General features: G+C 39.4%; 1 protein-coding gene, 2 non-coding genes and 1 pseudogene across 3 annotated transcripts; 2 read left to right on the top strand and 2 right to left on the bottom strand.

Moving 5' to 3' along the window:
- Nucleotides 1-23,209: 23,209 nt before the first annotated feature.
- Nucleotides 23,210-23,331, bottom strand: Gm22434. The gene has a single exon (XR_003949304.1). It is a non-coding gene; the product is annotated as a small nucleolar RNA SNORA40 (small nucleolar RNA).
- A 32,556-nt stretch (nt 23,332-55,887) lies between these two features.
- Mroh9 (maestro heat-like repeat family member 9) lies at nt 55,888-117,256 on the top strand. The gene is made up of 22 exons (NM_030071.1): nt 55,888-55,996; nt 60,949-61,003; nt 62,032-62,078; nt 65,189-65,268; nt 65,878-66,013; nt 66,804-66,890; nt 69,536-69,640; nt 75,434-75,569; nt 79,008-79,129; nt 80,792-80,941; nt 83,385-83,539; nt 84,634-84,799; nt 85,859-86,004; nt 93,585-93,722; nt 95,467-95,587; nt 95,771-95,908; nt 97,398-97,574; nt 102,322-102,474; nt 102,568-102,684; nt 103,473-103,575; nt 115,031-115,093; nt 116,805-117,256. The coding sequence occupies exons 2-22, from the start codon at nt 60,979-60,981 to the stop codon at nt 117,113-117,115; spliced, it is 2,676 nt and encodes an 891-aa protein (NP_084347.1). The 5' UTR covers nt 55,888-55,996; nt 60,949-60,978; the 3' UTR covers nt 117,116-117,256.
- On the top strand, nt 86,607-86,740 carry Gm22671. The gene has a single exon (XR_003949293.1). It is a non-coding gene; the product is annotated as a small nucleolar RNA SNORA17 (small nucleolar RNA).
- On the bottom strand, nt 118,132-118,960 carry Gm18450 (predicted gene, 18450; annotated as a pseudogene).

The following is a 144,179-nucleotide window of genomic DNA, read 5'->3' as shown; positions in this document are numbered from 1 at the left end:
ATTCACAGAGAAGCAGTAGTACAGATTAGAAAGGAATATACTGTTAGGACTGACATCAAGCTTCTCGAGTGAGCACTCAAGGACCATGACCAGACAATTGCTCGAGGATGCTTTCTATGGGTTCAAGAGAAGGAATTTGATTCCTAGCAGAAGTAGTGAGAATGGTTCTCTGTTTGTTTGTTTTTAAATTATTACTTATGTACTGTCTGTGAGATGTGTGCATGCAGTGGCTTGGATTTGGAGATGGGAGAATTCCTTGGGAGACTCAGTTCTCTGGAGATTAAACTTAAGTCATCATGTTTAGTGTCAAGCACTCTTACCCGATAACCACTGTTCTGGCCCTGATTCATTTGTTGGGTCATATAATTTTTTCTACTGTACATTCTTCCCATAATATATCACAATTCAATTATATACACGTCTAAGCATGAACATGTGTAAGATAGTAAGAGGGGAATTCTCCACAAAAATATTCTTGAGGACAACAGCTTTGTATTACTGTGCATTTACCCTAGTGCAAATCAGGCTGGAGCTTTTTGTCTATTTTTCATACTTGGATACATTGGGGATATATTTGAAAATAAATAGTCAAGTTTGCTTGTCACTAGAGGAAGAGAAACTTGTCTTTCTATTCAGGTGTCTGTGCACCCTGATGCAGGTAGGAGTCTGCAATTGATAGGTGCTTTGCTCAGAGAGGGATGTGTGTGGAATAGAGCATGCAGAGAAAGGGGTTAGGCTGCCAAGCATGTATCAGAATCCAAACAGAGTTCCAGACACTTGAGCCTGTGCTCTTTGTGTCTGTCTCAGAAGAGGACATAGTATTTTATCCTTTTAGAGATTTTACAAATTTACCTAAGTATATTTTTGTTGTTTAAAACAATAGTACAGAAAACTATAGAATGAAATATAAAGGTCTTAATATCTTACCTTCCAGAATGAGTGCGTTTGCATCTGATTCTAGATCTTTTCTATATATTTACATATATGCCTCAGTAATCTTCTAGAAATATATGGAAAACCTTGGCAGTTAGAGGAAAAGATAAAAGAAAAAAGCATATATATCATGTTCCAGTGGTGCTCATGCTTGTGTGATCAGAGAAGGAGCAATGCATGAAAGAATGAGATGAAAGCAGCTTGCAAAATATTAGAGACAGGAAGGTTTAAAACAGGATGGGTGGCAAGGGATAGGGGAAGCTAGAAGTTATGGGAATGGTCAACCAAGATTGAGGATGTGTAGAAGAACCATATTGAAACCTACTACTATAGAAACTAAATAAAATACATAATTTCTTCTAAAGGTTTATGAATAGAGGTTCCTTGCATGGGTTGGCAGTTCTGTTCCAAGAAGTCATCAGTATTAACAGAAAACCCCAATGCCAAGAGTAGAATGCTTTTTCGTGAATTGTTGGTCAGCAAGCTTCCCAGAGGCTCCCAGAATGATACAAGTATTGATAGTGCTCTTGGTTGGCCACCGGAACTATATGGAAAGACCTTATTGCTGAACACACCATATACTTTAGATACAAGACACAAAGGAAATCAAGCGGGTACTAAATTGGAAGCATCTTCCCCACCTGCAAGCTTGCATAGTGACAGAAGGTACTAGGAAAGCCACTGAGGCAGAAACCATCAATGGTCATTCTCAACTGTTGACCATGTGTGCTACAACACAGAGTGCTGGTGTGCTTTCTGTGTGCTTGTGACCTTCCTGGAGAGAGTTTCCCACTGCTGTGATAATGGCAAAACTGTTTGGGGTTCAACCAAATGCTCTCTGACTGGAATGGAGGCATACTCCATGGGAAAGAATATATACCTGGTCCTGAGCCTATTCCTGGACAGACCACAGGCGCTAGAGGAGAGTGTATCATTGATATTTTACTAAATGGGAATGTGGTTAAAATGCCTCTAAATATTCATGTTTTATGAAAAACAGATTTTCTTCATACAATATATTCTGATTGTGGATTCCTTTCCCCCTACTCCTCCCAGTTCCTCCTCACCTCAACTCCCATCTGATCCATGCCCTTACTCTTTCTTGTTAGAAAATAAACAACAACAGGCATCTAAGGAATACTAATAAAATAGAATAAGAGAAAATAAAACAAAAAATGAACAAATTGGAACAGAAATATGCCCATGGAAGAGTGGTGCTGTCTGCCTGGTCCCAGGAAGCTTCCTTCAGCAGAGAACAGTTAGTAGACACACAAGTCATCAGAATATTAAGTGGCTGTTGACTCTTCAGTCTACATCAACCCCTTCGAGGTCCAGGAAACATCAAAGGGAGAAAGTAAAGATTGTTAAGAGCCTGAAGTTGGAGAGAAGCCCCATGAATCAACCTTATGGGAATAGCATAGTCCTCCCAACTACCAATCACAGCATTGATGGATAACTTCAAATAAAAAGAAGACAAGATGTGGGGGTTGGAAGGGAATTGGCTGAGAAGAAGGGAGTAAACAGTAAAGAGGAAAGTATGTGAGAGAGAAAAAGATAATTAGGCAAAGATATGATCATAATATGCTCTATGTAAGTACACAACTATCAAATATAAAATAAAAAACTAAAGCCTATTATATAATGTACAGAAACAAATGCAAATGACCACAAAAAGAGAGGTGTACGACTCTTATAGCTATGAATTTGATGTTAAAACATGACTCTGAGGGTCAGCACTGAGGTTGCATGGGATAATTAGGGAGGGCACAGACTCAAGAATAGAACGAATGGAGCATCATTACCAGAAGCAGAGCAGATTGAACAAGTTATCATGGGTTAGACAGATGAGCGGAAGGGAGTCCTGCATATGGTGTATTCTGGATATTTGGTTTTCTAATTCCTCTCTTACTTTTTGGAATACTGCTTTGTGGTGTCTCTCTGTGTGTATATGAATGCATATGTGTTCAACAAATCCGTAACCTAACTCTAAACTTTAATGTAGGCAGGAACCTTATCTCCAAGTATACATTACTCCTTAGCCAGAGGGCCTGCCCTGTGTTCAACAGTAGGTAAACATTGAGCAGCCTCCATACTGACTTCTCCTTTTATTTATTCTCCTTGAAGATTGCTAAAGCTGATAAGAAGTCTCCCTCACCTTCATGTTTACAATATTGGCTCATGAAACTTCTTTATGTTTCTTGTTGTCTAGGCATCTAAGCCATAAGCAGACAGAAAATCCCGAGTTCATGCCAGATCACAATCAGCAAGAACTAGTCATCATGGTTGGCAAGAGGAACAGAATATGCTTCCTTTGGAGAGCCCATGCTTCTGCAAAAGGAGGCTCAAATTCTCATGAACCAAACAAGGACCTTCTTGGACCCCAGCATGTCTTAACTGGTACATGAGAGACATCTGGGCCACATCATAAAGTATACAACAGAATCAGCAATAGTAAACCCAGAGAAATCACTGGATGCCAGGATGAAGAAGAATCTTAACTAGACTTTAATCCAGCGTGCATTTTTTTTGGTTATGTGATGAACAATGCAAGCCAGTTTCACATACACTTAGGAAGTTTCTCTTTCACAAATTAAGATCTAAAATCTTCCATCTTAAAGCCTACTCCACAGTTTGTTCATTAACTAAATATTTTGAAAGTTGAACTCTAAGCTTATAATAATGCCAAGTTCTGGGCCATGCTTGAGGGGGTAGATGAATGAGTACAAACATCTCCTGATTTCAAAAGCTTTAGAAGTTGATGGTAAAATGGTCACATGAATTGTGTGATTCATGTGCTGATGTATGTGAAATGACATATATCTGTGCAGAATAGCAGTATGTAGCTTCACCTAAGCTAATCTAGGTTGATGGAATAGAAGAGATTAAGATTACTGAATTATACTTACATACATAAATAGATAAATACATACATACATACATACATACATACATAGATACATACATAAATAGATATATTGTGAATATATATTTCTCTAATTTGCTAGTCATTAAACTATTTTTATCAGCTACTAACTGATCCAACCGTAACATAAGGTCAAAAATATCTACATTGCAAGGGACATGTGGCTTTGTCCTGTCACGCTCTCTCCGCTATACTCTGTCACCACTATGTAGAATGAAAGAAATGTGAAGAATTGGTCCCCAGATGTAGACATAGTACCTGTCCCTTGCCAGGACCCCTTGTCTTGTCCTAACCATGTATAGCATCTCACTGATAACAAACCCTGGGGAAGGAATGGGCACATTATGTTGGCAAAAATTATGCTCAGTACATGGAATGACATGTTCTCTTACATATTCTTTTTCTAGATAGGACTGAAAACCACAGAGCCCGCTTTTCACCAGAGTAACTGATGTGCAAGATAAAGCTGACACTGTTGTCAGATCAGAAAACAGAACCAGGATTTTGGTCACATGATTAAACTGCTGGGTAAATCATTCCTGACATATGCTTCAAAATATGTAGGTCCAAGAGCAAACCTACTCATGGAGCCAGTTTGATTTGGTTTGAGCTCTTCATAACTTGCCTTAAACCCAGGCCACATGGTTCAATTTGCTGACAGCCTTATTAAAATGAAGAGACATGGATATAATTCTTTCTTTTTTTTTCTTTTCTTCTTTCTTTCCTCCCTCCCTCCTTCCTTCCTTCCTTCCCTTCTTCCTCTTTCTTTCTTTCTTTCTTTCTTTCTTTCTTTCTTTCTCTCTCTCTCCTTTCTTTCTTTCTTTCTTTCTTTCTTTCTTTCTTTTGTTTTTTCTTTCTTTCTTTCTTTCGCTCTTTCTTTCTTTCTTTCTTTCTTTCTTTCTTTCTTTCTTTCTTCTTTCTTTCTTTCCTTCCAATTGCTCAAATGCTACGTGGGGGCATTTCTTTGGCTTGCCTTATTTTTATTAATTAATTGTAGTTCCTAGTACCTAAAGTCACATTTTCCTGGAGAACTGTTCTTGATTCACTCAGCACATGAATAACAGTTGGAAGCAATTCAGTGACACACGTATTGATTACACAGTCCCACTTTGACCTGCCTTATGCTAGGTACCATGTTATATGCAAAGTAGTTCTGAATAAGATATGCCTCCTTTCTTCAATGAGCTTAAAATCCTTTTTGAAATGTGATATCAGCAGTTTGAGCTCTGGCTTCATGCACTCAGTTTCAAAATCTGCCTTGCCTGCTCCACATCGAGCACTAGACAATAATGCTGTCTTGTCTAATCTTCACATTGATGATGCAGGTGGTTATTTATGAGTGAGGAAATTAAGTTCAAAGACATAACTAACTTTCTCAATGTGACTTGTCAGACTAAACAGTGCTGGGAAATGAGGGGATGTCTGAGTTCCAAACCAAAAGTATGTCCCATGTTTAAGTGTCATCAAAATATGTCATTAACAGCTATGCACCCATGACAGCCAATTTATGTCTATTGTGGCTTTAGTGTCTTGGAGATATGCTCTGAAGTCAAAGGTGGTACTCAGTTGGTCCTTTAGAGGAAAAAAAATCTCTTAAATCAAACAAAAGCTCATATGATGGCAATTAGAGCCAAAGGCAAGAACATTAAACACGACATTTTAGCTATTCATCTATTGAATGAAGATTTATTATATCTAATATAGGACATGCATTGTGCTAAACACAGTGAAGATGACAAAGATTCATGAGGTTTGTTTCTACTCTAAAGGAGCTATGACCGTTTAAGTAACAATAGCTGTCGTGTGTTATATGACCATAAACCACTGAGCATTTTCCATAAGTCATCCGTTGTCCAAAAAAGGATTTCAGGATGTTTTTTATTCCCATTATAAGGATGGAGGTCTGAGTTGGAAAGAGTATCATCAAGTCACACAAGAGAAGCCAAGATTTGCGCCCATAAGAATCACTGTCAGTTATAGCTCAAAGGGCTGTGAGGTGGCTCAGATAAGCCCACGAACCTGAGTCCAGTCCTTGAAACTCATACAGTAGGAGGAAAGAGCTGACTCTACAAGCTGTTCTCAGAACTCTACCCCCATGCCCTAACATATATGTTCACATACACGATAAATAAATGTAATGAAAACACTGTAAAAGATTTTAAATCTACCTAATAACTATACTTGTAGCCTAAACTTGATTGGGATATAAAAGTAATTCCCCAAAGGTGTTTCTCTTTTTTAATATTTTGAGAGACAGACAGATAGATAGACACACACACACATACAGAGAGAGAGAGAGAGGGAGAGGGAGAGAGAGAGAGAGAGAGAGAGAGAGAGAGAGAGAGAGAGAGAGAGAGAGAGAGAGAGAGAGAGAAGAGCTGTAACCAGAGGACAGGAAGAAAAAGAGGAGGAGGGATAGGAGAGGAAGGGGAGGGGAAAGGGGAGAAGGAGGAGGAGAAGGAGAAGAAGAAGGTGGGGGAAGTGTGTGTGTGTGTGTGTGTGTATGTGTGTGTATACACCTGCAAAAGCCAGTTCAAGTCAGTGTTTTCCTCTTCCACTCTCCATCTTATTTTATTAAATAGAGTCTCTCTCTCACTGAACCTGGAGCTCATGAATTCAGCACAATCAGCTGGTTAGCCAGCCCATGGAATCTTCCTGTCTCTATATTCCCAGTACTGGAATTACATGTACATGTACATGTGCATGTACATATGCATGCATGCATGTACACACACATTTATTTATGTGGTGCTAGGAATTCCAAACTCAGGTTCTCATGCTTGCCATCTAGTGCTTACCCACTAAGCCATCTCCCAAGCTCAAGGCCTGCCTCTCTTATTACCCACCTCTTCTGTGGAGTTGCTATTCCCCTCAGTACCACACTCACGCCAAAATGCTGTGCTCTCTATGGGTACACCATGATTGCACAAGGTGCATTTTTAAATCTGTGATAGAAATTATCATCTACCTCTCTTCCTGATGCTAATCCAGTGACTGAGTTCTTGAAATCTGTGGCATGAACATTACATTTAAAGTTCTATTGGTCGTAATTGGCTTCTTGCCCCCACCATACATGCTATGCTTTCCTCTAGCAGATTCATGCCTTCCACTTGGAAAATAATGAGTCATGTGTAGAAAACGGTTCCAAGGTCACTCACATCACAAGCAAAGGGCCAAGACTCAAAAGCCGGCACTCTCTAGTTTTATATGGCTTTTAGTAATATGTTCAAATTTTCAATATATTTTCAAGGATAGCTAAGATTGGGACGTTTTCTGCTAAACCAGATGTGAACGCATTCTATAGCTTTTTATGGTGAGAACTACTTTTCTTCAAAGCATTTGTTCTGGGGTCCTCTCATTCCACTTCCATTATTGCTTTCAGAATAGTTCGCATGTATGCAACGTCTGCTCCCTCCGCACTGGCATCTCATAATTACTGGTCCTGGTCCCACACTCTCCCTCATAACTACTCCCAGAGGCCATCCGTCGCCAGGCCATAGTCCTCTCTTAACTGAGTTAAGTTTAATAAGAATGAGAATATCTCTGCTGTGGATTTGCCAAGAGGGAATGTTTCCCAAATGTCTGTGAATAGACTAGAGCAACACTTTTCTCAATCTCATTTTAAATAGCCTAAAAAGCAAAACAAAGAAAAAGAAAAAGAAAGAGGGGGGGGGGGAGGAAGGAAGGAAGGAAGGAAGGAAGGAAGGAAGGAAGGAAGGAAGGAAGAACAATTTATGACTCATCAGAACTATAAGACCCAGGCAGTTTGACATGTGAAAACTATAGAGGCAGACTCTTTATAACTCTTGACCTGACCAAGACAATGATTTACAGTTCTGAGTCTCAGGTAGTCTCTGAAGAATGCCTTCTTATTTTCAGAAAGAAGAAATCATTGAAATTCAACATGTGAGATTTAATTTTTTTTAAATCAGAATTTTGGATAAAACCCAGTAGAGTGAAGTGCTCATTTGGGTGAAGGTTACAATAGCTTTTGTGCCTGTTTCTAAGTACCTTTCCATCTACTTCAACTGGTTGTGAACTCCAACCAGTAGGGTGTTTCAAGGGTTAATCCTTGAGAGAGATGCCCAATAGAGAGGGTAAATGAGAAAAGAGAGGGAATGGCCCTTAGTACATTTAAACCATTGAAAGAGGTTTTGGAGTTCCATCAAAAGAAACTTGGAGTGAAGTAAGATTAAAACTACTCTCTACTTGTAGTTTTTAGTCACAAGAGCAGAGAAAGGATATTCCCAGTCTTTGAGAGAATATCCAAAAATCATGCCTTCAACTAACACACCTAGCAAAGTAATAAAATGCAAAGACCAAAAGGCAGTGTACTGATGTCCAAATCCCAGTGACTTTTAACTGAGCTGGTACACTCCTCTAGATTCCTCAGAGTTAGCACCTCAGAGGACGGTGGTGAGGCTGATATGTAAACAGTACAGCAGTACAGCGGCCATGTGGACCAATAGCAGGTGCTGAGATAATGTTCTAGTTGTTGTTGTTTTCATCAGTTCCCCAGTGTAAGTCTTCAGTGCAGTCCAAGTGACATGACAGGACATTGCCATTTGGCTGTCTAGCAGCCACCCTGAGTTTATAACTCTGCTTAGCACAAATGTATTATTTTGAGATCCAGGTCAGAGGACAGATCAATGATCTAAGAAAGAAAGAAATCACTTACTCTCCATCAATCCCATCTCACTACATGCACATTTGCTGACACAATTAACCTCCAGATCTAGTAAATGGCTACATTTCCCAAGGCATTGATGCAGAGGGAGGAGATACGTCATTCAAAGTCTTAGCATCAATAATCTCACCAAATAGCTCTAGAACTTGTGTGATCTAAATCCAGGATTTTGAGGGAATGAACTCTTGGCAAGAAAGACTTGGAAGGCTATCAGGCCATATGAGGTTATTTGAGAAAAGAACCACAAATGTGTCAATCATTTGATCGTTCTGATTGTTGAAATCCCTTTATTAGAATTCCTAGTCAAAAAAGACATGTGGAATTAGGCTTTACAATCGAGGAGTCAGCATGTTCCATAGACCATTTTAATGTTACTTTAAAAATCAAATTTAGGATGTCCATAGTATTTGTGAATCAAAAACAATGGTTCTGTTGCCTCCAACAGTGTGTGTTAGTTCTGATATTTCAAAACCACCAAGCTCAGGTCAAACACGCAGTAATTAAATTTCTGAAAGCCATGGTATTCCATCATTGGGGTATCAAGCCTTTTGTCCACATAGCTGCCTCTGTTTAGAGATTGTCAAAAGCAACCAGAAAGAGGCCCGACTCTAGCTCTACCTTCTTATTCCCCTTGTCCATCCATATTTTTTTTTACCAAATAATTATTAACTGTTGCTAAAATATGTCTGAATGAAAAAAGCACCAAAATTCAATAGCTTAGAGGAGTTATCCATCATTTTCACAGGGGTATGAGTTGGCTGGGTTGGATTGAGACTGAGCCCAGCTATTGGTCTGCTAAAAACTCCAAACTGTATTACTTCACATTGCAGGTTGGTGAGCCAGCTGGGGTCACTTAATGCTACATTTCGCATTGTCTTGGGACTCAGAAGCCCACCACCTACCTTAGATCACACCTTATGGAGGAGAAAGGAACACTGTAAACTGCACGTGTAACCAGACTGTCAGCCCTATGGGACCAAAGCAAGTTACATGATCCAATGCAAAGTTATAGAAGGCATCATGAAGAAGAGGAGCTGCACATCTGCCACCCTGAACTAATGTCTAGCCTGAGAAAAAATTGGTCCCCTCTGAATAATTTTTTTATTTCCTTTGAAAAGGTTTTTTTTTTCTTCTGTCACTCTTTCACCATTATGTGAAGCTCTATACCGCTATTCCCTGACCTAGAGAATAGAATGCCTTCTTTCCATTTCCTGCCTCTCAACAGAAACATTCCCTACTGGTTATTTATCAAACATGATGACTATTTGTGTTCTATTTTCCTTTCAAGTCTTTGGGAACAAATCTCTCTTTGAATGGATGGTTTAAGCATTTGTGGCATCATCCCAGTGAGAGCCATAAATTTGAAAAAGATATAAGGTTTACACATACATCCTCTGTAAGTCTAAACTAAATGGGTTACTAAAATGAGGAGCAGCTAACTAATGGATAAGAGTAAGCTGAACATATGATGGGGGTGTTTGAACATAAGGCATAAACTTGAAGAAATGACTACACTGTTCCTTGGGGAAAATGATCTAAATAAAAGTCCAACTGTGTTACTCGATGGTTATATGATGGGGATGGAGGTGTGAACCGGCAGGTGTTCTGAGCCTTTGACTATTAATTATTGACTACCACTCTACCTTTTGTCCTCAAGGTATGTTAACTGTCAGTGGAAGGGGGGGATGCAAGATCACACCGAACAGACATCACTATGACTAAAGCACAAGGCCCTCTGCAACGCTGACTTGTGGTTCAGAAGTAGTATGGCTGATATGTTGTCTTAGTTTCTGTTGCTCTGCCTGTGTGTGTGTGTGTATGTGCGCGTGTGTGTGTGTGTGTGTGTGTGTGTGTGTGTGTATATGTCTGTGTTGATAAAGAAGAGCATATAATCAAAAGTAAATTAATTTTTTAAATTAATTCGTGTTCACAAGTAATCAGTAAATAATAGATCACACCTGTGTTGGAAACATAAAGTATGCTTTACTTTTTTTCTTTTTCTTTTTTTTTTTTATTCTTTTTTTATTAGACATTTTCTTTATTTACATTTCAAATGCTATCCCGAAAGTTCCTATACCCTTCCTCCGCCCTGCTGCCCTACCCACCCACTCCCACTCCTTGGCCCTGGTGTTCCCCTGTACTGGGGCATATAAAGTTTGCATGACCAAAGGACCTCTCTTCCCAATGATGGCCGACTAGGCCATCTTCTGATACATATGCAGCTAGAGACACGAGCTCCGGGGTACTGGTTAGTTCATATTATTGTTCCACCTATAGGGTTGCAGACCCCTTCAGCTCCTTGATGCTTTACTTACTAAGGCAATATTCTATTCTGATGCTTTACTCTCTAATTTCTATAACTAAATCATTGGAGGAAAGCTACCTCTTGAGTCTGGTTCCCCTGCTTGGTGCTTCGGTGCCCCCTGAGTGCTTTTCCCCCATCACACTCAGAATTTGGTCCTGTAACTCTCTATTCTCTTGTTTGTCTCCACCATTCAACCACAAACTCCGGGAAGGAAGTGAACACTTGTCTAGCTCATTGTTTCATGCTTCCACAAAGCGCCTGGCAGGAGTTAGATGCATTAATTGAGAGAGGTAAACACCATTCTAAATATTACACAACACAAGAAAGCTGAAACATTTTGCAACTTGTGAATGTGATGTGGATATATTTAGTATTATCTTAATTGATCAGATCTAATGAGAAAAATTATAGTAAAAAAAAACCCAGAAATTTAAACAAAATGTTATCATCTCAGGCAGTCTGCCAGCTTTACACATTGCCACGTACATCCAGGCGTCTGCTTATTCACCACATTCTTAACATCACAGGCTGCAGGGCACATGATCATGCTTGGTGGTGGGGAATAGGCTTGTATGCACTGGCTACACACAGACTCTCACATTAGTGACAGACACAAAACCTCTACTCAGAACCGAAATGGTTTCACTAAAGTGGTTCTTCAAGGTTGTGAAATATAACCAAAATTCAAGTGCAAATTAAAATATGAGTCTTACTAGAAGGAAAATGCATTTTTCTTCTGCATTAAAAAAAAAAACCTTCCCCTGAATGATATGACCATAATGATTCAATTTCTCCTTCACCAATCAGCATCAGCCCATGAGATTCAGACCTGGCCCATGGAAATTTCAGCCTTAAGTCAAATATTATTTCAAAGTTAATGACAAAATCTATTTTTGCAGTGGTCTTGTTTAAAATATTTCCCCTTAATACTCTTGAAATGCTGTAATTGAAAGCAGTTATTTGAGATGCCAGGGCATGCTTCTTTAATTATGTCCCATGCCATCTGTTTCCAATGGAAGAAGAGTATCTGTTTGCAGTTACCGATCTTATGAAAAACAGGCTTGTCCCGAAATAGATTGGAACTAAAACCAGAACGCATTTCTTTCAGAGGCATCCTTTCAAGCCAATTAACTTTAATCATTATAGAAATGTTTATTTCCCATCTTAGTCTCTCTTCACATGTAAATTCCTTCAGGGGAAAAGATCTCTTTTTGTGACTGTTTGAATAGTTCCAATTTGGATTAATCAGAACCTGCTGGCCTGTTTATGTCCCAATTGTGAATGCTGGCAGCTTTCTTGATGAGGGAGGCACACACTTCCCGCAGAGACAGACCCTGAGGTGCAGTAGATACACACCTACTAGTCAGAATGGGTTGGCAAACCTCCTAGCCCCCGTACACGTCTCAGCACTGTCTTCCAGGGCGAAGAACCATGAAGCCATTTGTTGGGTGGGAGATCAACGATCATAAGCCTCATCACTGAATACCCATTTCCCCAAAGAATTCGCTATCTTCTCAGACCAAACATTACATGCTACTCTCAGGAAATATGCAAGAAGCCTTGGTAGACCTGCAGGACACAGTACCATGGTGTGGGTTATAGGTAACATCAGTCTAATTAAGAGGGTATTATTTAAGGGAAATTTCTACCTGTAGGTAAAATGTTTTATAACAGTTTTTTGAATGACTGTAAATTCATCCATTCCTTCATTCAGTGAAGCAGAATGTAAGCTCCTGGGTATTTTCTTTTTACTGTTTTAGATATTCATGTATCTAAAACTCCAAGAACAATGTCTTAGACATTGTCTCAACCAATGTTTGCTGAAATTTTCACTCCTCTATACACTGGAGAAACATGAACATAAGATATATAAAATCTCTACTTCTACAGACTTTTATTTAACATTATCAATCTTAAAATGGTTTTTAAAATGCTATCTAAAAAGCCACAAGGAATCACACTACTATTTACCTAAAAGAGACAAAAACCCTATAATACTACAATACTACAATACACATAATGATGGTTCTGCCACCAAGAGCCAAAACTTACCTAGCAAAGAAACTCCAATACTAGGCATTAGAAACCATATTTTGAGATGTTGGTCAGATCTGTCCAAGGGACTTACAAAACATGCAGCCTATTGCTGTTGCCCTTGGGTACCCCCAGAGGTGGAAGATAAGTCCCTATTGTTGAAAATGTATTGAACTTCCAAAACAGGACCTAGAGACCCCTAAGCTGAACTGACCTCAATGCTTCATCCTTGGAGTCTAGCTTTCATGGTACCAGAAGGCACCATACAAGCTTCCAAAGGAGGAAGGCAACTAACAGCCCTATCCAGCAATGACAGCTTTTATACCGCACCAATGACCAGAATGGTGTGATAACCTCAAGGGTGCAGTAGTGACACACATGCCCTTTCAGTAATCAACAGCTCTCTAATTGGATTTAAGACTAGCTCAATAAGAGAGAATACGCCTGGTACTGGAAATCTAGCTAACTGCTCGGTGAAGTTGTGGCTATGGAGGAGAATCTACAACCACTAATTTACTAAACCAACATAACCCCTAATGCCAATCTATAAACACTTATTTTTATACCCACAGATAAGTGTAATTTTCACCCCTCACCAATAAAATGTCTCTTTGTAAAAGATAGAACTACTACAGAAAACCAAAACCAATCAAAATGCTAAGTTGTGGTGCCCAGTCCCAGTGGATGCTTTGACAAAACAACTCTGGAATCGAAGGCTCAGGGAACACTGTGGAAGATGGCCAGAAAGACTGTAAGAGCCAGAGGATTGGGGAGTTTGCTGTGAGATTACTGTGACATTACTTCTTGTAATGTCAGAACCTATACCCATAAAGTCTCACCAACATCACTGGCCAAATATGATCAGAAAAAGAATGATAAAGATGTGCTAAGTGAATGGAGGAAAGCCCATATAGCCTCAACCCTACACGAAGAATGACAGGCAACTGAGGAAAGCTGGGGGCAGAAGAGGTGGTCTTTCCCCGTGAAGAGCACACGCCAATTGTTTGTTCAGTCCCAAATGGTCAGCCCATAAAACATTCATACAAGTAATTTTATATGGACTAAGCAAATTATATTTAGGAATATGTAAACATCTCTCTATGTGTGTGTGCATATGCATGGAATAAAAATTAGTGAAAAAAGAGGTCACGAATTTGAAAAAGAGAAGGCAGGGTATATGGGAGAATTTAGAAGGAGGAAAGGTAAAGGAGAAATGTAATTATATTGTAATCTCAAAAATTAAAAAAAATCTTCAGACTCCACATAGCATGGAAAAATTCTCAAAGCTTTATGCTAACAAAAGTCAGATTCCAAAAGACTAATAATAAAAAGAAAAAGGAAAGGTACCCTGACTGTAAACAACTGGAAGATAGATCAGGTGCTTAGACTGTGTTATTTTCCTCTCTGGGCCTACATACAGTGTCTGCTGCAGACTTGGTGTTTAATAAATACTTGATTAATTTAACTCAGCAAGCATATGTGTGTTGGCCACCATCTAAGGAGCCTGCCATTTGCTGGGCTTCTAATAAATCCCACTGGCTCTGATGAATGTTTTACACATGAGTTCTCTAATCTTCAAAACAAACAAATAAACAAAACCCAGGGAAGGAGATATTTAATGTTACCAGTGTTCGGAGGAGGAGGAGCAGGAACTTGAGTATGGGAAAATCCCTTGCTAGGGCTCATCAGCTAGTAATCCCCCCGGATGTGATTATGAACCCAGGTCTGACTTAAAGTCAGTATTCACATCTGCTTCCTGTTATCGTCCATGACTGCTCCAAGTGTCATTTAGAAAGGCTTGCCTCTGACACGCCAAACTCATGGTCACATATTTAAAAACCTGAAACCACCTCATCATGTAGGGAACGATGGCTCTCATCCCCACCTCTGCCTTGACGTTCCTTAAGCTTTATGCTGACTGACTGAGCTGTTCATAGCAACCATATCTTTTCAGTCGAGTTTCCCGAGGCTTTGCATATCTGTGGTTTTCAGATCTCATGGGCTCCATCCAAGAAGCATATATTCTAATCATTTCCCAGGGATCATGAGAGTCAGTAATGCAGTTTTGTTTTGTTTTGCTTTTTTCTTTTGGAGTTGAACGTTATCCTATCAGGTTGGATGAACTTGGCAGTAGAGAGAAACCACACATCTATCCCAGGCTTTCCTCATCTGATGATTCAAATAGAAGTGTAATAAAATCTTCCCCCAAGCTTGCCTAATTTATTCCCATTTCAAAATTTCCAGAAATCAGTTGAAAAATTCCTGTGGGAAAAGCATATGCGATATGGTACAGGGTGACACAACAAAAGCCAGAGTGGAGGGAGGGAGGAGTGTAAGGTTGGGAAGGAGTGCCAACACATGCTCAGTTGCACAGTGAGCAGTGACTGAGCATCTAAGAACACTAGCACTGAGTCCCTGCTAAAAGGATGTGCTCCAAGATGGAGCTGAATGCTATGCCCTGGAGGCTGGCATCAGTGGCTATGACACAGCTCAGTTTTGGCAGACTAATGATTCATGAGCAAACTACAAATACTAACTCTGCCTTCGAATAGCTCTAATTGATCAGCCTCTCATTTACTGCTTGATAATATCAATAATTTCTCCATCCATAGCCACAGTACACTATCATGAGAAGTCAGACATATCTCTGCCCAGACAACATTACATATTTGAATTTAGTATACACACACACACACACACACACACACACACACACACACACTATATGGGAATGGAGAGGAAGTGGGAAAGGGAAGGGGATTGGGAGGGAGGGAGAGATGTGTATGCATGGAGGGTAAGTGGAGAAGAAATGAATGTGAATTTATGAGTTGAAAGGACTAAGAACAACGGCAAAAGTCTTAGCCTGTGGTGGTGAGTGTCTACTATATTCCAAGAATTAGACTAAGGAGCTTTAGACTTACCTCATAAAGACCCTTTGAAAGGAATATATTTCATTTATTTTACAAATGAAAAATGTGAGTCTCAGAAAATTCATGTTCTTGGGTTGCAGAGCTGAAAAATCATAGAAAGAATTCCTCCTGACTCCAAAATGTCTGCTTTCTGTGTTAATGCAGTTTGTCTTAAAAATCACACTAGAGAATCTGGACCTGAAAAAGTACATTCTTCAAAGGCAACAGATCGAGGTATGCACACAAGAAGCTGGAGACTTAACAGGACCTGGACATATACCTGGATGAGATATGTTAGCTATTCCATTTCCTGGCATTTCACTAAATAAGTTTATAACCAGTGGCATGTCACCTGGCCCCAAAGACCGTAGTTACAACATCTATACTATTTTCAGAGGGTGAATTTGAAACTGTTAAGGATCTCAGGATATTTGTATGTCTAAATCTTACCGAATCCCCATCTCAGGGATCTCTGGATAAAGAAATAACTGAGCAAGCCTAAGCAAGAGCCATATACTAGCTCTTCAGTCCTTCTTGGCTAAGTCATATGAGAACATCCTGATGTTGACCACTGCTTTGGGAAAGGTTTTCAGACTTTGTCTTCCATGATTGGCTCTTCATAGCATAGTGCAAGCTAACCTAAATACACAGCTGCATGGAGAATAATCAATCTATCCAGCCACACAGGGGCGGGACACTACATAGTCCAGCATGGGGGCCACATTTCTTTCTAAATGGAACAACACAGAAGTGGGGGGAAGGGAGGAGAAAGGATGCAAAAGAGAACAGTAACAAATCATCTCTACAAATGAATAAAGGCACTCATTGTATTAAGAGTCTATAGAACCACAAATCTGACTGTCCACAAACAACCAGCTCCAACACATGCCTAAAAAGCATTTCTACCTGAAACTGGGAATCCAACTATTAGTGCAAAAATAACGGTAAGATGAAAAGCAGCTTTTAGGCAAGAGCAATAGCTATCAAAGAAAACAAGGTCAACAATATTAAAAGTGTTGAAAACGATTGTTGAACTAGGCTATTTTTGTTCTTGTTCTATTTAAGAAGGAGGTTACCATGCAGAATTTCTCACTGAATTCGTTAGAAAATTATAGACTTAATGACTTCATTGTTTTTCAGCCAGGCAGCTCCCAGAGTACCAGGGCTTACAGCTTTCTTCTCTCTACTTTGCTTGCATTTCCTGAATGTCTCTACCTTCAAGGTAGAATCCTGGTACTCACTTGGAGTGTGCTTTCTCTAGACCCTACCGAAATATGTATACCCCAAGCCTTTATGTCTAAAAAGGCTTGAGCCCACTTGGGTTCTACATGGTTCTCATTTCCCTTGTTTGTTATCCCATGAGTGTCACCAGTGCTACAGAATTAGAAGATGGCTGTGCACGCACTGGAGCTAGAGAGTGGGTATCTGAGCAGTCAAAACTACAAAGTAGTATGTGAGACCTTTCACTGTATAAGATGGAGCAGAGTGAGAATAGAGGAGAGATTGAGTATTCCAAGAAGATTAGATTTGATCATGGTATTCCAGGTGGGTGGGAAGATATATTTGCCAATCCAGATGGTGGAATATAATCTGTTCAATGATTGATTTGTGGTCCATCTGTATAACAATTAGACATGTAGACACATGGGACATGGGCCTCCCACTATATTTAACTGAAAGAGCTTCAGAATGATGGAAGAACCATGAAAGGAAAGAAAAAGAAAGGGGTGGGTGGTGCCAGAAGCCACAGTAGGTATGGAAATGAACAAACTATGCAGCAAATCATGACTATAAAAAGAAATGACTAAATAATAAATAAATGACTATAAAAATCAATGACTAATGCATTTGTGAGCTAGAAATAGTAAGGAGAAAAAGAATGTAAACCAAAATGTTTTCTTCTGATATGTTAGAGAGAATGCTTCAAAAGTAAGATACAAATATTTTACCATTAACATTGGAGAGTTTGTTCTACTCTAAGGCCCGCCTTAGTGAACAGAACTTCTTCCTTCCTTTCTTCCTTCCTTCCTTCCTTCCTTCCTTCCTTCCTTCCTTCCTTCCTCTCTCTCTCTCTCTTTCTTTCTGAGACAGGGTTTCTCTGTGTAGCCCTGGCTGTCCTGGAACTCACTCTGTAGACCAGGCTGGCCTCGAACTCAGAAATCCACCTGCCTCTGCCTTCGAGTGCTGGGATTAAAGGCGTGTGCCACCACCGCCCGGCTAATTTCTTAGTTTCTTAATGACTACAAGAAACTTAGTGGTACACACTGAGCTCCCCTAACCCAACAGAAAACCCTTATTCACATTCATTTTAACGACTAAAATGCAACTTTGTTTTTATGTTATGTTGCATTTCTTTCTGTTTATCAGAAGTTCTGCTATGAATTTCTCTGCCCAGCTTTATGTCTGGCCCCCACCTTTTAAGCTAACGACATCCAATTTCTAACATCAATATACTTTAACTCTCCCAGCAGTTCTCCATCCCCAGTAGCTCCTCAGCCATAGGTAGAACTTGTGCTGTCTTACCCTCTCCACCTTGAGACACTGTCTGCCTTAAACTTGACCAATTCTTGAGCTTGCTGTTGCAGTGCCTGTGAGCTTATCTGTCCAACTACTCTGCCCTTTTCTGGAAATGTCTTTTCTTGTAACCATCTATAGCCTCTGGGGACAGGGGGAAGAGATGTGTGCTATTCATGATTCATTTAGAGCTGAGCATTCTGCAGCCTCTTATCCCCTGAACCCTGACCCACTGTAGATGTGCTAAATGGCATCTACTACAGAAAAAAAAAGCCTTCACTGATGAGGGCTGAGAGATGCACTACTTTATGAGTAGGATAATAATTGGAAAATGGTTTACAACTGTGTCCAGTTAGCTGAATATTAGTACTATCATTCTCCTCTAGAGCCTATGACCTGTCTAAACATCAATAGATTCTTGAACTAATAATCATGCCAATTATGGGTTTTAGGGTTCAACCTTAAATCCAATCAGAAAGGTTTTAGTTATTCCTATTATGTTCCTGCTGCTATTGCACCAATGGGCATGCCTTGCTAAGGTAGTCATTAGTGTAGCCACAGGGTTCACAGCTGGGTAAGGCTGCTGATTACATTTCTCCTCTTGTACCTTGAGTAGCACCTTTCAGCACTATAAAAAATAGACAATAGAAATAAAGGATTGGGTGTGGTCTTCCCCAGCCTTGAGCAGGCTGAACAGACCTTGAGCACTTGCCACAAAGGACTTTACCGACCTTGGTCATCTGCCTTGGTTGTATGTGCAAGTTTCCACCAGAACTTAGAAGATTAGACTGCTGCACCCATGTTGCTTTGCAAAACAAAGGATGGGTTCTGTGGGCTTTCCCTATATAAACACAGTGCTGAATATTAAACTTGGAGCCTTGATCAGAACTTTGTCTTGGCTTCATTCTTCTCTCACCCCCCCCCCCCATGCCTCTTCTTCATTTCCAGCCCCCCTTTCAGGTGAAACCAGTTCATCCTTGGCTGCTGGACTGCTACAACTGGGGTCAGTATCAGATTGATTTTTCCATGTTCTATGACTCAAGGATCTGTGCTTTCAGCAATAGAACCCTGTTGACTTTTGGAGAGTAACTAAAAGTATCAGGCATGCCTTCTAATGTTGGGGGGTCTATGGGACCTCACTTGCCAACAGTTCCAAACAGGACACACGAAAGCTAATAGAAGAGAAAGTAGGAAACTGCCTTGAAGTCATTGGCACAAGAGACAAATACCTGAACAGAACCTCAATAGCTCAGTCACTAAAATCAACAATTAATAAATGGGAACCTCGTGAAACTGAAAAGGTTTTGCAAGGCTAAGTACACTATCAATAGGAAAAAAACATCAGCCTAAAGAATGGGAAAAGATATCCAGGGATCCATCCCATAATCAGCCTCCAAATGCTGACACCATTGCATATACTGGCAAGATTTTGCTGAAAGGACCCTGATATAGCTGTCTCTTGTGAGACTACGCCGGGACCTAGTAAACACAGAAGTGGATGCTCACAGTCAGCTATTGGATGGATCACAGGGCCCCAAATGGAGGAGCTAGAGAAAGTACCCAAGGAGCTAAAGAGATCTACAACCCTATAGGTGGAACAACAATATGAATTAACCAGTACCCCAGAGCTCTTGACTCTAGCTGCATATGTATCAAAAGATGGCCTAGTAGGCCATCACTGGAAAGAGAGGCCCATTGGTCATGCAAACTTTATATGCCCCAGCACAGGGGAACGCCAGGGCCAAAAAGTGGGAATGGGTGGGTAGGGGAGTGGGGGGAGGGTATGGGGGACTTTTGGGATAGCATTGGAAATGTAAATGAGGAAAATACCTAATTAAAAAAAAAGAATGGGAAAAGATCTTCACCAACCCTACATGTGACAGAGGACAAATATTCAAAATATATAAACTACTCAAAAAAAATTAGACAACAACAAATCAAATAATGCATTTGAAAATGAGGTACAGACGTAAACAGAGAATTCTCAACAAAGGAATCTCGAATGGTGGAGAAGTACTTAAAGAAGTGTTCAACTTCTTTAGTCATCAGGAAAATGCAAATTAAAACAATTCTGAGATTCCATCTTATACCCATCAGAAATCACTAAGATCCAAAACTCAAGTGATAGCAGATGCTGGCAAGGATGTGGAGCAAGGAGAACACTCCTCCACTGTTGGTGGGAGAACAAATGTTACAACATTGGAAATCAATCTGGCTATTTCTCAGAAGATTGGGAATAGTTCTACCTCAAGACCCAGCTATACCACCCCTGGGTGTACACCCAAAAGATGACACATTATACCACAAAACACTTGCTTAACTATGTTCATAGCAGCTTTATTCGTAATAGCCAGAAATTGGAAACAACCTACATGTCCCTCAATTGATAGATAAGAAAATGTGGTACATCTACACAAATGAATACTATTCAACTATTAAAAACAAAGATGCCATGAAATTTGCAGGCAAATGGATGGAACTTGAGAATATGATTCTGAGTGAGGTAACAAAGCCAGAAAGACACATATGATATGTACTCACTTATAAGTAGACATTATCCATAAAGTACAGGATAACCATGATACAGTTCACAGACCCAAAGAAACTGGGTGATAAGGAGAACCCAAAGGAGGGTATGTGAATTTCACTCAGAAGGGGAAACTAAATTGTCATCAGAGGTAGATGGAGAGAAAACTGGGTGGAAAAGGGGGTAAAGAGGGATACAGAGACAGTCATCAGATGTGGGGGGGAAGGGGATGGGAGAGGGCTGGGAATGAGAATGGAAATCTGTGGGGTGTGTCATCTTTGGGACTAGCTGGATACCTGTGATGGGGAAGGCTATGAGGAGTCTATAGGATGAACCTAGCTGAGATTCCTATCAGTGGAGATATAGAGACTTAAGTGGCTACCTCCTGTAGCCAGGCAGGACTTCTAGTGAAAGGAGGGGGAAATCAACCCACCCACAAAATCAACAACCCAAAATTTGTCCTTCCTACAGGATGTGCAGGGATAAAGGTAGAACAGAGACTGAGGAACATCCAACCAATGACTGGCCCAATTTAAGACCCATACCATAGGATATAGGCAACCCTGACACTACTAATGATACTCTTCTATGCTTGCAGACAGGAACCTAGCATAACTCTCTCTTGAGAGCCTTCAGCAGCAAAGACCCATAGCCAAACATAAGGTAGAGATCAGAGTTTCTTGTAGAAGAGTGGGGGATAGAATTGAGTAAGCCAGAGGAGGAGGTCAAGGACACCACAAGAAGACCACAGAGTCAACTAACCTGAGCCCATGGTGGGGGTTCACAGAGACCGAACTACCGATCAAAGAACATGCAAGGGCTTGATCTAGGCCCCTCACACATTTGTAGCAGATATGCTACATGCCGTCTTCATGCGGGTTCCCTAAAAATTGGAGCAAGGGCTATCTCTGACTCTGTTTCCTGCCATTGAATCCCCTTGTGCTACCTGGACTGTCTTGTTGGGTCTCAGTGGGAGAAAAGGTTCTTAGCCCTGCTGGGATTAAATGTCCCAGGGTACTGTGGTACCCAAGGGGGAGTTCCTGTCTCTGAAGAGAAGGGGAGGGGTAATAATGGAAGAGTAAGGGAGAGACTGAGAGGAGAGGAGAAAGGGGGTTGCGGTTGAGATGTATGTGAATTTAAAAGGTAAATTATAAAGAAAAAATTACACTTAGAAAAGAAGAAAAGAGCTTTTCCAATCTGGCACCCGAGGAAACTGTAAAAGCTATGCTGGGGAGATGGTGCAGAGCTTGATCCACCTTCACCTGCTCTGGGAACCTGCTGACTCCCGGTTTCTGCCTGGAGAGCAGTCATATATGAACGGACGGGTGGATTTTTTTAGTCACAAAGGAAGAGATCAACCTGACGAGAGGACCCTCGGGTAAATGGCCAAGACCTGAGGAACCTGCTGCACCAAGATGCTGTAGAGCTCTCTGGTAATGCGGGGTGTGCCGTGTCCCTGAGAGTACAGCACAGGTGCAGAACGGACTTATCGAGGCGAAGAAGAACCAAGTGGAGTTACTGTAGCTATGGTGCTGTTACCAGTGTTGCCCTCATCATGGTAGCAGTTTGGGCCTTCGTGAGATCCCGAAAGCAGCTTTGAAATGCTTGCTGTCTTCCAGTGTGTCCAAGAACTCTATCTCTTTCACTCACCGTCTCTGACATCCTCCCATGTTCTTTCTTCTCCACTTAGCCAACACATGATTTAAAGTGACTACTTATCACCCCAAACCCTGATTCAAAATCTCCAAGACTTCAAATTCTAATGGAAGAGTAAAGGGATTATTGGGGGGGGGGGGAAGCTGTGTGTGTGTGGCGGTGGGGGGGGGATGTTAAAGGCTTGCTTAGAAATGAATGGGAAGTTACATATTTTACTAGAACTGCCAATAAGAACTCAGCTATTGCCCGACTCGCCCGACTCGGAAAAGCTCAGTCTTCCTGTCTCCATGGATGACAGCTTTCTCTTAGCTGGCATGCTGTGATGGCTAGCTGTGTTATCTGAAAGGAGGAGCTGAGTTTTTTAATGCCTTTTCTTGGGAAGTATTTGTGGTCGTTAATTTGTAAATATATACCTAGATGCCTATGTTGGACATAGGCGAATGCAATTTTTCCTTCCTTCCTTCCTTCCTACCTTCCTTCCTTCCTTCCTTCCTTCCTTCCTCCTTCCCTCCCTCCCTCCCTCCCTCCCTCCCTCTCTCTCTCTCTCTCTCTCTCTCTCTCTCTCTCTCTCTCTCTCTCTTTCTTTTTACTTAGAAAATGCATATATACAGTAACACACACACACACAGTAGCATAAAATTGATGCCTTATGGAGAATTAAAGAGGTGAGGAATCTACTGGTTCCTGGGTTCCTAATGGACAGTTTTTGAGACTAAGAGATCATATTCCTTCTTACATAATCAAGACTCATGTTGAAGAATGAGTTCTGGATTGTAAAGAGAACTTACTTTTTCCCACGTGTCTGTAAGTCTTTGTCCACAAGTTAAAAATATACACAGTGCTAAGGGATGATCGTAACTGAAACACTTCAAGGACTATTAGCAGAGCATGTATAACGGGGATGGGGAAGTTAGCTTTAAAAGAGATTGCTCAGTCAGTGGCATTAGGAAAATAATGACAGTTAGTTAAAAACTGTAGAACAACTGGTGTTACTCCGTAGCTACAGTGCTGTGGGAAACTGTAGTAAGACAGCTCTACTCAAGTCAATTTGTTCAAAAGACTGGGGTGTGAAGATGAGTCCCACCAGTCTCTGAACTACCTTAGTTGCTACTTAATCTCTGAACCTTAGTTGCTACTTTACAGTACTGTTAACGGATCCATTGGCATTGGATGGGAAGCAGGAGGGCCAAATAAAATATCAAGACAATCAAAAAAAAGATCATGTCTCAGGGTGGCACTTGGACCCTCAAAGCTGCTCAACAATTTTCAGTTTCTCATGTCAGGCAAAGCCCAAGGGAAGGAACTGCATTCCTGGCAGGATGGACCTAAAATCAGCCTGTAGTTATGTATTTTCCACCAAGCTATAAACACCAGTTTTGGTTTTAATAAGGTTAATGGACCATTTTTGGAAAGGGGGAAGGAATATGTTTGGTTTGTTTGTAGAGGGTGCAAGGAAATTTGGTGCGCATTTCTGAGGAAAGCCTGAGTCCACAGTGTAGATGAAGAGATGCCAGAGATGCAGGGATGTTGGTGAGGTGGGCGCTGTCCTGTTCATGTAGCAGCTAAGTTGGTTTTAAAGTTCTGAGGATAGTTGAACCAAGCCTAAGTTTTTTCACTTTAACAAAATAATTTTCATCTTTTCAATACATTGGCCAGATTATTATTTTGGCATAAGATTATGAAGAGTTTTCCTGACAATCAGTCACTTAACAGATGTTGATTGCACATTAGTTTTGTCAGGACACCCTTATAAAAAAAGGGAAATGCACTCACGTCATCCAAAAGGACATTGTGGTTACAGTTAGGAAGGAAACCCTTAGAATGAAATTAGTTATCTAGGTGCAAGTTGTTTATATTACAGACAGAAAAAAATAGCTCCTGAGATCTGGGATTTTATAGGGGAGGGAATCTTTAGTAAGAGCATGCATAAATAGAGGAAAAGTTAAGAGTTTTATCAGGTTGAGTAACAAATGCAACCAGTAAGAAAAATATTGTCAAGCAAAATGAAGCACAATGCAGCAGCATAGAAGATAAGCAGATAACCAGCAAGTATTGTAAGGCGTTCAGAAAAGGAAAGCCATCGTGTAGTGGCATCAGGGGAGAATGGAAAGGAAAGTCTTGAACAGTCCAGTAAGACTTTGCCTATGAGTAAACTCTTGATACAGGGAGACATTTGCTTTAAACAGTCTTCACATAACTAAGCCATTCAGTACTTTCTGAAACTGACTTAGTAACAGGAGTCATTGTAAGCTCCATAGAAGGCAAGACGTATTCCAGATCTTGTCTTGACCAGCAGCACTCTGGAGGTCCAGTGTCTGCTACCCTCCTTGGATCTGATGGTATGGTTAACAGCTCCCCATGGGCCTGCTTACCGTTAGTATTCACCTCAGGGCTGGGAAATTTACTTTGAAAGACCTTCAGACTTAGAAAGTAAAACTAATGGCAAGGAGGATAAAACACTGTGTGCTGTATTGTGGATGTAAATAAAAAATATCATTGGTAGAAATTTTACTTTGGTTGAAAAGAATTCTGGTAACAGTTGGGTGTCCTTAGGAAAGGAACAACATTTGACCAAAACATTTAAGTTGAAGATAAATACTTTAATATTTCACTCTTAGTTAGTTGTATGAAAACTAAAATTATCATAGATGAGATGTTGAGAATCTATATAGATTATTCAAGTTTTATTTCCCTATAGACTGACTCAAATATTCCTACCACCTTAAGGATTATATATGATGCTCCTACCACATAAATTATAATGTCTAATGTTTTGAAAACTGATTATATGTATTTTAAGTCCCCATAAAGTATTTCTGTGTTTATCATTGTGAATTATATGTAATTCTAATAGAAAAAAATGAAAAGAAGAAAAGGAAAAACAACTATAGATTGGGAGAAAATAATATATAGACATATACATATACTATATATACATATTTATTATGTATGTTGTATGTGTTATATATTTATAATATTTTATATATTATATATGCAGGTAGTATATTTTATATTAACAAATACAGAAACAAATTGAAAATTTTTCATAACTAATGCCATACTAATGGCCATTTTGCATATGAGAAAGTATATTATATCATTGTTGCTAAATAAAAGCACATTCGAAGCACTATGAGAAACTAATTTACATACACTAGAATGGTTGAAACCTAGAAACTGACAACATCAGTCATCCATGAGAATACACAACAATATAATTTCTCATAAATTTCCAGCAGGAATATTGTATGGTAAAATCACTTTGGAAACTGTCTTTCTCAAAGTCAAACATTCAGCCACTTTTGGTCTAGCAATTCAGTACTTAGGTGTTTACTGGAGATATAAAGAATGTTCAAGACAGCTTTGCTTGTAACAGTTACAAACCTAAATACTGGCCCCAAATGCACATCAACAGAGGAGTGAGCACCCTGGGGAACATCTATCTATACAATGAGACACTGTAAGCAACAGCATCTGAAACATTCAAGGCATTCAAGAAGCCAGATAGAAAAGAGTTCACAGCATGTAATTCCATTTCCTGGGGTTCAGTTTTCATCCCAATACTGTAACAGTTAAAACATCTTATGCTAGCAAGATTTTGCTGAAAGAACCCTCGTCTAGCTGTCTCATGGGAGACTATGCCAGTGCCTGGCAAATACAGAAGTGGATGCTCACAGTCATCTATTGGATGGAATACAGGGCCGCCAATAGAGGAGCTAGAGAAAGTACCCAAGGAGTTGAAGGGGTCTGCAACCCTATAGGATGAACAACAATATGAACTAACCAGTACCTCCGGAGCTCGTGTCTCTAGCTGCATATGTAGCAGAAGATGGCCTAGCCGGCCATCATTGGGAAGAGAGCCCCTTGGTCTTACAAACTTTATATGTCCCAGTACAGGGCAACACCAGGGCCAAGAAGTAGGAGTGGGTGGGTAGGGGAGCAGGGCGGGGGGAGGGTATAGGGGACTTTCAGGATAGCATTTTAAATGTAAATGAAGAAAATATCTAATAAAAATTGAAAAAAATTCTAATCTATGTGGAAACTAATTGGGACAATGTTTCCCCAGGTGCACCAATGAGTAAGCAACGTTGACTGGCTGATGGGGAGATATCCTTGGGGTGAGTAACATGTTCTATGTATGAATCAGAAAGAACATGTTTTACATAGGCATAGTGTAGGTAATTGAATATAAAATTAAACATCATTTACTTAAACTTTTGTGACCATATTTACTTAATTAGAAGTACACATTCAATACCAATGTCAGGCATTGTTTTTACACCCTAGAAATGTAACAATGGGTTTCCCACAAAGAACAGTCAAAAATCATCTTAAAATAAGAGAATCTGCCAAGGGCTAAAAATTAAATGGGGAGAGGAGAGAGATGTCTGGCCAGCCAGAGGAAAGCTTGGCCACATTAAGGGAACTGTTGGAGGTGAGAATTAGACTTCTACTTATTATTTCTTAGATTGTACCCTCTTGATTTTCTTTTAAAATCCTTATGTATTATCCTCAATAATGCAATATAAATATGTTGACACACACTCCCAACCATATGGGTTCTATCTAAAAGCTAAGAATGTTGCCGAACTATATGGACTCAGCAAAGTCATGGTTAAATAGCTAAGAAAGTTTTCATATTCTACATTTCTATACCTTACATTGTCAACTTTGGCTTCTCACCTAGCACAGAAGGCTAGGAAGAGAGCATGGCAGTCACTGAGACTTTGGCACATAAACTTTCCACTGTCTCCATAAGCACGTCAATGATGGCCCAGTACCATTTGCTAACCACAACCTGCTTTGATGAGGGATAGTGATCGTAGAGTAGAAAAAGCAGCCATTCTCTAGCTAGTTCTTGCAAGGCGGCTGCAGTTTTGCTAACTGTTTACCCTTTGTGTTTCATGAGCAACTAATGCTGGCTGCCTGAGGGTCTGGACACAGATTTTTCTGAAGAAACAAAAGCCCATGACAAACGTCTCAGAAATTTCTGTTATGTGCTTTCCCCGAGAACCATGATGCATGAATGACGTATGGATTAAGTAAACATGACTAATGATACACAGATGATAATGTATAACAGACCCACAGCGTTTGTGTAAGTGTGTGCTTACCCTCTCTCCACCACACTGGCAGCTCAGGGATAGCAGGCTGTTCCACTTTACTGGGGACCCACATAGCTGCTGATCAGCAGAACACCTTGCACACAGCGAGGTCTCAGTACACATTCTTGAATATATGAATAAACAATTGCATCCAAGTCAGAGCAGATGCGTAAAGGCTTAATATGGGAACCGAGCTAACCGCATTTCATGTGTTAAGGTAGCTAATGAGTTGCTGAAAGAGTGACATGTAAATTCCAGTGTTTCAGCATGCTCTCCACTCTCTTGTCACTCTCCAAATTAAATACATGCATCTACTGTTGCTAATTTAGACTGTGCCTTACTTCAGAAAGCAAAGGTAAGACACATTTGTCAGCCTCATAATTAACACAGGCAGAAAGATGTGTCAGCTTTATCTGGAACTAAATAGTTGGCAGAGGGCAATTATTGAATCAGAATTGTAGCTAGGTGGATGGGAAAGCAAAAATAGAGTTAGAAATCACCACCTTACAAACTCTAATAAGCTAATGGCGGTAATCAACAGCTATCAACATGCATTAAAGCATGAGATGCAAAACTCATGAAGAACCTTGTAGTAGGTGGCTCAGAATGGCAGTACTTTGTATGGTGTGGTGTGGTGTGTGTGTGTGTGTGTGTGTGTGTGTGTGTGTGTGTGTGTGTGTGTGTGTGTGCGTGTGTGTGTGTTTTGAGACAGGGTTTCTCCATGTATCCCTAGCTGTCCTGGAACTTGCTCTGTAGATCAGGCTGACCTCAAACACACAGAGATCTACCTGCCTCTCTGAGTGCTGAGGTTAAAAGCATGCATCACTGCCACCTGGCAGAATAGCAATCCTTAAGTGAATGTTTTATCATACAGTGATATTACTAGGCATTTAGTGACTGCCATTTAATCATGACATAATCTAAAACCAAACATCTGAAATCCTAATATATAAACACACGTGAGGTCCAGTGCAGCTGGAGATAGTCACTCACAATGTCACCGGAAAGGGTAGAGTTCCCCACATGTGACCTCACTCTAGAGAACAACCAAAGAGAGACAGTCAGGGTAGGGGTTGCTGGGGTCCAAAATGTGAAGTTTCTTTGTTCTCAGGATTTGTCAATTTCTTGGTCCCTCAGTGTGCTCACCCTAGCATCACTATTCAGAATTTTCATTCCAGAGGTATGGCTTATGGAGTCATTCCTCTTGTGGTCAGATATTATCCTTATCCTTCCTTACATTCCCACAAAGCTAGCTGATACCAGCTGGCTCATAGTTTCCATCTCTGACCACAGGCTCAGTCTTTCTTGGATGCCCAGGACTCATTTGGCAGCTGACACTGGGAATATATCACTAGGTACCTTACTTGGATTTCAGCCGCCCACCACGAAGAAGAGCAAATACATTTTTATAAGTTGGGAATTTCCAAGAGTTTCAGATGTGCCTTTTCAGAAAACAAGGCAGAAGTCTACCCATTTAAAATGATTATTATATTACCATCAAGTGATATAATCACAGGTTAGCTGAATTTTGTAGGGGTATGACAATTCACGAAAGAAACAGAGCTCACAGAACTGGAGACTGGGTGATCATGTTTGTAACGGTACTAATCACACAGCGAGGCTGTGCAATCAAGTACGATCAAGGGAAAAGAAGATAAAAAAATAGAATATATAGAAAGTGTGTAGTACAATTCATCCATAAAGAAGAATGGAATTATGTCATTTGAAGGGAATAGATGGGACTGGAGATTGTCATGTTATGGGAAGCAAGCCAGATTTTAGAAAGGTATCTTATTTTTTTCCTCATGTGTAGAGTTTGGAGCAAAAATAACAAGAAAATAGAGATAACGTATTAGAAGATGGAGGTGCTCATCCATGAGAGTAAGGATGGGCAACGTAGAGACAGCAGTCATCTAAGTATATGTGTATATGAATTTGTCACCACAAAACCAATATTCTTTGTAATTCGTCTTCACTAAGTAAGCATTCCCCATAAATGGTAAGTGTGTTAATGTCTAAACTATGCTCACCATTTGATCTGCCCATTTATTACATGAAGACTAGTGGATTTCATTTAAAATCTCATTGTCTGCTACATTGCACTGGAGGGAACTTTTTTTTCTTTATATCACTGTGATTGATACTACAGTTGCTATCCAATGCCATAGATTTTTACCTGTCTTTAATAAGGAATAAAATAAAGAATTATCATTTATACACCATAATAACTTGGAATATTTTCCTAAATTTATTCAGAGAAATGTTCAATTAAGAATTTTTTCATTGTAGTGGGGAGAATTTGTACTTTAGATGAAAATTCCTTTTATAAATCTTTAACTTACTAGTCTGTATTAGATTTCCATTTATTCTATTTCTTTGTTTTATTAATGAAATATACACTGGTTAGTTTTATCTGTCAATTTACCACAAATTTACAATGGAATAAAACTGGGAAGAAAGTCTTAATGAGCAAATACCTAGATCAGTTTGACTTGTGGGCATGACTGTGGAATATTGACTTTAATGTCAATTCAATGGGAAGGTCCAACCCACTTTGGGCAGTATCATTTGCTAGGCAGGGATTTCTGCACTGTGTAAGAGAGGATAAAACTAGCTGTAAATGAGTAAGCATAATATTTATTCTCTTTGACTGTGGATGTGGTTTGACTTGCTTAAGTTTCTGCTTTAACATTCCGTTAATGATGGACTATAATTTGTAATTGTAAGCCAAGTAAATCCTTGCCTACATTGTGTTGAAACTAGAAGAAAAAACTGTCATTATAACATACCCCTTAAAAAAAAACCCTTTGCCAGGCATGGTGGTACACGTCTTTAATCCCAGCACTTGGGAGGCAGAGGCAGGCAGATTTCTGAGTTCGAGGCCAAAGTGAGTTCCAGGACAGCCAAGGCTATACAGAGAAACCCTGTCTCAAAAAACAAAACAAAACAAAACAAACAATAAAAGGGCTGGAGAGATGGCTCAGCAGTTAAGAGCACTGCTCTTCCAAAGGTTCTGAGTTCAAATCCCAGCAACCACATGGTGTCTTACAACCATCCATAATGAGATCTGATGCCCTCTTCTGGTGTGTCTGAAGACAGCTGCAGTGTACTTACATATAATAATAAATAAATCTAAAAAAAAAACTTTTAAGTATCTTCCACTAAAAGTTGTTTTTGGCATTCAAGTAAATTAAGATTCTCTTCTTTTTGAATCCAAGATAATACTCTTCATCTCAGTGCTATTATATTCTTCATTATTTTTTCTTTACTTAAAACCATATGCAGCTGTAAGTTAATATAGAAGCATTATTATCCTATAGGGAAGAGTTTTCAAAGGGTTTTCAGTAGAAAACCAGGGACTCCTAAGACTTTACCAAAAGGTCCATGAGACTGAAACTTTTCATAATAAATACTGATGGGTCAAACCAGGGTAGCCATACCAGACTACACTAGCTGCAGTCTTCATTACCACACATGAAAACCACCAATAGGTAAATGTAAGCAACCAGAAGTCAATAGTGTCCTTAGGTAGGACATCAATGTGATACATGTCTGCTGCCTGGGGAAACCACATTTTCAAGGGAAAACGCTAATGAGATTGCTTAAGTTGTGAGCTGAGCGCTCTGCTCTAGTGATGAAACATCTTTTATTACTTGGAAAGAGTGACAGACTATTTGGCAGATGTTTTCTCAAAAGTGAACAGAGTCTGTCGCTGCAGGGAAAGCAATTACCTGTTACCAATGATGGAATCAAAGGTTTCAAGAGAAGAGTAGGATCTTGGAAATTTTTACACACCATTATGAGTTTGAAAGTTTTCCAATAGTTAAAGACCTTTCTGATGACACTGGTAGTCATATTAATAAAACTGATTGTGTGTCAATGTCTAAAAGATCCATCAAATTGGGAAAGCTAGTATGTTCCAAGTATTGTTATAAAATCGGGCAAGTTAGAAAATTAAATTTTAATGTAATAGAGTATGAAAGGCTTACTGGTGTAGCCTAATGTTGTACATAGCCACTAACTATTAATAAATTATGGCTTATTATACTTTAGTGCAATAGCTATCAGTAGCCACAAACATAGGTAAGGATGTAATATTGAGGAGACAGGGATGGATCAATTATTACTACTATAATGGTTTTGGTTGCTATAAGTGCCTAGTTTATAAAAACACATTTTTAGAGATATAACTAACTGCTGCTCAGTTGTTTCCTATCAATAGTTTCCATGATGAGGAAAAATCAAAAGATGTTCACAAACTTGTCAAGGCCCATTTGACCAACAATATCTACTTTTAGAAGACTATGTTTTGAATAATGGCTTCAATTTTTAATTCCCTGAACAAGTCTTCAATTTAGCTGCTGAAGTAGTCCAAGGAAAACAGGCCAATTGAATGTGACCTTGAAATGCCCTTTGCTTCCCCAGCTCCTTCCAGGTGAAAACTTGGTTCATGGCAGTAAAAGAAATGGACAGCCATTGAAGACGGGTGCCCAGAAAGAAAGTGCTTGCTTTGGATGTTCCTCTGCGCAGTAAAGACACTCAAGTAACATAATATTTCCTCAGCTTTAAGGCAAATTAATGACATTTTCAGATATCCCCAAAGAGACCTCAAAAACTAGCCAATGCTACTACTGTCATTCATTATGGACTCATTGGCATGACCATTCACAGGGATCACATTGGGCGTGAGAAACATTGAAAGGAGACCCAGGGAACTAGATGGGTGATTCTAGGACTCACTGATGAAATATTTACTCACAAAGTACTCTGGGAAAGCGACTCTGATGAAAGGTCTTCCTCTGAAGAGTGAAGGAGAATGACTCTCCTTACCACTAGCCCAGGAGCCATGTCCAGTTCCTGCGCCAGCTATCCTTTACCAACTATATCACCATCTTTCAGTTTCTCACTTTTTAAAATCTCAAAAGATGTACTTCACATTTTAATCAATTGCTTTTGTGGGTGAACAGAAAGAAACTCGAGGGGTGACTTCTGGGGACCATTGAACTGCCTTCTGCATAGTTATTTTAGCCAGGGACTTGACCTCTCTGGGCTCTGGTTTTCTCCTTAGTAAATGAAAGGCAGGAAAATAAATGATTGTAGCTATAAACTCCCATGATTTTGTGTGCATTGCTGGGTGATTGATTTAGAGGTTCTGTAGAGGTTATCCCTAACAATGTGTCCACACATCCACTCTCCTAGTCCTTGCATGCCAATATGCAAGCTGCGTTCTTCTGCACCTGCTTTTAACTCCAATTTTGTTCAAGCATATTTTATGGGTGATGTTATGAATAATCTGCAAATAATCAGCAGTAGGTTTTCCCTATATTGAGCATTCATATGAACTCCTGCAAGTCTTTGTATATGCAATAGATTGTTAACGATTTTGTACTACAGAGGCTCTGGATAAGCAAAGACTATATTGACCTGACTTGTATTGTTCAGTCTCATAGCATGCCACAACTATCTAGCAACTGAGGGTTTGCTTCTATGCCTGGAAACGCACGCTATGTTATCTTCCTGGTTTAACAATCCAAGTCTTGCTATATCAGAGGAGCTATGCACAACATAGAGGATATAGTGCCTCAGAAAAAAACCTTGTCATGGTTCAGATTTGTATGAGTCCTGACGGAGATCTTCCCAGAGTGGCTCTCAGTGATAGATCGCATGACAGGATATGCCTATTGGTAAAGAGATGGCTTGGAGTTCTTTTCCAGGTAATTTGTGGTCTTTGCTAGAAATCCCTGATTAGATTCAGCACACCAAGAGCCCTGCTCTTGAAGAGGTGAGTGAGTGACCATGAACACGGTGTCTGCACTACCACAGCCATCCAGAGAATCTGCCTTCCAAAGCCTCTCTCTTTTTTCCTGCTCCCAAATCTTATCACATGGGTACCTGCAGGAACACTTACCCAAAGTCTGACCACAGTTAGATGTATGAGAATAGTTATCTTCACACTCTCTTCTTTCGTGGTGACTATTTTATTATAAGGTGTTCAGATATAATATCCTCTGCTGGGGCCTAGCAAACAGAAGTGGATGCTCACATTCAGCTATTGGATGGATCACAGGGACCCCAATGGAGGAGCTAGAGAAAGTAACCAAGGAGCTAAAGGGATCTGCAACACTATAGGTGGAACAACAATATGAACTACCCAGTACCCCCCAGAGCTCGTGTCTCTAGCTGCATATGTATCAGAAGATGGCCTAGCCGGCCATCAGTGGAAAGAGAAGCCCATAAAGTCGTGCAAACTTTATCTGCCTCAGTACAGGGGAATGCCAGGGCCAAGAAGTGGGAGTGGGTGGGGGACTTTTGGGATAGCATTAGAAATGTAAATGAAATAAATACCTAATAAAAAACAATATATATATATATATATATACATATACACACACACACACACACATATATATATATATGTATGTATGTATATATATATATATATATATATATATGTATATATATATATATATATTACATGCAGCAGAATCCTCCCCACCCTCCACACAATAGGAAGTTCTCTTTTCAACCTCTGAACTCCCAGAGAGCTGTGTGTGCCTGGTGTCATCGTTTTACTAAAGTGACATCATTATACTGAAACATCAATATAAAAGCACGTGCTGTGTCTAGAATCCATGCTTTCTCCTCACTTTACAAAGGTGTTAACACCACTGCTCTCAGTGAGGTGTTTGTCAAAGCAGTAAAGGATGTTCAGATATAGTTTTATTTAACTCTTTGATAATTTTTATGTGTTCATAGTCTTTTAAGCAGAATGGTCATGCAAAAAATATTTCTGGAAAAAATATTTCTGGTACTGGCTTGTTTTATAGATAAAATGAAATCTCTTAATAACTATGAAAACATATATTTCAGCTAGAATTGTCTGGTCTGTAGACTGGGACATGAAAACTGTGATCCTTACAGGAACTTAAAACCCTTTTTCTGAAATATATTTTATTGAAAATAAAATTTTTCTGTACTTTTTTTGGACTAATACCTACTTATGAGTGAGTACACATCATGCATGTCCTTTTGGATCTGAGTTACCTCACTCAGGATGATATTTTCTAGTTCCATCTATTTGTCTGCAAAACTCAGGATGCCCTCATTCTTATATTTTTATTTGTGAGCCTAGCCTTTAACGGCTGAGCCATCTCTCCAGCCCAGCCCTCATTCTTAATAGCTGAGTAGTATTCCATTGTGTAAATGAACCACATTTTCTGTATCCGTTCTTCTGTCATGGGTCATCTAAGTTGTTTTCAGCTTCTGGCTATCACAAATAAGGCTGCTATGAACATAGTGGAGCATGTGCCCCTGTGGCATGGTGGGGCATCTTTTGGGTATATTTTTAATACTGATATAGCTGAGTTTTCAGGTACGTCTATTTCCAATTATCTGAGGAACCTCCAGATTGATTTCCAGAGTTGTTGTACCAGTTTGCAATTCTACCAGCAATGGAGGAGCATTCCTCTTTCTCTACATCCTCTCCAACATGTGTTGTCACCTGAGGTTTTGATCTTAGCCATTCTGATTGGTGTAAGGTGAAATCTCAGGGTTGTTTTGATTTGCATTTCTCTGATCATTAAGGACTTTGAACATTTCTTTAGGTGCTTCTCAGCCATTTGAGATTCATCAGTTGTGAATTCTCAGTTTAGTTCTATACCCCATTTTTTGATTGGGTTGTTTGGTTTTTTGGAGATTAACTTCTTGATTCTTTATATATTTTAGATACTAGTCCTCTATCGGATGTGGGGTTAGTGAAGATATTTTTTCCAATCTGTAGGTTGCTGATTTGTCTTATCGACTATGTCCTTTGCCTTACAGAAGCTTTCCAGTTTCATGAAGTCCAATTTTTCAACTGTTGATCTTAGACCATATGTCATTAGAGTTCTGTTTAGGAAATTTCCCCTGTGCTAATGAGTTCAAGGCTCTTTGCCACCTTCTCTTCTATTATATTCAGTGTATCTGGTTTTATGCTGAGGTCCTTTATCCACTTGGACTTGAGCTTTGTACAAGGTGACAAATATGGATCTATTTTCATTCTTCTATATATAGACAGCCAATTAGACCAGCACCATTTATTGGATATGCTTTCTTTTTTCCAGCGTATATTTTTGGCATCTTTGTCAAAGATCAGGTGACAGTAAATGTGAGGTTTTATTTTGGGGTCTTCAATTCTATTCCATTGAACGTGCAGAATAACCAAGATACAGTCGACAGAACTCAAAAAGCTCAACAAGCTGAAGTGCCCAAGTGAGGATACCTCAGTCCCACTTGGGAGAGAGAAGAAAGCAATCACAAGTGGGGAGAGAGAAAAGAACCTGGGAGGGAAAGTGGACAAGGTGGGGGGAAATAGGGGGTAGAGGGAAACCTGATCTGGTATTGAATGAGGTAAAAGGACTGAAGCCCTGAGGGCCAGCAGAAAGAATGGAAACAGGAAACCTCAGGAAACAGGAAGTTGGAGGAGGAAGAGGAGGAGGAGGAGGAGGAGGAGGAGGAGGAGGAGGAGGAGGAGGTGAATAGGAGGAGGAAATGGTAGTAGTAGTAGTATGATTTTTTAACACATTATATTAATATATGAAATTCCCATGGAATAAATAAAATTTAAAGATCAACATGAGACAAAGAGATGTTCATATTTCATCCTAAAATGAGCTAACAAATGCCACAGTTGAATTTGAACCAAGGTTTTCTGACAGAGAATACAAACACATCCACATTTTGTCAGTATGATGGCAGTCTTCCTCCTTGCCAGAATGATATGGAGAAAGGAGAGTAGATACTGTTGTTCTGGTGTGACATGATGGGGACCTGCTGTTCTGTGACAGCTTCTCATTGTGAAGGCATTTAAGAGCTAGCAAAGAGATAACGAATGATCAAAGGAGACAGGAAATGAGAATTGTATCCCAGGAAGCTGCTGAAAGGTGATGAACTCCTTAAGGAAGATGTATCCTTGGTACCCAGTGCAATAGAGGTGAAGCAAGCTGATGGGCAGTGTAATTTGCTCTGCCTCTTCTGGGCATATAGATAATGGAATTCCATGGGAAGTTTTAGCAAAAAAAGCTTTAAATTACTAGGAAATGTGAAATGTGGTTATTCATAGTGTGCTGCAATTGATTGGTAAAGCCTCACAATCTCAGTTGAAAGTGAGGAGATATGGTGACAGGGGAAACAGAGAGTTAAAGATGGGGCTTTTGTGGACACTTCCATGTTGATAGAAAGCAAGAGTGAGGAATGAGTATAAAAGAGGGAGCAATGTTAATCAGCTAATCAAATGTTAATCAGCCTTTCACAAGAGGACAATGGGACAATGCAGGGTTGGGTAGATAGATTCAATCAGAAAAAGAAGAGCATATATCTTAGATACCACTGAGTCCTTTTCTCTACATTGAGTTTGTTACATTGAGTCTATTCACTGTAATTAAATAATTACTAAATCCCACCCATAAAGCTATGCTTTGCCACAGGGCTTGTTCCTGACATGAGAGCAGCTCCTTGACAGCCCACTCACTAAAGTGAGGTGACTTACACATCCTCCTAGGCCTAGATTCTGACTTCATTTCCAAGATGCACTTGTCATCCCTTTCTGCTTAGAGTCGCCAGATACCCAGTTGGCCTTCATTTAGTTCTGTGAAGAATGGAAATCATCAAAACAAATTATTTTATTGAGTTTTCCTTGATAGAAAGGTTATTCCGGGTTTTCCCCAAGACAGTCAGGAAAGGCAGCATGTGACCATACTACAAGCACTTGGGAGGTGGAAGCAGGATGTTCATGAGTTGAAGGCCAACCTCGACAGCACATATAATAGATAATTCAAGGCCAATCTGGGCTGTCTGATACCCTGTTTAAAAAGGAGAAATTTCTCAGGGGATACAGTCACCTTCTTTTAGTGAGTATGCTGTTTTGGAAAGACGGGATCCAGAACGTAACCTCTTAGGAAATAGAATTCTGTCTCTAAGGCCCAGGTGAAATAAATCTTAAGAACATTGCAATGAGTGAAGTGTAAATGAATCAGAAACAAAGCTGGACTTCCCTAGAAACATAAACAGATTGAAAATATAGGGAAGAAAAGTATCGTCCCCAGGTACTTAAGGAGTGATGGGAGTGTCATGTCAAGAAACAGCGACTGGCGCTCCCAACACTGAGGATGCACCTGGAAAGGAGCCTAATATTCAATTACTTTTCTCCACTGTGAAGGGGAGAGTCATTAATTCAATTAATGAAAAACCAGTATTTTCCCACTGCGTACACTACAGGGTCTCTAAGAGGCCTGCATGAACAGATGATACAGACAAAAGCAATGGTGTGCACAAGTGCTTGAGTTCTGAGTGACTTCACTCAATGACTTCTCTCAGGGTACAAGTAGGATTGCATTACCTTCCAAAGGTAAGAGGAAAGTTCCATGATGAAGCTCACTTTTCTTGGATATGAAGGCACAATGATGAGATAATGGGGTACAAGAATTCACCCTTGATCTTTAGGCTCAATAGCACTATCCCCCCCCCCCCCCCCCCCCGTTGAAAATCAAACCATTGCTTCCCAGATATCAGAGCACAAGAAAACAATAACCTGGGCACCTGTATCAGACACATTTTGTTGTATAAAAAAAATCACATGAATATTTGATGCCTTGAAACAGCAAGGATTTAGTCTCTCTCAGTATGGGTTGCCTGGGAGATTTTTCAGGTCTGGGTTGGAACAGCCAGTGTCAAAGACTACAGTGATCTACAGAAGAAAAGAAAACTTTGCCCCTGTATCTCAAACATTTGCTGAAATGAAGTGAAAGGAGACAGATTAACAGGGGTTGGGTGGGGTGAGGTGTATAGTATTATTGTACACTGACATGTCACAACACAACTCATACACAAAATATGCACCCTCTTTAAGTGCTTTAAATTATAGAGAAGAGGGCTTAGGCTAGCCTAGTGGAGGTGAGGATAGACCATATGATGGTGACATGGAAAAAGGGCAGGAGGAAGTTTGTCTTATGGACAAAGTCTAAGAGCTAGCTGTCCTCAGAAGCAGACACATCTGGATAGAGGTTGTACGCATGCAGACTTTGAGTTCCTCTCTTCTCCACTCCTTGTGGTTCTTGAGAATACTAGGTGAGGGCTTAAGACAACGGCCCTGCTTCCCTTCAGGTATGGGGGTTCTAGAGAGCCTGTCCCTGAATTTGGGGGTGGTGTTAGGAGAATAAGAGAATGTCAGGAGAGTCCAGAGTACAGGGCAGTATGATTTCCAGAACCTCTCAACACTTTCCTCCTTCCTGTTTCCCAATGTAGGATCTTCTGATGAGAATTTTTGTGAAACAAATTTTGAATGTCCCTCCCTCTTTTAGAATCCCTGAAGTGTAATAATATGTCAACAGGATGTGAGCTCTTACTAGGCTCTTCACCTCTATTTTCAGATCCTATGACAGGAAGGACTTGTGTCTGTCACCACCAGCGCTGATAGGAGCAGGTGTGCCCCCAGAGTACTATCCTCTGCTGCCTACACATGGTGGTAAGTCAAAAGAGAAGTGGAAGGGGCTAAGTTTTAATCAACATCACTTATTGCCTAAATAATAAAATACTTTATTATCTTCTTGGGGAAAATCCTACAGATTTTTATCTTAGTGACATTTGGAAATTTTTACTGAATATAATCTTTTCCATTATGATTTCTTGATCTTCTATTGAAGACCTATGGCACAGCAAGTTTGTCATTCATACCTATATAGACCCTCTAATTGGTTTTTGCAGTTTATGTTTTCTTTGTTTTGGTATATCTGAGATAAACTTGTACTGTGCAACTCTGGTTGGCCTGGAAATCATAGAGATTCTCCTGTCTGTCTCTGAAGTGCAGGGATTACAGGCTTGTACCACAGCACTTTGATATCTTTGGGATGGTATTTTTAATTGAATGTGCACAAACCTACTGGCATTTCTGATGCTTTGAACTTTACCTGTCATGTTCATGCTCAGAAAGAATGCTTTCCAACTACAGTTCAAATTTTTTCTTGTTTTTTTACTCTGCATGCAATATAGAAAGATGTTAGATGTTTATCTTTTCTTTAAAAGAAAAGTTTATCTCTTTAATCAAACTGAACTTCCTTGCCACACAGTGTTGTATACTAGTGCTGAACTTATTTTCCCCACAAGTAACTGGCTTGCCCTGCATTCTTCATAGCCATGTCTTTACATTTTCTGGTTTCCTGAGATATTTCTTATATGATAAACTGATTTTATATATCCAAATATCAACCCAAAACTTTAAGAAGATGTCTGCATCACCATCCCCACTGCCACAGACTTACAGGATAGATCGGCTATCCTTCTATTGCCTGTGTCCATAGATGTTTCTTCAAGTGTGTCCACCCACTAATCCAGAAGCCCCATGTTCACAATAGTTAGAATCAGATGGCTTTTACTGGCCACCATCACCTCTATTCTGTTGTATTACAATCTTGTAGCTGCTCTTTGGCTACTTTATGGGTTCTTCTTTCTTACTCCCTTCTCCATCCTCTTTTTCCATTCTTTTAACCCCTAACACTAGATATGGGAGAAAATAGGATAGAGGGGAAAGGTCATTAGATTAATTCCTGCTGATTAGGGGCATCAAGTTTGGGGAAAGTTTGATCTTCACTATGAAAACATCTAATTTCCTCTTATTGTTTCTGCTCTGTGCATGACTATTTAACAAAACTTGACCAACAACATCCAACAGCAACCAACCAAACAACAAACAATAACCCACACTGCCTCTCAGAGCCCAAACATTTATTTATCCTCTGAAAAGTCCCCAGAATTCCAAATGTCACACAATCGCAGAAAGTGACTGCTGTTGGCAAAATCGTGCCCCTCCTAGAGCACAGGGCAAATTATAATCAGCCGTTGCAGACAGTCTGGAGCAGTGCCACATCCCACACATTGGGATTAAAACAAAAACACATTCTTTTTTCCTTTTGTTTTTATTGGATATTTTATTTACATTTCAAATGTTAACCTCTCTCCAAGTCTCCCCTTCAGAAATTCCCTATCCCATCTCCCTCCCCTGACTCTGTTGGGGTACTCCCCCACCCACCTACTCACCTCACTCCTGCCTTCCCACCCTGGCATTCCCCTACACTGGGGCATCAAATCCCACAGGACCAAGGGCCCCTCTTCCCCCTGATGTCCAACAAGGCCATCCTCTACCACATACACAACCAGAGACTTGGGTCCCACCATGTGTACTCTTTGGCTGGTGGTCCAGTCCCGGGAGCTCTAAGGGGTCTGGCCAGTTGACACTGTTGCTCCCACCATGGGGATATAAACCCCCTCACTTCCTTCAGTCCTTCCTCCAACTCCTCTGCTGGGACCCTCAGTCCAAAGGTTGGCTGTGAGCATCTACCTCTGTATTTGTCAGGCTCTCGCAGAGCCTCTCAAGAGACAGCCATATCAGGCCCCTGTCAGCAATCACTTCCTGGCATCCACAATAGCATCCAGGTTTGGTGATTGTATATGGGATGGATCCCCAGGTGGGGGCAGTCTCTGGATGGCCTTTCCTTCAGTCTCTGCTCCACACTTGGTCTCCATATTTCCTCCTGTGAGTATTTTGTTCCCCCTTCTAGAAACACTGAAACACCCACACTTTGGTTTTCCTTCTTCTTGAGCTTCATATGGTCTGTGAATTGTATCTTGGGTCTTCTAAACTTTTGTGATAATATCCACCTATCAGTGAATGCATACTGTGTGTGGTGTGTGTTCTTTTGTGACTGGGTTACCTCACTCTAGATGATATTTTGAAGTTCCATTTTGCCTGAGAATTTCATGAATTCATTGTTTTTAATAGCTGAGTAGTTTTCCATTGTGTAAATGTACCACAAGAGGGACATCTGGGTTGTTTCTAGCTTCTGGCTATTATAAATATGGCTGCTATGAACACAGTGGATCATGTGTCCTTTTTACATGTTGGTGTATCTTCTGGGTATATGCTGGGTCTTCAGGTAGTATTATGTCCAAATTTCTGAGGAACGCTCAGACTGATTTCCAGAGTGGTTGTACAAGCTTGCAATTGCACCAGCAATGGAGGAGGGTTCCTCTTTCTCCACATCCTTGCCACCATCTGCTGTCACATGAGTTTTTGACCTTAACCATTCTGACTGGTGTGAGGTAAAAATCTCAGGTTTGTTTTAATTTGCATTTCCCTGATAACTAAGGATGTTGAACATTTCTTTAGGTGTTTCTTAGCCATTTGAGTTTAAATAACACCCTTCACAACAGTCACAAATAATATAAAATATCTTTGTGTGACTCTAACCAAACAAGTGAAAGATCTGTATGACAAGAACTTCAAGTCTCTGAAGAAAGAAATCGAAGAAGACCCCAGAAGATGGAAAGATCTTCCATGCTCATGGATTGGCAGGAATAATATAGTGAAAATGGCCATATTGCTGAAAGCAATCTACAGGTTCAATTCAATCCTCATCAAAATTCCAACTCAATTATTCATAGAGTTAGAAAGAGCAATTCTCAAATTCATTTGGAATAACAACAATCCAGGATAGCAAAAACTATTCTCAACAATAAAAGAACATCTGGGGGAATCACCACTCCTGACCTCAAGCTGTACTAAATAGAAATGGTGATTAAAAACTGCATGCTAATGGCACAGTGACAGGCAGGTAGATCAATGGAATAGAATTGAAGACCCAGGAATGAACCTACATATTTAGGGTCAGTTTATCTTTGACAAAGAAGCTAAAACCATCCAGTAGAAAAAAGACAGCATTTTCAACAAATGGTGCTGGTTCAACTGGCAGTCCGCATGTAGAAGAATACAAATTGATCCATTCTTATCTCCCTGTACAAAGCTCAAGTCCAAGTGGATCAAAGACCTCCACATAAAACCAGATACACTGAATTTATTAGAAGAAATAGTGAGGAAAAGCTTTGAACACATGGGCACAGGGCAAAATTTCCTGAACAAAACACCAATGGCTTATGCTTTAAGATCAAGAATCAACAGAGGGTACCTCATAAAATTACAAAGCTTCTGTAAGGCAAAGGACACTGTCAATAGGACAAAACAGCTACCAACAGATTGGGAAAAGACCTTTACTAATCCTACATCCAATAGAGGGCTAATACAAAGAACTCAAGAAGTTAGACTCCAGAGAACCAAATAACTCTCTTTAAAATGGGGAACAGAGCTAAACAGAGAGTTCTCTAAAACATGTTCTTATACTATTTCTGTGTTGTTTATAAAAATCATAATTCTTACTACACAAATACCTCATAAGTTGTTCATGTATTTGCATATTAGAACAACTTCAGATTATTCTCCATACATTAGACAGCTTACTTAACATCCTCCCTCTGTGCAGTCTTCAGTGACCTCCTCTTTCATTTGTAACAATAGAGGTGTCCTTTCCCACTTCCTTTCCTAATGCTCCACTCTTCTTCCAACTGCAGTAGTCTCAGCAGCATGGACAGAGAGAGGGAAGAAATTGGGTGGGAGAGGGGAGGGAGGAGGTGAAAAGAAGAGGTATGTAGAGAGTCAGGGGGAATGCCCAGAGGACCAGGGGAATGATTGGAAATATGCAGCAATGGGGTTAGGGGTCAGGACGAATCTCTGGAAAGTCTGAGAGACCTGGGATGTGAGAGGCTACCAGGACTCAATGGGGATGACATTAACTGAAATGCCCAACAATGGGGATATGGAACTAGAAGAGACCACCTCCAGTAGATAGACATGGTCCCCAGGTGAGGCAGGGGGCCACCAACCCATCTTCAAAATTCTTAACCCAGAATTGTTCCTGTCTAAAGAAAATGCAGGGACAAAAATGGAACAGAGACTGAAAGAAAGGCTACCCAGTGACTGCCCCAACTTGGGGCACACACACCAAATCCTGACACTGCTACTGAGGCCATATTGATAGTTCAGACAGGAGCCTTTCAGAGGCTTGGAGCGGCTCTACCAGCAACTAACTAAGACAAATGCAGAGAGCTACAGACAGCCTTTGGATCGAGGACCAGGACCAATATGGAAGAGTTAGAGGGAGGACTAAGGAACTGAAGGGGATTGCAACCTCATAGGAAGAACAACAATGTCAACTAACCTGGACCCCTCAGAACTCTCAGAGACTAGGCCAGAAACCGAGGAGCATACATGGACTAGCCTATGGCACATGTGTACCAGAGGACTGTCTTATATGGCCTCAGAGGGAGAGGATGCACTTAATCCTGTAGAAACTTGATGCCCCAACAGAAAGGGATGTTGGTGGGGGTGAGGTGGGGGAGGGAAGATGGGTGAGGGAGCACTTGCTCAGAGAAGGGAGGTGAGGGGAGCATAAAGAACTTGGGAATGGGGGACCAGGAAGGGAGATAACTTTTAGAGTGTAGATAAATAAAATAATTTAATAAAGATTAAAATAGAAGAAGTACCACAGTCTCTTTGCACCTGCCCTGTTTTTCTATTTCAGACGCCCTTCCCTCAGTAATGTACATGGCTCACATTCTCCCTTCCTGGAGGTTTTGCTTAAGTGCTGTTTCCTCACTAAAGCATCTACTTGTTGTGCACATGGCTTAAGATTGCAGATGCCACCTACCCCTCCATTCTACCCCAAATCTCTCCCACCAACTCCAAATCTTGTTTTGCTTTTTAGCACATAAAGTTCTCATACATCCTATACTTTCTCTGCCAGTCTGTTTCATGTCCAAGCTTCATGAGGGCAGGAAGGCTGTGCCTTCTTTTTTTTTTTTTTCCATTTTTTACTAGGTATTTAGCTCATTTACATTTCCAATGCTATACCAAAAGTCCCCCATACCCACCCACCCCCACTCCCCTACCCACCCACTCCCCTTTTTTGGCCCTGGCGTTCCCCTGTACTGGGGCATATAAAGTTTGCATGTCCAATGGACCTCTCTTTCCAGTGATGGCCGACTAGGCCATCTTTTGATACATATGCAGCTAGAAGGCTGTGCCTTCTTACTGACTCCTTTGTCCCCAGATTTTGTTGCTCAGTTGCATCAGAGCATTCCCCGAGGTCTCCCATTTCATCCAATGCCATAAACATACAATTGTAAGCATTGGCTGATGTTATATATCCCAAGCTCCATAGATGGTTATGTGTTTGAAGGGTTGTTTTGTTGCTTGTTTTTATTTCATAGGATTTTGGTCTACTTTTGAAATTTGGTAATGGGAAAGTCCAGAAAAGTTATTATACATGGTCTTCCTGTCCTACATATTATATGAGTCTTTAAAAATAACTTGATGACAGAGTCCTGGGACCATTACAGATGTTTTCTATTTGAAGACTGCCTGAGAAGAATCTTGAATTTCTTTGCAGAACTTCTCAAATTTTACTACAAAATATAATGTAATAGAGTGTATTGCATCATTATTTATGGATAGCCCTTTCTATTTCTATTTTCCATTATATGATTTTTATTTTAAATTCAATAAGTTATCCTAAGACTCACCATGTCTAAATATAAATTCAATACTTCTAGTCTCTTCCCTGCCAAAGTTCTACATTTTCAGAAGTGTGGATACTTGGAAAACCTCCTCTAATGTGAGGGTGACAAATCCAAGGCACAATTTCTTAGCTGTAGTTTTAAATAAAATTTAATGAAAATGCAAATATATTACTTTATATATCATTAAATAATAATCATAATTATTCACATAGTTAAAGATATAAAATAATTATATATAATTATTTAATGATATAGAATTATAATATATATGATTTAATACAGTGGGATTATACTCTAACAGCCACATAGGAAGGGACCCAGTGTCCTGATTATCCCCTCCCAAGGCTTTGCATAAGATATGGCTCTCCATTAGGAATTTACTCTTACTATTAATTTTGTTAAATATTAGGAAATAAAAAAGAAACCCTGATTAAATTGTTTAATAGCATGCACACAGTCCTAGGTTCTATTCCTAGCCAAAAAGAAATAAATGAAGAGGAGGAGGAGGTGGAGGAGGAGGAGGAGCAGGAGGGGGAGGAGCCAGATCAGGAAGAAGGAAAAGGAGAAAGAGGAGGAGAAGGAAAAGAAAAAGAAACTGCTTCTTGACTCTCACATGGACACATAATTTTAGGGGGGGAAAGGAAACATAGGAGAAAACAATAAGCTCCCTTTGGAACAGTTCATCAATGTAGGAAACACAGACAGGTCAGTCCTTTTTCTTCTTGATTAATACGATGCTGGAGACTAAGTAAGTTGAAAGGAAGATATCTATTTTGGCCTATAGTTCTGATTCAGGAGTATGAGGTCATATACAGTTCTAAGTCTTTCAGCCTTCTTGAGATTCACAATAAAGTGAGTCAAAACATATGTTAGCAACAGGTCCAAGAATAATTTTCTAACAATTCTGTGATACCATATATGTAAATACAAAGGCAGATCCAAAGAAATTCTTATTTTGGAAAAATATTCCATAAAAGCATGTGTGATTTTCTGTTTTCAATTTTCTTTTCAGTAATAATTCTTACTTTTGCTTACTTACTTTTTCACATAATCATTGGCACTGATTTGCAAGGAAATCTTATGAGTGACTAGTTTTAAAGTAAGGAAATTCCATTCATATAGCTGTTATCTGCGAGCTTGGAAAAGACCACCATTACTCAGTGATACGAGGTCAAGCACGGAGATCCTGGCCATAGGAAGCGGGGGGAATTTCTACTACCCAGGATGCACAGGGTGCTCCGCCAATACCCATAGTACGTGTGGTAGCACAGAGTCACTCCATAATCAAATGGAATTAGAAAAAGTTACATAAATTATAAAACCCTGTACTAAGCAATATGATGTCCATTTCTTTTCTTCAGGATAGTCAGCCACTTTTATATATTAATTATGATATACATTTGAGGAAGCAAACAGTGGCGATGTAGTCCTTCGAAATATGCTGTCAAACTGGAAATCACACACCTGAGAACAGGACTTTAGGAGAAAACACACCCCATTATGTTTTTTTTTCATAATATGGTATATGTAAATAAATTCACCTAAGCAAAACTGGACTCTAGAAATTTAAGCCTGCTGACATTGTTTATTAATTATTTTCCTTGTGTGGATTTTCCCCTTGGATTTCAATAAGCAAGTAACAATTTTGTCTACTCAGGGGACCGATGAACAACTGAAGTTCAGAGAAGAAACTAGGCAGCAATAGGCACATCCCATTTACAGGTAGCATGTGGTATGTAAAAACCTGGGTGATTATAGACATATATGTAGAGTGATACATGGCACACATGTATAAGAGCATAAATGTAAATTATATATCAGTGTGAGACAGAGAGGCACTAGTTCACTTCTCATTGTAGCACTGGGCAAAGGTTAAGCAATGTTTAAAAAAAAATCTGTTAAAGTCACTCTCCCGGTTCCTCTGGCTCTCACAATCTTCCCATCCTCTCTTCTAAAATGATCCCTGAGCCTTAGTAACAGGAGCTTCATTGTAGAGGTCATCAGTTAGAACTGGGCTCTACACCTCTGCAATTTGATTGGTTGTGGTTTTCTGTAATGGCCACTGTATGTTGCAAGGAGAAGTTTCCTTAACAGGTTGGGAGGACTACACTTGTCTATGGGTATAACACAGCTATTTAGACTGTAGTTACAAATTGTGCTGGTTTGGTGTAGTGGCAGTTGTCCTGCTTCTTAGGAATGTCAGAAGCTACACCCATAAAGTCTCAGCAACACAACTGCCTGAACACAACCTGAAGAGAGAGGATATAATAGACATGCTAACACGCGCCAACGTTGGTAAACAGGGTATGAAAATGTACAGTTTCCTATACCTTCCTTTGCCTTGAAATAATGACATGGAGACCTGGTATATTTATTAAAAGCTTCTTGCACTATAGCTAGACAGGATTCACATCTATTCTAACCCAACTATGCAACCTAAGACCCAGCCATGTGCCCCATTACCTGCATCTTGGTCTTGCCCTAGATGCTCCTGCTCCATCCGTGTCTTTATCAAAACTCTCTCATGGTCGCCTTCTCCTCTTCTTTCCACCCTGGTTTCCCTCACTTGGATTGGAAGTTCTGCCTTAACTCTCCTTCTCAGCTATAGGCTGATCAGCTTTTATTAACTAATCAAAGTTGATTGAGAATAATTTTTACACAACATTGAGACAAGAAATGCTTCAATAATCATGACAGTGCTAATGTCTAGACTTAAACCAGATCTCTGGGCACAGTAACCAGCAGCTGAATACACAGTGCACAAAACCATCTCACAACAAGGGGAAAGAAAATTCCAGGAGGCCTCAACCTTACACAATGATCTACAAATAACTAAGGAAATAATCTTCCCTGGGGAAGTGCACACCAGTCGGTTATCCAATACTAAATGCTCAGCTCTGGAAACATATTTAAAACTAACATTAAATAGACATCGCAAGTTGTATTTATATATTTAGAAACACATTCACACACCACCACCAACAACAACGGTTAATTTAAAAGGCTGTAAAATCAAGGAGGGTAATATGGAAAGGCTTGGAAAGAAGAAACAGAAGGGGGAAATTACTTTTACACACACACACACACACAAATTTAAAAATCACTTAAAATCACTGTATTAATGATAAAATATTTATATTCTTATTACAAGCAGTTCTGGGGTTAAATTTCCTATAGAAAAGCAAAGACATTAGAGGCCAGAACAACCCAACACACTGGGATTGGTCTAAAACGCAAACCTCTGTTTCTTATATCAGTTGTCAAACACTCCTACTCACTTAAAGGCTCCGCTGGGAGACATTCATATTCTGCTTCCCTGGAAGATGCAATACTAAGTCCAAGAAAAGTCTTTTGCTAGTGTTCTTTGTACTGTGCCCTGAGCTGGCGCCATGAAGACACAGAGAGCAGAGAGGACTGTGGGACCGCAAAGGCCGTGGGCAGCAGTGGCAGAGACACCCAAGCAGTCGAGGCAAGCTATGAGGGCTGCCCGAGAACTGAAGAAGAAGCTGCTGAACAGTTTGAGCATATCCAGGGCAGGAAGAAAGCTGTGGCGGAGAGACGGAGAGGGAGGAGAGATGGGTGCTGTGGATGAAGGAAGAGAAAGGCTGTGAAGAACCAGGGAGGAGAACCTGCAGACTCTGGCCTCCGGAGCTCTGGGGAGCTCTCAGATGTACACACAGGTTGAGAGAGAGCTGTAACACTGGCTGCTGTCAAGGAATAAAGAATCCTAGTCAGCCCAACTGGAAGCTGCAATCCAGGCTCAGTCAACAGCTCAGAAATTCTGTTTCCTGGGTCCACAAAGGAGTTATTAGCACTTGTAAAGCTGATACATGCCTGGGGGTGGCTGCAGTATGCTTCCTGCTTCCACCACTCACTGCTGCCAAATGCTGAGAGATATGCCAACTACAAAAGATACTATGAAGGGTCTCCCTCTCCTTCCCTACCCATGTTTGCAGCTGAGAGGGAAAGAACTTCAGCCAGTTTGTTGGTGACCAGTCTACATGTACATAAGTGTATTAAGGAAACAGATGAAAATATTTGGTGTTATATATGCATACAAATGTCTGAAAATGTTAGATAACAGTAAGCTATTGAAAATGTTCAGACTGCATTTTCAGACACACAGCCAAGCTTTTCTAGAAGAGCGACCTCCGCTGGGAAAGGCCTCCCCTTGTTGTCTTTCTCTTCCTCTTCCAGAACTTCACTGGGGAGTCTTTGGTGGGGATGTAATGTATGAAAAACAAACAAACAAAGTCAAAACACAACTCATGCTTCACGGTGAAAATTATGTTAAAAATCAAAAGAAATGTTTGAAACAAAACAACATGATGCACAGTATAGAAAGTCCAAGTCATTGTTAATTCTCTCCCTTAACTCACCCTACTAATTCCACATTGAATGAATGAGTGAGTGAATGAATGAATGAATGAATGAATACTACTTAGTTTTCAGACAAGCAGTAAAAGTGGATCTGATCACCATATCACATCTTAGTTCTCCCTGTCTATGGAGATGCCAACTTTATGAGTCACTGCCACCAAGGGGCACTAGTTGACACTACACACAGAGTTCCTGGGAGAAGTTCTGTCAGACTTGAGGCTTGGAATTGTTGCCTCCATTATGACAATAGAGTTTTCCCTGCAGTCTAGTCCTTGAGTTTTGTGAGCATCTCTCATTATTTGTATGTTACAATCCGCTTCCGACCACCACACAAATAGGCACAGAAGGTGTGAAGCTATCGCCTGTGGGTTCTGGCCTGGAAGGAAGCCACTATCCTGTGTGTCATTAATTTGCCCATTAACATGATTCCCTTTCCCATGTCCCTTCTTGCCATTTACTAGGACGGCCCCCAAGTTTTATCTCGAGTGACACCTAGTGGTGCCATGTCATAAGAGAAATCTCTAGAAGATAATCTCTAAATTCTTTCAGCCCTTGAATTACACTGCAGCTCCCTGCTCCTCTCACAAACTCTAAAGGGTTACAACGCAAGCCTGGGCAGGATGGGCTGGGGTAGGAGGGAGCGGGAAGTTCCTTCAGCTGGCTGGAGCACAGAGACACACATTGCGGAGTTTTCGGAGGAAGACGCCAACAATTCACATTTTTCTCTTCTGTTTTAATTTATGATATATCTATCTATATATAAATATATATCAGAATGAAACCCGGAATGTGGCATTCCGTATTGCAAAGCCGTTTCAAAACCATCACTCAGCAGACCCAATGTGGTTCAGCAGTCATGTGTCTTATTCCTTTCCACTGATAGATCATAAAAAAAGTTGGACAAAGTCAAAAGAATTCCCAGAGAAGAGAGGGCTTCCATCCAATAAAACTTTCTTCTTAAATTTTACATGCAGAAAAGAATATAGCAAACATACATGTGTCAAGATTTTCTTCACTAAAAGGATGAAAATATTATGTTCAAAGTTGATCCCATTTTGTTTTTGTTCTTGTCTCTCAATCCAGCCACACTAGCATCCCTGATATTTATATTGTTTATTTTCTACTTCATTTTTGACAAAATAATTTATTCCATACGAAATGTATGATTTTGCACCCATATTATTTAGGACATATTTTCATTATATGCTATATATTATTATACACTACGATTCATCTTTTGGCTTAATAGCTATTTGTACTTAGATATATAATGTGAGTCCATTTCTTTTGCCTGCTGAGTTCTGCTGCAGAAAGAGATTGGTTAGTCTCTTGTAGAACATTTTCCCAGTAATGTTTTCCAATCAAAAACAATGTTATCCCCACCTCCCAGTGGCTAATTATTCCAGTTCTGTCCTTGTTTGGAACTATGGCTCCCTGGCATCATGCCCACTCTCATAGTTACAGGGACATTCTGCACTTATTCAGAACAGATATTTAATCCCTCTACACTCTAGTCCCTGGGGTACCAATAGGATCCATAGATGCTACTTTCCTTTGTCACTTTCTTTCTTTGTCATTTCTGGTGGCAGTGGTGACATTGGTCAGTCCCCAAGGTTTTGTGTAAACCTCGTGTTGGAAAATAACAAGGAAGCTAGAGCCTTTGAGGGGGATGATTAGAAGCCAAGGAGGCCCAGAGAGGCTAAAGATAGAGCAGGACCATGGTGTGCAACCCTCCCTACATGGGCAGGATTGGAAGATTTGAGCCACGTTAATAATGGAATGAACATGCAACACTTCCAGCCTTTTATGACATAGAGACTTGTAATCATCCTACAAGGTAGAAATAAATAACAAGTGCAAAGAAATACCCAAGAGAACCCAGGAATGCAAGCAAACAAAAAATTCACAGTGTTATGGAAAAGGTAGAATTTTGAAAAGAGACTCTAAAACATAATAAGTTCCTTTATTAAAAATAACCATGAGGAAAAAAAAAAACAGGACTCAATGTAGCAATCAAGGGCTGAAATAAGTGTTGTTCTTTCCACTTAACCGCTCAAGAAAAACCATTGGAATTCAGTGAAAACAGTGGTTCCTTGCTAAATTATTTGGCCTGTTACCATCTTGTTCTTTCTAGCCCAGCAAAAGACTTAACAACTAACAACTTCACAACCAAAGCACAAGGGGAGGACAAAAGGGTTGTATCTTCCTACCAGTTCTCCCAGGAAGCCAAGTTATTTGGCCTGTCTACCTTTCCCCTGAGGAAGCAACATTCACATCATTTGTCTTTATTTGCTTTGACTCAGAGCTCCTTCCATGCAATAGCTCTGTTGTCACAGCATTTGTTAAAGCAAGCCATGAGAACTCCTTGATTCAGCAATGGCCTTGGGAGACATGACCAAGTGCATCTAGTGAGCAACTGACCAAACACAAAAGTCAAAGGATGGACTGTCCAGAGGGGATTGTGAAACTGACACACTCTTGGGTATCCCCAAGCTACGTACAGGTGCAGGGCTATGCACATGTCAAAGACATGCCTGAGAAGGCCCAGGCTCTCACTACATTCTGATCTTGTGACTCTGCAACCAATAAGGAAAAGTCAAAGCAGAGTTATGAACTGCAGGAAATTGTAAAGACATTTGAACATCATAGACAGACACACATGCACATATCTACATACACACATGCATACCCACACTCACACACTTACACACACACATATAAACACAAACACAGACACACAAATACACACATACAAACATGCACACTGAGCATCTTAATGAAGGCTGGAAGACTAGTTATTTCAAACCCTTTTAGTAAGTCTGCCTAATATTAATAGAGGTCTACTGAAGTGAAGAGAGAACTCTGTAGTCACATATGACAAATACTTTTGAATCAGCAGAATAAAGTGAGGGAATTTGCTACACTGATAAAATAAAAATCCATCTACAATAACAGCAAGAATAACGACAAACACAGACACTGCATTATAGTCTTTAAAACATCCAGGTTTTCGTGAAAATTTCCTGTGTCTGACAAGGAAAAAGACATTCATACACAGAGAACTGATTGTGTGTGTGTGTGTTGTATGCTCGTATACATGTTTGTGTATGTGTGAAAGTCAAAGTCTTCCTCTATTGCTTTCCTTGAGTTTTCAATACTGGGTCTCTTACTGGATCTAGAGGTCACAGACTGGCCAGGCTAGCTCCCACCAGGCTTCAAGGACCTTTTCATCTTTGCCTCTCCAGCACTAAGAAAATAGGCATGTGTCATTTCACCCAGCATTTTATGTGAGTGCTAGAAATTCAAACCTGTGTCTCTATTCCTAAATCCCCGGAAGGAAGACTTTTAATAAATTATTACAAGAATAGTCAACTAAAAAGGATGTACAAAGAACTGAAAGTACAGATACAATGCCCCACTTTTATAAAATAATCAAATGCTACATGAGATCCTGTCTATGGTAATCAAATAGAAATCATAAAACAGAAAGGCAAGATAACATAAATGAAATGTGCTGAGGTCCCAACAGCAGATTTGAGTAAGAGGAGGGGAAAAATTCTGTAAGCTTGATGGCATGTTTATTGCTAGCCAACCTAAAGAACAGATATAGAGAAAAATAGAATAGAAGCTTATTACTCTGGGACACCATGAAGTACACTGACTTATGCATAACACAAAACTCAGAGGGAGAAGAGAATGAAGAATAGGGCACATATCTGTAAAGATAATGGCCCAATACTCCCCAAATCTAATGAAAACCATCAATTCTAAGAAGCACAGCAAACTTCAAAGGGAGTCTCTGATGAGTTCTAAAGGATCTCTGAAAGAAACAAGTAAAAGTCACTATATTAGAACAGGACGTCATCAATCAAGGTAACCTGATCTATGATCAGAAACCATGGGGGACCGAAGCCAGTGGGATACCATTTTCAAAGCATCAGAAAAAAAAAATCAACCAGCATTTCTAAATATAGCAAAATCACTCCCCTGAAACTGGAGTATTGAAGACATTTGGACAAAACCCTTGCTTGCTTGATTTGGTAGGATAACTTCTTATAATAATTACAATAGATAAAATATGAAGGGATACTATCCAGTAACTCAGTAACATGACAAATACATAGAATGCAGAGCTAAAATTTATAACAGCCAGTGCCGTTATCAGCAAAGAAGATAGCTGGTTTGTTGGTGCCAACCTGTAAGCCAAGCTACTCAGGATGTTAAGGCAGGAGCAGCACAGGCTCAAGACAAGCCTGAACAATTTAGGAAAACCTTTGTCCACAGAAGGTAGATATACATGTAGGGATGTAGATAGATGGATAATATAGCTAGATAGCTATGTATCATAGCTAGCTAGCTAGATAAGATAGATAGATGATAGACACAATAGACAGACAGATAGATTGATTAATAGGTTGAATTTTTAAAAATATATATTAACGTTCATTATTGAAATTTAGAAAGAGAAGGAGACTGGGCAAGGTGACGGTTTGTATATGCTTGGCCCAGGCACTATTAAGAGGTGTGGCCTTGTTGGAGTAGGTGTGTCACTGTGGGTATGGGCTTTAAAACCATCAGCCTAGCTGCCTGGAAGGCAGTGTTCTCCTGTTTACCTTTAGAACAAGATGTAGAACTCTCAGTTCCTCCTGCACCATGTTTACCTTGATGCTGCCATGCTTCTGCCTTGATGAAAATGGACTGAACCTCTGAACCTGTAAGCCAGGCCCAATTAAATATTGTCTTTATAAAAGTTGCCTTGGTCCAAGGTGTCTGTTCACAGCAGTAAAACCCTAAGACAGGCAAGATGATGGTTGAGGAAGACCTACCAGTGAGTATCTTTCCAAAAATTTGAACACCCTTCTGTACTGGCTGAATCTCGTGGAGGCATTCCCCAACTGAAGCTCCTTTCTCTGTGATAACTCCAGCCTGTGTCAAGCTACCATGAGGCCTGACATGATGCAGATTTTATAGCTCCTGTTCTGTGGCCTATGTGGGGAACCATTTATACCCAAGTTAGCCTGGCACCCAAGGGATATTTTCACCGCCCTTCCTGTAAGTTCAGCTGTTGTCATATAATGCAGAGGAAGATCACAAGCAGGGGCTGAGTGTAATGCAGAAATGAATACAGGACTTTGGGAACCCAGTATTGGGTCCACCACAGTGAACCCCAACACCAGACAGTATCAAGTAGCCCTTGCCCCTGGGCCAAAACCCATGGTCATAACTTCTGAGCCTGTTAACATCAACCATGGGCTATCCCCCACTGAGATATACTTATGTCAGCCTGCATTGACAGCCACTATTGAGTGGACCTGTGACATAACCTCAGAGAATGTGTAAATCCCACTAGCTATGAGGTACAAATACAGGCAACTTAGCATCAGCCTTGATAACCAGGTGCCTTGCACCTCGGCACTCTGTGCATGAATTTTATAAATGTTCTGTGTCAATGGATGTACAATTGAGGATTCTAGGTGTAGGCTGAAGTATGTTGGTCTAATGTGGCATGTATTCTTATGCTAATTTGGGTCTCCCAAAACTGCATGAGAGGGTCTGCACCATAGCTTCTGGGAGCTGCTCCCCATTAATTCTGCTTGGTAAATAAAGATGCCAGCAGCCCATAGCTGGGGAGAAGAGAGAGGGGAGGGGTTTAGTTCTTCCTAGCTTAGAACCTCGAGGAAGGAGGAGAGAGGGAGAGTGTGCAGGAGAGAAGAGAACAGAGCGACCATGAAAGAAGATCTTGCAGGAAGGAAAACCAGGGCTGCCATGTAAAAGGGCCAAGAGAATGCAGCCCAGAGGGCTGCTCACCTGGGCCAAGAGCAGCCAAGATGGAACATAGAAATTAGTAAGTAATAATAGGGTTATGGATAGAAAGTAGATTATAACAGCATGGAGGTTAGGCAGTTGCCGAGCTGTTGTGTTGCTCAAAGTGTATTAAAATATAAAGCCTGTGTATGTATCTTTCATCTGGGAACATAAATTGTCTAAGATGGGAAGAAGTTCTACACTGGGATTTATTAAAATATAATATTCTTACTATAGTAGGCTCCAATTTTGCCATAAACTGCCTCATGGTTTATTTCTATCTATTTTACTTCTACAAATTAAGTAAGAAATATAGGGTTTTTTTTTAGTCCTTGCCAATATTTAAAATGAACTGTTGTTTTACTGTTATTTGTTATTTTTTAGTTTTAGCTAGAAATTAATAATTAATTGGTTTTTATTTCCACAAAATCAAGTATGATTAATTCTTCTTCCATATACTTGTTTGTCATTCAGTTTTCAGTGAATCTTCTATCAAAATCTACCCAACTTGTATTGAACTGTATTTCCTTTCAGTCGTAGGGAAGCTCCCCTCCTCAGTAGAGACAGTGCGAGTCAGCATCCCTGTGCATATGTTAGCACAATGTAGCCAGGTGCCACATCCATTCTAGAATGGAATCTTTGAAACATGCAGTTGCCATGACAGGTAGCAGCATTTCCAAGGAATTCCATGGCTGAAAACTATCCAAAAGGACCTATATGTGGCAGAGTTTCTCTTCACTACTTCATGTCATCAGAAACTACAGAGAAATTATAGACAGGTAAGCGGTTGTTTTATTATTTCTGTATCCCACTCATGGCCTGCTTTTTTCCTATATCTTCTCTTAGTTTTTACTTAATGCTGTTGCTTTATTCAAAGAAAAACAACAGCTATGTGTAAATTAGGAAACTACTTTGCCACTGACTCATGAGAGAAAAGCATCTGCAGTCTGGATGCTAGGAATATAGGGAAAAAAAATCAATGGCCCAGCCAATGACTGGTATTTGAGATCTTGAGAGCCACAGAACTGATACCATGCATTTCAGCCAAATTCTAAAGGTATGAGACCAAAAATGTTAAGCATAGGAGAATACCAGTGTCCTAGCTAAACAGCCAGGCAGCAAACAAATTGAAAACGCTGGCTTTGCTGTGCTCTTTGTGGTCCTGGACAGACTGAGTGATACCCTCCCACACTAGGAACAGTTGCTTCCCTATACAGTTTACCAACTGATATGGTAGTCTCTCCCAGAGATGTTCTCACAGGCACACCTAGATCAGACTCCAATAACTCAGTCAAGTCAGGACACACAATCCACCACCAGAATATCTATCCTCTTTTCAGCTTTAATCACTTACTTTTGCCTTGCAAACCTGTGGAGCCATTTGTGCTAACTTCTAACTAAACTACCAATCAGCAGGTACCTGCTAGAAAAATGTCTTCTCTAAACAGCTTAAGTTCTAAAACTGTATTTCTCTTCAGAAAACATTTTTCCTTAATATATCTAGATTTTAATAAGTCAAGAAACAGACAAGTTTCATCAAGTAGAGAATATCTTATAAGTCTAGAAAACACAAAAAGTAATCAAGCTAGGCATGGCGGTACAGGCCTGTGATCCCAGCCCTTGGGTGGCTGGGATGGAAAGGTTGTAAGTTTAGTGCCAGTGGAAGATGACAGAGACCCATTCTCAAGAAAATCACTGATCATATAGGGCATTAATTATTAAAAGTAAATCATAAGCAGGATAGCAAAAATTATATTACAGAGAAAATTCTAGACCTATCCTAACATTTCTTCATTTGAGAATTTTGGGGAACAAAGTGTTACTGAAGCAAAGCCTTAATTTAGTTCGTTTATTGGAACATGGAACATTTAGAAATAAGAGATGCATAGATGAGGTAGAAGGGGATTTGAAAATCAATACGACATGTTTAAAATGAGACTTTATCCACACAGAAAATGCTGACTTTATCTTTGGTGATGGGAACAGTGAGGAAAAGATGAGCAGCTTAGACAAAGAAATGAAAAGGAATGTAGTCTTTAGAAGTCCATCTATGGCTCAATACTGAACTAAAGGGAAGCTAATGAGACTGGACTAAACAGGAAACAACAGAGAAGTAATTGAGACAAAGAATGGGCAGGGGGAGGTTATTTCTATAATATTGTAGGGCTACCTGTTAACTAGCAGGGAAACAGAAAAACTTGGAGTTATGGAATAAGACTAGTTGCCCACTCATGGATAAATAGAAAAAGAAAAAGAAAGACAAATACAGTATAAAGTATTAAAGTATTGTTCTGTAATAAGGAATTAATTATGTTAATTACAGAAAAGTCTGTAGAACTAGAAATGATCCTGTTATGCAAATTAGGGCAGACTCAAAAAACAAATGTCCCATGAGCCCTCTCATGAGCAGAATCTGGACTTTAAAGACATGAAAGTAAGAGGGACATTGCAAAGAGAAGGATCAGCAGGAAGACAGATGAGCATGGGTAGCCTTGGGGTGACGGCAATGATAATGTGGTATGTATGCATGGAACCACAGTGAAACCCCTTATTTTATACAACTAGCATATGTGAACCAAAGGTTAGTTAACTATCAAATTCCCACATTTACTTCTGGCACAAGGGAATCCTCCACAACACAAAGCATTTGATGTGAGAGCACCACGTCTTCATTATGAACATGTAACCATTTCAAAGGAAGCAACATAAACAGGGATTCCGTTAAAAATGGAGCAGAGGAACTCACATGATATGTACTCACTATTAAGTGGATATTAGCCCAGAAACTTAGAATACCCAAGATATAAGATACAATTTGCAAAACACATGAAACTCAAGAAGAACGAAGACCAAAGTGTGGACACTTTGCCCCTTCTTAGAATTGGGAACAAAACACCCATGGAAGGAGTTACAGAGACAAAGTTTGGAGCTGAGACAAAAGGATGGACCATCTAGATACTGCCATATCCAGGGATCCATCCCATAATCAGCCTCCAAACACTGACACCATTGCATACACTAGCAAGATTTTGCTGAAAGGACCCTGAGATAGCTGTCTCTTGTGAGACTATGCTGGGACCTAGCAAACACAGAAGTGGATGCTCACAGTCAGCTATTGGATGGATCACAGGGCCCCCAATGGAGGAGCTAGAGAAAGTACCCAAGGAGCTAAAGGAGTCTGCAACCCTATAAGTGGGACAACATTATGAACTAACCAATACCCCTGGAGCTCATGTCTCTAGCTGCATATATAGCAGAAGATGGCCTAGTCGGCCATCAATGAAAAGAGAGGCCCATTGGTCATGCAAACTTTATATGCCCCAGTACAGGGGAAAGCCAGGGCCAAAAAGTGGGAGTGGGTGGGTAGGGGAGTGGAGGAGAGGGTATGGGGGACTTTTGGGATAGCATTGGAAATGTAAATGAGGAAAATACCTAATAAAATTTTTTTTAAAAAATGGAGCAGAAACAAATGTCAATTAAATAACTGGGAAAATATTGTTAAAGAGGAAGTAACCTACATCTCCACATTTAATAAACAAATTTTATCTATATAAAGTGAGCTTCAATGTAGAGATGGAAGAATTTAGAGAACAAACGTTGCAACTTGGGGGAGCAGAGGAGAAAATAGAACAAGGGCCATGATAGAAACAGACAAAACACAACCAACACTCCCAGAAAGGTGCTAAGCGTGCAGAAAAGACTGGGGAAAGTTAAAGAGACATAGGAAATTTGCATCACTAACAGAAAAAAAATTATACAAATCAAGATACTTAACTAAAAGCTGTCATAAACAATAGGCTGAAAAGCCTATGTCTCTAGAGAGGTTAAAATAACCAGTGATGCCTTAAACCCCTTAAAACTACACACTTAAAAGATAAACAAAGAATTCTTTGAAAATCCAGGGCAAGGCTCTGCACAGAAGGAAGGAAAAAGTGAGCCAATCTTCACATCTTCCACAGCAGAGCTAGATGACAATGGAGCGACATCCAAGAAACCCTCTTGGAAAACATGGTAGCCCCTGAGTGCCATAAACAACCAATGTTTTTATTCAGTAAAGTAAAACAAACAGTTCTGAACATGAGAAGAGTTGGAGAATTGTAATTGCCAGGAGCTCTTCAGCAAGCTAATAAAAAAGGAATTTTATTAGTCCAGCAAGAAATGACTAGAGAAAACCTGGTCTTGTATGCAGACTTCATTCAAATATGGAACTAAAACATAAAGGAAGGTGAAGGTGCCATTAGCAAACTGTGTGGAAATATTATATGTGACATGCTAATAAAGTAATAAAGTAGAAAACATGGAGAAGGTCATATAAATACAGTGATGGCGTTCTGTTAAGAGTTAGAGATTATTAATTAATCAAGAACTAGAAACACAAGGCATGAAGATTTTATTAAGTAACTTAGTCAAATATAGTTTTATATGAGGAGTGAAAAAAGAGGAGAAAATACATGTGAGAAAATTTTGTATTTGCTTCAATTTGGGAAGCAACAAGTTCTGTCTCAAGTTTGACTTTTTAAGTAAGTCAACTAATCATTGTATCAAAAAGATAAACCCTGCTAAGGACAACCCCCAGCTTTGGGAGAGAGTTCATGACACTCTCTGTCTCTGTCTGTCTCTCTGTCTCTGTCTGTCTCTCTGTCTCTGTCTCTGTCTCTCTCCCCCTCCCCCCCCCTCTCTCACACACACACACAGAATGAAAAAATCGTAATAGAAGATTTAAATGTAACAACAAGAAGACATAACCTAAGCTGTGGGGACATTAATAAATGGGTATTGGGTATGGAGTGGATATAATAAATGGGTGTGAACTGTATAGCTATTAAAAGACATGAATCTGGTTAAATTATAGCCAAATGCCAGGGATACAGATAGTGGTAGCATTTACAAATGAAATCTTTCAAAAGTTTGAAATTAAACAGCTTGAAAATAAAAAGACAGGGAAAACCATACTGGAAACAGAGCAGTAAGGACAATATAGAACAGAAAAGCTGAGCTGAGCTTTGAAGTATTGTATATGAATTTGTTATTGTTTTTTACAAAGAATTGCACACTGAGGATGTACAATTCATAATGACTACAATTATGAAAAGCCTGCCTGTATAAAACAAAAGAGAAACCTCAATATTCTTTTTTTTTGAAACCTCAATATTCTTGACCCCAGCGTTCCTGCCTTTAAAAGTTAAAATAAGAACTGAGCCTCTGAACACGCTGGCTTTCATTTTTATTTCACATCGAGTTAAAGGGATTTCAGATATAACTAAGGGCAGTGATAAGTTGTCTTTGAATATATCTAAAGAGATTATCTGAACCTCAGGAGTCCTGTAATTCCATCTCTAATCCGTTGGAAGCAAGACAGTATAATTTGCCCATGGACAGGGTCTTTAAGATGGGAAACGGTGTTTCTAGAACATAAGGGGTGGCTTTGGCCCAAACCAACAGAGAACAAGGCAGAAGTCTGATGGACTCAAGATGTGTTATACCAATAACCTAAGTGACCCTGAAAGAGGATGTCTAGCTTCAGATGACAGAACAGTCCTGGTTCACATGACAGTGACTGGAGAAAAGGGACCCTGAGCAGAGGGTATAAATAAAAACCTATGCTTAGTTTTGGACCTACAAAAACTAAAACGACAAAGCAAAAAATGACAATTAGGAAATTGAATGTGCAGGACTTGGGGACCTAAGATGGGAAATTAATTTTGTATTAATGTCCTGTATTGCCTTGTAGCATCATTGGAGGACTAGTTCACGTGGCAATATGATCCAAGAAACTACAAACACAAGTAAGATTTTAGGATGTGTGTGGTGGTGGTGGGGAGTGTGTATGTGTGTGGGGGGGGGTAGGAGAGAGGGAGGGGGAGGGAGAGAGGGAGGGGGAGGTATGGGGAGGGGGAAGAGGGGGAGGGGAAGGAAGAAGAGGGGGAAGAAAGAAGAGGGGGAAGGAAGAAGGGGGAAGGAAGAAGGGGGAAGGAAGAAGGGGAAGGAAGAAGGGGGAAAGGAAGAAGGGGGAAGGAAGAAGGGGGAAGGAAGAAGGGGGAAGGAAGAAGGGGGAAGGAAGAAGGGGGAAAGGAAGAAGGGGGAAGAAGGGGGATGAAGAGAGGGAGAGGGGGCTAGGGGGAGAGGGGGAGGAGAGGGGCAAAGAGAGAGACAGAGACAGAGATAGAGACAAAGAGACAAAGGCAGGGGATCTGTTTTTGTTTCCCAGTAAGACATTCACAGCTCTTACACTATATATTATGATAAATATTTTTGCATAAATTCCATAAGAATAGAAATAACACAAATTTTCTCTTGTCATATGCAAAAAGTAAAAGTGGAAAACTTTAATACATATACATATTAAATTTTCTGATTCTACTGGATGGATGATATTGTCACAGAAAACTTTTTCCATTCACAATATTATCAGTTATATTCTGGAGAGTTAACAAGCATTGACTCCTTATCAGGAAATTTTACGACAAAAATTATTATGCACATTTTCTTTTTATTAAAAATTAATGCTGAGATTTGAATCATAGATTGGATCATAGGTTCCAAAACACACTCTGCTTAGAATAAATGCCACTCAATTTTGGCACATTGCTCTTTCATGAGAAGGCCTAGTGTTTGCTACTTTCTGTTAAGTGTTGCTCTTGGATATACACAATGGATGTGTGTGTGTGTGTGTGTGTGTGTGTGTGTGGTGTTGTTGTTGTTGTTTTACCATCTAAGTCATTACAACTTGAATTTTAGAGGTAAGGTCTAACTACAGTAACAAGAGAATTATTTCCATTGTTCTTTACATATTCTTTTTCCTCTTCCTCCCTAGTGACCCGCCTCCAGACTCTGCAGTCCTCTGTGACTTGGTACCATGTGGTATGTGATATTCTAAAAGGGCATTCATTAATGCATCCGGAATCTCCTCAAGGGGGATCATTACACTCACAGTCTTCTTGCAGATTAAAATTAAAACTTAACTTGTGTGGATAACAAAGAGCAAGGGCAACCTAGTGGGAACCCAGGTTTTACCTTATTCTCTCCTATAGCATTATGATCTCATTCATTTGGAAATGGCCTTCAGCACCAAGTTAAAAAGGATCCACACCAATCCTACTGATTCTCCATCCACCCCATCCCCTGCCACGCCCTGATGGTTCCTCAGTACTCTGATACCATTACCATGGAAACCACCAAACTGCAGCCCCTCTCCCTCAGCTCTGCACGAGACAACATCATTTCTCTGTTGAGAAGCCATTCTGCTTTGCATCTCTTTTTCTACTTATCTTCCATGATCCCCTTCCCCCTCCCCCCGGCTTTTCTTGGCCTTCACTACTAGAGGTCAGAGAAGTAATTTTCTTTTTTACTTTTCTACTCTTCTAAGTGTGTAAAATACCCTTTGTTTTCAGTAGTTATTCATCTATCAGTTAAAAAGGACATGGATTGAAATATTGAACTTTTAACAAATCCTATCTCCATTTTACTATCAATATTTAATTTAAGTAAACATTGGTACAAAAAATAGCACCACAATAAAATGTGTAAGCTTTCAGGAGTAGGTCAGAATAGTTATTAAAACATTTCTACATAGTTTTACTATGGTACAATGGGAGAGAGATAAGATATAAGACATCTTGTTGTGAATGGAAAAAGAAAGATAGAAAGAAGAGAGCCAGAAAGGAAGGGCTGGAGGAAGGAAGAAAAAATCATTTCTAGAGCTACAATGAGAGAGAGAGAGAGAGAGAGAGAGAGAGAGAGAGAGAGAGAGAGAGAGAGAGAGAGAGAGAGAGAGAAGGGGAGGGGGGACAGGGAGAAGGAGACACCTACAAACAGACAGAGAAACAGAGCAAACTTCCCTGTTCAAATAAAAACTCCAGCTAATATTTAACACTCATGGCATATTACTGAGCATCTCTGAGTGCTTAAAAGGAATAATATAATCATTCCAGTCATCATAACTATCCTCTAGGGGAAGTGCTACTGCTATTCCCATTTTGAAAAGAAGCAAATGTTGGCAGGAGGTGACTTGCCTGTGGTGACATAATTATTTAAGTGACAGAGCCAGTATGCAAACTCCAAGTCTTGTAGTAGAGTTGGTAGCCTAGCTATTGGCACTAAAAACAAAACACTTGCCTGCCCTGGGTTCTGAGGAAAGTTATTGAATGAATAAATAAATTGTGATGTTAAAGATTTTACATAAAAAGGACTCAGAATTAACAATGATGATGATTTTTTTTTACTTAAAGTTTTTCATGCAATATATTGTTGGTTTCCCCTCCCCTAACTCTCCCTACCTGTCCAAATTTATGTTCTCTCTCTCTCTCTTTCTCTCCCTCTCTCTCTCTCTCTCTCTCTCTCACATAAAGAAAACCCACAAAAATGAATATCAAAGCAAAAAACCAAAAAGATAAAAATACACCAAAATGAAAGGAAAACACACTAGAAAAATGGTGGTGCTTGTTTATGTTAGCCAACTACTCCTGAGCATGGGGTCTGCTCTAGAGTGTGATTGACACACTTAATGATGCTCCATTGAGGAAAACTGATTTTTCCTTTGCCAATAGTTATCAACTACAAATGACTCCTGCTGGGACCCCATCTAGCTTGAACCTGTGCAGGTCTTGTGCTTGCTACTATAGTTTCTGTGAGTTCATATGTACATCCATCCACTTTTGTCTGGAAGACGTTGTTTTCTGGGAGTCATCCATACCATTAATAACCAAGCGGGGTAGGTAAATTTTTGAAATTGAAAGACTCAGTAAGGAGACAGCTATCATGTAGGGAAGGCTGAAGTTTGTGGCATGTTAACAATACACATCACCAAGAATCATTCCTTAAAGGTTAAATAGAAATCATACTTGGTACTGTAAGAGAAAGAAAGAGTATTTTAGAGAAAGAACAATGGCTTCTCTGTATCATTCAGTCTGAGTGATCTCTCGAGAAGGGGGCTAGAGAGTATCCCATGTGCTGTGCCTGAGATGGACTGCTAGGTCTGGAGGGTAACATCCCTTTCTCGGATCCTGCCTTAAATAGGGAGGTTCTCTAATTCTAATAAAGACACTTTTTGTTCTAATTAAAATTTGACTTGTTTTCAGGCTTGTTTTTTTTTTAAATCTTAATGCCACAACCAAAAATTCAATGTCAGGGCCAATTTGGGGGGACCCTTTTCCTTACTTTTCCCCCCAAGAGTTTTGAACTTTTCATATTACATTTAAGTCTTTAGTGGATTATGATTTAATTTTTGTATACATCACAAGACAAGGGTCCAACATCATATACCACTTATTGAGGACTCCATTCTTCAGCCATTTTATGTTCTTGGTACCATACCAGGGTACCATCTCTGGGTAAAATTATCCCTGACACCGCCCTTGCACTTCATTAATATTTGAGTTTGTTTTCAGACCTCCCTCTCATAACATTCCAACGTGTGATACCCCCATTCTTCTTTCTCTGCATTGATTTGGCTACTTGGGGACAAGTTTACCATTTTTGGAGGGGAAGCATTACCTATTCCTATTGAGAGCTCTTTAATTGTCACATATGGCAGCTACATGGCTATGTCTGATAGCTGTGCATTAAGTGGCACTTGATCCTCATTCTTTAGTGTGAATTTAGCTGTTCTGTGAGAAGACTTGACTTCAGTTGCTCTGCTGGCATTTCCCTAGGTTGAAATTGCTCTAGTCCACACTTACAGATTGCACTCAGCTTTTTAGTGGTATATAGACACACACCCGGTAAGGACATCCAGACAGCTTTAGTCTGAAATGCTCCAAAAGCACAATGGCTGGTTGGAAAAAGCCACAAACACTGTGGTTGAATCACAGAACTTCTAGTTTTAATCTTATGAGCTCTGCTACTACAATCCATTTTTAAAAAATTCTTCCTTTAGTCTCTGTTTTGGGGGAATCATCACATGGTGTTGTGAATATCACTGAGCTGTAATTATTGATTCCTTTGAGTTTTTTTTTTTCCCCTGTGGTCCTTAGGAGTTTAAAGCCGAAATCCTATTGGATACATACTCAGGTCTGTTAAGTGAACAATCCATAATCTTGGCCATGAACTCCAGGTATGTAAGCTATAATGTTTCCTGGTTTCGCTGACTAAATAATCTTGCAAAAGGTATAGATTTAAAACATAATCGCAAGGAGTTAATTATTCACAACTCATTCAGTCTATTTCAGCAAGCATAGTTTCTCTCTTAGGGTCTCTCTTAGAGTTTCTGGATTGCATGGATAATCAGATAATTTTTGGCCAATGGTGGTCATGTTTCTTTGGTAATCCAGTTGAAGATGCTTACTAAAACCAGAAATATTGACATGTGTAAAACATAGTACCATTGGCTAGAGAAATGTGGTAGGAACACTGCCCAATCACCTGAGACACACTGTGGATCTGTAGATTTGTCTAGGAATGTACTCAGACTATAACTGCATTTCTAGGGAAACATATTTTGATTTCTAAACAACTGCATACCACATTTTCAAAGAACTTAATTCTTTTATTTTGTACTTTAGCATCGTTTTGTACTTAAAGCATCGTTATTAAGAGACTATTGAAACTTAGGAACCATATAAAGTCCCAAACTGTATCTCATGCTTAGCATTTTCATTCTAAGAAAACTCCAATCAGGTTGGGTTGTCACTGACTGGGTTTTTCTATTCCTTTCTCTTGTCAGTTTTGTAGATCCTCTGGTGCAGTTTGAATCACAATTGCAGATAATAGAGCTATCTTTCAGAAAGGTATTTTCCATGCCAAGTCTTAGCACAGTGAAAGCAATGGGACGGACCTCTGAGGACACTGAGGACCTGGAGGTAGGCTCTTTCTTCCTTTACTAATGGCAAGGTCTTGGCATACACTGCAGTAATCAGCATAGTGCACCTCTGTGCTTAGAATATGTCTATATCTTCATTGTTCTAACATGTAATAGTTTCTCTCACTTATCCATATCCCTGAAATCTTCATGACTATAGTCACTGGATTTAACAGATAGCACAAGGCCTATAGAAACACATGAGTGAAGACAGTTAGAGTTAATTGGTTTAGGAAGAGAAAGGTGTTTGTTGGGAACTACTGAAAGCAGGGAAAAGGGCAGACAGAAAAATGCAGGTAAGAAGCATCCTAAATCAGAAACATATGTGGTTTCTGTGTTGTCTTGTCTACATTACTACATCATGCATGAGAGCCATAATCTGGAGCTGCAACTGGTGTAAGATGCTAATGAGTGATGGAAGATGCTAGTGAATGATAGAAGATGCTAGCCGGGTGTGGTGGTGCATGCCTTTAATCCCAGCACCCTGGAGGCAGAGGCAGGTGGATTTCTGAGTTCCAAGCCAGCCTGGTCTACAAAGTGAGTTCCAGGAGAGCCAGGGCTATACAGAGAAACCCTGTCTTGAAAAACCAAGGGAAAAAAAAAAGAAAAATGATAGATGATGCTAGTGAGTGAGGTCTTAGCAGCAGAGCCACCTGCCCCTCACCTTTCTCACACTCAGTTTACAGTAAGAAACTTAGGACACTTAAATACATACATATATATATATATATATATATATATATATATATATATATATATGGCTGATTACACATTTCTGTTTTGTATTTCAGAATTTATACCAAAATATTTTCAACATATTTGAAGACACTCTTCTTATTTTAGTGTCTAAAGACTTCTACAAGATACAAATCTTAAAGGTAAAAGCAAAACAAATGGTTTCATTACAAACATAAACAGTTTAGAACATTCTGCTTATTTCTGGTTGGGCATATTTGTCTCTTCATCTAGTACTGGAATGTTGGAATTCTTTTCTAGATTTCCAATGATGTGAAATTACAGAGTTAACCACTTCCTTTGTTTAAAAAATACGTTTCATGGGGTCGTATTGATGGCCAATAGACTTCAACTGAGAAGCTAAGTCTTCTGCAGAAATTATGGGGTGGGGGGCAGTAAAGAACAGTATTGGTGTAAGCTCCCTTCTAGTCTATACAACAATGGCAATTCTGTGATGATGCCTGTTTGTGTTATGTTGACCACTGCTGAAGCTAAGGACTCTGTCATAGCTTGATTTCTGTTGCTGTGTTAAACACCTGAACCAAAAGCATCTTAGGATAGGAAGGGGTTTACTTGGCTTATAATTGAAGGTTATGATTCATAATTGCAAGGTAGTCATGCTGGCAGGAACTCGGACAGATGCTCACACCATATCTGCAGACAAGAGAAAAGAGAAATATACCCTGATGTCCTGCTTGCTAAGGATGCTTGTGTTCAGCTAGCTCTCTTCATTTACATAGCTCAGGACAAATTGCCCAGGAAATGATGTAATCACAATGGATTAGATCTTCCCGTATCACTCATCAATCAGATCAGCTCCCTGTTAACACAGCTAGAGGCTTAGGAAATTTCTCAATTGGGTCCCTTTCCTAGGTGATTTGAGGTTATGCAAATTAGCATTTAACAGGAACCAGCACACATATCCATGTACAGCTTATCTTCATGTATACCACTTCCTATGCTTTACTGTGTCCATCAACATTCATAGATCAGACTCTCAGTTCTCCAACACAACAGTGTTGACAGCTTTAAGAGTTGGATGGATGATGAGAAGTATTCCCTCAGCAATTAATACCATTATCATGAGACTAAGTTCTGGATAAAAGCAGGGTCTTGCCTGCTTCCTTCTCTTTCTCCTTTATTCTCTTCCCTCTTCTGCTTTCTACAATTGGAGGTGTGACAAGAAGGACTCTTTGACCCTGAACTACCTCATAGCCTCAAGAATTAGAAGAATATCTAAGAACACTTTATTTTTAAATCACCTTGTCTCAGATATTCTGCAATAACTTGAAATGAACTTAGATAGAAAATTGGTACCAAAAATAAGACTGTTCTTACAACAGTACATAATTATACGAAGTCAGTTGGGAAAGTAGGTAATGAAGATGAGTGAATCTGCAGACGCGGGCTATGAATAGAAGTTTAGTAGCCATTGTGGGAGCCAGAAAATGAGCTACAGCAGAAGCCTAAATCTAAATCTTCTTATGAGCTGCTACTCTGACCTCAGACAGGACACAGGTAGAAAAATGTAAACAAAGGCCACATGGATAAAGTCTCAGAAAAGAGGAACCAGGTGCTGGAGTCTAACATAAAGGGTAATCTCCTTAGACATCTACTGAGACTTGGAGGAAATGTGCCCGTGTTTTAGAACTTCAGGAAAGGCAGAACTTGAATGTGAGATCCTCTTCTGGAAGAAGAAGTTAAGATGTCAGTAACTCTATCTTGTCTGTTTCCATCTTGGAACTAGGTTATCCAGAAGAAGCTTCTAAGTTGCAAAGTGTCCATTTCCCTACACTGCTTCTTTTGGTCAGTTATAGTAAAATGAGAGAAGGGAAACAAAATGTAAATGTCAAACTTTGAATTACTAGTGTTGTACAGTGCAAATATGTGGATAACTCTCACCCTGGACCTGAGAGGACAACAGCAAGTGCTTGAGATGAAATGCTAATGAACTGGAGATCAGTCTCGCTTACTCAGCAGATCAGTCTGCACATAAGAAAACCAGGTCCTGCCCATCAAGTGGACACTGGGAGAAGTGTCCTGAAGTCATCCTGTCCATCAAGTGGACAATGGGAGAAGTGTCCTGAAGTCATTTCACAGATTTTTGAGGCAAGCTAGGTCCTCAGAGACATGGTTTCTGGAGAGGTACTCAAAGGACCACAGTGTTAGCTCATCTGCAGCACGTGGACACTCTGCTGAGAACGCCAGCAATCCACACTTCTACTGTCCTGGCTGTGACTCAAGCAGGTCCAGGTGTAGCTCCCCCCATGACTTGGAAGGTGTAAGCTAGAAATCAGCAGTTTCCTCTATCATGGTGGCAGTTCTATGGGTACGCAGGCCTCACGGTGCTATCTCCAGAATATATAAAACAAGAGGCAGAATAATTCTTGGGTAAGTTGACATTTCTGAATCAGATACAATTTTAGTTCTCTCTTAAAGGCGAAATACAAATCCCATGCTTTTCAAAGTGAAAATATGAACTTAAACAAGAGGTAACATAACATCATCGTCTTATACAAAACATTTAATGATACCCAGAAGTTTATATTATAGTGAATATCAGTAACTGTTGAATGAATTTAATAAAACATAAATGTATAAGTATAACAGTAGAAGTTGTGCAGTCATTGAAAGGTTGGGGTTTGCTGCAATTTTAGATAAAATGAGATCAAGTATGGATTAATCAGTAGATAATGTTTCCTGCCTTGGTAAAGTTGGAAACTACATAGAGGAGCCTTTCAGAAGTGGAATTACTGTGGTTCTAAAACAGCTGCTGTGTTTCTAACAGGAAATGGCCACTTGGATGAGTGAGGACAGTCAGTACCAGCAAGAGCGAGCAATGATGGTTATCACCAGGGTATTAATCTTTGCATCCAAGAGGGTCAAGAAATATGTAAGTCACTGACTTCAGTAATGCTGCTGACTCAAGACTGTCTATCTAGAGAGCTGCCTGCCAGGTCTTAGATCTTGAGATTACTGAATCTGGCTTAGTACTAATGGACTGGGAGGTAGGGTTATATAAAAAGAGTCCACAGCCTCCATGGACATGAATCAATGAGAGCAGTGCTTTTTCCAGTGATTGACTGAACTGTATTCTATTTTACACACATCCAATGGGCATGTCAAAACACAGACTTTTACTGACTAAATAGACTCTCCTCTGCTAACCCAGTGTTATTTGTAATATCACAGATATTTCATTCTTACCTTATCTCCTGTCTTTTAAAATATTTTATATTTTGTTTTAAATGCATACAATTGTGAGGGCTCTCAGCAAATGCTATGGCTTACAGAGTAACAATCCTCATGGGGCAAAAAGACGACTCAGTGCACTCAACACGACTCAGTACCCAAGGTTGGTTCAAATTTCTGGAGTCTGACCCTGGGCAGTTTGTTGTAAGCATATTTAAGGCACACAATAATTTGGGAAAGAGGTTTCCTGTGCAATACGTAGGGATGCCTGGATAATCTGTACCGGGTTGCCCTCTGTGCATGAGAGGCACGACTACATTGAAACTCTTCTCAAAGTGTGTATCACTTCCTCCTGCTTTGAATACATCATTGCTCTCCTTCTCAGAAACCTTACACTGTAAACATTTCCCTCCCATGGATGCTTACATCAAGAGTTGCTTTTCCAATTAATCCTCCAAGTAACTTTCAAGTGTGCCCCACTAACCATTCATTGAATTACTTAAATGAGGCTTAACATTAAGAATAGTTCATCTCTAATATATTTTCTCTGCAACTCCTAATATCTGCCAATCACCCAGCAATTATTTGATGCCAACCACTTATCTGCTCTCTGTCTAATCATGCACTTCTCTCTGAATATGTTGGTATAGTTCACTAAGTCACACCCAGGGAGCAGGTCAGACATTTGGAGTTTTGTCTTACATGTCCAGTCCCTTTTCTCCTCTTACTGTAGCCTAGGACATGTTTCTTTGTCCACAGGACACTTCAGGTGTGAAAAACATAATCTCATACATTCAGGGGTGAATCCAAAGTCACACATTGTTAATTTCAACACGTTGAGAAAATCCACATAGTTCTATTTACCAACTAATAATACCTAGCTAGCACTGCAGTGGTTTGCAGTGGTTACTCAGGCCACAAGGTGGCAGACCATTAGCACTTTTCAGAGCTTTGCTAGCTCTGGAGCTGCTTATCTTGATCATGAGGGCATAAACTTCATTAAGTCAGCCTTGTTTTAAAAATAATATCACAGAAAAATGATTAAGTCAGTAAAAAAAAATAAATCATATTATATGTATATAACTACATGATCCAAACTACTGATAATAAATTAAATCTCAGGCTTCCTACAGGTCTGCTACGTCTATCTCAGTATCTAACACAAAGAATATTAGTTCTGCCCTCTGATTACATTTTAAGAAAACTACACAGATCCTTGTCTCCGTCATTCCGAGTTTCAGAAGCTCTTGGACTGTTAATGAACCTTCTCTGTTACTAAAATACTTTTTTAAATGGCGATTCCCCTCACATGATGATGTAGAGACTATCCTACACTCCACAAATAACTACTCATTCAATTAAATGGAGCATATTTCTGCATACAGAAACATGTCTTCCTAGATCAGCTAGGATTGTTATATTGTGCCATTGATAGAAACATTGCTCCTGTCTTTGCTCCTTTGGCACATTGAAAGGTGAATGCATTGCTACCACCCTCCTAAAAGAACAAAAAAGAGAGAGCAGAAGATAAGACACCAGTGTGCAAAATGGCCAATGAGAAGAACAGGTCCCCTTGGAGTTCAAATGGAGCAGAGACTGCTCAGGCAATGATCAGTCAGAAAAAAGTCAAAGAAAGAAATTGGGCTAGGTCTTGTGGATTTTTTATTTATTGATGTCTAACACATTGTCCCGTTCTGGATATTGTCCATGAACTACATAACAAATTTAATATTAGCAGTTTGAGACAACAGATATATTTATCCAGCAGTTTCTGTTATCAAGGGTCTGAGTATAAAAACTAGACACCCGTGGTTGGTAATGTTCTCATGGGATTGAAGCTCAGCTCTCAGCTTAAAGGCTGATTGAAGTTAAAGGGAACCCAAAGTTCAGCTCACTGAGTTTGTCCTTTGTGGGCCTCTGTCTCTCCTGATTCAGTCCTCTCTATAAAGCTACCATCATGGATTTTTATCTCTCTGGAGCCATAAGCTGGCATAAACTTCTCTTTCTTAAAAATGGGATGAGGGTTTTGAGTTCCTGCTGGCAAACTGCCCTCGTTTACCTTCCTTCTTGCCAGTGCCCTCACAAGATGGCAGTATGCTCTTTAGTCCACTGTGCGTATACACAGAAATACGGTAATTGATGAAGGGGTTTCCCTGCTGAACTTCTCAACGGCAGACTAAATAGAAAGTGATGAATGACCAATACACCAAAACCACCTATCTAGGCTAATAGCCCCTCATCTTAGTAGCAAGGAATATCTTACCAGCTCTGCAAGACAAAGGTTGATGAAACAGTTTATCCTTTAAAAAACTATTCACAGTGTAATAAAGGATATTCATGTCTTCACCAAAAAAATACATCTCCGTTTATCTCTCTACCTACTTCTGTAGTTGCATTGAGTCAAGTCAGATATGTTATTCAAGACAAAAGTCTAAATATTCAATTAAAACTTCAAGTCTCTGAAGAAAGAAATTAAAGAAGATCTCAGAAGATGGAAAGATCTCCCATGCTCATGGATTGGCAGGATCAACATTGTAAAAATGGCTATCTTGCCAAAAGCAATCTACAGATTCAATGCAATCCCCATCAAAATTCCAACTCAATTCTTCAACAAATTAGAAAGAGCAATTTGCAAATTCATCTGGAATAACAAAAAACCTAGTATAGCAAAAACTCTTCTCAAGGATAAAAGAACCTCTGGTGGAATCACCATGCCTGACCTAAAGCTTTACTACAGAGCAATTGTGATAAAAACTGCATGGTACTGGTATAGAGACAGACAAGTAGACCAATGGAATAGAATTGAAGACCCAGAAATGAACCCACACACCTATGGTCACTTGATCTTTGACAAGGGAGCTAAAACCATCCAGTGGAAGAAAGACAGCATTTTCAACAATTGGTGCTGGCACAACTAGTTGTTATCATGTAGAAGAATGCGAATCGATCCATACTTATCTCCTTGTACTAAGGTCAAATCTAAGTGGATGAAGGAACTTCACATAAAACCAGAGACACTGAAACTTATAGAGGAGAAAGTGGGGAAAAGCCTTGAAGATATGGGCACAGAGGAAAAATTCCTGAACAGAACAGCATGGCTTGTGCTGTAAGATCGAGAATTGACAAATGGGACCTAATGAAACTCCAAAGTTTCTGCAAGGCAAAAGACACCATCAATAAGACAAAAAGACCACCAACAGATTGGGAAAGGATCTTTACCTATCCTAAATCAGATAGGGGACTAATATCCAACATATATAAAGAACTCAAGAAGGTGGACTTCAGAAAATCAAATAACCCCATTAAAAAATGGGGCTCAGAACTGAACAAAGAATTCTCACCTGAGGAATACCGAATGGCAGAGAAGCACCTGAAAAAATGTTCAACATCCTTAATCATCAGGGAAATGCAAATCAAAACAACCCTGAGATTCCACCTCACACCAGTCAGAATGTCTAAGATCAAAAATTCAGGTGACAGCAGATGCTGTCAAGGATGTGGAGAAAGAGGAACACTCCTCCATTGTTGGTGGGATTGCAGGCTTGTACTCTGCAAATCAGTCTGGCAGTTCCTCAGAAAATTGGACATAGTACTACCGGAGGATCCAACAATACCTCTCCTGGGCATATATCCAGAAGATGTCCCAACCGATAAGAAGGACACATGCTCCACTATGTTCATAGCAGCCTTATTTATAATAGCCAGAAGCTGGAAAGAACCCAGATGCCCCTCAACAGAGGAATGGATACAGAAAATGTGGTACATCTACACAATGGAGTACTACTCAGCTATTAAAAAGAATGAATTTATGAAATTCCTAGCCAAATGGATGGACCTGGAGGGCATCATCCTGAGTGAGGTAACACATTCACAAAGGAACTCACACAATATGTACTCACTGATAAGTGGATATTAGCCCAAAACCTAGGATACCCAAGATATAAGATACAATTTGCTAAACACATGAAACTCAAGAAAAATGAAGACTGAAGTGTGGACACTATGCCCCTCCTTAGAATTGGGAACAAAACACCCATGGAAGGAGTTACAGAGACAAAGTTTGGAGCTGAGACGAAAAGATGGACCATGTAGAGACTGCCATATCCAGGGATCCACCACATAATCAGCATCCAAACGCTGACACCATCGCATACACTAGCAAGATTTTATCGAAAGGACCCAGATGTAGCTGTCTCTTGTGAGACTATGCCGGGGCCTAGCAAACACAGAAGTGGATGCTCACAGTCAGCTAATGGATGGATCACAGGGCTCCCAATGGAGGAGCTAGAGAAAGTAGCCAAGGAGCTAAAGGGATCTGCAACCCTATAGGTGGAACAACATTATGAACTAACCAGTACCCCGGAGCTCTTGACTCTAGCTGCATATGTATCAAAAGATGGCCTAGTCGGCCATCACTGGAAAGAGAGGCCCATTGGACATGCAAACTTTATATGCCCCAGTACAGGGGAATGCCAGGGCCAAAAAGGGGGAGTGGGGGTGGGTGGGTATGAGGGACTTTTGGTATAGCATTGGAAATGTAAATGCGCTAAATACCTAATAAAAAAAATGGAAAAAAAAGTATGGGGAGAGATGCATAAACTGTGACAGTTGCTTGGAAATCGGATGCACATCCTTTGAGGGTTTTGTTCCTTTTTTTAAAAAAGATTTATTCATTTACTATGTGTATGTGAGTACATCGTCACTCTTCAGACACACCAGAAGAGGGCATCAGATCTCGTTTCGGACGGCTGTGAGCCACCATGTGGTTGCTGGGAATTGAACTCAGGACTTCCGGAAGAGAGGGTTTTGTTCTTGTGGGGTTTAAACAATTAATTTCTCTGGTAAGAGCCAGCCAATTCTAGGAAGAAAATAGTTTCACAGTTCACACCTAGAGTCATTTACAGTGTTTTGCACAGGAAAACCGAAGTTTTACAGTAGTTTGAAAAATCTTCAAAGCTTCAGTCCTGAGCTGCACACCAGCAGGAGATCCCCGCAGGTCTCTAGTTTATTGGTGTCTCGTTTCTCCACAGAGGGCTTTGCTACCCACTCTTGCTACCTGGATTAGGAAATAAAAAGTAAGGTTGAATTACTATTACTTCAAGTAATTTTCTAGGAACTTCTGCCCATGTTCTCTCTTGTTTGCTTACTTTCATTCCACAAGACAGGAAGGAGGCTCATCAGCAGAGCCAGGGTCTGTATACAGGCTTGAAGTCAGTGGTTTCTAACACTGCAACCCATAATTAACACAGTAACTCATGTTGTGGGGACCTCCAACCACAAAATTATTTTCATTGCTACTTCATAACTGTGATTTTGACTGCTGTTATGAACTGTAATGTGAATATTTTTGGAGCTAGAGGTTAGTCAAAGTGGTAGCGACTCACAGGTTGAGAAAGGCTGGTGAGTGTTCTTCTCCTACTTTAGAGGATCCAGTGCAAACTTGTACCGTTGATTACACAAAGCTAATTCACTTTGCCCTTTGTTCTCCAATTAGCGGAGTATCGATGCTCCGTGTTTAGGTCTCCTGGCTGCAGAGCTCTCCCTCTTCTGTTCCCATAATGACCCAGAAATCATACAACAAGCAATGGCAGGGATGAATTACGTCCTCTACATCGCCTTGTGTCAGAATTGTAAGAACAGATCTCCATCTTTTTCTCCTATTAAGAACTTGTTCTAATTATTTGCATTTTTAATGAAACCTCTATGTCTATGATTTATTTGTACATCCTACTCCAAGATCTGTGACTTTATTTTCTAAAATATGGATTTAAAAATTACTTAACTATTGTCAAGGAAATTTTGTAATTAAATAGTTGGTATTTCAAGATCTTTACAGCTTCAAGATATAGCTACACTTCTTTGGTTACTGTTGAATAACAGTGATAAGAAGGACAGGTAGTGTCAGGAAAAAGGGGGAAGGAGAAATTTTGCAAATGAAGCTCTTAGAAGAGGCATGTTTCTGTCCTCATTGTTACTATAGACAAAGACTCAAGGAGCTGTCAGAGGCCATATTGAGTGCCCACACAACTATAAGCAGTATCTGAAATCTAACGACTCACAAGTAATGTGGGAAGGTTTTGTCTTATTAGGAAGGAAAAACTATCCTTAGATAATGTTATTTGTTATTTAAGATTTTAAAACACAAGCTAATTGGGGGGAACTAGTTCCAAATACTTTAATTGTTCACCAAAGTAAATCTAAAGATGGCCTCTAAGAATAAAAACACCCCAGCATTCAACAAAGCAAATTTAAAAATGTCTGACAAGCAATAAAAGTACAGTCCATCCAGGTGCAATAGTGTACATCTGTAATCTTAGACCCCAGGAAGCATATGGAAGAGGATTTTGAATTCAAAACCAGACTGGACTATGCAGTCAGATCCTGTCTTTAAGGAAAAACAAATAAGAATATACACAGATATACATATATATAATAAATATATATATTGAAAAGAAAGAGTAAACTACAACCCACTATGAGAATAAAAAACAGCCAAAACTTATTTTAAAAAATCCAAGAGATAATGTAACTAGTAGACAGGGATATTAAAAACAATTATTGCAAACATTCTGAAAAGATATATAATGTCCCATTACTCAGAAGGCTGAGGCAGGAGGATCATGGGTTTGATGCATGCTGGGTTGCATAAACCAAATAAGAAGAAAGGAGAGGAAGAAGAATATGGGGAAAAAAGAGAGGAAGGGAGGAATCCATGAACGCATACTGAACTTTTAGAGGACAACACACTATCTGAAATAAAAAACATTTGGGCAAGATTTAACAGCAAATAGAGACTGCAGGGAAAAAATGGTCTGACTTACTGCAATAGTACTTATCAATGGTTACGTGCTGAAAAAAAGACTAAACAATGCATAATGATTAAATTTTTGAATTCTATAATAGTTACAACTTATATAACCCCTAAATTAATAAAGTACAAAAATATAAAGAAAACACAATAAAGAGACATCTTGGTTAAATTATTTATCACTAGAGATAAGGATTTGAAAGTCTTAAATTAGAAACTAGAATTATTTACCTGTAATAGATTTCTCACTAGAAACAATGAAAGTCTGAGCCAATGAAATAGAGAAAGAAAAATTATCATCTTATTGTTCTTTAACCAAAAAAATGCCTTTCAAAAACAAATTCAATAACGATATCTTTTAGATATGCAAATGTTCTTTATCAGCAGATCTGCATTGCAAAAAGTGTTATAGGAAATTCCTCAAGAAAACCAACCCATGGTGTGGAAGTTTAGATTTTTCTCTAACTAAAGGAATGAACTACTAGAAATTGAAACTATATAAATAGATAGCATAACACAAAATTAATTTTTCTCTTATTTTAAATCTCTTTGAGTGATACCCAATTATTTATGACAAAAATAAAAATAATATAAAAGCAAAGTGAACACGATAAAATAAATTAAAGTTTGAAGGGGATAAGCATAGTAATACTTTTAAAGATTTTCTACTAGGCACAAAATCAAGAAAAATACCATGGAAGTAAACTATGTTATGTTAAAATATACCATATAAAACTTAACACAACAACTAAGATAATGTATGGAGTTATATACAACTAACTAACATGGAGATAAAGTCAATTCACAAGATATCTTTAATCCAAATAAAGTCCATAAAAAGGAAAGTATAAAGAAACTAGGTAAGAAAGACAAAAAACTCCAATTAACTCCAATATAATAAATAAAAATGTTCGAACTATCCCTGAATAAAAGGCAGAGATTGTTGGATTAGACAAAATGCAAGACCCAACTGTATACTGTCCACAAGAAACTTGTTTAAATAGGAAAACACAAATAATTATTTAAAAGAAAAATAAAACATACTAATAATAATCAAAAGAAAATCAATTATGTGTTATGTTAATATTAAAAGACTTATTTCAGAGCAAAAAAAAACTGTTTCTGGAGGAGAACGCTATTTTGTAATGATGAAGTAATGGAATGGTTTGCAGATATAATAGTTCTGAACACTTGGGTCCTGAAAAGAAAACATAAATGTTCTATCATAAAAATAGAAATAAGTTTACCACAAATAGAAGTGTAGAATAAACAGACAGTTTCACCATTACATTCAGAGACTTCAACAGCCTTCATTCAGCAGGTTGTAAGCACACAGAAAACCATTATGGATATAGACCTGAACCATCATAACTTAGCTGACATTTACTAAAACCTGCACCAGCAACAGAAAACTGAAACATGAAATAGACCCTATTTTAAGCTAAAAAGGAGGAGGAGGAGAGGCAGGAGGAGGCGAAATTATTTTCTGACAAAATGGTCCCAAATTAGAAATCAAAATAACAAGTACATGGAAGCCCAAAGCATTTGAAAGCAGAATAATGTGCTACCAAATAACCCGCAGACCAAATACGAAAGACACAGGAAATGCGTTTTGAATGGAATGAAAATGAAAATCTAATGTGTCAAAATGTGTGGCATGCTGAAAAGGAGTATTGAGGAAAAATTTATAGGCTGACATTCCTGTCTTGGGATGGAGAAAAAGTCTCAGTCCTGAGTAGCCTTCATCTAGAAAAAGAATAAATAAAGCCAAGGCAAACAGAAAAAGGGAATCAACAAAGATAAGAATGAAATAAAAGGTACCAGAAATCAGAATATATATATATATATATATATATATATATATATATATATATATACACATATATATATATACATACATATATATACATACATACATACATACATATATATATATATATATATATATATATATATATAATATGTATATATATGTATATAATATATGGAGGAAGGAATGGCAGATTCTTTTGGGGTGATCATGAAGACAAGAAGAGAGAAACCTTGACTTGCCAGTGTAAAACATGGCTTAAGAGCTTTATAAGCTCTGGATTCATGCCCCCTTAAGCTTTTATGAGAATTGACTGTGAGCACAGTGTTGAGTAGCCGGAGGACAGTAGGCATCCGGAACTGGGTAGGAAACTGGAAGTACCAGCATCTTCTGTGACATCAGTAGTGAAATGAAAAGTTTATATTCTTTTCCCCCCTTTTTAAAACACAGCCAATGTTGTAAAATTCAGATCTTCTAAGCCGAGTGAGGAAGGAAGCAACATCAAGGTTATGACGTCTGGTGTTGAGTCACTAGCCAAGATGACTCAAGGAGAGAAAACCAAAATTGCCCAGGTACCCTCGATCCAGCTCTGCTTCATTCTATGTAGTTTGTTAAAATGTAGCATTGCTTTTAGTAATTTATTTCCTCAAAGTTGATGTTTTCAATAAGGAAGTTTCCTTTTCTTAATTCCGAAAGACAAATGACTAGATAACTCACACATGTGGTTCCCAACATTTTATGCCAATGTTTCCCTATCCTCAAATATAGCAATTTAAACTATACTACTTGTTATAAAGTGTAAATTAATAGATGTTTCTTAGTTATACTTCTATATGTGAGTAACTTTCAAATTTTTGACAAAATTAATGGAGTCAACAATCAAGTCTTTTCTAAAATATGACAATTCCACACACCTCCCACGAATAACAAAATGGCATTGTAAGTTAATTTTTATTTTTCTAAAAGACCTATGAAGTTTTACATAAAGGCCTTCACATACTTATACATGCCTATATTTCCAGCAGTCAGTTCAAGGCTAGCAAGTTCAAGGCCAGCTTGAGTTGCATACAGATATCCTGTTCTCAAGGTGAAAAGGGGGAAAAAAAACCCTGTTTACAGGATGTGCTGTCAAGCCTTAGCATTAATCAGATAATTTTTACCCTATTCTAATCTAGAGAAACCATTAAGCTCTAGAATTCTACATACTCTTTCATTGTTCACAGTTCACACCTCTTACCTAGAGGCTTGTGAGGCTCCCCAGCACTGGGGCCAGGCTGGCCTGAGAAGTGAATGCCTTTTCAGACATACATACTGAGCCAACAGCTCAGCATATGTTCTGGAGAGAACCCTCAGACTAGCTTCTCTCCGAGGGTGAGCAGACTGAAGGCATTGCTCCTTCCAAACCCTATAGAGAGAGCAGTGCTTCTCTTCCCGTGACTGACAGGGTTAGAATTGTGCAAGGCTAGGGACATGACAAAGCAATGCACTTAAATGATAAATATGCTCAAAGGACACAAAGGTCTTTGCCATATCCATGCACCCAGTGGTGCCCTTTGCAAAGACAAGGGGGTTTCCTCCGCACATAACCTCATGAGACTGATTATGAACATGTCTGTTTCCATAAGGAAACTACGAATCTATATAAATTTGCAAGCAAACCATCCTTCATCTACCCACTCTCCCTTCCAGTGCAATGTCAGGCAATAGAACCAACTATCCAACTATTCTTCTCCTAGTGGCTATCAGATGTCAATAGTGCATCAGCTAGGGGTGGGACTTCCTACTAACCACCCCAGTCCATGGTGGGATTCTGTAGAGGTATTTCTCTCTCTGTCTCTGTCCTTGTCTCTGTCTCTGTCTCTGTCTCTCTCTCTCTCTGTGTCTCTCTCTCTCTGAAAAGAAAATGTATCCTTTCATCCTAGCTCCTCTAGTATCTCCCAGTATCTCCTCTGAACCACCTTTGTTTCTCACCAAGTTGAATATGTTCATCGTAATAGTTGGACACCAAAATTGTCTTAAAAGCAGAGGATAAGTTTTGCCTAATAGTACCTGGAACTTCCATCATCATTGCACTAACACTACCACAAACACACTTTTTAAAATAATTTTTTTAGTAGAGAAAACAGCTTCCATAGTTCATTTTGTGCTCCTGCCTTGTCCAGAGCATCCCCTAAAGTGTCTAAGATTTGTTGTCTTGCTTACACTGGTAGTCACAAACATTCTTTTGGTTTCAGAGTGTGGGGCAAATATTACTGCCCCAATTGCTGACTGACTTTGTGTGGACTCTCCTGAAAAAACTCTCTTCTCCTAACAACAAAATGGCAATTGAGGCGGCATCCTTACTGAAGCTGACTTTGGAGTTTCATGCCCAGAAGATCACCAGGGTAACGTGCCTGGCAGAGAGCTAAGAAGAACAGAGCGTGCTCTCAAAAGTCTGTTTCTTTACCTCCCTGCCCCTTGCTCTTATTCCCTGAGTCACTTTAATCAGAAGAGGCAGTTGTGAAACATTTCAAATGGGGAAAATTGTAGAGACTGTTCCTATGAATATTCACTTACCAATCATGTTAAATTAGAACATTCTGCCATGTTTACTTTGTTGGCTTTTTAAAAGAGAAATACATTAGTAAAAATACCTCTGTAATTGAAATCTCCCATGTAGCATTTAAGAAACATTTTCAAGGACTCTCAGCTTGAAGTTGCACTGGCTATGGAATCTGTACAACCCAACAGAACACGAAGTACAGAACGATGTCTCATTCAAAGTTCAAAAATAGGAGGTTTCATTAGCTATTGCATTTACTTTATGGCTTCCCTCTCTCAATTCCTTATGTTATTTTCATTTGCTATTATTAGATGTCTAAGTGAAAAGAAAACTTATTTTTATTACCAGCATATTTTGACCATATATACACTGTATATGGCAGAATTGTGAATAGAAGAATAAAGTTAAATGCAGAATAAACAAAATAATGAAATGTGTATTGTGTAGTTCATACATGAATATTATGTATGTCAGTTTTACCAGGAGTTACACAAAACTAACACAGCTGCTTTTAATTCACATCTTATCATTCACATATCTTATTAATATTTACTGCCTTCAATGCACTGACAAATAAGGAAAGACTGAAAAGAATTAATAGGTTGCCATGGTATCACTTTAACAGAATGCCTTTAGAATGAATGGATAGTTTACAGTAAATGTTCATTTCCTACAATGCTTAATTATGGGAAGCCCAAGGCTTGTATCTAGCAAGGGCCTCCTTGCTGTATCGTCTTGTGGCAGAATACTTGCAAGAGAACACTGCAAAACAAAGAAGGGGCTAAACTCATTCTCTTATCACAAACTTACCCCCACAATAATAAGCCTACTCATAGGGACAACTAATATACTAACTACTCATGAGCAGTGACCCCCACCATCAGGACCTAATCATCTCTTAAAGGCTTCATATCTGAGGCTGGTGAAAGACTCTATGGGTAAAATTTTCGCTGAGAGATCATGGAGACGTGAGTCTGATATCTAGAACCCATGTAAAAGCATGGCGCAGTGGAGTGTGTCTGTAACTCTAGTACTGGTGGACTGAGGCGGATGGATTCTTGGGGCTCCTTGGCTTAGCCCAAAGAGCAAACTTTAGGCTCAAACACATCCTAAATCGAACACATAAGGTAAAGAAATGGTGTTTATGACATCAATCTCTGGCTTCCACATTCATCTACACAGGCAAACACACACACACACACACACACACACACACACACACACACACACACACACACACACACAGAGTTGCATTGGAGAGCTGAGTTTCTAACATGACATTTGGGAGACATACTTAGACCATAATGCCTTTTTTTTTTCTTTCCTTCTGTTTCATTTTTCCAGCTGAGTGGTTTGATCTCTCTCATATTCAGCTTCTTTTCCCATTGAGCTTCTCAAACATCATCCTATACACCCAGAACACTGTAAACATTACATTTAACTGGGGCCACAAAAACCATGCAAGCCTCACCTATTACAAGGATTTTCTGTGCTCCGTGCTACTGTTGGGGCTCGAATTACAAAATTCAGCCTGAAAGACTAACAACTTCAAGCTGACAAATCCAAGCTAAATTTAGACAAGAGTGAGAGGACCTTCTGGCTAAGAGTCCCCACCCAGATCCTTGGGTCAGAGACCCATATCACAGTCTTGATGGTGATAGACATACAGGACTCACAGTTCCCTCTCCTGACACAACTGTGCACACAAGAGAAGAGAGGCAAAGGGAAGCCATTCAGACACAGAAAGCAGGCAGGGCGAAGTTTACCTCGTAGAGAGTTCTCATTGCTGCTATGGGCAAGAGCATTCATGCCACAGGCCGAACATAACTTGAGGGGAAATGGGAGGTTCATGGTCATCTCCTTAACCAACACAATAGGAAAGAGCCCCCCAGAGAGCCTCCTAGGAGACGTCATAGCATATCACTGGAGGCAGGAACAGGGGTCAAACAGAAAACTGGAGATGGGAAACTACCTTCTACTACAACAAATCAGTAACCGATCAGAAACTGATCCAAAATGGAACTCAGCAACTTATCACCTCAACCAGGTTACCCTTGTAGAGCTTTTTGTCCAGATCTCCTGCTCTTACATGACTTTATTCCTGACCATTAATAAGTATTTCATTGCATTCATGTAAGTATACTTTCTGTTACTGCTTTTTGGTATGCTAATTGCTATATTGGTCATTCCAGTAAAGGCTGAATTCCTGTAACAGAGAAATGGCCCCTTTTAAAAGTGCACAAGGAACTTGACATCTCTGTTGATGGAGGAAATTCTTCTTCCAGGTGTCTAAAATTGTGGAAGACATTTATGAGCAGCTCTGTGGGAATCCTTCCCCCATGATGAAGAGTGTCATGCTGCACGTTATCAGCGTGTTAACACGTGCTTCCCCGAAGAAGGTCATCTTTCAGCTCATGGAGTTCCCAGTCCCTGCAGACAAGTAAGGCCTCCCCCAGGCTGTCCCGCTGCACATACTGGTCCACAAACGGCCCACAAACTCCTCAGTCATGTGGCCCAAGCTTGGTCCTCTTGTCTAGTCAGGCCCAATTTCTTTTTCTGAAAAGAAATTTATTTTTACATCATCTAGGTTGTCTGTACATGTTTTAAATATGATCATATGTTACATGTTACTTTGTGCAATGCTTAACACACAGTAGGACCTCAAGACTGTATTAATGCCACTATTGGGAGAAGGGGTTAAATTGTGATTGTTACAAATCTCACCCAAACTTTTTTTTCAAAAAGAGAATGTATTTTTTGTCCATTGTCAACTTTTTTTTTCTTGAGAAAACCCTCAAACATACAAGTTTTTCTTATTTATTTATGAATTTTGTTTTAATGTACAAGTGCTCTGTCTGCGTGTACACCTGCATGCCAGAAGAGGGCATCAGATCCCTTTATAGATGCTGGTGAGCCACCATGTTGCTGCAAATTGAATTCAGACCCTCTGGAAGAGCAGTCAGTGTTCTTAAGCACTGAGCCATCTCACCAGCCCGGGTTTTTCTTATTTATAAAGAGCAGACATAAGCTCCAAAATAAGGGCCAGAGAAATGGCTCAGTGGTTAAGTAAGTACTGCTCTTACAGAGAGCCAGAGTTAAATTCCCAGTACTCATATGTTGGGTGACTTACAACCAACTCTGGATCCAGGGAATTCAAGGCCCTCTTCTGCCTTTCATAGGCACCCACTTGCATGCATGCACACAAAAATAAAATTAATCTTTTTTTAAAATTACTGAAACCAACTGAGAATTTTCTATTCATTAATGCTTATCTGAAACTCATGCCCATCAATGGTCATCTGAAATTCATGACCTAGGACCACAAGAAATATTAAACAACAAAACCTTGTTACCCTGAGTCTATGAGTCACTTCAACTCTAACAGGTGCATTAGGAAAGATTAGAAAAATCATATGGTTCTATTTCTACAGCTCATATGCTGGCGGAGATCAAGGTTTCACCACCCTTCTGCTGTCTGTAACAAACTTAGAATTGCAAATGGTAAACATGATTCTAGACACCTTGTGTTTGCAGAACTCTGCTACTGCTGTGGCAAGCAGCAAGTATGGAGTCAAGTGTTGCATCTGAAGTGCTGAAGACAATCTTGTTGATACTAAAAGGAAAGCCTGGAGAAATAGAGGAAACACTGGGAGAAAAAAGACGTTTCTCCCTCGATGCCACCAACATGATGCCTGTGGCGGTAAGTGACACCATGAGCGTTTCTATTCTGTTGTCTTCCTGATCATGACACTATCAGCACAGATTAAGACCCTCCTCCTTGACCCAGCCCCTTCTGATCATGCATGCATGCATGCATGCATCGAATACATATTCATTAATCAGAGTATGCATTCTGTTAAGATATAGAGACGAAGAACAAATATGTACATTTGATATCATAGGAAATATATAGCTGTACATGTTGGGGAAAGAAGGTGACAGTGATAATTTAAGGTAAGTTGGACATGGCACTCCTCCATATTGAAAGGACTTAAAATCAGAATCCTGGGCTGATGCAGGAAAATACTTATATGCATCTTGGAAAGGCAGAGAGCAGAGCAAAATCCCGTCCTAATGGAAGTGTGACTTGTATAGCAAGAAGTCCAAGAATCAGAAGGAGCTACCCAATGGCAAAATTGTATGTGACTATAAAGAGATAGCCACCAGCTAAGTCTTCACTAGTCACATACGGAGTTGATATCACCTGTGTCCATCATGTTTCTCCCATGGACCAACATCATCAAGCCTGAGAGACAACTGAGAGAAATGTCGTGAAAAGGGATGCTGTTTTTTATTAATATGAGGTGTGTATGGATGTGTGTATGGATGATAGTGGGGATTATGGGGGTCACTACACAGGAGTCAAGAGATTCAGGGATGACTTGCTGCATCTCTTATTGACTGTATCACTTTCCTTGCTTTTTAACAAGCCTAACAAAGACTTTTCTTACTAGTAAGACTATTCCTCATGGCCACATAGGAAGTGAACCTTGGGCTATATGCCCTCATTGAGAACTGGGTTTCTTTCCACAAATCTGACAGCTGGAAGGGAACCATTCCCAGTGCCTTGGAATCTCATTACCAAGAAAGCTTGGCTCAGTTTCTGCTTTACAACAAATTTAGTGAGTGTGGTTGAGTGAATACACATGCATGCTGAAGGAGACTGGGAAGGCTTGCAGCCATTCTAGCCCTCTGTATGACTGACAATCATTGGAGGGAGACAATTGCCTACTTTAACTCCACTTTCCTTTCCTTCTAGGCATCTCAGGCCCTGTGCACATTTCTACCTGTGACTTCTTATGAGAAAGTGGTGGTCAAGTTATTCCCTGAGTTCCTGATGGCCCTCTTGCTTCAACTCTCCTACTGTAGTCATCATTTAAAAAATACGGCACGGAACAGACCTCTGTAAGAGAATGCGAGTTCTGATTCAGTGGGCGATAGGCATCCAGACACTCCCTTGGGTTTATATGGGACTAGCTATAAGCCAGTGGGAGATTCTGTTCTGATTTATTTCTGTCTTCTCTCCTTGAAGGGTAGTGTGTCTTCAGAAGAGTAATCCTCCTGAGGCTATGAGTGTTCACTAGTCTCTCCCCTTCATATGTGAACCACATAGAAAAAGTGAATCACACAGAATACTGTTCATTCCCATTGCCCCTGTGGTCATATCAGTGACAAGCAGCAGCAGCTACATACAGTTAAGCTCTGCCATTCAGAGAATCCCTAATAGGAACCTCTCAGAGTTAGCGTAAATGCAAACAACAAGCAGTGTGTGCAAATAGTCACAGTAAACTGGAAGCTATCTCACAATTTGATATGGATATGACGTGGGGTGGGGGCAGTAGGACATCAGTCCTCTGTTTCACGTCAAGGTTCACAATTTCCTTTTGGACAAGAGAGTTTTCCTGCCTTGATAGGAAAGTCTCAGTATAATTGTCAGCAATTCACCATGTCTGGTATGAACATCTATGTTAAACAGAGCACAATCAGTCTCATTTAAAATATGTAATCCTGCCTCTAGAGGTGTCACGGGTGTGACTGATGTGTCTTCTGTGAGTCAGTAGGTGGCACAGAAGAGAGAGGCTGTGTCTATGCTCAATGTGTTCTGACCTGTGAATACCTGATAGCTTAGTTGCCTAACATTCTCTGAAAATAGGAAGCCCGAGACAACCAACAACATGTCTGTCCCTCATTGTGTGGGCCCAGTTCTCAGGTCAGAGAGCTAGCTGGAGGCTAGAAGAACTTTGTCTAAGACTGCAAGTACCAGGTGTGAGTGAGCCCAAGAGTGAGCCCTTGCCACCAGGGTAGGCCCAGGTGAGGAATGAGCCTGAAATGCCATGGGCCCCAGACAGCTATCCTGAGATGACCACCAGTCTGTCACTGCACAGACCTGTTGGGTTTGGGAGCTTGTAAAGACATGGGGAAGGAGGGAGGTAAAGATGAGGGGTTAGGCACATGATGTGAGATTCGCAAAGAACCTATAAAAAGTTGAAAAAAGATCTGCACCTGTGAGCTGAGGCTGTTCCACAGACCAGTATGCACAGGTCCCACCAGGAGAGACCTGTTGTCCCAGGAGTGTTTTTACTCCTGGGATCAGAGGTGAGACAGCCACTTTCTCTCGAATAACAGTGTGAAGTGGGGCTTGTCAGCAGCACAGGGGGCTCAAGATCAGTGGAGCAGCTGGGACAGGATCCTTCAAGTCTGCACCCAGAGCTTGGGCTATTCTAGAACCCTCTGTACACAAGTTTTTGCCAGGAGACAGCTGGTCTTCCAGGAGTGCTGGCATAGGCTTACAGACCCACAAGAGGAACAAGCTCCAGCCAGAGACAGCAAGAATATCTAACACCAGAGATAACCATATGGTGAACGGCAGCATAAGAATCTTACCAACAGAACCCAAGATTATGTGGCACCATCAGAACCCAGTTCTCCCACCACAGCAAGTCTTGGATTCCCCAACACACGAGAAAAACTAGATGTGGCGTTAAAATCATAGCTTAAGATGCTGATAGAGGATTTTAAGAAGGACATAAATAAATCGCTTAAAGAAATACAGGAGAACGCAGGTAAACAGGTAGAAGCCCTTAAAGAGGAAACAAAAAAAATCACTTAAAGAATTACAGAGGAACACAGGTAAACATGTAGAAGCCCTTAAAGAGGAAACAAAACAAACAAACAAACAAACAAACAATCCCTTAAAGAATTTCAGGAAAACACGGTGAAAGAATGGAACAAAAGCATCCAGAATCTAAAAGTGGAAGGAGAAATAATAAAGAAATCACAAAGGGAGACAACCCTGGAGATAGAAAATCTAGGGAAAAAGTCAGGAGCCATAGATGCAATCATCACCAACAGAATACAAGAAATGGAAGAGAGAATCTCAGGCACAGAAGACACCATAGAAAACATTGACACAACAATCAAAGAAAATGCAAAATGCAAAAGGATCCAGCTCAAAACATCCAGGAAATTCAGGATGCAATGAGAAGACCAAACCTAAGGATAAGAGATATAGAAGAAAGCGAAGATTCCCAACCTAAAGGCCCAGTAAATATCTTCAACAAAATTATAGGAGAAAACTTCCCTAACCTAAAGAAAGAGATGCCCATGAACATACAAGAAGTCTACAGAACACCAAATAGATTGGATCAGAAAATAAATTCTTCCTATCACATAATAATCAAAACACCAAATGTACAAAACAAAAAAGAATATTAAAAGCAGTAAGAGGAAAAGGTCAAATAACATATAAAGGCAGACCTATTAGAATTACACCAAACTTCCTGCCAGAAACTATGAAAGACAGAAGATTCTGGGCAGACATCATACAGGCTCTAAGAGAACACAAACCACTATAGTATATACTACTAGTCCAGCAAAACTCTTAATAACCATAGATGTTAAAACCAAGATATTCCATGACAGAAACAAATTTACACAATATCTCTCCACAAATCCAGCCCTTCAAAAGATAATAAAGGGAAAACTCCAACACAAGGAGAAAAACTACACCCTAAATTTTTCTAGAAAATAATCCTCTCTTAACAAACCAAAAAGAAGATAACCACAAAAAAAAAACCCATAATTTCACCTCTAACAGCAAAAAATAACAGGAAGCAACAATTTTTCCCTTAATATCTCTTAATATCAATTAACTCAATTCCCCAATAAAAAGACATAGACTAACAGACTGATTACATAAAAGGACCCAACATTTTGCTGCATACAAGAAACCCACCTCAGGAACAGAGACAGACACTACCTCAGAGTAAAAGGCTGGAAAAGAACCCCTCAAGTAAATGGTCCCAAAAACCAAGCTGGAGTAGCCATTCTAATATCAAATAAAATCAACTTCCAACCTAAAGTTATCAAAAAAGATAAGGAAGGACAATTCATACTCATCAAAGGAAAAATCTACCAAGAAGAACTCTCTATTCTAAACATCTATGCTCCTAATGCAAGGGCACCCACATTCATAAAAGAAACCTTACTAAAGCTCAAAGCACACATTGCACCACACAGAAGAATAGTGGAAGCCTTCAACACCCCATTTTCATCAATGGACATATCCTGGAAACAGAAACTAAACAAAGACACTGTGAAACTAACAGAAGTTATGAAACAAATGGATTTAACAGATATCTATAGAACATTTTATCCTAAAACAAAAGAATATACCTTCTTCTCAACACCTCATGGAACCTTATCCAAAACTGAACACATAATCAGTCACAAAACAGGCCTCAACAGATCCAAGAAGATTGAAATAATCCTATGCATCCTATCAGATCACTCCGGGCTAAGGTTGGTCTTCAATAACAACATAAACAATCAAAAGCCCGTATACACATGGAAGCTGAACAACACTCTACTCAATGATAACTTGGTCAAAAAAGAAATAAATTTTAGAAAAGACTTTTTAGAATTTAATGAAAATGAAGCCACAACATATGGGACACAATGAAATCAGTCCTAAGAAGAAAACTTGTAGCTATGAGTGCCTCCAAAATGAAACTGGATAGAGCATACACTAGCAGCTTGACAGCACACCTGAAAGCTCTAGAACAAAGAGAAGTAAATTCACCCAAGAAAAATACAGCAGGAAATAATCAAACACAGGGTTGAAATCAACCAAGTGGAAACAAAAAGAATTATACAAAGAATCAACCAAATCAGGATCTGGTTATTGAGAAAATCAACAAAATAGATAAACCCTTAGCCAGACTAACTAGAGGGCACAGAGATAGTGTGCTAACTAACAAAATCAGAAGTGAAAAGGGAGACATAAAAGCAGAAACCAAGGAAATCCAAAAAATCATCAGATCTTACTACAAAAGCCTATACTCAGCAAAACCAGAAAATCTGGATAAAATGGACAATTTTCTAGATAGATACCAGGTACCAAAGTTAAATCAGGGTCAGATAAATGATCTAAACAGTCACATATCCCCTAAAGAAATAGAAACAGTCATTAATAGTTTACCAACCAAAAAAATCCCAGGATTTGATGGGTTTAGTTCAGAGCAGAATTCTATCAGACTTCAAAGAAGACCTAATCCCAATACTCCTCAGACTATTCCACAAAATAGAAACAGAAGATACTCTACCTAATTGAAGCCACAATTACTCTAATACCTAAACCATACAAAGACCCAACAAAGAAAGAGAACTTCAGACAAATTTTCCATATGAATATCAATTCAAAAATACTCAATAAAACTCTTGCAAACCAAATCCAAGAACACGTCAAAATGATCATCCATCATGATCAAGTAGGCTTCATCCCAGGGATGCAGGGATGGTTCAATATATGGAAATCCATCAATGTAATCCACTATATAAACAAACTCAAAGAAAAAAAATATGACCATTTCATTAGATGCTGAGAAAGCATTTGACAAAAATCCAACACCCCTTCATGATAAAAGTCCTGGAAAGATTAGGAATCCAAAGCCCATACCTAAACACAATAAAAGCAATATACAGTAAAGTAGTAGCCAACATAAAAACTAAATGGAGAGAAACTTGAAGCAATCCCACTAAAATCAGGGACTAGACAAGGCTGCCCACTCTCTCCCTACCTATTCAATATAGTACTTGAAGTCCTGGCCAGAGTAATTAGACAACAAAAAGAGATCAAAGGGATACAAATTGGAAAGGAAGAAGTCAAACTATCACTACTTACAGATAATATGATAGTATATTTAAGTGACCACAAAAATTCCACCAGAGAACCCCTAAACCAGATAAACAACTTCAGCAAAGTAGCTGGATATAAAGAAAACTCAAATAAATCAGTGGCCTTCCTCTACACAAAGGATAAACAGGCTAAGATAGAAATTAGTGAAACAACACCCTTCACAATAGTCACAAATAATATAAAATACCTTGATGTGACTCTAAGGAAGTGAAAGATCTGTATGACAAGAACTTCAAGTCTCTGAAGAAAGAAATTGAAGATCTCAGAAGATGGAAAGGTCTCCCATGCTCATGGATTGGCAGGATTAATATAGTAAAAATGGCTATCGTGCCAAAAGCAATCTACAGATTCAATGCAATCCCCATCAAAATTCCAACTCAATTCTTCACTGAGTTAGAAAGGGCAATTTGCAAATTCATCTGGAATAACAAAAAAACCTAGGATAGCAAAAACTATTCTCAATAATAAAAGAACCTCTGAGGTAATCACCATGCCTGACCTCAAGCTGTACTACAGAGCAATTGTGACAAAAACTGCATGGTACTAGTACAGCGACAGACAGGTAGATCAATGGAATAGAATTGAAGACCCAGAAATGAACCCACATACCTATGGTCACTTGATCTTTGACAAAGGAGCTAAAACCATCCAGTGGAAAAAAAGACAGCATTTTCAACAAGTGGTGCTGGCTCAACTGTCAGTTATCCTGTAGAAGAATGCAAATTGGTCCATTCTTATCTCTTTGTACAAAGCTCAAGTCCAAGTGAATCATGGATCATCACATAAAACCAGAGACACTGAAACTTATAGAGGAGAAAGTGGGGAAGAGCCTTGAAGATATGGGCACAGGGGAAATTTTTCTGAACAGAACACCAATGGCTTATGCTCTAAGATCAAGAATTGACAAATGGGACCTCATAAAATTGCAAAGCTTCTGTAAGGCAAAGGACACTGTCAATAAGACAAAAAGGCAACCAACAGATTGAGAAAATATCTTTACCAATCCTGCATCCAATAGAGGCCTAATATACAATATATACAAAGAACTCTATTATATAGTTAGACTCCAAAGAACCAAATAACCCTATTAAAAATCGGGTACAGAGCTAAACAAAGATTTCTCAGCTGAGGAATACTAAATGGCTGAGAACCACCTAAAGAAATGTTCAACATCCTTAATCATCAGGGAAATGCAAATCAAAACAACCCTGAGATTTCACCTCACACCACTCAGAATGGCTAAGATCAAAAACTCAGGTGACAGCAGATGCTGCCAAGGATGTGGAGAAAGAGGAACACTTCTCTATTGCTGGTGGGGTTGCAAGCTGGTACAACCACTCTGGAAATCAGTTTGGCAGTTCCTCAGAAAATTGGACATAATACCACCTGAGGACCCACTAATACCACTCTGTGTATATAGCCAGAAGATGTTCCAACATGTAATAAGGACACATGCTCCACTATGTTCATTGCGGCCTTATTTATAATAGCCAGGAGCTGGAAAGAACCCAGATGTCCCTCAGCAGAGGAATGGATGCAGAAAATGTGGTACATTTACACAATGGAGTACTACTCAGCTATTAAAAAACAATAAATTTATGAAATCCTTAGGCAAGTGGATGGAACTAGAAAATATCATCCTGAGTGAGGTAACCCAATCACAAAAGATCATACATGACATGCATTCATGGTATGATAGGTGGATATTAGCCCAGAAGCTCAGAATATCCAAGATACAAGTCACAGACCATATGAAGCTCAAGAAGAAGGAAAACTAAAGATTGGGTACATAGATCCTTCTTAGAAGGGGGAACAAAATACCCATGGAAGGAGTTCCAGTGACAAAGTGTGGAGCAGAGACTAAAGGAATGACCATCCAGAGATTGCCCCACCTGGGGATCCATCCCATACACAGTCACCAAATCCAGATGCTGTTATGGGTGCCAACAAGTGCTTACTGACAGAAGCCTCTTATAGCTCTCTCCAGAGAGGCACCACCACTGCCTGACAAATACAGAGGTGGATCCTTGCAGCCTACCATTGGACTGAGCACAGAGTCCCCAGTGAAGGAGCTAGAGAAAGGACCCAAGGAGCTGAAGGGGTTAGCAGTCCCATAGGAGGAATCACAATATGAACTAGCCAGTACCCTCAGAGCTCCCAGCGACTAAATCACCAACCAAAGAGCACACATGGTGGGAGTCATGGCTCCAGCTGCATATGTAGCAGAGGATGGCCTAATCGTTCATCAATGGGAAGAGAGGCCCTTGGTCATGTGAAGGCTCTGTACCCCAGTATAGAGGAATGCCAGGGCCAGGAAGCAGGTGGGGGTTCATTGGTGATCAGGAGGAGGGGGAGGGGACAGGGGCTTTTCATAGGGGAAACCAGGAATGGTGACAACATTTGAAATGTAAATAAAGTAAATATCTAATTTTAAAACGTTGAAAAAATATTCATTGTCCTTTAAAAATACACATACCAAACCACTCCCAAGAAGATAGAAACCTATTCTATTTAGAATGTCCCTCAAAGGAAACTGATAGTTCTGCCAAGTTATTATATTTCTGGGTAAGGTAATACGCTATTAATATGATTCGACCTACATTTTATGTTGCTACCATTTTATTTTAACTTGTGCAGTCCATGCACTGTTCATCATGAAAGAGGAAAATCATTTAACAATTACCTTTCTCTAAAGTGTCCCTTTCTCTAAAACTGTATGCTTCTCCAAGCAGCAGGTTGTGTGTAGTTAGTCACTGACTGGTAATATCTGCTCTCTTCTGGGCCTCAGCTACGTAAGAGATGCCCTAAAGGCTCTGCTAAATTGTTCGGGACTAGAGGAAGTGGACAAAGCTCTGGAGAAAAAGAATTTTTGGGACCAGTTTTCTCAAGTCATGGATCACCAGTATGGGATCCACCTCATTGCGAAGTAAGAACAGGGGACTCTGGGTAGAGCTCTTGTTCTCTGTCTCGTCTTCTCCATCTTCCTTTGGGGCTCTTGTTTGGGAACACATTTTCTACAGCTTTCCTAAAAGTCTACAATGCAACTTGATTTCTGATTTTTTTTGATGATTTGAAGATTTGTCTTGAGATATCCTCCCTTTTGTTTACTCTTATTCTGTGATACAGAGACAGGAGACATCACCCCACTCAACAACACACCCAAACCCACCCACAAATAGAATAATGCTCTTTTCACATACAAAGTGATGTGATGTTTTCCTCTATGATGTTAGTTGCTCCCTGATCTGAAGACATTAAAAAGTGCTAGATGCCCTCTAGCTTTAGAGAGGTCTAGCAAAAGTATATACTCAATAAGCCAAACATGTTCTGGAAAATATAATGGAAGAGATTTAAAAAAAAATCCTGCATGAGAAATTGCAGGAATTAAGTATCCATGGGCTTTGGATACTTAAAAATGAGTGTCATGTTGGCATATGAACTTTGGGAACATATCCTTTTAAATGAAAAATATACTTATTTAGATCTTTTTAAATTGGCAAAACCCAGAAGATAAAAGAAGCCATGTCACTTGAGTTAGACCATCTCCAAATACATAGCATTAATTAATGGATATAACCAGTAAATGTTATAATTTTATCTTGCTTTTCATCAATTTCGACAATATGGATGTCTGGGGTGGGGGTTGGGGGGAAGGATGCTAAGAAAATTCCCACAGCTACATGAGCACCTAGGACATGTGTGGGGAAGTAAATTTCTATCCTTATAGATTCTGGGAAACTTGACCTTTGTGGCTTCAAAAGCAGCCATTTTCATAGGTGGGGAACACAAGAAAAATAAAGTCCACTAAAACATGACCCAATACAAGTGCAGATGTTTTTCAGGTTTTCCAGTTTTTCCATGAGACTAAAATATGTAACCCATCGCCTTTCTGGCAGTCTGGTAGCCATTGGCAGCTAAATAAACAGTACCCTCTCACATTGCACCAACAGTGAGATGAATTATTCATTACCTAATCATCACCCTGTTCTTAATACTACTCAAAACATAATCCACAGACCAGCAAGAACATCACTTAGAAGGCAATGCCTTGTGTTTGTGAGTTCTGTGGTTTTGAATGAACACTTTCAGCTTCAGCAAAAGGACCTGAAGTCTGAAACTGAAAGTTATCATATGCTCCCCCAATACTCTGTCTCTACCGATTAGATTCAGAACCATATATGAAGACAAGTCTAAGCCTGTCTACTGCCCAAATGTTTCTGGAAAATGGTTTCGTGAACCAGAGCTTATCATCCCTTCTCTGGAGTAACCCAAAGTCATCCCCAAAGCAAGAGTGTGATCCGAAGCCATAAACTAACCTATAGCCTATACCCTGTATTGCTGTTTAGATATATGTCTCTTCTCTCTTTGATCAACAACTGATGGGAGTTTATGAAAAAATGGGGCTACTCTTAACATGGGAAAAAAGAGAGAAAAGAAAGAGGGTGATGATAAGGAAAGAAATATGGTAGAGATCCAGGCTTGCATAATTCCTCAAAGTCAACGTAGACACTGCACTGTTGCTGCAGCTTATCTTACACAAGGGAATATTTTAGAACAACTTTCCTTCTAGTCTGTGCAGTCAATAGTAGGCAGATAAGGACTCACTCCTTACTTGGTAATGCGGAATATTTTTCTACTTGGCTAAGTTGGTGTCTTGTACCTCTTTACAGAACTCTCAGTGAATGTAACTTTCCACAGTTTCCAGAGACCCTACATTATGTCTACAAGATCGCAGTAGAAGGTCCTAGAAGGTCAGAAGACAGTATCGTCACCATAATATTCTTTGCTGAAGTGAGTTTTAATAGCAGATTGTAACCAATTGAGTTTCCCTTCTCATTCCTAGAATAAACTTGAAACTCCAGCATCCTAAGTACTTTTCTTATAAAATTTAAGAAAGTAAAAGATATACAAAGTCAAATGGGGAGGAGTCCTGACTCTACTTGTTAATTTATTAACTGTGTTGTTTGTTTTAAGCTTCTGAACAACTTCTTCAAGGAATCATTACCGGAAGAATTTTTGGTCCTCTTCAGAAACTGGATTAATGATTCCAATCCTTCAGTTGGCAAAATGAGTCTTCAGAAGATTGCCAGCATGGCACCAGTTTTCAGTGAAGTATGTGTGTGTGAAGTGTGACATTGTGCGCCATTCGATGCTTTGATGCTGCTCAGCATCTGCTAGTAAAACCTTGGTGCTTTTCCAGTTTCTGTACAGCTAAAACTATCAAAGTCTGAAACCCAGTAGAATAGAGAGACTATGAATCGACTTAGTAATTTGATCACCTTATTCATAATTTTCCAAAAAACCATGCCATGCTTAGAATTTATTCATCTCCATTGCTCAGACTGATTGCTTCTCTTACAGTTTAAATCATTAACATAATCCTGTCCATCCCATCTTCATATCTCTGTACTCCTTGACTTCTTTCTTGGGGTACCCCTGGACCACTTCTTTCCACTTATAACCCTTTCCCCATCACACACCGGTGTTTGCATTTTTTTGCCCTTTCTGATAATCACCTCAAGCCAGACTTCATTGAAGATTCTAATCTCTAGCAGCCTCTTTCTTCTGAAAGCCACCCCCATACAGGAGTACTTAGACAACAATTTATAATATTGATGCTCAAAGTATGATCCTCAAGCCACCAGCATCAAAGTCACCAGGAAATTTGTTATGAATGAAAATTATTATGCCCACTTAAAACCTGTAGAACCAGAAATTCTGAGTTGGGGTCCACTAGTTTATCTTGTTAGGTCCTTAAGTAACAATGAGAATCACTAAGTCATTCCAAATGAGCTCATGTGAGTATTTCCAGATCAAGTAAATTTAATCAGGTCCCAATGTCTTAAAATTCCAAATTTCAAAGTATTTTTCACATTCTGGAAACAGTTTATGCACCACTCTGATCTGCCTCTCAGTTCTGTTTCTAATTAAACAGTTCATACTCACGTTTTGAGACCACGCTACCAGATTTGTTAGTAAATATTTAGTCTTAACTCTCTAAAATACAAGATCACAATTTTCTGGTATAAATATTTTTACCATGGCTAATTTCAATATATCAAATGCATGTTATTAAAAACAGAATTGGGCAGAATTACATAATGTAACTTTATTTAATATTTGAACTATTCTTACACAGTACATAAATAGCCTTAACAATACAGAAATCAAAATGTGTATCAGCAAAAGATCTTAGAATTTACCACTTTTAATACTACTTTTGATCCTGCTTAACTATAAATTTATGTAACTAACTTTTTTTTTAATTTCAAGCTGTGGTGGTACAGCCCTTTAATTTTAGAACTTTAAAGTTTTAGTCAGAATGACAGCAAGGACATTACCTTGTAGAGCAACAAACTAGGACTAAGGTAAACCCACTCAGCACAGTGTTGGTATATTCCCAAGTCAATGGGGAAAATCCAATTTTCAGGAATTGTAACTAACTTTTAACAATGACTTTTTGGAACATTTAGTTTACAAAACCTTTAAGAGGTTTAAAGAGGACTTGTAAATTGACATGCTAAACTCAGAAATGTACATACCAATTATCAGCCCAAGTCTCTTAGTCTCAATGTTCTACCATTTTTTCTTTCACACACAGATAGAGAGTGTGTGCAACCTCTTACTCCCAGTCCTAGACGCTTTTCTTTCAAAAGAGCACACTGTCATCATCCGGGCCATGCTTACCCTTCGAAATATTTTGAGTAAACTGGACAAGAAAATCTACTCCACAGTGTGTATCAGAATTGCTTCCAGCTACTCTCCTCTAATGGATCATGTGAGTGACAGATGTGATTAAATGCATAAGCCATTAGTTTTTGTGGTTCAGTTAAGCCCCAGATGACAGGATGATCTTGTATTATAGAATAAGCCACTATAAAACAGATCTCTGCCCCTGGATAAATTTCAGCTTAGTAGATACATTGATTAACACTGGACCTGGGCTGGGTGGGTGTAAATCCTTCTACCTCTGATATCATGGTGACAGAGATTTCTTCAGAGTCTTGGTAAATCAGTTTCCCTTTCTGTAAAACAGACACAGGAGTATGTTTATTATAATGTTAAGAGCATATATGCTCACCACTCCAAGCCTTAGAGAATATTACATAGGAGAGTATCTTAGTTAGGGTTTTACTATTGTGAACAGACACAATAACTAAGGCAACTCCTATAAGGACAACATTTAATTGGGGCTGGATTACAGGTTCGGAGGTTCAGTCAATTATCATCAAGGCAGGAGCATGGCAGAGTCTAGGCAGGCATGGTGCAGGAGGAACTGAGAGTTCTTCCTCTTCGTCTGAAGGCCACTAGGAAAAGACAGGTTACTACATGGCTAGGAGGAGGGTCATAAAGCCCACAGTGACACACTTACTCCAACAAGGCTTTCAGGTGTGCTGTTAAGTTGCTATGAATTTTTCTCTTAGCACTGCTTTCATTTTGTCACAAAAGTTTGAATATGTTGTGTCTTTGTTTTCATTGAATTTTGGAAAGTCTTTAATTTCTTTACTTCTTCCTTGTGACCACTTTATCACTGAGTAGAGAGTTGTTCTGTTCCCATGGGTATGTGGGCTTTCCATTGTTTTTGTTGTTATTGAAGTATAGCCTTAGTCCATGGTGATCTGATAGAATACATGGAATTATATTAATCTTCTTGTATCTGTTGAAGCTTGTTTTGTGACCAATTATATGGTCAATTTTGGAGAAGGTACCATGAAGTGCTGAGAAGAAGGTATATTCTTTTTTAGGGTGAAAAGTTTTGTAGATATCTGTTAAGTGAATTTGGTTCATAACTTCTATTAGCTTTTAGTTTCTGTTTCAATGATCTGTCCATTGATGAGAGTGGAATGTTGAAGTCTCCTACTATTATTGTGTAAGAGGTTTAATGTTTGTTTTGAGCGTCAGTAAAGATTCTTTTATGAATATGGGTGCCCTTGCATTTGAAGTATAGATGTTCAGAATTGAGACTTTGTCCTGTTGAATTTTTCCTTTGATGACTATAAAGTGTCCTTGCCTGTCTCCTTTGACAATATTTGGTTTTAAGTCTATCTTATTGGATATTAGAATGGCAACTTCAACTTGTTTCTTGGGATTATTTACTTGGAAAACTTTTTTCCAGCCTTTTACCCTGAGGTAGTGTCTGTCTTTGTTAGTGATGTGTGTTTCTTGTATGTAGCAAAATGCTGGATCCTGCTTGAGTCTCCAGTCTGTTAGCATATGTCTTTTTATTGGGGAATTGAATCTGTTGATGTTGAGAGATATTAAAGACAGATGATTGTTACTTCCTGTTATGTTTGTTGTTGGAGGTGGTATTATATATGTGTGATTCACTTCTTTTTGGGTTTGTTGTGAGATGATTATTTTCTTGTATTTTCTTTGGTGTAGAAACCCTCCTTGTACTGGCATTTTCCTTCTAGAATCCTTTATAGTGTTGGATTTGTAGAAAGATATTGTTTAAATTTTATTTTTTCCTGGAATATTTTGGTTTCTCCATCTATGATGACTGAGAATTTAGTGGGGTGTAATAGCCTGGGCTGGCAATTGTGTTCTCTTTGGGTAAGCATGACATCTGTCCAGGATTTTCTGGCTTTTAAAGTCTCTGTTGGTATAATTCTGTAAGTCTGCCTTTATACATTACTTGACCCTTTTCCCTTACAGATTTTAATATTCTTCCTTTGTTAAGTGCATCTAGTGTTTTGATTATTATATGATGGGAGGATTTTTCTCTTCTGTTCCAATCTATTTTATGTTCTGTAGGCTTCTTGTACATTTGTGGCCATCTCTTTATTTAGATTGGGAAAGTTTTCTTCTATGATTTTTTGAAGATGTTTTCTGGTCCTTTGAGTTAAGAATCTGTGCTCTCTTCTATTCCTATCATTCTAGGCATCTTCACTCTCTTCAATTCCTATTATTCTTAGATTTGCCCTTTTCATTGTGTCTTGGATTTCCTGGATGTTTTGGGTTAGGAGCATTTTATTCTTTGTATTTTCTTTGACCACTGTGTCAATATCTTCTATGGTATCTTCTATGCCTGAGATTTTCTCTTCTATCTCTTGTATTCTGTTGGTAATGCTTGCATCTGTAGATCCTGATCTCTTTCCTAGGTTTTCCTCCATTTGTGACTTCTTTAGTGTTTCTACTTCCATTTTTAGGTCTCGGACCACTTTGTTCAATTTCTTTAACTGTTTGTGTTTTTCTGTATTTCTTTAAGGGTTTATTTGTTTCCTATTTAAGGGCTTCTACATGTTTTACTGTGTTTTCCTGTATTTCTTTCAGTGAGTTATTTATATTCTCCTTAAAGGTCTCTATTATTTTTTATAAGATGGCATTTTAGTTCAGCACCATGCTTTTCAGGTATGTTGGGGTATCCAGGGCTTGCTGTTGTGGGAGAACTGGGTTATGATGGTGCCAAGGTATATTGGCTTCTGTTGCTTATGTTCTCACACTTGCCTTTTGCCATCTTCTTATCTCTGGTGTTAACTTCCCTGGGTGTCTCTGTAGCCTGCCTCTTATGTCCCTGGGTGCAGCAGATCTCCTGGGAGACCTACAGACTGTGGGGTGTTGAGAGGGGCATACAGACAGATCTGCCCTGGAGGAGGTACAGACCAGAAGAGAGAAGGGTTTTGTGTGGAGGAGAGGGGTCTCCCATCTTCTGGTCTCCTTTAGAGTCCCAGCTGCTGTGGTTATTTGGATGGGTGTCTTACCTGTTGCCCTGGTTGCTATAGTTCTCCTGGGAGTCCTGCAGACTGTGGCATGTTTCAAGGGGCAGATACGCTTATCTGCTCCAGTGGATATGCAGATCAGAAGAGCATGCCTATATATTTGATAGAGAGCTAATATCTAGAATATATAATAAAGAGCTCAAAATATTAAGAAAATAATCACAATCTTTTTAAATTGAGGTATGGGACTAAATAGAGTTCTCAAAAAATGAAATACAAATAGTTGAGAAATATTTTTTAAAAAATATTCAACCTAGCCATTCAGAAAATGCAAACAAAAACAGGTAAGACTTTAAACAAAACCTTACCAGAAAGTTGTGTATCTTGAGACTTCTCATTTTATTCATGTCCATATAGAAAATTGAAGCATAGAGAGTTTAATATTCACAGGAGGTCATATGGCTGATAAAGTAATTAGTATATTTTAAAAATATATTCAAGATAAAATCATAAATGCTTCCTTAAAGGAGTTGATGTAATTTTAAAATTAATTTAAAATTGGCTTTGCTCTCTGAGTTGCAATGGTACAACCCTATCCTATTTCCCAACTTGGCACAAATGCTCCTTGGAAACCAAATTGTGTGTCAGGGTGCAGAACTCCCATTGAGACACAGGACTGTAGCACTGAACACAGCATGCCCACATGATGCTGAGTGCTCTTATAGAACAACACGCACTTTACACATATTATCCTAGTTTATACTTTAAGTGTTGTTAACTACTATTTTCCTAAATTTAAGAAACTTACTTTGGGGTTTTTTTTTTTTTTGTCCTATTGGCTATTTCCAAATAGAATACTCAATCTCAATCTTATCTTTTTATTTAAAGTATTTTCATACTATATATATATATATATATATATATATATATATACATATATATTTCATATTTTACTTTCTCCCAACTTCTTCTAGATCTTCCCCATTCCCCTACTTGCCCAGCTTCTTATTCTATCTATCACATACCTATCCAGCTATCTAGCTGTCTATTTCTCTCTTTCCCCTCAAAATCTAAACAAAGTAACAGAAAACCAATAGGAGAAAAAAATACCAAAACAAAACAAAATGAAACAAAAAGACCAGAAAATATGGAGTTTATTTTATAATTCCTTTTTAAGTTCAGCTTCAATATTTTATTTAGGTAACACTTTAAGGTATATTAAACAAAAAAACTTTTCATGTTAACAATGCACATTGTGGTGATATTAAATCAAGATAGATAATACAGTTGCCACATAACATATGTTTAAATGGTGAACACTTTTATATGACATCAGCAATTTTCATAGGAAAATAAATTATTAAGTATAGTCACTATGCTATACATGAAATTTACAAGCCTTTTACTCTGTATCACACAAGCAATGCCCAGCCTCTATTTCTATGAGTACAAAAGATGAAGCATACAAGTGAGATCAAGAAGCATACTTTGTATACATGGCGAAGTCTACTCAGTGTAATGTTCTCCTGGCTTAGCTATATTGTTGCAGTGATAATCTTTATATTTTTATTATATCTTAAATTATGCCCGTGTTCATTCATTTATTAATAGGCACTTATAACTTGGCTATAGTGAATAATGATTAGTCAAATCTTGCCATTAAATTAAAAGAAGCACTAACAAGCCAAATCTTGACACACACACACACACACACATGGTATGTGTGTATGTATATATGTGAGCGTGTATCATATAAACACATGGTGTATATTATTTATATATACCATGAATATATACCAGCATTAAAGAAAGTAGCACTGATATGCTCAGCTGAGGCCTTGACCTTTTCTTGCGTACTTGTTGCAGGTTAATAGTGGCATTCAGTGCATGGCCATTAGGCATTTTGGTGAGTTACTAATGGATATGAATCACTACAATTGGATGCTGAAGCACATAGTCCTAGGAAGCCTCGTGCCCCTGATCCTGTTTTTGGAGTCTAAAGAAACAAGAATTGTGAAAGTAAAAACCTTGATATTATTTTTCTTAATTAAAAATACCACAGTGCTTTATGTAACAGCAAATCAAGCCTCACTGATCTTTTCTGTCTCTCAGGCTTGTAGATATACATTGACTATCTGTGTTACACAACTGAAGTGGTCAACAGCATCTCTGCTCAAAGAGGAAACTTACAATTTTGAGTCAGTAGTTCTCGACATCTGCAACAACCTTGTAAGTGGCCCATCAGGGGTGTTAGCACAATTTTAAAGTTACACAAATGACGGGAGATGCAGTATGAAAAGGAGGATCTTGTAGAAAGAATTTGAATAAAAGATAATAATACTTGTAATTACAGTAAGAGCTTTATGTCAGTGTTTCTCAACCTTCCTAATGCTTCAACTCTTTAATACAATTCCTCATGTTGTAGTGGTACCCACTCATAAAATTATTTTCATTGCTACTTCATAACTGTAATTTTGCTACTGTTATGAGTCATAATGTAAGTATCTGTGTTTTGTGATAGTCTTTTGGGGGTTTCAAGCCACAGGGTAGAAACTGCTGTTTTAGAGGGAAGAAAAATTTTCACACTTTCAACATTGATCATTCATTCTATTTTCTTCCTATTTTGAGCTGTGGATATATATAAACTAGAATAGAACACTTCACATCACCAAATGGAAAACTGGAATTATTTTGTCATGACTTAATGAGCTAGTCCTTTGAAACACAGTATGAACAAGGGTAAAAATGTGGGGATGGGAGGAGGATGCTAACACAGGTTAGAAACACAAACATGGGTTAGAAACACAACACTGGTTTCAGAATAATATCACAAATAGACTAATCTTAATTAGCAACCAGAACAGTACAATTCATACAAAAAAATCTTCAAGTTATAAATTTGTCTTACTTTCATACTAGCAATTAAGTAATTAAGGTCCCCTTGCCTTGACACTTCTCTAGAGGAAGCAAATATGTTTTATCAAATTATGAGTTTATTTTCCTTTTTTTATTCTCAGCTTTCTTCTTATGAAAGTTACATTACAGACTTAATATCTGATACCTTAGGGTTCCTGGGGAGCTCTCGGGACTTTCTGAAGAAAGGAGCCATTATATTAGTAGGTAAATAAATTTAATTATGTCTTAATTTGTCTTTGAATGTACAAAGTAGTGTTCTAGTCAGAAATATTCATTAAAACATTTACAAATTTTTATTATTGACAATACCTGTCATGATAAATAGGATGGATAGAGGTTAATATGTATGATTAACTTAGAGTTCTGTTTTACAACTCAACGTAAGTATATATGCATTACTAATAATTACATAAAATGTGTTCATCAAGATGGATAATAAACTTTTATAATGTAATATCACTTCTCTCTACTGCCTAAAATCACTATCTAAAGAAGAAGAGCGACTTAAAACTTTATATAAACATCATGTTCAACACAACTTGAATACCTTTAAGTGCAAACTAGAACAAATAAGGAACAGCTATCAGATCCAGTGAAGTTTTATATATATAAGCAAGCCCAAGAAAACATGAAGAGAGGAAAAGTCAACTGAAACTTCCAACCTTGGACAAATCTGACCAACTATAGTTGTGGTTTTGCTCTTGACTCTCTCATTGTGAAGACAAAATTAATAATCCTGTAGTTCGGGATTCTCGATTTTGGCGATAGGTGAGCTATGATTAGCATTAGGGATTCTGATCTGTGCTGCTCCCAGAGGAGAAAGGGAGAAGAGTGGGGAGGAAGAGAGTTAGGGAGGGGGAGAGAAGAAAGAAAAAGGAGGAAGAGAAAGAGAGACAGAGATGGACACCAGAACAGACAGACAGAGTCAGATTCTATAAATTTGTTCCAATCCAATGCAATCTCCTGAATAGCCTGGTACCTTCTGTCTCTGTGTGTTACAACTGGGGAGCCCCCACTAAATCGCTTCTTCATAGAAGAGCAGCATTAATTTTCCTGTAAAGGTAATTCAAGGTGGGAAAATTTAAAAAAAAAAAGGTATTTTTACCAAATGGATGGGTCTTGCAGTAAATAATTTTGCAAATCTAAAACCTTAAAATAAAGATTGGGTGTATCTACAAATATACAGGGTACATCTGATGAAAGAAGACAAAGCCCATGGAAGTAAGACTTTGTAGCACAGGGGACAAGCATGAGGAAAGACACACAAGCATCACAGAAAAGGAAAATAACTATAACCAGCAAATGAGTGAGTCTACAGTCAGTAGTGATAATCCATTCATCAACAAGAATGAAATTCATACGGAGAGGTTAGGCAATCATCAAGAACAAAGGCCATGCAGGAGAGATCAGTGTTCAGACTACCGAGATATCTTAGAATGTACATTATGCGTGTGTATTATAGAGATAGAGATAGATAGATAGAGAGAGAGAGAGAGAGAGAGAGAGAGAGATAGAGATAGAGTTAGAGATAGAGATAGAGATAGAGAGATAGAGATAGAGATAGAGATAGAGATAGAGATAGAGATAGAGATAGAGATAGATAAATATAGATAGATGTGTATGTAATTTAAATCATAAAAATCTTATACAACAATTGATGTTCTATATATTAAAAGACAAATGAGTAACCTAAAAGGAAATATACAAGAAGAAATTATTGCATTTATAATGGACAAAAAAGGAAAGAAGGAAAGAAAATCATGGAGGAAGAAATGGAAGAGAAGGAGAGAGCAAAGAAAGGAGGCAAAATTAGAAGGAGGAGCTGGAAAAGAGAAAAAAGGAAGGGGAAGAAAAGAAGGGATGGTGGGCGGATAGAGGGAATAAAAACAAACTCTGAAATACATGCACAGCACATGTGAAGATTATACATGAACATTGCCAAAGAAAGTGAAAATTGAACAATGAGTAGAGTATAAATTCTATTTTGAAAACAAAGGGATAAAATTTAAAGTCACAATTTTTTAAACTTTATACATATATCAACAGTTTATTTTCTAAGTTTATACATTGATTCCATAGTTAACATAAAGAAGTTATGTGCAGGAACAGTAAAGATTCTAACCCAAAGCATTCCAAGAGACAAGCAGCACTGTGAGATGTCAGCTTAGCTACAATAATTAAAATTTGCATGCAATGAACAGACAGAAAAAAATTGAACAAAACAATATTCAGAAATATCCTCCAAATTATATAATATTTTAAAGGATGAGCCACATACTTTAACTAATGAAAATATGGAATATGGGGAATATTCTTTAAATGTATGGTAAATCATATGAAATATATTCTTTGCTCTGGCATTAAGCAAATTCCAGATGGTCAAATATTCAGAGTCAACACTAACGCTGAAACCATAATTTAAAAATACTTGACTAACGTAGAAAATGTACTTGATAATCACAGGGTAAATAAGCTTTCTATGTGAAATTCACAATACAAGCCATAAGAACGGCTGCCAACTCTGTAAAAACAAAACATTTTGCAATGACAAAACTCTATAAAAGAGGGTGAAGATTCTCAGTTGAAAGAGCCAGAAAACATTTTCAATAAAATCATAAAAAAAATCTTCCCTAACTTAAAGAAAGAGATGGCCATAAATATATAAGAAGACTACAGATCACCAAATAGATTGGAGCAGAAAAGAAAATCCACCCATCATATAATAATCAAAACACTAAATGCACAGAAAAATGAAAGAATATTAAAAGATGTAAGGGGAAAAGGCCGGGTAACATATAAAGGCAGACTTACCAGAATTACACCATACTACTCAAGAAAGATGCTAAAAATCAGAAGATCCTGGATAGATGTCATGCAGACCCTAAAAGACCACATATGCCAACCCAGGTTATTATGTCCAGCAAAATTATCAATCACCATAGATGAAGAAATCAAGGTATTCCATGACAAAACCAAATTTAAACAATATCTTCATACTAATTCAGCCATATAGAGGACACTAGAAGGAAAACTCCAACACAAGGAGCGTAACTACACCCAAGAAAACACAAGAAAGTAGTCATCTCACAACAAACCCAAAAGAATAGAATTATGCACACACACACACACACACACACACACACACACACACACACACACTACCACCTCCAACAATAAAAATAACAGGAACTAACAATCTTTAATATCCCTCAACATCAATGGACTTAATTTCACAATTAAAAACACAGGCTAAAAGACTGGATACACAAGCAAGATCCATCATTTTGCTGCAAATAAGAAACACCTCTCAATGATGAAGGCAGACACTACCTCAGAGTAATAGGCTAGAAAAAAGTTTTCCAAGCAAATGGTCCCAAGACACAAGCGAGTCTAACATCCAAAAAAAAACAAAACAAAAAAAACAAAAAAAAAAAACAAAAAAAAAACGTTGCTTTTTCTTTCTTTTTTTATTACATATTTTCTTAATTTACATTTCAAATGTTATGCCCTTTCCTGGTTTCCCCTCTGCAAATCTCCTCCCCTATCCTCTCCCCCATCCCCCTGCTCACCAACCCACTTACTCCTTGTTCCTGGTCCTGGCATTCCCCTACACTGGGGCATAGAACCTTCACAGGACCAAGGATCTCTCCTCCCATTGATGAACATCCTCTGCTACACATACAGCTGAAGCCATGAGTCCCACCATGTGTATTCTTTGGTTGGTGATTTAGTCACTCAGAGCTCTGGGGGTACTGGTTAGTTCATATTTGTTGTTCCTCCTATGTGGCTTCAAAGCTCCTTGGGTCCTTTCTGTAGCTCCTTCATTGGGACCCTGTGCTCAGTCCAATGGTGTGAGCATCCACCTATGTATTTGTCAGGCACTGGTGGAGCCTATTCCAGAGACAGCTATAGCAGGCTTCTGTCAGTAAGCACTTGTTGCCGTCTACAAAAAGTATCTGAATTTGGTGACTGTATATAGAATGGATCCTCAGGTGGGGCAGTCTCTGGATAGTCATTCCTTCAGTCTCTGCTCCACACTTTGTCTCTGTAACTCCTTCCATAGGTATTTTGAAGGATCGAAGTATCCACTTTGGTCTTCCTTCTTCTTGAGTTTAATGTGGTTTGTGAATTGTATCTTGGGTATTGCAAACATTTAGGCTAATATCCACATATCAATGAGTACATACCATGTGTGTTCTTTTGTGATTGGGTTGCTACACTCAGGATGATATCCTCCAGATACATCCATTTGCCTAAGAACTTTATAAGGAGCTAAAACCATCCAGTAGAAAAAAGACAGCATTTTTAACAAATGGTGCTGGCTCAATTGGAGGTTAGCATATAGAAGAATACAAATCTATCCATTCTTATCTCCTTGTACAAACCTCAAGTCCAAGTGGATCAAAGACCTCCACATAAAAACAGATACACTGAAAATTATAGGGGAGAAAGCGGGGAAGAGTCTCAAACACATCGACACAGGGGGAAAATTCCTGAATAGAACACCAATGGCTTGTGCTGTAAGATCAAGAATCCACAAATGGGACCTCATAAAATTGCAAAGCTTCTGTAAGGCAAAGGACACTGTCAATAAGACAAAAAGGCAACCAACAGATTGGGAAAAGACCTTTATCAATCCTGCATCCAATAGACGGCTAATATCCAATATATACAAAAAAATCTATAAGTTAACTCCAGAGAACCAAATAACCCTATTGAAAAATGGAGTACAGAGCTAAACAAAGAATTCTCAACTGAGGAATACTGAATGGCTGAGAAACACCTAAAAAAATGTTCAACATTCTTAGTCATCAGGGAAATGCAAATTAAAACAACCCTGAGATTCTACCTCATACCACTCAGAATGGCAAAGATCAAAAACTCAGGTGACAGCAGATGCTGGCAAGGATGTGGATGAAGAGGAACACTCCTCTATTGCTGGTAGGATTGCAAGCTGGTACAACCACTCTGGAAATCAGTTTGGTGGCTCTTCAGAAAATTGGACAAAGTACTACCTGAGGACTCAGCAATACCACTCCTGGGCATATAGCCAGAAGATGCTCCAACATATAACAAGGACACATGCTCCACTATGTTCATAGCAGCCTTATTTATAATAGTCAGGAGCTGGAAAGAACCCAGATGTCCCTCCACAGAGGAATGGATATGGAAAATGTGGTACATTTACACAATGGAGTACTAGTCAGCTATTAAAATAGACTTTTCAACCAAAAATAATCAGAAGAGATGGGGAAAGATACTTCATACTCATCAAAGGAAAAATTCACCAAGATGAAGTCTCAATTCTAAAATCCAAATTAAAAGCCATAGAAAACAATCTGGTGGCAAAAAAATAATAACATGCAAACATCATTAAAAATTGGCAATTAAATCTTACCTTTTCACAACTTCATTTTTAAAAAAGGAATGTAGGACTGTATTTTATTTTCACTTCCCTGGAGGGTCCCTGCCACACCTGTGTGCTCTTATTACTTTCTATCCTCTGAGGACACTATAAATGAAACCCACTTATGTAGGAGAAAACATGCAATGTTTGTCTTTCTGGGTCTGAGTTACCTCACTCAAGATGGTTGCCACTGTCTCTATTCACTTACCTGCAAATTTCACAAGTTTGCCTCTTAGAAGCCAAATAAAATCCCTGTGTATGCATGTACCACAGTTGTTGTCTGTTCATAAGTTGATGGGCATCCAAGAAGTACCTGTCATAGGAAATCGGAAATGAATTTTCATTATAGTGATGCTATGAATTACCTTCCCTAAGAGGGACGATTTGATAACACCCATTGAAATGCAGAGTGTTTTCGTTATTGTTGCTGTTACTTGTAGTTCTGGAGATGACACACTTGTTCTGTGAGCTACATGCCCGACTCTGGTTTATTTTTAATTTGATTTAGCTCTGTACCCCATTTTAATAGGGTTATTTGATTTTCTGGAGTTCAGGTTCTTGAGTTCTTTGTATATATTGGATATTAGTCCCCTATCAGATTTAGGATTGGTAAAGATCCTTTCCCAATCTGTTGGTCGCCTTTTTGTCTTATTGACAGTGTCCTTTGCCTTACAGAAGCTTTGCAATTTTATGAGGTCCCATTTGTCAATTCTCAATCTTACAGCATGAACCATTGGTGTTCTCTTCAGGAATTTTTCCCTGTGCCCACATCTTCGAGGTTTTTCCCCACTTTCTCCTCTATGAGTTTCAGTGTCTCTGGTTTTAAGTGGAGTTCCTTGATCCACTTAGACTTGAACTTTGTACAAGAAGATAAGAATGGATCAATTCGCATTCTTCTACATTATAACTGCCAGTTGAGCCAGCACCATTTGTTGAAAATGCTGTCTTTTTTCCACTGAATGGTTTCAGCTCCTTTGTCAAAGATCAAGTGACCATAGGTGCGTGGGTTCATTTCTGTGTCTTCGATTCTATTCCATTGATCTATCTATCTGTCGCTGTACCAGTACCATACAGTTTTTATCACAATTGCTCTGTAGCACAGCTTGAGGTCAGGCATAGTGATTCCACCAAGAGGTTCTTTTATTGTTGAGAATAGTTTTTGCTATCCTAGGTTTTTTCGTTATTCCAGACGAATTTGCAAATTGCCCTTCCTAACTCTGTGAAGAATTGAGTTGTAATTTTGATAGGGATTGCATTGAATCTGTAGATTGCTTCCGGCAAGATAGCCGTTTTTAATAATTTGATAGTTTTATGCATGTGCATAATGAGATTTATCCCCTCATTCTCTGTTACCCTGTCCTATCTATCTCTCCTTGAAAGACATTTCCCAACATACTCGCCTCCTACTTTAAGACCTTTGATGTTTAAATGGAGCTTCTTGCATGAGCATGGGTGGGACATGCTGGAACATGGCAGCTTGTATGTTATATTAAGTGAAGAATGCAGTCCTTTGGGGAGGTTTCTGTGTGCTTCTTGAAAACAAAAACAAACAAACAAACAGTAACAAAAACTCCAAGAAGCCAAGATGACTCTTATGAACTTCATTGTTTCAAAAAACCATAAAATTGTTGTTGGCTTATGCTTTTGTGTCCCTCCTAGCTATGGATAGGAGTTTACTTCAAATTATTCATTACAACCTGCCATTGTTATTTGTTTATTTGCCTCTAAGGAAAAACATGTTTTTGCCATATGTGACTTGCCTTTGTGATTGTACACTTTACTCATGTGACTGTTTTTTTCCTTTATTACTCCTTGAGTTTATTTTGATTTACTATGGAACAGAAGTAGAAGGCTATGGTGCCATGAGTTTAAATCAAGACTGCACTTCATGAATTGTAATGCTGAAGACAATCCCCTATACTATGGATTCCTGGGCCACACAAAACAACTTTTTATTCTCCTTAATTTTTATTTATTATTCTCTTATATATTTGCCATGCCTCCTCTTCTTCCAATATCCTCCATCACTTACCCTCTCCATCAGATCCACCCCTCCTCCTTTCCCTTCAGCAAAGGGCGTGTCTCCCAGCGATATCAACCAAACATGGCATATTAAGTTATAATAAGACTAGGCACATGTCCTCATATCAAGGTTGGATGAGTTATCCCAGTAGGAGTAAAAGGGCTCTAAAAGCAGACAAAAGAGTCAGAGACAACCCCCTTCACTCCCACTATTAGCAGTCCTACAAGAATACCAAGCCACGCAAATATAACATATGCAAAGGACCTAGGTCAGACCCATACAAGCTCCCTGATTGTTGCTTCAGTCTCTGTGAGCCCTTATGTCCTCTGGTTAGTTGGTTCTGTGGGCCATTTTCTTTTGGTGTTCTTGAACCCTCTGGCTCTGACAATCCTCCTTCATCCTCATCTATGGGATTGCCTGAGCTCCACCTAATGTTTGGCTGTGGCTCTCTGCATCTGCTCACATCAGTTGCTGAGTGAAGCCTCTCTGATGATTATGCTAGTCCCTGGCCTACCTCAGAATCATTTCATTGACTTTTTTTCGGGTTATATCTGGTTCTGTCTTAGGTCTCTGGGCTATCCAGACACTGGTTCCTGTCCTACCAGCCAGTGACAGCCATGGACTTCCTCTCATGGCATGAGCCTCAAGTTGGACTAGTCATTGGTTAGCCACAAGTTCTATACCATCTTTACTTTACCCCTGCACATCTTTCAGTCAGGACAAAGGTTTTGTGATTGGGTTGGTGTCCTTTCAGGCAAGACAAAGTTTTCGTGATTGGGTTGGTGTCCTGGTCCCTCCATTGGAAGCCTTGCCTATTTCCAAAAGATGGCCAGTTCAGGTTCTGTATCCCCCCTATTACTAGGAGTCTTCTCTAGGGTAACCCTCATGGATTCCTAGGAGTTTACATTGCACTAGGTTTCTAGCTTGCCCTGAAATGTACACACACATCCCAGTGACAGTATTCTGTCCCAGTAGTCTCTCCTTTCCAGCTCCAACCCGATTCCACCTGTTCTAATCCACATCATCCCCCAGACAACCAACAAAAGTTATTCTCTTTCATTCATCCCAGGGAGATCCATGCATACACAGCCCCACCCCCTGAGTCTTCCTTGGCACTTAGCCTCTCTGGCTCTGTGGATTGTAGCATGATTACTTTGCAGCTAATGTCCACTTATAAGTAAGTACATAACATGTTTGTCTTCCTGAGACTGGGTTACGTCACTCAGGATTATTTTTTTCAAGTTCCATCCAAATATTATGATGTTAGCTTTTTTTGACAGCTGAATAATACTCCATTGCATGTGATTCTTTTTAATTCTCAGAGTGTAACTTGTCTGTTGCTCTGAATAAAGTTGCCTATTACATGAGAGTTTGGTCCTTGGCTCCATTCTCCCAGTTCCCACCACAAACTAGAGCAGTCAATAATAGATGATATGTAAACAAAACAAGCCAATAGCCAGGCTGTTTTAAGAAATCTTTACTCCAGATGAATTTGCAGATTGCCCTTTCTAATTCGTTGAAGAATTGAGCTGGAATTTTGATGGGGATTGCATTGAATCTGTAGATTGCTTTTGGCAAGATAGCCATTTTTACTATATTGATCCTGCCAATCCATGAGCATGGGAGATCTTTCCATCTTCTGAGATCTTCTTTAATTTCTTTCTTCAGAAAAGAAATTAAAGGTATTTTATATTATTTGTGACTATTGAGAAGGGTGTTGTTTCCCTAATTTCTTTCTCAGCCCGTTTATCCTTTGTGTAGAGAAAGGCCATTGACTTGTTTGAGTTAACTTTATATCCAGCTACTTCATTGAAGCTGTTTATCAGGTTTAGGAGTTCTCTGGTGGAATTTTTAGGGTCACTTATATATACTATCATATCATCTGCAAAAAGTGATATTTTCACTTCTTCCTTTCCAATTTGTATCCCCTTGATCTCCTTTTGTTGTCTAATTGCTCTGGTTAGGACTTCAAGTACAATGTTCAATAAGTAGGGAGAAAGTGAGAAGCCTTGTCTAGTCCCTGATTTTAGTGGGAGTGCTTCCAGATTCTCACCAATTGCTTTGATGTTGGCTACTGGTTTGCTGTAGATTGCTTTTATTATGTTTAGGTATGGGCCTCGAATTCCTGATCTTTCCAAAACTTTTATCATGAATGGGTGTTGGATTTTCTCAAATGCTTTCTCCACATCTAACAAGATGATCACATGGTTTTTGTCTTTGAGTTTGTTTATATAGTGGATTAGGTTGATGGATTTCCATATATTAAACCATCCCTGAATCCCTGGAATGAAACCTACTTGGTCAGGATGGATGATTGTTTTGATGTGTTCTTGGATTCCGTTAGCGAGATTTTATTGAGTATTTTTGCATCAATATTCATAAGGGAAATTGGTCTGAAGTTCTCTATCTTTGTTGGGTCTTTCTGTGGTTTCAGTATTAGAGTAATTGTGGCTTCATAGAATGAATTGGGTAGAGTATCTTCTGCTTCTATTTCCACCTCACACCAGTCAGAATGTCTAAGATCAAAAATTCAGGTGACAGCAGATGCTGTCAAGGATGTGGAGAAAGAGGAACACTCCTCCATTGTTGGTGGGATTGCAAGCTTGTACAACCACTTTGGAAATCAGTCTGGCAGTTCCTCAGAAAATTGGACATAGTACTCCTGGGGGATCCAGCAATACCTCTCCTGGGCATATATCCAGAAGATGCCCCAACTGGTAAGAAGGACACGTGCTCCACTATGTTCATAGCAGCCTTATTTATAATAGCCAGAAACTGGAAAGAATCCAGATGCCCCTCAACAGAGGAATGGATACTGAAAATGTGGTACATTTACACAATGGAGTACTACTCAGCTATTAAAAAGAATGAATTTATGAAATTCCTAGGCAAATGGATGGACTTGGAGGGTATCATCCTGAGTGAGGTAACCCAATCACAAAAGAACTCACATCATATGACTCACTGATAAGTGGATATTAGCCCAGAAACTTAGAATACCCAAGATATAAAATACAATTTGCAAAACACATGAAACTCAAGAAGAACGAAGACCAAAGTGTGGACACTTTGCCCCTTCTTAGAATTGGGAACAAAACACCCATAGAAGGAGTTACAGAGACAAAGTTTGGAGCTGAGACAAAAGGATGGAACATCTAGACTGCCATACCCGGGGATCCATCCCATAATAAGCCTCCAAATGCTGACACCATTGCATACACTAGCAAGATTTTGCTGAAAGGACCCTGAGATAGCTGTCTCTTGTGAGACTATTCTGGGGCCTAGCAAACACAGAAGTGGATGCTCACAGTCAGCTATTGGATGGATCACAGGGCCCCCAATGGAGGAGCTAAAGAAAGTAGCCAAGGAGCTAAAGGGATCTGCAACCCTATAGGTGGAACAACAATATGAACTAACCAGTATCCCCCGGAGCTCGTGTCTCTAGCTGCACATGTATCAGAAGATGGCCTAGTTGGCCATCAGTGGAAAGAGAGGCCCATTGGTCGTGCAAACTTTATATGCCTCAGTACAGGGGAATGCCAGGGCCAAGAAGTGGGAGTAGGTGGGAGGGGGAGTGGGTGGGAGGGTGTGGGGGACTTTTGGGATAGCACTGGAAATGTAAATGAATAAAATACCTAATAATAAAAAAAAAACAGAAAACTAGAAAAAAAATACAAAGCAGGCTGAACAAGTCATGGGGACCAAAGCAGTAAGTAGCAACCCTCCATGGCCTTTGCATGAGCCTTTAGGTTCCTTTGGTGAACAGCAATGTGGAAGGGTAAGCATAATAAACCCTTTTGTTTCCAAAAAAAAAAAAAAAAGAAGAAGAAGAAATCTCTACTCTGCATGTAACACTGGAAACACATGTGCTACTGTAACAGGAAAGAACATGAATACATTTCACAAAAAATATGCTGAATGAAGATAATAGAGCTTCAAAATACATTCTGTGTGAAGGAACATACACATTTCTGTACAAATGTGAAGGAACTTGCAAAAGGCTTGTTGAATGCTTGTAGGACATGAACCTACATGATAACTATGGTGTGCTCTCTTTGTGGTCATTCTTCATACATAAACTTTCATTTCTCATTAAATAATAATTGTGTGAAATCACTAAAATATAGTTTAATGAGACTCTAAGATATGTAGCAAGATAACAAAAGAAATGTAAGTACAGAAATGTAAGTAGTTTAATTTGTTTAATTTTGCTTATATCTTACCAATAGGGTACTTGGGGAAATCAGGAGAACATTTACTACTCAGAGATGAAATTGACATCATGATTGAGGGTAAGATTGAAGTTTTCATGTATCAATCCAAAAAAATTCATCACTATTTTGATTCTAATTAAATAATAGCTCTATATAAGGGTTACAGAATGGAAATCGGTTGGCAGTGGGTTTACGATTAGGAAAAATCAGTAGAGGGACTAGGCTAATGGGGCATTATATATTTCCTCTCTCTCTCTTTCTCTCTCTCTCTCTCTCTCTCTCTCTCTCTCTCTCTCTCTCTCTCTCTCTCTCTCTCTCCCTATTCGATCTTTCTGTCTCTATTTCAGTCTCCAAATTTATGCCATTTATTATCTGAAATCTAATGATCATGCTAGAGCCTTGAGAAGTTATTGAAAGTTCAGGAGTCATTCACTTATACATCCTGAAAACTTTTTTTTCAACATATCCTATGTAATAGCACCATGCAGTTGTTGGGTTCCTCTAGTAAATCAAGTAGGCTCTCTCCTCATGGATTTTAGATTCTAGTGGATCCTAACATACATTGTGTTCAGAGGGGGGGATGGGAAGAAGAAGGGTAATGTTATTCTTTCAAAGGCTTGGATCCTGGCCATGGTTCTCTCTTAGCATCTCTCTACTGCCCTATTAGAAAATAGTTGGTGGCAGGGAGACTGGAGAGATGATCCATCAGCAGTTAGAAGCAGGTGTTATTGCAGAGCACCAAAGTTCAACTACCAACACCAACATAATGGCTCACAACCATTTACAATACCATTTTCAGGGGACTCAACAACCTATTCTGAACTCCTCGGAGACCAGGAACACATGTGCTGCACATACATACACTCGGGCACATCATTCAGACATAAAACAAAATAAATAAATCTAAGACAAAAATAAAGGAAATAGCTGGGTAGCTTTCTGCTTCTCTCCTCTCTCTCTCTCTCTCTCTCTCTCTCTCTCTCTCTCTCTCTCTCTCTGTGTGTGTGTGTGTGTGTGTGTGTGTGTGTCTGTCTGTCTGTCTGTCTGTCTATCCCATTCTGAATCATCTATTATTCAGAGAAATTTCAACAACACTACTAGAAGTTCATGAGTTTGAATTTCCCATGAACTTTGACACTCTACTCATACAGTCTCCTCCCTTGTTAGTGTTTCCTTCCCAGGATTCAGTTGATGCATTGTTTCCACTTGACACATCATTATCATCCATTCAGTCACTTTCATTCATTCAACACTTCTGACTACCTGCTCAATGCCGAGCACTACACTTCTCCCTTAATTATTCTTCAGATCTTTTTCTGATAAAATAATAATGCTCACCCTGTGGTCCCAGCACTTGGAAGGTTGAAGCAGAAGGATTGTTATAAGTTCAAGGGTGCTTATCATAAGCGTATTTTCATTCCAATGACTATGCCATTACCTCCTTATAGTAAAATGCATGTGTTATTTTATTATATAATAACCTTAATTTTAATCAGTTTTCTATTAATAATCACTTAGACTTATTCCAATGTTTTCCATGACTATCATCAATACAATATATGTGAGTCTTTCCTTATGAAACTGAGCAGAATGCTTGGCACATATGTTTGCCATAAATTTGGTAACTATTTTTGTTTTTCTTTAATATTGCTCAAGTAAAGAGCATGATAGGAAAGAGTTACAGAGGGGAGAATACAGGGGAAAATGACTGCTAAAAATGTAACTGCTTAGACTTACTGTTGCTTGAAATCAGCTAGACCTTGAACTAAGGACCCCTCTGCTGTTGCAGTTATTGAACGATTGACCCGGGTGGAAGATGCTCTGATCAAGGAGTTGGCAGAGAAAACCCGCAAACTTTTTAAAGAAATAGCCAATCGAATGTCCTCTTCAACCATCAAACAAACCTTCCGGAAATGGGTTAAGATGTTCCGAACCAAAAAACTGAAGCTCATTTATGATGTGGCCAGTATTAGAACCCTCGAAGGGAACGAAATAGAAATCATTAAAGATAGTCTGATAGAGTCCAATTTAGAGAAGTCTGAAAAGCCATACAGAGTCACTAAGGAAAATTATTTCAATGAATCCCTATATACAGTTTGAACATTTTCTTTAAAGAGAATCACATGTCCCTTGCCTCTTAATAACCTCAGTCTGTATTTAAATCCTTTTCAGAAGAATATTAAAAGTTATCACTAATCCTTTTAATTTTCTATTAAAATAGATAAATCTGAACATTCTACCACCTGTCTGGCAATGAGCAAAACTCTATATCATACAACACTGGTAAACCTAAGGTGCATTTTTATGCTTTCTTAATCAAAGTGGGTGGGCACTGCTGCTGTCTTGTCCTAACATCCTGATTGAAAATATCTCTCAGTACCATCCTCAGTGCTTCATTTTTCCAAGTCACAACTCCTCCTGCTTTCCACCAGAGACAACCAGGCAAGACCCTACCCCAAGCCCTTGCCAACCAAGTCCCCTTTAAGCACACCCAGTAGTCTTAAACTGCACCCCACACCTGGACCCCACCTGAAGCACAAGAAAATGACCTTAAATATAATCTCTTCTTCCCTCATTAATTCATTCACTTTACAACTCAATTTCAGCACCCCCTCACCTACCAGTGCCATCCTTACATGGCCTCTCCCTCTAACTCCTTCCCTTCACCTCTGAGAAAGGGGAGGTTCCTCCTGGGAGCCAACCCACCCTGGTACCTCAAGTCACTGCAGAACTAGGTACACCCTTTCCCACTGAGGATAGACAAGAGAGTCAAGTTAGGGGAACAAGATCCACAGGCAGGCAACACAGTCAGGGTAAGTCCCAACTATAGTTGTTGGGAGAACACATTCATGAAGACCAAACTTTATCTCTGCTAAATATGTAAGGATAACCTAAGCCCAGCCCTTGTATGCTCTTGGGTTGGTGGTTCAGTCTCAGAAAGCCCTCATTGGCCCAGGTTAGTTGACTCTGTTGGTTTTCTGGAGTTTTGGGTTCCTCAATTCTTTCCCCCAACTCTTCCACAAGATTTCCCAAGCTCTGTCTAATGTTTGGCTGTGGGTCTCTGTGCCTGTTTTGGTCAGCTTCTGAGTGAAGCCTCTCAGAGAAGTTATTCTCCTGCCTCTGAGTCCAGGCTGACAGATATAAACATAGCCTGAGGCTCCAAGATAGTTGAAAGAGGAAGGCAGGCTACCATATAGATCTTCTGAGGACAGCACAGTACATTCTTTTCCACCCACCCCCAATTGGCAGAGATTGCTACTACATTTATTTATAGTCATGTCACCCACAGAATCTGTGTATCCAGGCTAGGAGTAACAGATGTACCTGTCAACAGTGTCTTCAAATGTTGCATCATTGTGACAAGGCTTTGACCAACAATGAGGCATCAGGGACTCACAGTGTGGCCCTGTGAATCTACTACCTGTGCAGACACAGTGAGAATTGTTCCCTCCATCAACACATAGCCCTCCATGGGAACATGGCTGACTCGCACATTCATAAAATTTGATTTCACAATGGTCTCTAAGGAATCCAGGTGCATAGTCACAGAGGTGAGCCCCCAAGAGCATCCTGGCATGGCTGGGATCCACATCCATCAGTTTCTAACTCATAGTCCACACCAGAATACATTTGAGGACAAGCACACATGTATCTTCCTATCTCGTGGGCATATAGCCTTATTCATGAAGGGATCAGGAACACATTCATCCTCTTTCAAGTCACAATGTCTGCCTTGGAATCCAAGCACACAGAAGCAGGACTAGCCTTTGATTCCATCGTGGTAAGCATCCCCATTTTGGCAAGAGCTTAGAAGCACACTCTTTGTAATATGTCTCACAGAACCTTCCAGTATATCTAGCAGAATAGATACAAATAGTGTGCGCAGGGTCTTCAATGGCAGGTGCCTCCATCTTGGCAAGTGTTCCCTCCACAGGAATTAGTGGCAATATAGGGAGATATAAAAACAGAAACTGAGGAAATGCAAAAAATCATCAGATCCTACTACAAAAGCCTATACTCAACAAAACTGGAAAACCTGGATGAAATGAACAATTTTCTTAGCAGATGCCAAATACCAAAGTTAAATCAGGATTAGATAAACCATCTGAACAGTCCCATAACCCCTAAAGAAATAGAAGCAGTCAATAAAAGTCTCCTAGCCAAAAAACAAAAACAACAACAACAACAACAACAACAACAAACAATACAAAAAAACAAAAACCAGGACCAGATGGATTTAGTGCAGAATTCTATCAGACCTTCAAAGAAGACCTAATATCAATTCTCTTCAAACTATTCCACAAAATAGAAACAGAAGGAAGACTACCCAATTCAGTCTATGTAGCCACAGTTATGCTGAGTATTCTCCCTTGGAGATGGAACAGTTGCTATCTAATCAGGAACTTGTCACAATTTCCTTTCATAGAGGACTTTATAAAAGATTTTTTTAATGTTCCAAATAGATTTTTAAAACTGGTTGAGTGCATATTACTTTTAGCTTGAGAAGTTATCATGTATATTTAATAGGCATTTAACTATTATAAATTAATTTGATGCCTTAAAATAAATATCAATACTGAGTTGTATATTTTAAAATAAATTTTATTAGCTTAAAACATATGGAGAACAGAGCTAAACAGAGAATTCTCAACTGAGGAAACTTGAATGGCCAAGAAGCACCTAAAGAAATGTTCAACATCCTTAGTCATCAGGGAAATGCAAATCAAAACAACCCTGAGATTCCACCTCACACCACTCAGAATAGCTAAGATCAAAAACTCAGGTGACAGCAGATGCTGGCAAGGATGTGGAGAGAGGAACACTCCTCCGTTGCTGGTAGGATTGCAAGCTGGTACAACCACTCTGGATATCAGTTTGGTGGTTCCTCAGAAAATTGGACAAAGTACTACCTGAGAACCCACTAATACCACTGTTGGGCACATACCCAGAAGATGTTCCAACATGTAATAAGGAGACATGCTCCACTATGTTCATCACAGCCTTATTTATAATAGCCAGGAGCTGGAAAGAACCCAGATGTCCCTCAACAGAGAAATGGATACAGAAAATGTAAATAAAGAAAATATCTAATTAAAAAATAAGAAAAAAATAAAGAGTTCTCTTCAATGGCAAAAAAAGAAAAAGAAAAAAAAAAGAAAATGTGGTACATTTACACGATGGAATACTATTCAGCTATTTTAACAATGAATTTATGAAATTCTTAGGCAAATGGATGGATTTGGAGGATATCATCCTGAGTGAAAAAACCCAATCACAAAAGAAAACATATGGTATGTACTCACTGGTACATGGATATTAGTCCAAAAGTTCAGAATACCCAAGATACAATTCACAAACCACAAGAAACTCAATAAGAAGGAAGACCAAAGTGTGGATACTTTGATCCTTCAAAATAGCCATGGAAGGAGTTACAGAGACAAAGTGTGGAGCAGAGACTAAAGGAATGACCATCCAGAGACTGCCCCACCTGGGGATCCAGCCCATATTCAATCACCAAACCAAGACATTATTGTGGATGCCAAGAAGTGCTTGCTGCCAGGAGCCTAATATAGCTGTCCTCTGAGAGGCTTTGCCAGTACCTGACAAATACAGAAGTAGATGCTCACAGCCATCCAAAGGACCGAGCAAGAGTCCCCAATGAAGAAGCTAGAGAAAGTACCCAAGGAGCTGAAGGGGTTTGCAGCCCCATAGGAGGAGGAACAATATGAACTAACCAGTACCCCCAGAGCTCCCAGGGACTAAACCATCAACCAAAGAGCACACATGGTGGGACTCATGGCTCCAGCTGCATATGTAGCAGAGGATGGCCTACTCCATCATCAATGGGAGGAGAGACCCTTGGTCCTGTGAAGGCTCTATGCCCAGTGTAGGGGAATGCTAGGGCCAGAAGTGGGAGTGGGTGGGGTTGGTGAGCAGGCAGAGATGGGAGGGGATAGGGAGTTTTTGAAGGGGAAACCAGGAAAGGGGATAACATTTGAAATGTAAATTAAAAAATATCTAATAAAAAAAACTGGAAGGAAAAATGCATAACCATGTCATTAGATGCCAAGAAAACTCGACAAAGTTCAGTACCCCTTAATGATAAAAGTCTTAGAAATATCAGGGGTATAAGACACATACCTAATCACAATAAAGGTAATACAGCAAGGTGATAGCTAACATTAAATTAAATGGGGAGAAACTTAAACAAAACAAATCCACTAAAATCAAGAACAAGACAAGGATATGCCCCCTCCATATATCTTCAATATAGAACTTGAAATTCTAGCTAGAGCAGTAAGACATCTAATGGAGTTCAAGGGGATACAAACTGGAAATGAAGCGAAAGTATTGCTATTTGTGGATGATCTGATAGTATACTTAAGTGATCCAGAAATTCTACCAAAGAACTTCTACTGCTAATAAACACCTTCAGCAAAGTGTCTGGGTACAAAATTAACTTTAAAAAAACTCTGTAGCAATACTATTTATAAACATTATACAGGCTGAGAAAGAAATTGGAGAAACACAACACCCTTCACAATAACCACAAATAATAACAAAATATCTTGATATAACTCTATCCAAGCAAGTGAAAGACCTGCCTGTATTCAAGAATTTCAAATCTTTGAAGAAAGTGAGGAAGATATCAGAAGATGAAAAGATCTTCATGCTCATGAATCAGTAGAATTAACATAATAAGAATAATATAATAATAATAATGAGTGGTCATCCAACAAAAAGCAATCCCCAAATTCAATTAAATTCCCATCAAAATTCTAACATAATTCTTTATAGATCTTTAAAGAACAATACTCAACTTCATATAGAAAAAAAATAGGATCTCTAAAACAATCCTGTACAATAAGGAACTTCTAGAGGTATTAACATCCCTGATCTCAAGGTGTAATACAGGACAATATTAATAAAAACTGAATGGTACTGGCATAAAAACAAGACAGGTTGATCAATGGAATCACACTGAAGATCTACACAACAATGGACACTATATTTTTGACCAAGAACCTAAATTATACAATGGAAAAAAGAAAGAATCTGCAACAAATGGTGCTGGTCTAACTGGACGTCTGCATGTGGAAGAATGCAAATAGATCCCTATTTATCACCCTGCATAAAACTAAACTCTGAGTAGATCAAAGACTTTAACATAAAATTATATACATTAAGTCTGATAGAAGAGAAAGTGGAGAATAGTCCTGAACTCATTGATACAGGAGACAACTTCCTGATCAACAATTAATAAATGGGTCCTCATGAAACGGAAAAGCTTCTGCAAGGTAAAGGATACCATCAAAAGAGCAAAACTGCAACCTACAGAGTGGGAAAAGGTTTTCACCAACCCCACATTTGACAGAAAGCTGATATCCAAAAGAACAGAAGAAATGAAAAGTCACCAAACCAAATAACCCAATTTTAAAAATCGGGTACAGATCTAAAGAGAAAATTCTCAACACAGGAATCTCTAACGGCACAGAAGCACTTTTTTAAAATGTTCAACATCCTTAATTATCAAAGAAATGTAAATCAAATTTAGACGCTGAAATAAGATTTTTTATACACCTCAGAGTGGCTAATAAAAAACTCAAGTGACAGCTCATGCCAGCAAGAACGTGGAATAAGGGGGAATATTCTTCCATTGCTGGTGGGAACACAAACTTGTACAAGCACATTGGAAATCATTTTGTACCGGGGTACCTTGCCAGCGGAGTTGCCCGACACCCGCAAGGGCCCACACAGGATTCCCCACGGGATCCTAAGACCTCTGGTGAGTGGAACACAGCGCCTGCCCCAATCCAATCTCGAGGAACCTGAGACTGCGGTAAATAGGGAAGCAGACTACCCGGGCCTGACCTGGGGCACAAGTCCCTTCCACCCCACTCCAGCACTGGAGTACCTTGCCAGTGGAGTCGCCCGACACCCGCAAGGGCCTACACAGGATTCCCCACGGGATCCTAAGACCTCTAGTGAGTGGAACACAACTTCTGCCAGGAGGCAGGTTCGAACACCAGATATCTGGGTACCTTCCCTGCAAGAAGAGAGCTTACCTGCAGAGAATACTCTGCCCACTGAAACTAAGGAGAGAGCTAGCCTCCCAGGTCTGCTTATAGAGGCTAACAGAGTCACCTGAAGAACAAGCTCTTACCAGAGACAACTATAACAGCTAGCTTCAGAGATTACCAGATGGTGAAAGGCAAACGTAAGAATCCTACTAACAGAAATCAAGACCACTCACCATCATCAGAACGCAGCAATCCCACCCCACCTAGTCCTGGGCACCCCAACACAACCGAAAATCTAGACACAGATTTAAAAACATTTCTCAGGATGATGATAGAGGACATCAAGAAGGACTTTCATAAGTCACTTAAAGAATTACAGGAGAGCACTGCTAAAGAGTTACAGGCCCATAAAGAAAAGCAGGAAAACACAACCAAACAGGTAGAAGTCCTTAAAGAAAAACAGGAAAACACATCCAAACAGGTGATGGAAATGAACAAAACCATACTAGAACTAAAAAGGGAAGTAGACACAATAAAGAAAACCCAAAGCGAGGCAACGCTGGAGATAGAAACCCTAGGAAAGAGATCTGGAACCATAGATGCGAGCATCAGCAACAGAATACAAGAAATGGAAGAGAGAATCTCAGGTGCAGAAGATTCCATAGAGAACATCGACACAACAGTCAAAGAAAATACAAAATGAAAAAGGATCCTAACTCAAAACATCCAGGAAATCCAGGACACAATGAGAAGACCAAACCTACAGATAATAGGAGTTGATGAGAATAAAGATTTCCAACTTAAAGGACCAGCTAATATCTTCAACAAAATAATAGAAGAAAACTTCCCAAACATAAAGAAAGAGATGCCCATGATCATACAAGAAGCCTACAGAACTCCAAATAGACTGGACCAGAAAAGAAATTCCTCCCGACACATAATAATCAGAACAACAAATGCACTAAATAAAGATAGAATATTAAAAGCAGTAAGGGAGAATGGTCAAGTAACATATAAAGGAAGGCCTATCAGAATTACACCAGACTTTTCACCAGAGACTATGAAAGCCAGAAGAGCCTGGACAGATGTTATACAGACACTAAGAGAACACAAATGCCAGCCCAGGCTACTATACCCGGCCCAACTCTCAATTACCATAGATGGAGAAACCAAAGTATTCCACAACAATACCAAATTCACACATTATCTTTCCATTAATCCAGCCCTTCAAAGGATAATAACAGAAAAGAAGCAATACAAGGACGGAAATCACGCCCTAGAACAAGCAAGAAAGTAATCCCTCAACAAACCAAAAAGAAGACAGCCACAAGAACAGAATGCCAACTCTAACAACAAAAATAAAAGGAAGCAACAATTACTTTTCCTTAATATCTCTTAATATCAATGGACTCAATTCCCCAATAAAAAGACATAGACTAACAGACTGGCTACACAAACAGGACCCAACATTCTGCTGCTTACAGGAAACCCATCTCAGGGAAAAAGACAGACACTACCTCAGAGTGAAAGGCTGGAAAACAATTTTCTAAGCAAATGGTCTGAAGAAACAAGCTGGAGTAGCCATTCTAATATCGGATAAAATCGACTTCCAACCCAAAGTTATCAAAAAAGACAAGGAGGGACACTTCATACTCATCAAAGGTAAAATCCTCCAAGAGGAACTCTCAATTCTGAATATCTACGCTCCAAATGCAAGGGCAGCCACATTCACTAAAGACACTTTAGTAAAGTTCAAAGCACACATTGCACCTCACACAATAATAGTGGGAGACTTCAACACACCACTTTCATCAATGGACAGATCGTGGAAACAGAAACTAAACAGGGACACAGTAAAACTAACAGAAGTTATGAAACAAATGGACCTGACAGATATCTACAGAACATTTCATCCTAAAACAAAAGGATATATCTTCTTCTCAGCACCTCATGGGACCTTCTCCAAAATTGACCATATAATTGGTCACAAAACAGGCCTCAACAGATACAAAAATATTGAAATTGTCCCATGTATCCTATCAGACCACCATGGCCTAAGACTGATCTTCAATAACAACATAAATAATGGAAAGCCAACATTCACGTGGAAACTGAACAACACTCTTCTCAATGATACCTTGGTCAAGGAAGGAATAAAGAAAGAAATTAAAGACTTTTTAGAGTTTAATGAAAATGAATCCACAACGTACCCAAACCTATGGGACACAATGAAGGCATTTCTAAGAGGTAAACTCATAGCTCTGAGTGCCTCCAAGAAGAAACGGGAGAGAGCACATACTAGCAGCTTGACAACACATCTAAAAGCTCTAGAAAAAAAGGAAGCAAATTCACCCAAGAGGAGTAGGAAATAATCAAACTCAGGGGTGAAATCAACCAAGTGGAAACAAGAAGAACTATTCAAAGAATTAACCAAATGAGGAGTTAGTTCTTTGAGAAAATCAACAAGATAGATAAACCCTTAGCTAGACTCACTAGAGGGCGCAGGGACAAAATCCTAATTAACAAAATCAGAAATGAAAAGGGAGACATAACAACAGATCCTGAAGAAATCCAAACCACCATCAGATCCTTCTACAAAAGGCTTTACTCAACAAAACTGGAAAACCTGGACGAAATGGACAAATTTCTGGACAGATACCAGGTACCAAAGTTGAATCAGGATCAAGTTGACAATCTAAACAGTCCCATATCCCCTAAAGAAATAGAAGCAGTTATTAATAGTCTCCCAGCCAAAAAAAGCCCAGGACCAGACGGGTTTAGTGCAGAGTTCTATCAGACCTTCAAAGAAGATCTAATTCCAGTTCTGAACAAACTATTTCACAAAATAGTAGTAGAAGCTACTCTACCCAACTCATTTTATGAAGCCACTATTATTCTGATACCTAAACCACAGAAAGATCCAAAAAAGATAGAGAACTTCAGACCAATTATTCTTATGAATATCGATGCAAAAGTCCTCAATAAAATTCTCGCTAACCGAATCCAAGAACACATTAAAGCAATCATCCATCCTGACCAAATAGGTTTTATTCCAGGGATGCAGGGATGCTTTAATATACGAAAATCCATCAATGTAATCCATTATATAAACAAACTCAAAGACAAAAACCACATGATCATCTCGTTAGATGCAGAAAAAGCATTTGACAAGATCCAACACCCATTCATAATAAAAGTCTTGGAAAGATCAGGAATTCAAGGACCATACCTAAACATGATAAAAGCAATCTACAGCAAACCAGTAGCCAACATCAAAGTAAATGGAGAGAAGCTGGAAGCAATCCCACTAAAATCAGGGACTAGACAAGGCTGCCCACTTTCTCCCTACCTTTTCAACATAGTACTTGAAGTATTAGCCAGAGCAATTCGACAACAAAAGGAGATCAAGGGGATACAAATTGGAAAAGAGGAAGTCAAAATATCACTTTGTGCAGATAATATGATAGTATATATAAGTGACCCTAAAAATTCCACCAGAGAACTCCTAAACCTGATAAACAGCTTCTGTGAAGTAGCTGGATATAAAATAAACACAAACAAGTCAATGGCCTTTCTCTACACAAAGAATAAACAGGCTGAGAAAGAAATTAGGGAAACAACACCCTTCTCCATAGTCACAAATAATATAAAATATCTTGGCGTGACTCAAACTAAGGAAGTGAAAGATCTGTATGATAAAAACTTCAAGTCTCTGAAGAAAGAAATTAAAGAAGATCTCAGAAGATGGAAAGATCTCCCATGCTCATGGATTGGCAGGATCAACATTGTAAAAATGGCTATCTTGCCAAAAGCAATCTACAGATTCAATGCAATCCCCATCAAAATTCCAACTCAATTCTTCAACGAATTAGAAGGAGCAATTTGCAAATTCATCTGGAATAACAAAAAACCTAGGATAGCAAAAACTCTTCTCAAGGATAAAAGAACCTCTGGTGGAATCACCATGCCTGACCTAAAGCTTTACTACAGAGCAATTGTGATGAAAACTGCATGGTACTGGTATAGAGACAGACAAGTAGACCAATGGAATAGAATTGAAGACCCAGAAATGAACCCACACACCTATGGTCACTTGATCTTCGACAAGGGAGCTAAAACCATCCAGTGGAAGAAAGACAGCATTTTCAACAATTGGTGCTGGCACAACTGGTTGTTATCATGTAGAAGAATGCGAATCGATCCATACCTATCTCCTTGTACTAAGGTCAAATCTAAGTGGATCAAGGAACTTCACATAAAACCAGAGACACTGAACCTTATAGAGGAGAAAGTGGGGAAAAGCCTTGAAGATATGGGCACAGGGGAAAAATTCCTGAACAGAACAGCAATGGCTTGTACTGTAAGATCGAGAATTGACAAATGGGACCTAATGAAACTCCAAAGTTTCTGCAAGGCAAAAGACACCGTCAACAAAACAAAAAGACCACCAACAGATTGGGAAAGGATCTTTACCTATCCTAAATCAGATAGGGGACTAATATCCAATATATATAAAGAACTCAAGAAGGTGGACTTCAGAAAATCAAATAACCCCATTAAAAAATGGGGCTCAGAACTGAACAAAGAATTCTCACCTGAGGAATACCGAATGGCAGAGAAGCACCTGAAAATATGTTCAACATCCTTAATCATCAGGGAAATGCAAATTAAAACAACCCTGAGGTTCCACCTCACACCAGTCAGAATGGCTAAGATCAAAAATTCAGGTGACAGCAGATGCTGGCATGGATGTGGAGAAAGAGGAACACTCCTCCATTGTTGGTGGGATTGCAGGCTTGTACAACCACTCTGGAAATCAGTCTGGCGGTTCCTCAGAAAACTGGACATAGTACTACCGGAGGGTCCAGCAATACCTCTCCTGGGCATATATCCAGAAGATGCCCCAACTGGTAAGAAGGACACATGCTCCACTATCTTTATAGCAGCCTTATTTATAATAGCCAGAAGCTGGAAAGAACCCAGATGCCCCTCAACAGAGGAATGGATACAGAAATGTGGTACATCTACACAATGGAGTACTACTCAGCTATTAAAAAGAATGAATTTATGAAATTCCTAGCCAAATGGATGGACCTGGAGGGCATCATCCTGAGTGAGGTAACACATTCACAAAGGAACTCACACAATATGTACTCACTGATAAGTGGATATTAGCCCAAAACCTAGGATACCCAAGATATAAGATACAATTTGCTAAACACATGAAACTCAAGAAAAATGAAGACTGAAGTGTGGACACTATGCCCCTCCTTAGAAGTGGAAACAAAACACCCATGGAAGGAGTTACAGAGACAAAGTTTGGAGCTGAGATGAAAGGATGGACCATGTAGAGACTGCCATATCCAGGGATCCACCCCATAATCAGCATCCAAACGCTGACACCATTGCATACACTAGCAAGATTTTATCGAAAGGACCCAGATGTAGCTGTCTCTTGTCAGACTATGCCGGGGCCTAGCAAACACAGAAGTGGATGCTCACAGTCAGCTAATGGATGGATCACAGGGTTCCCAATGGAGGAGCTAGAGAAAGTACCCAAAGAGCTAAAGGGATCTGCAACCCTATAGGTGGAACAACAATATGAACTAACCAGTACCCTGGAGCTCTTGACTCTATCTGCATATGTATCAAAAGATGGCCTAGCTAAGATCAAAAATTCAGGTGACAGCAGATGCTGGCGTGGATGTGGAGAAAGAGGAACACTCCTCCATTGTTGGTGGGATTGCAGGCTTGTACAACCACTCTGGAAATCAGTCTGGCGGTTCCTCAGAAAATTGGACATAGTACTACCGGAGGATCCAGCAATACCTCTCCTGGGCATATATCCAGAAGATGCCCCAACTGGTAAGAAGGACACATGCTCCACTATCTTCATAGCAGCCTTATTTATAATAGCCAGAAGCTGGAAAGAACCCAGATGCCCCTCAACAGAGGAATGGATACAGGAATGTGGTACATCTACACAATGGAGTACTACTCAGCTATTAAAAAGAATGAATTTATGAAATTCCTAGCCAAATGGATGGACCTGGAGGGCATCATCCTGAGTGAGGTAACACATTCACAAAGGAACTCACACAATATGTACTCACTGATAAGTGGATATTAGCCCCAAACCTAGGATTCCCAAGATATAAGATACAATTTGCTAAACACATGAAACTCAAGAAGAATGAAGACTGAAGTGTGGACACTATGCCCCTCCTTAGAATTGGGAACAAAACACCCATGGAAGGAGTTACAGAGACAAAGTTTGGAGCTGAGATGAAAGGATGGACCATGTAGAGACTGCCATATCCAGGGATCCACCCCATAATCAGCATCCAAACGCTGACACCATTGCATACACTAGCAAGATTTTATCGAAAGGACCCGGATGTAGCTATCTCTTGTGAGACTATGCCGGGGCCTAGCAAACACAGAAGTGGATGCTCACAGTCAGCTAATGCATGGATCACAGGGCTCCCAATGGAGGAGCTAGAGAAAGAACCCAAGGAGCTAAAGGTATCTGCAACCCTATAGGTGAAACAACATTATGAACTAACCAGTTCCCCGGAGTTCTTGACTCTAGCTGCATATGTATCAAAAGATGGCCTAGTCGGCCATCACTGGAAAGAGAGGCCCATTGGACACGCAAACTTTATATGCCCCAGTACAGGGGAACGCCAGGGCCAAAAAGGGGGAGTGGGTGGGTAGGGGAGTGGGGGTGGGTGGGTATCGGGGACTTTTGGTATAGCATTGGAAATGTAAATGAGCTAAATACCTAATAAAAATGGGAAAAAAAAGGAAATCATTTTGTTGCTTTTTCAAAAAATTAGGAATAGATCTACCTCAAAACCCAGCTATAGCACTCCTGGGCATAAACCCAAAAGATGCTCCACCATCCCACAAGGAGTCTTGCTCCACCATTGCAGCTTTATTTGTAATAGCCAGAAACTGGAAACAACCTAGATGTCCCTCACCCAAAGAATGAATAAAGAAAATGTAGTACAATTACACAATGAAGTATTACTCACCATTAAAAACAATGACATCATGAAATTCGCAGGCAAATGGATGGAACTAGAAAAGATCATCCTGAGTGAGGTAACTCAACCCCAAAAAGACAACCATGGTTTGTACTCACTTGTAAGTAGATATTATTAATAAAGTACAGGACAACAATGCTACAAAGCACAAATTCAAAGAAGCTAAATAACAAGGAGGGCCCAAGACAGAATACTTGAATCTTGTAGAGAAGGGGAAAAAGATGGGACATCAGGGGTAGATGGAGAGAATACTGGTTTAGGACAGGGTAGGGAAAAGAACAGTAGGAAAAAGTTGGGGGATGACAGAGGGAGAGAGTACTGGGAGAGACAACTGGATTGGAGGTTGGGGAGGGTTGTGTATAACTGGACAAGCTAGAAATCTAGGACAATGGAAATTCCCAAGAATCAATGAGGGGAATTCTAGCGAAGACTTAGCAATGGATGATATGGAGCCTGAACCAGCTATCTTCTATAACCAAGCAAGACCTCATGAGGCACTGGGACACCAAACCAACCACAAAACCTTAGACCCACAATTTGTCCTGCCTACAAGATATACATGGGGGAAGGTGGAGCAGAATTTGAGGGAAGGGCTAACTATTAACAGGCCAAGCTTGGGACCTATCTCATAAGAAGGAGCCCACTCCTGACACTCTTAATGATATTCTGCTAGACTTACAGACTAGGAGCCTAGCATAACTGTCATCAGAGAGGCTTCATCTATCAACTGGAATGGAGATAGATGCAGGGCCTCACAGCCAAACATTAAGCAGAGCTTCAGGACTCCTGTGGAAGAGGAGAAGGAAGGGTGGAAGGAGCCAGAGGGGTCAAAGACACCACAAGAAAACCTAAAGAATCAACTAACATGGACTCAGAGAGACTGAACTTCCAACCAAAGAACACATCTGCCTATAAGATACTGAGGGTCCCTGTCGTCAGTTGACTTTGATGAGTTAAGTAAAGTTGCCTGCAGCCAATAGTTGGGTAAGGAGACAGAGGTGTGACTTTAGATTTCCAAGGCAAGGGAACAGGAAAGGTAAGAAGTTTGGAGAATCACCACAACAAGATGGGGAAACAGAAAAATTAGAGCAGCCCAAGGGGCCACTTCCCTGATTGAGTCTTAGGTAGCAAAAGTGGCCCAGCATTTGAACTGCTTAAGGCATATTAAAAAGAAGGCTCTGTGTGTGTGTGTGTGTGTGTGTGTGTGTGTGTGTGTGTGTGTTTCATTAGTGAATCCAAAACAGGCGAGAATCAAGTATACACCACTGGGGAGTTTAGAGCAGATTAATTTACTACCACTTCAGGATCCCTTTCCCCTAACTGAGCTCTTTTGTCTATCCTCAATAGAAAAGATATTTCTAAGCCGGGCGTGTTGGCACACGCTTTTAATCCCAGCACTCGGGAGGCAGAGGCAGGCGGATTTCTGAGTTTGAGGCCAGCCTAGTCTACAAAGTGAGTTACAGGACAGCCAAGGCTATACAGAGAAACCATCTCGAAAACCAAGAGAGAGAGAGAGAGAGAGAGAGAGAGGGAGAGAGAGAGAGAGAGAGAGAGAGAGAGAGAGAGAGAGAGAGACATTTGATTTCTACTCTTACTACAACTTGATATGCTAAGGTTGGTCTATATCTATGGGAGGCCTTCCCTCTTCTGAGGAAAAGGGGAGGAGGGGTGGATGCAGGTCAGGATAGGGAATCGAAAGGGACTAGAAGGAAAGGAGGGAGACACTATGATTCAGATGTAAAGTACATAAATAACTATTTTTTTTGAAAAATGTCCCCCAAAAAGAAAAGAAAATATTTCTCCTCACACTTATCAGATTGTATTTAAAATCATTGCCTTCTTCTGTCTTACAAAACTAAAGTTTATTGAACACTAACATCTGATCTTACATTTTAATACTTCGATGTGTGCTCTAGGACTTACAGTGCCTGGCACCTGATGTACAAACACTTGGAAAACACTTGCCAGATGAGGTCAATGCCAATCAAAAGTATTTACCTTCTTTCTTTGGTGAATTCTTCACATACTTGTTCTACTTATCAGAAGTAAGAAACAACTGGTTATGTGAAAGAGAACTGACAGACACAGTGTGTGGTAATCACATCTGAGGCGTTTCACATGCCTCTGGCCCTCTAGAATGCTCATGGTGATATTTTACAACAAACCATATTGTTCCAGGATTACAGAGAAGAAAATCTCTGTAAGATTTGACAAAGAGCGAGAGCTTGAGCCAGGCAATGTGTACTGACAAGCAGTCCTGCTGAACTCCACAGAGCTGTCTCTTGCCAAACATAGCTGGAATCTGCCAGACTTCTTCCTATCTTGTATCTGTGACCTATCTCATCCAAAAGTCTGAACTGCAGAAATGATTAATAAGTTTGACAACCAGGTCTATGTTATCTGAACTCTGTCTAAAAGATACTTACATAACAAAATGTTCCTTGAGAGGTTTTTTTTTTAATTATTATAAAATTGAATTTAAATGGGTATCAACAAATGAATGATAAACTAAACATGAAATTATCTATAGTGGGATACTGTAAAATACTTTAAAAAATAAATGAAGAACTGACACATCAGCCTGAAAATAGTATATCAGTAAGTGATGAGATCACACAGTGTATGATTCCTTGTACATAAAATATTCTTAACATTTAAACTTGTAATATACCCCCATAAAATAACAGCAGAAGGTATGTTAGTGGGGGGCAGGAATTATGAAAAGAACTATGCAAGGAGGAAAATAGAAATGAGAGCTTGATGGGAGATTTCCTTTGGAGGCGATGAAAACATCCTGTAACTAGACAGAGATGATCATTGTGCTGGCTAGTTTTGTGTCAACTTGACACAGCTGGAGTTATCACAGAGACAGGAGCTTCAGGTGAGGAACTGCCTCCATGAGATCCAGCTGTAAGGCATTTTCTCAATTAGTGAGTAAGCGAAGAGGGCTCATTGTGGGTGGTGCCATCCCTGGGCAGGTAGGCTTGGGTTCTATAAGAGAGCAGGCTGAGCAAGCCAGGGGAAGCAAGCCAGTAAAGAACATCCCTCCATGGCTTCTGCAGCAGCTCCTCTATCCTGACCTGCTTGAGCTCCAGTCCTGACCTCCTTTGGTGATGAACAGAAAATTGGAATTGTAAGCTAAATAAACCCTTTCCTCCCCAACTTTCTTCTTGGTCATAATATTTTGTCCAGGAATAGAAACCCTGGCTAAGACAGTCATCATACAACATTCTAAATGCACTAAATCCTACCAGATGGAGATTTCAAAATGATTGACTTTGTGTTGTGTGACTCTCAGCATCAACTTTTTAAAAATAGAACATAGGCCCACTCTGCCTGAGTCATATGAATCCTGACCCTATGTGACTTCCTGACTAAGCTTGAACTGGGTGAGAGTCGTTTCAGCCTCTTCTGGGATGTGCTCCATTCTCTTCCTCCCAGGGGTAGTCATGGTCCAGGAGGACTCTCCCCGAAGCTCCTGGTATGTGACCTTATGTGAACTTAAACAAAAGGGAAAGCATTTGTAGTCAGGTCTCCTCTGCTCATAGTGTCCTTACGATGTTCCAGTAAGATCAGCTTATAGATATAGATTTTAAATGGCATCAGTATGAAGGTTAATGTGAATGTGAGAGCCCAAATCCACAAACAATTCCTTCCCCAGGCTTTGGGCACACTTCAGTGAACAGTTCACCACTTAAGCTCAATTTTAACATAGTGAGAATATATGTACATATATATAACACATATATATAATACATATATATATATAATATAAATGTTATATATATGTGTGTATATATGTATATATATACATATTCAAAAGCAAAACAAACTATGGCTTCTCTATTCAGTGTTAAGGAAGTACCTGTGAAGAATTCAAAGCAAACACTCCACCATGGAGGTCATCAGTTGCCCACACCCCTCAAGGCCACAAATGTTTGTGATCCATAGGACTAGATATGACCAAAATTTCAACAGTGGATGCAGGAGAGAATAGTCCAACTTCATCAGCTCTTAACTGAAAGGAAATCTAGTGGCTCACCCCACAGGTTTGATTCCTTCTGGTGAACTCAGCCTACCAAGGCAGAGAGAGGCCCTTGGTGCATGGCAGAGCTGTCCTACCCCATTGCCAGCAAGGACATCTGGATGGCTTCTCACAACTGTCCATAGCTCTCAAGGTCTGGTACACAAAAGAGTCATTTGTCTTGTTTGAGAATAAAGACCTCACTAAAGCAAATAGTCTCCATATATGAATCTTGTTCCTCCTTCAAAATCATATACCTCCTTAAAGCATGACAAAACACTATTAAAGCTTCACTTTTGGCTACGAAGCATCTCCATCAAAATGCAGAAAAACTTTACCTCAGGGAGCATGCCACAGGTAATCTTACTTGTTACCTTGGCTGAATCTAGAACCAACTGAAAGGAACTCAGTAGGGCATCCCTAGAAGAGATTTTCTTCATCAGTTTAACTAAAGTTGGAATACCAATCCTAAAGGTGGATCGCACCTTCCAGTGGTAGCTCAGACAAAGGTAAGTCCAAGAGAGAAAAGCTTTGATTTTTGCCTTGTAGCCTTCACACTGTGATGGAAAGCACATCTGCCCTATGGCTATTTTGCTGACGATGCTGCTACCACACTTTGCTGACATTAAAACCCAATGTCCTTGGCCTTCCAACATGAACTGAAGACCAGAGATTCTTCAGGAAGCCCCTATGTTTTTAGGACTACTGAAGAATCTGCCCCCATGACTTGAACAGTTACTGTGTTCATAGCCTCTCCAGAATGACTGATCAGCCCTAGGGACCCCTAGTATGGAACCTCTCTGGAAGAAAAATGAAGAACATAACAGTTTGTCCACATTGGTAGACCGTCTCTCTTCACTGTCATCCTGTGACTGCGTCAGTTCTGTGGGCTCTCATGACATGCATACTCCTTAGTCATGGGTGGCTTCCTACAACCCACAGTTCAATACCAATAACACCACGTTAGAGCTGCATTACAAACTCCTCAACTCCATTTTATGCTATTGGTTTTCATTTTTATTATTCCCAATCTAATGGGGGTTGCTGGTACTGTCTTTGTTTTTGTTCTCCTAGCCCAGTCCTCTATGATTATGATGCTGTATTCTTTGGCTTGCTCTTAAGCTCTACCCCATTTTTTATGTACTGCAAAGTAAGAGACTGCCAACTAAAACTATGAAATGGCATTGTTACAAGATACGGCTTTAAGATAAGTTGAAGTATGATCCAGTTAACTATACTAAGAGTTTAATGCATCTATTTTTAAAATGGCATGTGCATGTCCAGTGTTATTAAACATATACATTTAGAAATATACACCAAAAAATTATTAATAAGTTTCAAAATCTGAGCAGAATAAATGAAATTTATAGGCAAATGCCTTTTTATTTTCACTTTTTTCTTTTAAAGTTTATTTGCATGTAGTACTTGTCTGTGAATTATTCCACATCAGAATATAAATACTATAAGAGTGGACACTGAATTTCTTGACCACTGAAATCCCACATCCTACAGCAGAGACTATCATTTGAGCAGCACTCAGATACACATTGATCAAAAGAATCAATTTGAAACAAGTCATGGTCCTTGAAGAAATGTAAAACCATCTGCACAGGGTTAAATTGGGAGGGTTTGGGGAGAGGAAAAGGAGAAGTGTTACAATTATAATCTTAAAAATAAAAATCAGCAGCTTTGAGAAGTCATCTGCATTCCTAATATTCATCTACGAGCTCCTTGGTGATATGCTGTGCCATATTTGCCCCCAAGTTCCTGGAACTTTGCAGAACTGATAGACCATAATAGGAGCTAGATAAGTACTTTTGGAAAATTTGAAACCATGATATACAGAGAATTTTAGGTTCTGTAGACTGAGCCTAAAATAGTGATTTTTTTTTTTTAGTGGAGCTGTGAGTAATCAGACTGTAGGGGAAACTTGGTCTGGCAATGTGCTAGAGATGGCAGACAAGAAAATACAGTCAGAAAAGCCAGCCAGGATACCACCATGTTACACTTGTTCTTGGGGGGTGGGGGGTTCTCTCAAGACTGTGATGGTGGGAATGAGAGGCTCAGTCTAGGGTTACACTTATAAAGAACCATGAATATTTCCCAATAAAATATTAGACCCATCATATAAGTCAGCATCCACATTAGACTCCAGCTCACCAAACATAGAACAAGATCTAAAAAGTGAATCCCTGCAAGTTAGACCACTTTAAAGCACCTTAGACAACCAGGTGTTCATACAGCTAAAACAGAATCTAATAGTTTTGTCCCGATGTTCTATTTTCAGCAAACTCCCAGGTTCTTCCCCTGGGATGTCCCCCTCTGCTCCCTTCCTTTTAATCTATATCGTGGAAGGGTAATGTAAACAGAAATCCTTCTGAAAGTTTTTAGTCAAAGGATATGAGAAGTGTGAGAAAAGTGTAATTCTATAATGGAAACGCATGGCTAGAGTTAGGGAGCCTCTTAGACAGATATCAATGCAGTCACAAGACCTCGGCTATTCTGCAGTCAGTAAATCTCATTCCTAATATTTTCATCTGCCTTTTTTTGCAGTGTGATTTCCCCCTCACGTTTGCTCTTTCTTCTTACACCTACACATGTAAAAAAAATGCCTCAAAATAAATATTGCCTTCACATCAGGAACTATCCAACACAGAGGAAGCACTGAAAAGTCACTCTGGAAAAGAGGAAGCTGGAGACTATGTAATGGAGTCCATGTTGTCTGGGCTGACAGGAGCTAAATAGAACATGACATCCACTGCAAGAACTAGCAAGTTAATTTTAAAGAGCACACTACAGAGAATCAGGGGACGTAAACCCAGATCTATGTACAATATTACAGTCTATACACACAACATTAATCATATAAGTAACTCAATAGCATTTTAGAATTCATAGAGCTTTAACTCAGTTTCCATTCATAGCACTTCCATCATTCCACAGATGCACCGACTGATAAAAATCTATAAACTTATTCTGGCAAGGAAATATCTACTTAGAAAAGTTTAAAATAAATGAACCCATGCACTCAGAAAAACTCATGGAATTTCAATCATTGATTATGCCCTTACTAAATGAAATTCTTCTTCAAAAAGGTATCTCTGACCCCTCACCACCTTAGTGCTACACCTAAAGACCTTGGAAAAACAAGAACAACTTCCTCAAAAAGAAAATGAATAAAGAGGAGACAGAGAGAGATCATCAGAATACCAGAATCCAATCTGAAATTAATAAATATAGAAACAAACAAAAATATAATCCATTAAATAAAGAGTTGGTCCTTTGAAAAAATAACAAGATTGACAGTCCTTTAGCCAATTTAACAGAAAAAGAGAATATACAAGTTAATAAAATGAGAAAAAAGGAAAACATTACAACAGACACCAAGGAAATTAGGAAATCAAAGAGTACATACTTTAAAAGTCTGTATTCTGATAAATTGGAAAATTTAAAGAAATGGACACACACAGACACAGACACATATATACATACATACACACACACACACACACACACACACACACACACACATATATATATATATATATATATATATATATATATATATATATACTACCAAAGCTAAATCAAGATGAAATAAATAATTTAAATAGACTCACAACTGTTCTGTCAAATAATTAATATCAACTTTGAGTAGTCCCTCACAGCTTTTAATCTAGTAAAGCTATAACAGCAAAGTACTGGCCTAGCCTGCCTGATTTCACAGCTGCTACAAGTTTCCTACTCGTGCCAAGTAAATGTCGGAGCTGAGTGTACAGTTTAACTTTTATTAAGCTCTTCCTAAGAGCTATTACTTAATCTACATAAAAATATTCTGGAGGCAAATGTCTTTAATCCCTCTCATTTAGATAAATACAACAAAGAGAGAGAGTAACTTTCCAGGGCATTCAACTTAGTAGAAAAAGTTGAAGAACAAGGATTCAAACCCACACTCTCTCACCCCTCCTCAATCTCGATTGGTAATGCCTTCCACTTCCACATCTTCCCAGGCTAATAGTGTGAAGTCATTCTATTTGTTACTCCAGTGCCTTACATTCACCCAAAGAAAGGTCCAAGTCGTCAAACTCTTTGCATCAGATATCCTCATGGTGATTTTCTTATAGGAAACATATAGTACAATTTTATTGTGTTTGTGCATGTATGTGATAGTGTGCATGTGTGTAGTACATGCTCCTGTGTGCATATGTGTATGCAGTTGCACACATCCACATATGCACTTATGGGGGCATTACATAGCCTGCTCTATCATGATCCACTCTATTCCCTTGAGACAGGGCTTCCAACTAAACTTGAAGCTCAGTTTCTTGGGTAGAATAGTTGGCCAGCCAGTTGTCTTCAAGGATTCTCATGTCTCTCTCCCCTAGCACAGGGATTACAGGCATGCAAAGTCATGCTCAGGTGTTGTTTGTTTGTTTGTTTGTTTGTTTGTTTGTTTGTTTTGTATGGACATTGGGGATTCAAGTTCAAGTTTCCATGGTTACACAGCAGCCACCTTTACCCATCAAGTCATGTCCTTGGCCTCATATTTCTCAACTTTAAATGAAAGAGAAAGTTTTAGATTTTTTTGATTTTATTTTTCAGGAATTTATCACAAACTCAGCTAGACTTAAATATGTGAGGAAGTACTATTTCTGGGCATCTGAGGGCATGCAGGTTCTTTATCTAAACAAGGCTACAGGTATATTCTGTGAAAGACTTTCATTTGTCTTTGAGTCAGGATTTATCAAGCACCTCCTAGCTAACCGTGCCAGGAATACAGTATCAAGTAAGATGGTCACAAGTCTCCTTATACATAGACTTCACTACCTACCAGAGATGCAATATCAAACAAATAAGCATACAAGTGTATAATTCTGTTATCACCTATGCAACGAAAGCAAATAGAGTGTGCTCATATTGCCCTAAAGAAAACTAATGGAAAATGGGGATTTTAATGTGTTCACTAGCACAAAAGGAAGCATTACCTAGAGCTTTATCATCAGAAGAGTTGAAGAAAACCATGAAGAGCTGAGAAAGATCATATGTGAGGGAGATTGAGGTACAATAACTGGTATGTTCATGACACAAAGAGTGCCAGGGTGGATAGGCATAGTGTATGGTGGCCAGAAATGTAGGATGACTTTCAAATTGTGGATAGTGGCATAGGATGTTCTGAGAATGAGAGGTTATCCCGTGTCCCCTGGGAAGGCACTGAGCAATGTTGGGTGGGAAAATAACATCCGAATTGAGATTTGAAGAAATACTGATTTGATTTTTTTGGGCCAGAAAGGGCCAGAAGTAAGAAAGCATGTAAACAGGGATAGTAGACAGGCTGTGTACAGGACCAAAAGCGAAGAAGTGTTAAGGAACTACACTCTGGTTTGCAAGACAGACAAACCACACCAACCATAATGGACAGCCCAAACTAAGCTCACTGAGACCTAATGGTAGAAGGTTCATCTGCTCCACAAACCCATGAATAACTGATGTGTCAGCCAACACACAGATGCTTATGTTTGCCAGGAAAAGCTAACAATTCCTTCCACATTTAAAAGTCTGTCTAATACCATGCTCTCTCTGCTTTGGCTTAACCATCCTGTGATAACCCAGCCTAACCTTGAACACATTCCTTTCCTTGACTTCAGACTGAGAAACCAGAATCTCTGCCAGGTGCTCGCCCAGCTCCACATGGTCTATAACTCCTCTTAATGCCCTTTTATAATAATTTAAACTGTGCTGAAGCTAGCCAAAAATGAAAAGCTAACGTCTTATATTTTGGACACAGATTCCCTATGACTTAAACATTGAATATTGGATAAAGGAAACTGAGACTGGTTCCAATTTTAGTGTTTTATTACACTGCCAAGAGATAAAACCTGACAAACTGGTGAAATGTTTAGGAGCAGGAATTTTGGCCTGAGTGAGAAGGAAATTAATCCTTATGTAACGCAGCTGTTATATAAATTATTCATTTAACTCTAGGGTGGGGACTAGAAGCCCTGTCTAAATGCCTAAGATTAAATAAATTAGCATAGTCTTTAGAGTCTATTAAGTGATAAGTGTTACCTGCCAGGCTGGAGTTTTTTCATACGTAACATGAAAGATATTTTACTTTGTTTGCCATATCCTTTTTATAACTTTTTGTCATAATTCATTTTCTGCCTGGTGACAGAAGTTTCTCAAGTCATTTCAGGTTGTTGCTCTAGCTCCATCCTATAAACAGTATCCTAAGAGGCACAAGTGATGCCAGTCTTCCAAATGAGAGGTAGAGAGGTATAAGTCTAATGGAGTTGATCCTCAGTCATCATCAAGGATCCACAGTGACATTATTTGAGCCCAACTCAAGCCTGTCATCATCAACCCATAAGTCCACAGGGGATTCACTTACCCCATGTAACAGGAGACCACACTTACTTCATGTCACAGGGGAACCCATTTACCCCAAATCACAGGGGAACCCATTTACCACATGGGACCCCATTTACTGCATGTTACAGGAAACCCTACTTACCTCCAGCACACAGGGGACCCCATTTACCCCATATATCAGTAGACCTTATTTACCCCATGTTGCAGGAGACCTTACTTAACCCCAGGTCACAGGGGATCCCATTTACCCCATGTCACCCCATTTACATCCATCTCAAGATCTTATCACACTTAGCTCTCAGCCACCCAACTTCTCTGACCCATGATAAACCTTTTTTTTTTTTTCTGCTAAGCATGAAACTTGGGAAACTAAGTAGTATTATTTATCTATGGTGCTGTATCCTCCATATTTTTTGTTTGTTTGTTTCATGATGCTATTGAGGAAACTTCCAGCAGCATACAAGCTTCTATGTGCTTTCCTGTTCTGGGAAAAAAAAAAAAACTCTACTAAACCTTCAAAGAAGAGCTAATGCCAATACTCCTCAAACTATCCCATGAAATAGAAACAGGAGGAACACTACCTAATTCAGTCTATGAAGCCACAGGTACTCAGATACCTAAACCACTCAAAGGCAAAACACAGAAAGAGAACTTCAGACCAATCTCACTTATGAATACTGATGCAGAAAATACTCAATAAAATTTTCTCAAACTGAATCCAAGAATGCATCAAAAGCATCATTCACTCTGATCAAGTAGGTTTCATCCCAGGGATGCAGGGATGGTTCAATATGTGAAAATTCATCAACATAATACACTCTAGAAACAAACTCAAAGAACAAAGCCACACGATCATCTCAATAGATGCTGAAACATCCTTTTACAAAGTATAACACCTCTTCATGTTAAAAGTCTTGAATCACAAAAGAACTCACACAATATGTTCTCACTGATAAGTGGATATTAGTCCAGAAACTTAGAATACCCAAGATATAAGATACAACTTGCAAAACACAGGAAACTCAAGAAGAACAAAGACCAAAGTGTGGACACTTTGGCCCTTCTTAGAATTGTGAACAAAACACCCATGGAAGGAGTTACAGAGACAAACTTTGGAGCTGAGACGAAAGAATGGACCATCTAGAAACTGTCATATCCAGGGATCCATCCCATAATCAGCTTCCAAACGCTGACACCATTGCATACACTAGCAAGATTTCGCTGAAAGGACCCAGTTATAGCTCTCTCTTGTGAGACTATGCCGGGGCCTAACAAACACAGAAGTGGATGCTCACAGTCAGCTCTTGGTTGGATCACAGGGCCTCCAATGGAGGAGCTAGAGAAAGTACCCAAGGAGCAAAAGGGAGCTGCAACCCTATAGGTGGAACAACAATATGAACTAACCAGTACCCCCTGGAGCTTGTGTCTCTAGCTGCATATGTATCAGCAGATGGCCTAGTCAGCCATCAGTGGAAAGAGAGGCCCATTGGTCGTGCAAACTTTATCTGCCTCAGTACAGGGGAACGCCAGGGCCAAGAAGTAGGAATGGGTGGGTGGGAGAGCATGTGGGGGACTTTTGGGATAGCACTAGAAATGTAAATTAAATAAGTACGTAATTTAAAAAAAGTCTTGAAGAGATCAGGAATTCATGGCACATACCTGAACATAATAAAATCAATATATAGCAAACCAACAGCCAACATCAAATTAAATGGAAAGAAACTAGAAGCAATCCCACTGAATTTTGAGACAAGTTTTCCCACTCTCTCCTTATCTATTCAATATAGTACTTGAAGTTCTAGCCCAAGCAATTAGACAACAAAAGGAGATCAAGGGGATATAAATTAGAAAGGAAGAAGTCAAAGGGTCACTATTTGAAGATGGTATGGTAATAAACATAACCCCCAAAACTCCAACAAAGAACTCCTACAGCTGATAAACAACTTCAGCAAAGTGGTTGGATATTAAATTAACTCAAACAAATTGGTAGCCTTCCTTTACACAAATGATAAACAGGATGAGAATAAAATTATGGAACCAACACCCTTCACAACAGCCAAAAATAGTACAAAATATCTTACTGTAATTCTTACCAAGCAAGTGAAATATCTATCCAACAAGAACTTCAAATTCCTGAAAAAATAAATCAAAGATCTCAGAAGATGGAAATATCTACCATGTTCATGATTGGTAAGATTAATATAGTGAAAATGGCTATCTTACTAAAAGCAATCTACAGATCCAATTCAATTCTCATCAAGATTCCAACACAATTCTTCACAGACGTGGAAAGAGCAATTCCCAACTTCATATGAAAAAAAAAAAAAACTCAAAAACTCAGGATAGCCAAAACAATTCTCAACAATAAAAGAACTTCTGGAGGAATCACTGACCCTGACTTCAACATGTACTACAAGATAATAGCAATAAAAAACGAATGGTATTGGTAAAGAAATAGGCATGTCAATTAATGGAATAGAATCAAAGACCCAGAAGTAAACCCACACACCTATGAACACTTGATCTTTAATGAGGAAGCCAAAAACATACAGTGGAAAAAAGAAAGCATCCTCAATAAATGGTGCTGGTCTAACTGGCAGTCTGTATGTAGGAGAATGAAAATAGATCCATAGTTATCACCCTGCACAAAGCTCAAGTCCAAGATATACTGAATCTAATAGAAGAGAAAATGGGAAAGAGCCACAAACTTATTGGCAAGGGGGGAAATTCCCTGAACAGAACATCAATGGCTTAGGCTCTAAGCTCAACAATCAATAAATGGGACCTCATGAAACTGAAAAGCTTCTGTAAGGCAAAAGGCACCATCAATAGGATATATCAGCAACCTACAGATTGTAAAAAAAAAAAAATCATTAACCCCAATTCTGATAGAGGGCTAGTATTCAAAATATATAAAGAATTCAAGAAGTTAACTTCTAAAAACCCAAATAATCGAGTTTTTAAAAATGGGGTATAGAAATAAGCAGCCTTGAGAGATGGGAGGTAGAGAGACCCTTTAGAAAGTACCAGAGACCTGGGAGGTGAGAGACTCTTAGGACTCAAAGGGAGGGATCTTAGCCAAAATGCCCAACAGTGGAGAAAGGGAACTTGAAGAGTCAACCTCCAGTAGGTAGACAGGGCCTCAAATGGAGAACAGAGTTACTAAACCACAGTCAAAATTTCTGATTCAGAACTGTTCCTGTCTAAAAGAACTACAGGGACAAAAAATGGAGAAGAGACTGAAGGAAAAGTGGTCTAATGATGGGCTCAACTTGGGATCCATCTCATGGGAGGGGCACCAAGGCCTGGCACAATTACTGATACTATGATGTAATTACAGAGGAGAACCTGGTATGACTGTCCTCTGAGAGACCCTACCAGCAGCTAACTGAGACACACACAGATACTTAGACTGAACTGAAGCCAGGGATTCCTATGTTGAATTAGAAGAAGGATCGAAGATGCTGAAGGGGAAAGTGACCCCATAGAAAGACTAGCATTCTCAACTTACTCAGACCCCAGGGAGCACCCAGAGACTGAGCCACCAACCAGAAACATACATGGGCCAGTACGAGGCTCCTGGCACAAATATAGCAGAGATCTGTCTGGTCAGGCCTTAGTGGGAGAAGATGAGCTTAGTCCTGGAGAGACTTGAGGCCCCAGGGGAGAGGGAGGTCTGTTGGGGAGGACCATCCTCTTGG

This window comes from Mus musculus, chromosome 1, assembly GCF_000001635.26.
Source record: "Mus musculus strain C57BL/6J chromosome 1, GRCm38.p6 C57BL/6J".
Lineage (NCBI taxonomy): Eukaryota > Metazoa > Chordata > Mammalia > Rodentia > Muridae > Mus > Mus musculus.
The sequence above is the reverse complement of the archived record's forward strand: the minus strand, read 5'-3'. Positions and strand labels throughout refer to the sequence as shown.

Coding starts and splice junctions, on each gene's coding strand:
- Mroh9 (NM_030071.1), top strand. CDS start 60,979: ATGATCCAAGAAACTACAAACACAA. Junction 83,540..84,633: donor TTCCCAGTCCCTGCAGACAA/GTAAGGCCTCCC, acceptor TTGTGTTTGCAG/AACTCTGCTACTGCTGTGGC. Junction 84,800..85,858: donor CCAACATGATGCCTGTGGCG/GTAAGTGACACC, acceptor CTTTCCTTCTAG/GCATCTCAGGCCCTGTGCAC.